The sequence below is a fragment of the Loxodonta africana genome, chromosome 3 (assembly GCF_030014295.1).
Source record: "Loxodonta africana isolate mLoxAfr1 chromosome 3, mLoxAfr1.hap2, whole genome shotgun sequence".
NCBI lineage: Eukaryota > Metazoa > Chordata > Mammalia > Proboscidea > Elephantidae > Loxodonta > Loxodonta africana.
Genome location: NC_087344.1, coordinates 48585953 through 48730131, shown reverse-complemented (window position 1 = coordinate 48730131; position 144179 = coordinate 48585953).

Sequence of the window (144179 nt, the reverse complement as noted above, 5' to 3'; positions counted from 1 at the left end):
AAATACTAAAGGGAGTTCTTTGGTTAGAAAATCAAAAATATCAGATATCAGCCCAAGACTAGAATACTGGACAGAGCAATCAGATGTCAACCCAGATAGGGAAATCACAAAAATAAATTAAGATTAAAAAAAAAAAAAGCAAACTCAAAACATGGAAACAGCGATGTCATTATGTAAAAGAAGACAACATTAAAATGATAAACAGGGACTAAAATGTAGTCACAGAGTTTTTATATGGAAAGGAAGACAAGGTGACATAAAGAAATAAAAGTTAGGTTTAAACTTGGAAAAACAGGGGTAAATATTAAGGTAACCACAAAGGAGACTAACAAACAATCCTACTCATCAAAATAAAATACAAGAAAAGAATAGAGACTCAGCAGAAACAAAATAAAGAAGAACAAATAAGAGGAAAAGACAATAGATAAAGATAAACTACTCAGCACAAAAAAATTAAGTGGGAAACAGAAACTGTCAACAACACACAGAAAAAGACATAAAAATGACAGCACTAAACTCATACCTATCCATAATTATTCTGAATGTAAATGGACTAAATGCACCAACAAAGAGACAGAGAGTGCCAGAATGGATTAAAAAACACGATCCGTCCATATGCTGCCTACAAGAGACGCACCTTAGACTTACAGACCCAAACAAACTAAAACTCAAAGGCTGGAAAAAAATATATCAAGTAAACAACAATAAAAAAAAAAACAAGAATGACAATATTAATTTCTGACAATATAGACATTAAAGTTAAATCCATCACAAAGGACAAGGAAGGACACTATATAATGATTAAAGGGACAATATACCAGGAGGATATAACCATATTAAACATTTATGCACCCAATGACAGGGCTGCAAGATACATACAACAAACTCTAACAGCATTGACAAGTGAGATAGACAGCTCCACAATTATAGCACGAGACTTCAACATACCGCTTTAGGTGAAGGACAGAGCATCCAGAAAAAAGCTCAATAAAGACATGGAAGATCTAAATGCCACAATCAACGAACTTGACCTCATAGACATATACAGAACACTCCACCCAACGACAGCCAAGTATAGTTTCTTTTCTAGTGCACACAGAACAATCTCTAGAATAGACCACATATTAGGTCATAAAGCAAGCCTTCGCAGAATCCAAAACATTGAAATATTACAAAGCATCGTTTCTGACCATAAGGCCATGAAAGTAGAAATCAATAACAGAAAAAGCAGGGAAAAGAAATCAAACACTTAGAAACTGAACAATACCCTGCTCAAAAGTGACTGGATTATAGAAGACATTAAGGATGGAATAAAGAAATTCATAGAATCCAATGAGAATGAAAACACTTCCTATCTGAACCTTTGGGACACAGTGCAAGCAGTGCTCAGAGGTCAATTTATATCAATAAATGCACACATCCAAAAAGAAGAAAGGGCCAAAACCAAAGAATTATCTCTGCGATTTGCACAAATAGAAAGAGAGCAACAAAAGAAACCCTCAGGCACAAGAAGAAAACAAATAATAAAAATTAGAGCAGAATTAAATGAAACAGAGAACAGAAAAACAATTGAAAGAGTTAACAAGACCAAAAGGTGGTTCTTTGAAAAAATTAACAAAATTGATAAACCATTGGCCAAACTGACAAAAGAAAAACAAGAAAGGAAGAAAATAATCCGAATAAGAAATGAGATGGGTGATATTACAACAGAACCAACTGAAATTAAAAGAACCATATTGGATTACTATGAAAAATTGTACTCTAAAAAATTGGAAAACCTAGAAGAAATGGATGAATTCCTAGAAACACATTACCTACTAAACTAACACAAACAGAGGTAGAACAACTAAATAAACCCATAACAAAAGAAGAGATTAAAAAGGTAATTTAAAAACTCCCAACAACAACAACAACAAAAAGCCCTGGCCCGGATGGCTTCACTGCAGAGTTCTACCAAACTTTCAGAGAAGAGTTAACACCACAACTACTAAAGGTATTTCAGAGCATAGAAAAGGATGAAATACTCCCAAACTCATTCTATGAAGGCAGCATATCTCTGATACCAAAACCAGGCAAAGACACCACAAAAAAAGAAAATTACAGACCTATATCCTTCATGAACCTAGATGCAAAAATCCTCAACAAAATTCTAGCCAACACAATTCAACAACGTATCAAAAAAAATAATTCATCATGACCAAGTGGGATTCATACCAGGTATGCAGGGATGGTTCAACATTAGAAAAACAATCAATGTAACCCATTGGATAAATAAAACAAAAGACAAGAACCACATTATCTTATTAACTAATGCAGAAAAGGCATTTGACAAAGTTCAACACCCATTCACGATAAAAACTCTCTGCAAAATAGGAATAGAAGGAAAATTCCTCAACTTCATAAAGGGCATTTATACAAAGCCAACAGCCAACATCATCCTAAATGGAGAAAGCCTGAAAGCATCCCCCCTGAGAATGGGAACAAGACAAGGGTGTCCTTTATCACCACTCTTACTCAGTCCCTATCCAGAGCCATTAGGCTAGATAAAGAAATAAAGGGCATCCAGATTGGTAAGGAAGAAGTAATAGTATCTCTATTTGCAGATGACATGATCTTATGCACAGAAAGTCCTAAAGAATCCTCAAGAAAACTACTGAAACTAACAGAAGAGTTCAGCAGAGTATCAGAATTCAAGGTAAACATACAAAAATCAGTTGGATTCCTCTACACCAACAAAAAGAACATCGAAAAGGAAATCACTAAATCAATACCATTTACAGCAGCCCCCAAGAAGATAAAAGACTTACGAATAAATCTTACCGGAAATGTAAAAGACGTATACATAGAAAAATACAAGACACTACTGCAAGAAACTAAGAGAGACCTACATAAGTGGAAAAAATTCTTGCTCATGGATAGGAAGACTTAACATTGTAAAAATGTCTGTTCTACCAAAAGGGATCTATAGATACAATGCAACTCCGATCCAAATTCCAATGACATCTTTTAACGAGATGGAGAAAAAAAATCACCAACTTCATATGTAAGGAAAAGAAGCCCCGGATAAGTAAAGCTTTACTGAAAAGAAGAACAAAGTGGGAAGCCTCACTGTACCTGATTTTAGAACCTATTATACTGCCATGGTAGTCAAAACAGCCTGGTACTGGTTGAACAACAGATACATAGACCAAAGGAACAGAATTGAGAATCCTGACACAAATCCATCCACATATGAGCAGCTGATATTTGACGAAGGCCCAAAGTCAGTTAAATGGGGAAAAGACTGTCCCTTTAACAAATGGTGCTGGCATAGCTGAAGATCTGCAAAAAAATGAAACAAGACCAGTACTTCACACCACGCATAAAAACTGACTCAAAATGGATCAAAGACCTAAATATAAAATCTAAAACGATAAAGACTATGGAAGAAAAATAGGGATAATACTAGGAGCCCTAATATATGGCATAAACAGTATAGAAAACATTACAAACAATGCAGAAGAGAAACTAGAAAACTGGGAGCTCCTAAAAATCAAACATCTATGCTCATCCAAAGACTTCACCAAAAGAGTAAAAAGATTACCTACAGACTGGGAAAAGTTTTTAGCTATGACATTTCCAATCAGTGTCTGATTTCTAAAATCTACATGATACTGCAAAAACTCAACTACAAAAAGACAAATAACCCAATTAAAAAATGTTCAAAGGGTATGAACAGGCACTTCACTAAAGAAGACATTCAGGTAGCTGACAGATAGATGAGGAAAAGCTTATGATCATTAGCCGTTAGAGAAATGCAAATCAAAGCTACAATGAGACTCGATCTCACTCCAACAAGGCTGGCATTAATCCAAAAAACACAAAATAATAAATGTTGGAGAGGTTGTGGAGAGATTCGAACACTTATACACTGCTGGTGGGAATGTCAAATGGTACAACCAATTTGGAAATCGATTTGGCACTTTCTTAAAAAACTAGAAATGGAACTACCATACGATCCAGCAATCCCACTCCTTGGAGTATATCCAAGAGAAATAAGAGCCTTTACATGAACAGATAGATATATGCACACTCATGTTCATTGCAGCACTGTTTACGAAGACGGAAACAACCAAAGTGCCTATGGTATATTCATACAATGGAATACTATGCATCAATAAAGAACAATGATGAACTCGTGACACATTTTATAACATAGAGGAATCTGGAAGGCATTATGCTGAGTGAAATTAGTCAGTTGCAAAAGGGCAAATATCGTATGAGACCACTATTATAAGAACTCAAGAAATAGTTTAAACAGAGAAGAAAATATTCTTTGATGGTTATGAGAGTGAGGAGGGAGGCACGGAGGGAAGGAGAGGGATTTTTACTAATTAGATAGTAGATAAGAGCTATTTTAGGTGATGGGAAAGACAACACACAACACAGGAGAGGTCAGCACAACTGGATTAACCAAAAGCAAAGAAGTTTCCTGAATAAACTGAACGCTTTGAAGGCCAGTGTAGCAGGGGCAGTGGTTTGGGGACCATGGTTTCAGGAGACATCTAAGTCAATTGGCATAATAAAATCTATTAAGAAAACATTCTGCATCCCACTTTGGAGAGCAGTGTCTGGGGTCTTAAACTCTAGCAAGCGGCCATCTAAGATGCATCAATTGGTCTCAACCCACCTGGAGTAAAAGAGAATGAAGAGCACCAAAGACACAAGGTAATTATGAGCCCAAGAGACAGAAAGGGTCACATAAACCAGAGACTACATTAGCCTGGGACCAGAAGAACTTCATGGCGCCTGGCTACAACTGATGACTGCCCTGACAGGAAACACAACAGAGAGCCCATGAGGGAACAGGAGAACAGTGGGATGCAGACCCCGAATTCTCATAAAAAGACCAGACTTAATGGTCTGACTGAGACTGGAAGGACCCCAGAGATCGTGGTCCCCAGACCTTTTGTTTGCCCAAGACAGGAACCATTTCCAAAGCCAACACTTCAGACAGGGATTGGACTGAACTATGAGATAGAAAATGATACTGGTGAAGAGTGAGCTTCTTGGATCAAGTAGACGCATGAGACTTTGTGGGCAGCTCCTGTCTGGAGGGGAGATAAGAGGGCAGAGGGGATCAGAAGCTGGCCAAATGGGCACGAAAAGAGAGTGTGGGGGGAAAGAGTGCGCTGTCTCATTGAGGGGGGAGGAGCTAGGAGTACATAGCAAGGTGTACATAAATTTTTGTATGAGAGACTGACTTGATTTGTAAACTTTCACTTAAAAATTCACTTAAAGCACAATAAAAATTAAAAAAGAAAAAAGAAAGCTTTGTCCAGAGTGGTGAGTCATGAGTAATAGAGCTTCCAAAGTCAGAGCCTAAGTTCCTACTTCCAGCTCTGCCACTTGCTAATCAGGTGAACTCCAACAGCTTACTTTACGTCCCCCAGTGCCTGGCACGTTGTAAGGGCTCAATAAATGTTAGCTGTTATTATTGTTAAAAACATATTACAGATGAGGAATCTGAGGTTCAGAGAGGCTATACAGCAGAGACAGACCCAAGGCCACGACTCTTTAGTGCCTTTCCTCATGGTGACTCCATGCACAACTGAACAAAACGCTGCCTGGTCCTATACCATCCCCATGATTGGCCGTGGTTTTCATTGTGATCCATAAAGGTTTCATTGACTGATTTTCAAAAGTAGATCACCAGGTATTTCTTTCTAGTCTCTCTTAGTCTGGATGCTTCACTGACACCTAGTCAGCATCATAGTAACATGCAGACCTCCAGTGACAGATGGGTGGTGGCCGTACATGAGGTACACTGGCCGGGAATTGAATCCAGGGCTCCATTACAAAAGGCAAGAATTGTACCACTGAACCACCACTACCTCATAAAAAAAGACAGAGCTCCTCTTTTTCAGTTGGAATTTCTAAACTGGTAGAAGAAAGACCTGAAGCAGTTGATGGCCTTTGTAGCCATCAGTTGAGGAAGCTTCGCCTGAGAATCAAACCAATTGAGTAAAGAGACAAGTAGGGCTGGGAGACAAGGAAAGAGATTTTGGACCGTATTACTCCAGCATTTGGATTCACCACGGACTTCTCAGTTAGGGGGACCAGTATTTTTCCTTCTCTTTATTAGTCCATCTGAGTTCGGCTTCTGTCACTTGCAAACTAAGAATGCTGATTACTATAAAAAACTTTGCACTTTTTCTTTAATAATTGTTTACATGATTTTTTTTTTTTAATGTCTGCCTTCCTCTGTAGTAGATTAAAGATGATCTCAAATGTTTGCTACTCCCTTTATTGAGAGGTAGAAAACCCCCTCTTGTTGAATCTGGCTGGCTTCAGTGACTTGGTTGGCCAATGGTAAGTGGCAGAAGATATTCTGAAATTTCTAACACTAGATCATAAGAAGCCTAGAAGCATCTGCCCAGATCTCTTGGGACACTAGTTCTGGAAGAAGCTAGTGGCTGTGTAAGAAGTTTGAAACCCCTGGGGTCCCCATGCTGTGAGGAAGCCCCCAGGCAGAGGCTGCATGGGGAGAGACAGAGATGATCAGACACCCCTAGCTGTTCCAACAGCCCCAGCCCATGTGCTAGATATAGATGTGAAGAGCATCTTGAACATTCTAATTCCAGAAGATAGAGTGTAGAGAAGAACTAAGGAATCCAGCCAGCAACCATAACCATTGACAGTTTCCATCCATCTCCAGCCATTCAAGGCACCCCAGTTGAGGCCCCAATCCCTGTGGAGCAGAACTGAGCTGCCCCTCTGTACCCTGCCCAAATTATAACCTACAAGACTGTCCCATAATAAGATGGTGGTTGATGTACACCACTAAGCTTTGGGATGGTTTATTATGCCCCAAGAGATAACTGGAACACCCTCACTAAACAGGAAGCTCCGTGAGGTTGGCAACATTGGTTAGTTTATCACTGTTTCTTCAACTCTAAACATAGCATCTGGCACATAGTAGCTGCTTCATAAATATTTGCCCAAAAGGAAAAAAAGAATTAAGGAAGGAGACAAAAGCCAACCCTATTGACATCGCCCCCTCCCTCCATCCCATCACCCTGGAATCAGGTGTTTTGCTCATTCGTCTCCTTTCGGCCTATAAAAATATACACTAAATACTTAAAAATGTATGATGGATTACAAAAGGAAGAGCCACACATATGCTTTCTTACCAACCCGAGTTTAGGAAATGTCATCCTAAAAATTAGCTTGTTGGGCTGGTTGTTCTGAATGTGAAATGACGACGAATTTATTTTGTGTGATTTGATTCTACAAATTTGAAGAAACATGATGAAGTGCTCATTGGAATTCCACTGTGGATGAATGAGTATTTATTTAGGTCTCAGATAATGATGGCATACTGATGGGTCAGCAGAAGAAAAAAAAATAAGTTTCGACATTTTTTGTCATTAGCAAAAATTGAAGGCATGTAAAATGTCTTCATGTTTTCAGAAGAAGAATAACAGCTCACCTTACTGTGCTTCAGTTTTTATGGATCAGATGAAGTATAGAACATGAAATAATAACAATAATAGGACCCCAAACACTCATTTTATGCAGACGAGTCCAGATGTCACTGAGATGGGCTATTGCACATTTTCATAGAAAAATACACCGGGTGAATCATATCACGGGGCAGAGCCTCCCCATAAAAAGCTCCGTGGATTTTATGATCTTGTCATTTATATGGTCCACAGATACAAACTAATGAGCAAATTTATCCCTGCGTGTTAAACAACCTTTGCTTTTCGTGGATCTCAAATTCTGCGATGTATGTTGCATTAAAACGCTCACAAGTTTCCAGTTCTTGCTTTAATATGGTCTCATTAAATAAATGAAGCCTAAATAATTCAGGTTTGTTTGTTTGTTTTTTCCCCCTGGTGTTTATAGTAAAACTCAGCCTGCAAGTCAAAAGTTGATGCTGGAGATGAGGGTGTGGAGAAATTGGCACCGACACGCATAGCTGGTGGGGATTCAAAAAAAATGGCGCAGCCACTTTGGAAAACAGTCTGGCAGTTCCTCAATAAGTTAAACATAGAATTACTATATGACCCAGCAATCCCATTCCTAGGTATATGCCCCCTGAAAAATTGAAAACAGGCATTCAAGTAAAAACTTATACTCACAGGGTCATAGCAGCATTATTCATAATACCCAATGGTAGAAACAACCCAAATGTCCATCAACGGACAAATGGATTATCGCAATGTGCTTTATCCACAGAATGGAATATTATTCAGTCATAAAAAGGAATGAAATATCGACACACGCTATAACATGGATGAACCTTGCAAACATTATGCTAAGTGAAATAAACCAGACACAAAAGACCACATATTATATTATTTCATTTATAGAACAGGTAAATTCACAGAGACCGAAAGCAGATTTGCAGTTGCCAGGGGCAAGGGGAAAGGGGGTAGTAAGGAGTGACTGTGTAATCGATGCAGGGTTTCCTTTTGGGATGATGAAAAGTTCTGGAACTAGATAGTGGTGATGATTGTACAACCTTGTGACTGTACTAAGTGCCACTGAATTGTCCACTTTAAATTGATTAAAATGGTAAATTTTATGCTACATGTATTTTACCATAATTACAAAAAAAAAAAAAGTTGATGCTGGAATACTCTCCCAGAATCAGACAATTGAGGGGTCTCTGGCACATAAGGATGGCACTGTGGGTCCTACTACTGGGGTTTGTACTATGGTAGATGGGGGCAGGACCCATTACATTGCCTTGGCACTAAGGGAAAAAAAAAAAAAAACCTAAGTTATACAACTGGTCAAGTTTGAATGTATGCAACTAAACAAACCCTTTGAAACACCAACAAAAAACAGTTGCCATCCGGTTGACTCCAACTCCTGATGGGCAGCCCCGTGTGTGTCAGAGTAGAACTGTCTTTATAAGGTTTTTAATGGCTAATTTCTTGAAGTAGATCATAAGGTTTTTCTCCTGAGGTGCCTCTGGGTGGACTTGAACCTCCAATCTTTTGGTTAGCAGCTGAGTACATTAACAATTTATATCGCCTGGGGACTCCAAGCAAGCTCTTAGAACCAAGGATTCCGCATGCCGGTAATGAATTTACCACCCTCTTCTTCAAGTGGATGGATTTTCAACAGACCCAGAATTACCTCGTGGGTGCTGAGAAGTGCAGGTGGATTTAGATGCTGAGCCATGATGCAGCGGAAGTAACAAAACAGACACACCACAGCATTAGTGGTTTGTTCAGTGGTAGAATTTTCGCCTCCCATGCAGGAGACCCAGGTTCAATTCCTGGCCAATGCACTTCATGTGCAGCTGCCATCTCTCTGTGGGTAAAAGCTTGTATGTTGTTACGGTATTAAACAGGTTTCACCAGAGCTCACAGACTCCACTAGACAGCTAGGAAGAAAAGCCTGGTGATCTGTTTCTGAAAATCAGCAAGTGAAAATCCTATGGATGACAACAGTCCAATCTTCAACCCGTCATGGGGATGGTGCAGGACTGGGCAGTATTTCGTCCCATTGTGCATGGGGTCACCATGAGTTGGGGCCAACTTGACAGCAACAACATACAACCACATAGCTGTGAAAGGCTCTATGATCCTCTGGCTCTCTCTGCTGGACTGATTAGATACTTCTAGCTGGATTGAATGATACAACAATCTATAACCACATTAAATCTATGAAGCCTGGGTCCTGAGATTCCCAAGAGTTTGGCATTCATGCAGCCCAATCCCATGGCCTATAACCACGTCATCTCCATCCACTGTTGTAAGGAGAGAGCTGCCTGCCTGTCAATCCCTCCATCTCCTTCAGAGTCAACACAAAATGCCACCTCCAATGGAACTTGGCCCTGAGCACTACTGTGTGACCCAGCAGCAGGCAAGTATCAATTTGCACAAAGCTAAAAGGTGCTTTCACTTTCACTGTCTCCCTCCCTGGGTCCCAGAACTCAACATGGAGCCGAAGAACTCTCTGAGCCTCTGCAGTCACACCTAGATGGGATCTTACCATCCACTGTCCCACTGGCATTCAAAGTGTTTCTCTTCTCTTATTTGCAGCCACCACGAGCCACCAAGGCCAGCTCCCCTTTGACCTAATAGAAGCTGCAAGGGAATAAATTACAATGAAGTTGCCCTGTGAGAAATGGATTCTGACAAAACCACATAGTCCAAAGGCTTGCCTGGGAAGAACACATGGATTTTCATTTAAATGTCATCGTCCAGGTAAAAAACTGCACTGAGGAAATGGCTTTGGCTCCAGGAAGGGGCAGCGAAGCCAAGGACATGTCAACGTCATGATGATGGAAGATTGGGCATAGTAACTGTAATCCTGACAGAAAGTGCTTTCCATTGGCAGGAGGCGAACTCCACTCTTGGAGCCCGCTAATTTCCTAGAAAGAAGCTTTGAGGCCATCCGCGTTTGTTGGTTCAGGTACAGTGAAGATTGGACAGGCATCCGTAACCTCGGTTTGGGGGCTCACTTTTTTGGCTCTTCTATTCACCCCTGGTGGTGCAGTGGTTAAGAGCTCAGCTATTGACCAACAGGTAGGCAGTTGGAGTCCAGCAGCCACTCCTTGGGAACCCTGTGGGGTGGTTCTACTCTGTTCTATAGGGTCACTATAAATCGGAATTGACTCAATGGCAACGAGTTCTCATTCATTCCGTGCCCCAATTCCTTCCTGGGTCCCAACCCCCAGACCTGTCACCTCTTCTCTTCCTTGTTGTTGTTGTTAGCTGCTACTGACTTGGCCGCCAACTCGGGAAGACCCCATGTACAATGGAATGAAACTGCATGAGTTTAAAACCAGGTTTTCCTCTCTCCACAAATCGTTTCACTTTAATGAAAGAGTCTTGGTGATAAGAGCCCAAGCAGGAGTTGATCTAGCTATCAACCAACTAAGTAATCAGCAAATACTGATTCAGTTCCTACTGGGTGCCCAACTCCAGGACAGGTACTTTGCAGTGTTTCAAGAACAAGATCCAGTCTCATCCTCAAGAAGTTTAGTCTATTTAGGAGTCATCCTAATTGCTCTTGTCAAGACTAGGGTTAGGTGTGGGAATGAGGTGGCCATGTTCAAGGCCTTGTTTGTTATCATTTTAAAGAAAAATGAAAACAGAAGATGCAATCCTTGGATCCACCACCCTCTGGAAAAGTAAGAAGTATAAACTAAATTCATAAAGGAAGGAATTTGGAGATCCTGCACTATTTTATTTAAGTCCTAAAATTCGTAGTTAATTCTTGCCTAGCAGCAAACATTTATCAAAGGAAATCTCATTCTCAATTTTAATCACCACTTATGCGATTTAATTACTTTTGGTCTGTTAATATTTTAAATGCATTCTGTTTTATTGCATCTTTACCTGTGCTCTAAAGTTCAGCAGGGAACCATTTTGAATCACAATTAAACTCTAGTCTTAGCATAGGGTAGCTCACAGGTTTATGGAAGGGACAAAGAAACAAGTTACCTAGGAACCACGTTTTTTTTCCAGATATATTTGTTTTGTTTGAAAGTCTCTGCATTCTTTTATTCAGTCAACAAACATGATGCAGTAGGGGGAGTTAGAAGTCAGACTTTGAAGTTTCAAGTACTGGTTCTCCCCTTTACTAAATACAGGCCTTGAGCAAGTTAGTGTCTCTGAGCCTCAGTTTCCTTGTCTGTAAAGGGGAGATAACAATATTACCTACTTCAAAGGGTTGTTGTGAGGATTAAATGAATGACTGTACATAAAAAACTTAGAATACTACCTGGCCCATAATGGGCACTCAGTGAACTTAAAACCCAAAACCCAAACCCATTGCCGTCAAGTTGATTCTGACTAATAGCAACCCTACAGGACAGACTAGAACTGCCCCATAGAGTTTCCAAGGAACGGATGGTGAATTCGAACTGCCGACCTTTTGGTTAGCAGCCATAGCTCTTAACCACTGTGTCGCCAGGGCTCCTCAGTGAACTTAAAAACCAAAAAACCAAACCCAGTGCCGCTGAGTCAATTCCAACTCACAGTGACCCTATAGCACAGAGTAGAATTGCCCTGTAGAGTTTCCAAGGAGCGCCTTGTGGATTCAAACTTCCGACCCTTTGGTTAACAGCCATAGCACTTAACCACTACGCCACCAGGGTTTCCCCAGTGAACTTAGCTGTGTGTTTATTATTACTTCTACTTCTATTACTATAATGAGGAGGAGGAGGAAGATGACTACTATTAAAATACTGCTAGCATGTTTGAAGTTCCAGATTATATAGCAATGAACATGATAAAGACATCTTCTACCCTCCTGGAGCTTACAATCTAATGGGAGACTGACAGTGAACAAGTGATACGAAGTGAAATGGGTTCTGTTAAAGACAGTACAGAATGCCATGGGAATGCGACATGCCTATACGCAAATGCAGATATGAAACATATCCTAAAGACTCATATAGATAATTCTTTTATTACTTACCATTACAGTTTATTATGCATCTGTTCCCTTTCATCAGTGCCAAGAGCTCCAAAATGAGTATGAAACCCACTTAACTTTTATTGCATTAGAAAATATTTCTTTAAGAAACCCATCTCGGACATTCAATTAGAGACTGTCATGGATTGAATTGTGTCCCCCCAAAATATCTGTCACCTTGGCTAAGTCATGATTTGCTTATATGATTGCTTACCATTTTATCTTCTGATGTGATTTCCCCATGTGTTGTAAATCCTATCACTACGATGCAATAAGATGGATTAATGGCAGTTATACTGATGCAGTCTACAAGGTTAGATACGGTCTTAAGCCAATCTCTTTTGAGATATAAAAAAGAAAAGTGAGTAGAGAGAGGGGGGACCTCATAACACCAAGAAAGCAATGCTGGGAGCAGAGTGCGTTCTTTGGACCCAAAGTTCCTGCACAGAGATGCTCCCAGACCAAGCGAAGACTAATGACAAGGACCTCCCTCCAGAGCCAACTGTTAAAGCCACCCACTTGTGGTATTTCTGTTATAGTAGTACTAGATGACTAAGACAGAGACGGAGGGTTGAATGCATGGCTTTACATCCATGCCATCCCAAAATTCAACTAAAATGATAGTAAATGCATTGCTTAAAAAACAAACAAATGCTTAAATACATAAGTCAAAGGAAAAGAAGGAGTGACAAAAACCAAATTCTAGAAGCTTTTTTTTTTTCTTTGAAGCAACAGGACTAGCAGTAACTGATTTAGCAGCTCTAAAAAAAATCAGGATCCTAAGCTAGGAGTGGAAAAAGCCAAAAGGCAACTTGGTTGACAGCATCGGATGCTCTAGAAGTTAGGAGCAAGGTGAGGTTGGAAACAGAGAGACTAACTGAAAGTCTGTAAAGCAGTTAGATCCAGAGACCCCCTCCCCAAGTCTGCACAACAAGATGACTGCTGCTTCCACACTCTGGCTGAACACTGGAGAGTGAGTCTCTGAAAAGGGTAATACAGAGAGATTCTGGACTGGGGGACACCGGCACAGTTGAGGGCAGTGAAACCTGATTGAAAATAAGTGGGCTGAATAAAAGTTGGCTGATATATGTCAAGATCCCCAGCCTCCTTCCCTAACTCATCTCTAATGATGATGATGGTGACAATAATATCATCTAACATCCATTTAGTGTTTGTTTTGTGCCAGGAACTGTTCTAGGTACTTTGTGAATGTTAACTCATTTAATCTTCACAAAAATGCTATTGTCAGATAGAGGTAGATTAAACTCATATCCTCCATTTTTCATATGAGGATACTGAGGCACAGAAAAGTTAAGTAATTTCTCAATCACACATTGCAGAATCAGGGTTTGGAACCAAGCTGTGATGGTTAAGGTTTTGTGGCAACTTGGCTGGGCCATGATTCTCAGTACTTTGGCAGTTATGATGTAGTTTGGCAGTTATGTGATAATGTAATCATCACCATGTTGAGATCTGCTATGAGCAGTCAATCAGTTGAAAGGGCATTTCCTTGGGGGTATGGCCTGCACCCAATATATATGGACTTTCTGACAAGGATTGCTAGCTTTTGCTCACTGTGGATCTTGCATTCAGCTCGTCATCATCTGACTTCAGTTTTGGGACTTGAGCCAGCAGCCTGCCATCTTACCTGCTTCCCTTGGATTTGTCAGCCTCTGTAGTCTGTGAGCCAGCAGTCTGCCACATGACCTGCCAACCTTAGGTTTTAGCGCCTGCAGCAGATGCCTTCAGCCTTCAGCCTGACACACGGACTTGGGACTTTCCAGCCTCTACAACCACATGAGCCATTTCCTTGATATTAATCTTTCTCCCTGTATATATACTTCACTGTTTTTGCTTCTGAAAACCCTGGTGGTGTAGTGGTTAAGGGCTATGGCTGCTAACCAAAAGGTAGCAGTTTGAATCCACCAGGCACTCCTTGGAAATTCTATGGGTCAGTTCTACTCTGTCCTATAGGGTTGCTACAAGTCAGAATCGACTAGACAGCAACAGGGTTTTTTTTTGTTTTTTTTTTTTTGGTTTTGCTTCTTTACAGAACCTAGCCTAAGACACAGGCTATGAGCAAACAGGCTTATTATAACTAATGTAGAAGACTGATAATTCTCCTGGGGAATAAACCACCCAAGAGACATGAGCTGAAGATACTGACATTGTGGATTCTCCGATGAAACAGCATAACCAGATCACACTACATAGTGGCCCATAGTTAACAAGCCATACTTACGTGCATGGAAGTTACAATGACCTACCTACTTAGTGCCTCCTTTAAAATATGAGTAGACAGCAAAAAAAAAAAATAGACAGCAAAGGTCACCATATACATGAGGAAAATCTTTGCTTAGAAAGAGAGAGAGACAGTAAAAGAGGGACAGAGGGAGGAACAAAGAAATAAAGGAGAGGCGGAGCCAAGATGGCGGAATAGTCAGACGTTTCTGTTGAGCCCTCCTTACAACAAAGACCCGAAAAAACAAGTGAAATGAGTATATTTGTCACAAACTGGGAGCCCTGCACATCAAAGGCAAGCTTAGACAATGAACTGAGGGGCGGGGGAGGAAGAGACAGTTCAGACGTGGAGAGGAGTTACCAGACCTGAATCATGGGGAGCCCTCAGGCACCATTCCTGGAGCAGCAGCGGCGATGGTGGTGGACTGGTACTAGCTTTTGGCCACAGTTTCCTCAGGGAGAAGCAGCAGCCACACAGCCTACTCACACCTCCGGGACCTGAGGAGAACAGTGCTCCTGGCAAAAGCTACGTACTTACATATTTTACTGTGCCCCCCCCACCCCCGTCCCCAAGTCGGCTTCAGCGGCTGAGTCCCTGGGTATGAGATAGACCCTGATGGGCACCTAGAGCCATCCTCCTGGCCTTGCGGAAGGAAAAAATTTGCAACTGGGGGGAAAAGATAATTTGCTAGCTCCATTAACTGGGGGAGCTCAGGACAGAAGCAGCTCCTGTCCAGGCATAAACTGTCCATGGACCTTGAGCACCTTTCCCTTCTGCATGGACTTGTGTGGGCCTATTTTGGGAGAATAGGCCCCTGTTGGCAAACTCCAACCATTTCAGCTGTGCAGTGGAGAGGTGGGTGTTTGATGTTTGACATTGCTTTGCCTATTAAACAAGGTCCTCACCTAACCACATCAGGGACCTAAGGACTGGTTGCTCCACTCAGGTCACCCAGCCACCAGTGACAGGGGTCCAAAGATAACTGGTACCTCCCAGTGCTTACAACCAAAAACTTTGGATGCCCATTGTCCCTCTGCTGAATCTGCCCACCAGCACGCTCTAGGAAACAGAGACACATTTTCCTCAGAGACATTTGGGGGTCGGTTCTCAGCCCCCGGCCTTGTTCAGGGTGTGACACCCTGCTGCAATCAGATACCGGTATATACGCCAATCACCCCTGCCCCTCTAAGACCGTAGGACAGTACCTGTACCACACACTTGGTAACAGCTACCTGGAAACCTGAGCTGAATTCATATAAGAAAACTGAATGGACTCCTAGACTGGTATACCTGTTAACAGCTCTAGCCAGCTGGGGACAGGACACCAGAGCTCCAAAGATGAAAATAATCAAGCTAGCTCACTCAAGCAACCCATAGGGCTATACCAAAACAAAACAAAGCAAGCAGCTATGACACAGTAAGCAAGCATAAACTAAATACAATAACTTATAGATGGCTCGGAGACAACAGTCAATATCAAGTCACATAAAGAAACAGACCGTGATCACCTCAGCAGGCTCATAAAACAAGAGTCCAGGTATCTCGTAGATGAAAGTACATTCCTGGAATTACCAGATGCAGAATACAAAAGTTTAATATACAGAACCCTTCAAGACATCAGGAAGGAAATGAGGCAATACACAGAACAAGCCAAGGAACACACAGATAAAGCAGTTGAAAAATTAAAAAGATTATTCAGGAACATAATGAAAAATTTAATAACCTGGAAAAATCCATAGACACACAGCAATCAGAAATTCAGAAGATTAACAATAAAATTACAGAATTAGATAACTCAATAGAAAGTCAGAGGAGCAGAATTGAGCAAGTAGAAGCTAGAATTTCTGAACACGAAGATAAATCACTTGGCACTAATATAGTTGAAGAAAAATCAGATAAAAGAATTTAAAAAAATGAAGAAACCTTAAGAATCATGTGGGACTCTACCAAGAGAAATAACCTACGAGTGATTGGAGTACCAGAACAGGGAGGGATAACAGAAAATACAGAGAAAAGTGTTGAAGATTTGTTGGCAGAAAACTTCCCTGATATTGTGAAAGATGAAAAGATATCTATCCAAGATGCTTATCGAACTCCACATAAAGTACATCTTAAAAGAAAGTCACCAAGACATGTTATAATCAAGCTTGCCAAAACCAAAGATGAAGAGAGAATTATAAGAGCAGTGAGGAATAAGCGAAAAGTCACCTACAAAGGAGAGCCAATAAGAATAAGCTCAGACTACTCGGCAGAAACCATGCAGGCAAGAAGGCAATGGGATAACATATTTAAAAAATTGAAGGAAAAAAACTGCCTGCCAAGAATCATATATCCATCAAAACTGTCTCTTAAATATGAACGTGAAATTAAGACATTTACAGATAAACACAAGCTGAGGGAATTCGTAAAAACCAAACCAAAACTACGAGAAATACTAAAGGGAGTTCTTTGGTTAGAAAATCAATAATATCAGGCATCAACCCAAGACTAGAACACTAGGCAGAGCAACCAGAAGTCAACTCAGACAGGGAAATCAAAAAAAACAAAGCAAGATTTTATATATATATATATATAAGCCCAAAACAGGGTAACAGCGATGTTATTATATAAAAGAAGACAACATTAAAGTAATAAGGAGGGACTAAGAAATGTAATCATACACCTTCCATATGGAGAGGAAGATAAGGCGATACAAAGAAATAAAAGTTAGTTTTAAATTTAGAAAAATAGGTGTAAATGATAAGGAAACCAAAAGGTGACAAACTATCCTACTCATCAAAATAAAATAGAAGGGAAAAATACAGACTCAGCAGAAACAAAATCAATAACAACAAATATGAGGAAAGGACAATATATAAAGAAAATCTACTCAGCACATAAAATCAAGTGGGAAAAAGAAACTATCAACACGCAAAAAAAGACATCAAAATGATAGCACTAAATTCATACCTATCCATAATTACCCTGAATGTAAATGGACTAAATGCACCAATAAAGAGACAGAGAGTGGCAGAATGGATTAAAAAACAAGATCTGTCTATATGCTGCCTACAAGAGACACACCTTAGACTTAGAGACACAAACGGACTAAAACTGAAAGGGTGGAAAAAAATATATCAAGCAAACAACAATCAAAAAAGAGCAGGAGTAGCAATATTAATTTCTGACAAAATAGACTTTAAAGTTAAATTCATCAGAAAGGATAAGGAAGGACACTATATAATGATTAAAGGGACAATACACCAAGAAGATATAACCATATAAACCACATATAACCATATAAAATATTTATGCACCCAATGACAGGGCTGCAAGATACATAAAACTACAACCGATGACTGCCCTGACAGGGAACACAACAGAGAACCCCTGAGGGAGCAGGAGAGCAATGGGATGCAGACCCCCAAATTCTCATAAGACCGGACTTAATGGTCTGACTGAGACTAGAAGGACCCCAGTGGTCATGGTCCCCAGACCTTCTTTTGCCCCAGGACAGGAACTATTCTGGAAGCCAACTCTTCAGACATGGATTGGACTGGACAATGGGTTGGAGGGGGATGCTGGTGAGGAGTGAGCTTCTTGGATCAAGTGGGCACTTGAGACTATGTTGGCATCTCCTGCCTGGAGGGGAGATGAGAGTGTAGGGGGGTTAGAAGCTGGAGAAATGGACACAAAACGAGAGAGTGGAGGAAGAGAGTGGGCTGTCTCATTAGGGGGAGACTAATTGGGAGTGTGTAGCAAGTTGTATATGGGTTTTGTAAACTTTCACTTAAAGCACAATAAAAATTATAAAAAAAAAAAGAAGGAAGAATGAAGGAAGGAAAGGAGGGAGGAAAAAATAAAGGAGCAGAGGGAGGGAGGAAAGGAGAAAGGAATGAGGAGGAAGGAAGGGGAAAAGGAAGGAAGGAAGGAATAAAGTGTAGGAAACAAAGACCTTGCAGAGAGATGAAAACTTAAAAAAAAAAAAATTCCCATTACAATCCACAGGGGGAATATTATCATGAAATTTCAGACATTAGAAGAAACAAAGAGATGATACTACAAGCCACCAAAGAGAAAAAGAGAAACCAAAGAAATCCCTCTTGTATTAGTTACCTGTTGTTGCATAACAAATTATTCCTAAACTTAGCAGCTTAAAACAACACACATTTATCATCTCACACAGTTTGGATGGTCATGAGTGGCTTAGTGGGGCGGTTCAGACTCAAAGTCTCTCTTGAAGTTGCAGTCATCTGAAGACTAGACCACTAGGATCCACCTCCAAGATCGCTCTCTCACATGACTTGTCAGGAAGCCTCAGTTCCTCACCATGTAGACCTCCACAGACATGCCTGGGTGTCCTCACTCTATGGCAGCTTGCTTCCCCCAAAGTGAGCGATCCAGCTATGAAAGTGACAAGGAGCCCTGGTGGCACAATGGTTAAGTGCTCGGCTAATAATCAGAAGGCTGGCCATTTGAACTCACCAGTGGCCCCACAGGACAAAAGACCCTATGGGCAGTTCTACTCTGTCGTATAGGGTTGCTATGAGTCAGAATCAGTTCCACAGCGCACAACAACAATGAAAGTGACATACCATCATTTTTGCTGTATTCTATTGGTCACACAGAGCAGCGCTCGTATGATATGAGAGACAATCACAAAAAGGCATAAATACCAGAAGACATGAATCATTGAGAGACAAAAGCCACACCCACAAACATTTTTGTTGTTGTTTTGTTGTTAGGTGCCATTGAGTCAATTCTGACTCACAGTGACCCTATGTACAACAGAATGAAACACCTCCCAGTCCTGCGCCATCCTCATAATCGTTGCTATGCTTGAGCCCATTGTTGCAGCCACTGTGTCAATCCATCTCATTGAAGGTCTTCCTCTTTTTCTCTGACGCTTTACTTTACCAAGAACGATGTCCCTGCCCAGGGACTAATCCCTCCTGATAGCATGTCCAAAGTAGGTGAGACGGAGTCTCGCCATCCTTGCTTCTAATGAGCATTCTGGCTGTACTTCTTCCAAAACAGATTTATTCATTCTTCTGGCAGTTCATGATATATTCAATATTCTTCATCAACACCACAGTTTAAAGTCACCAATTCTTCTTTGGTCTTCTTTATGAATATTGTCCAGCTTTCACATGCATATGAGGCGATTGAAAACATCATGGCTTGGGTCAGGTGCACCTTAGTCCTTAAAGTGACATCGTTGCTTTATAACACTTTGAAGAGATCTTTTGCAGCAGATTTGACCAACACAATGCATTGTTTGATTTCTTGACTGCTGTTCACATGGATGTTGATTGTGGATCTAAGTAAAATGAAGACCTTAAAAAATTCAACATGTTCTTCGTTTATCATGACATTGCTTATTGGTCCACTTGTGAGGATTTTTGTTTTCTTTATGTTGAGGTGTAATCTATACTTAAGGCTGTGGTCTTTGATCTTCATCAATAAGTGCTTCAAGCCTTCTTCACTTTCAGCAAGCAAGGTTGTATCATCTGCATAACGCAGGTTGTTAATGAGTCTTCCTCCAATCTTGATACCCAGTTCTTCTTCATATAGTGCAGCTTCTCGATTATTTACTCAGCATACAGATTGAATAAGTATGGTGAGAAGATACAACCCTGATGCACACCCTTCCTGACTTTAAACCATGCAGCATCCCCTTGTTCTGTTTGAATGCCTGCCTCATGATCTACGTACAGGTTTCTCATGAGCACAATTAAATGTTCTAGAATTCCCATTGTTTACAATATTATTCATAATTTATTATGATCCACACAGTCAAATACCTTTGGATAGTCAGTAAAACGCAGATAAACACCTTTCTGGTATTCTCTGCTTTCAGCCATGATCTATCTGACATCAGAAATGATACTCCTCTTTCTATGTCCTCTTCTGAATCCAGCCTGAATTTCTGGTGGTTGCCTGTCAATGTACTGCTGTAACCACCTTTGAATGATCTTCAGTAAAATTTTACTTGTGTGTGACATTAATGATACTGTTCAATAACTTTTGCATTCTGTTGGATCTCCTTTAAGAGTCCTAATTAAGGAAGCATTGACCTGAGCTCTGCTGTTTTTTAGGATTTAAATGAATGTGTGCCTCCTGGGTGCAAGCATTTTCCCCCTTTAAGAACTGGAGTGTCTACAGCAGTTATCCTATTTTTGTCCCATCATTGTAAGTGCAGGAGGGAGATATTTGTCTCTTCAGTTCAGAAGTTTTCAGACTGAGGGGAATGATACTCAAAAAACCGTACTTAAGGAATCACACAAGACTCTGATTTAAATGAGAAGATTCCAGATTTTGATCTGTTGCTATGATGGGGTGAGCCTTTGGAGATTTGGAGAGAGTATATTTTGCATGTGAATCATTAGGGACTAGAGGGTGTATTATGTTAGCCAGCACCCAAAATAGCACCCAATGATTCTTCCCTCTTGGTTTTCATATCCTTACATAATCCTTACATAGTCTACTTCTACACTGAATTGGAATAATCTATGTAACCAGTGGGACATTGTGGAAATGTTGGAAGTTTGACTTCTATGATTAGGTCATAAAAGACATGGTGGTCTCCAACTTGCTCTCTTTGGTCACTCACTCTGAGGGAAGTCAGCTGCCGTGTTGTGAAGACTCAGGCACCCCCATGAAAAGGTCCATGTGGTGAGGAACTGAGGCCTCCTGCTAAAAACTAACAAGAGCTTGCCAGCCATGTAAGTATCTTGGCCTGGGATCTCTAGAGGAGCAAAACCAGTGAAACATATGTAAAAATATATATTGAGAGATTTAATTCAAAGAAATGGTTCATGCAATCGTGGGGGCTGTTAAGTCCCAGTCTGGTGAGTCAAGCACCAGGCTGGAGACCTTTGCTGGCTCATGGGGTTGCAGGGGTTGACAAATCCAAAATCTGCAGGCTAGGTAGCAGACCAGAGAATCCTGCAGCCTTACATCCCAAGAAGTAGAGGTCAGGTGATGAGAAGAGTGCAAGGATCCAGACAGAGTGAGAGAATGAGCTTTGCCAGAACACCCATTTATATATACTGGAGGCAGGACACACCCCAAGGAAACTCCCCTTTGAACCGATTGGCTGATCACATCACATCATGGAACGTGAACACGTTACATTACACTATGGAAGAACATCCAGTTCATTGTCTGCCAAACCACTGAGAATCATAAACTAGCCAATGTGACACATAATATTAACCCTCTCAATGAACCAGTTACAGTCTAGCCTTCAGATGACTACAGTTAAGCCAGCCAACATTATGACTGCGTCTTCACGAGATATACTGAGCTAGAACCACCCAGGTATGTTACTCCAAAATTCCTGATCCATAGAAATTGTGAGAAAATAATGGTTTGTTATTGTCTTAAGTCGCCAAGTTTGAAATCTTTTTTAATACAATGGTTAACTAATAGAGTAAAGATTGAAATTTTCTGGTGATCAACAATTTGAGTTTTGCCCTAAGACACTGATAAGACCTCATCCTCTATGTAACTATCTCAGAGAAAGACTTGTGCTTAATGAGCATTTAATTCTGCCTATGCTTGGTACAGGGTCAGCGAAAAAGAGGAAGAACCTCAAGGAGACGGCTTGGCAGAGTGGCTGCAACAATGAACTCAAGCATAACAAGGATTGTGAGCATGGTGAAGGACTGGGCAGTGTTTCGTTCTGTCGTGCATAGGGTTGCTATGAGTCAGAACTGACTTGGTGGCACCTAACAGCAACAGCATGCTTTCTTTGCCATCTTCCAGAGTAAAGAAGGAGAGTTTCACCCATCATTGAAATGGTTTCAGCACTTGTGGGCTTGAAGGACAAGTCATAACACAATTACCAAGATTCCACTGAGCCACAAACATAAGTCCTCTTATCACTGAGGAATTATTTCTGAGGATAGAACTGGGGAAAGATGTAGCTTTTTTTTTTTTTTTCATCAGATGCAATCTTGTAAAAAAACTCATACAGAAAAAACAAAAAGCACACCTTTATGAAATGGTAGCAGCTGAATAGTCACCCACCTACCAAGGGTAATTTAGGCATAAATCCTCCATGGGAACACAAAGATAAGATAAATAGAGGCTCCTGAATGAGCTCCCAAATTCACTTACTTCCAGCTCAGCAAGAGCTACAAGGCAAACACTTTATTAAAAGGCTTAAAACAAAGAGGCAAACAAAAACAGGAAACGAATTAAAATCTCTTTCTTCAGGGCTTTATTATACTTTCATTTTTGCCTTCCACAGCTGACCATGTAACTTTTAACCCAGAGCAAGAATTTATTTTGTCCCTAGAAAGAAAGCTTCCTATCAAAGAGCTCTCCAATTGCTAGTTAGGAACACTCTGGTGTGGTTGAATGACTTACAGGTGTGATGAGGTAGTGAGCCTCTCAGTCCTAGAGATGACAGAAGCTTCAGGCAGGTCATCTCAGTGTTCCAGCAGCCTTGCCTACCTCAATTTGCCATAAAAATATGATCATTCCTTTGCATGCAAAGAGTAGCGGAGCACTGATTCACAGAAATCACAGTTGATTTGCTCACTGGAGTAGAAGCTCCATGATGGGACGGACCATGTTTTGTCTGTTCATTAGTTTCTTTTCAGTACCCAGCATGCCTAGCACAACAACTGGATAGTCAATAAACAGTAGCTCAATTCATTATTTAACTTGCTAACAAGATCAATATGGGGAAATATATAGCCTATTCCTGAAGGACAGACATGAAAATTTCAAACTTAGCATTTTCATTGCTTCCAGGGCCATGAACTATTGCTTACTTTGGAAAATGAATTTTAGCTGTGTAGGGGAAACAGCTAATCTAAGATCTTTCTGGGATGCTTAATCCTATTGTTTTTTCTTTTTTTTTTTTTAATCAACATAGTGACCTGAAAAAAGAAATGCATCATTTAAAAGTACTAGTTTAGTGTCTTTGAGGGTACGATGGAGACTCTCAAAATTACTTTCCTTGAATCACCCATATCTCTTTCATTGTGTTCTCCATAATCAGGAAACAGAGCTGCTAAATGAAACTCTATGATACCATTATAAATGCTGTTGTAGAGGAAGATGTGTTTGTCATGGGGAAATATTATAATACCGTGGGAGCAGTATGATTTCAATTCAGTTTGAGTATATATATGTGTGTGTGTGAAGCTGTGGTGGCACAGTGGTTAAGAGCTGAGCTGCTAACTAAAGGTTGGCAGTTTGAATCCACCAGGTGCTCCCTGGAAACCCTATGGGCCAGTTCTACTCTGTCCTATAAGGTCACTATAAGTTGGAATCGACTTGATGGCAATGGGTTTGGTATATATACACATATGTGTATATATATGCACATGTACATATATATACACACATATATACATATATACACGTATACATATACACACATCTATGCATGTGTACATATATATGACTAAGAATATGTACATATCAAAATGTTAGCAGCATTTAGCCCTACTTGATCTAATTGTCTGTCAATTTTCTTCTTTTCTGTGTTTTTTCAAATTTCCCAGATTGAATGTACATCAGTTGCATAGTTAAAGAAAAATTATTTGTCGATTCTGTTACAGATAAAAATGGAGCAGATTCCAGTGGTTATGAGAAAGAGTATAAGCATGCCCACATTTGACGCTATCTCCTTGCTTATCTCCAAGTGAGGTCAAATACCTGCTGCTGAATTTCAGTGGTTTGAGGATCAGCAATGGGAATGTGGAATTATCTCTTTCCAGGCATGGATTCCAATAATAGGTTCATGCTGGCCTGGTAGTCGATACCATCTTTTCACAGGGCCAGTTCTATTAACATACAAATGAATATGCTTCTCAAATCACAGGTAAGATGTAGGAACTGTTTCTCAGGTGATAAGTCAAAGAAAAAGGTAAAAGCACAGATCTGAAAGTATAGATTTCGGTGGCACAATGGAGTTGGAAGTTCAGAGGGCACATGGCTCTTTGTTGGAGGCCAAGCGAAAGGGTATAGGCTTGGTTCACACAGACAACTCTCGTTGTTTCTGGAAGCCTTCCACCATAAATGAGTATTAAATTGCCCCTGAGATACTAAGCTGAGAACTGAAGGTTGCAGGTTGTATAAAGTTACACAAGACATTTGGCACCAATTTCAAGCTACGCCACTAAAAAAAAAAAGTGGCAGTTAATCCTATGCAACTCGCTAGTCAGTAGCGGGGTGGAGCTGTGGTTGGTATACCAGAAGTGATACTCGATCAGTAGTCAACAAGGTTTGTTGCGTAACGTCTGTAAAGTCCTTAGGCTCTTTGAACCTCTATTGCCTTAGCTGAAAACTGGAGATAATAATGCTTTCAGTAAATATGGTGTCTTCAAGGTGAGATAATGCTTACGAAAGTGATTTGAGAAACTATAAAGTACGGGAAAAATGTAAAATATTATGTTGCTGTTGTTATTACTACTATTGTTGTTACCATCATTATTTTCTGAATGTTCAGAGGCATCTTCAGTAGAAGAGTTTGTAAGGTATAATACATTAGCCATTAAAGACATCGATTTTCCTCTGCTGAGTCTGTGGGTTGCTCCAAATGCAAATTACACAAGTATGTGCATCTTGTATAGCAAGACGCTTCTGTTGCATATGAGCACAAACCCATAATCATGAAAAGGAGGCTCTCAGCAGCTTAGAGATTCCAGCAAATTCCCGTAAGCTATAAATCAGATGATGTATGGTGACCAAGGAGGGATAGCCAAGGAAGAGCAGCCATGAATAAAACCAAAACCAAACCCATTGCCATTGAGTCGATTTTGACTCATAGTGACACCATGTGCGACAGAGTAGAGCAGCTCCATGGGATTTTCTTGGCGGCAATCTTTACGAAAGCGTATCGCCAGGTCTTTCTTCTATGGCACAGCTGGGTGTGTTGGAACTGCCAACGTTTAGGTTAGTAGTCACGCACAAACCATTTGCTCTGCCCAGGGATGAGAAGGCCCAGGTGATGGCAGCTAGGAGAGGTGGGAGGAACGGAGCTCAGGCACAAGCCTCATGCTCTGTGGAACTCCAGAAAGACTTGGAACTGGGAACATCATGTCCAACAGAGAGTGAGGGTAAGGTGCGCACTGAAAACAGGTAATTAATGGAAAGGCTCTGGGTGGAAGAGCTGACTCCCACCTCTGCCCTCAATGACTGAACTTATGTAGCTAGGCCTACCTGACCAGACCAAAACATAAAAACAAAAACTAAATTCAATCAAACAAAAAGTGGAGGGTTCCTTTTTAATTGAACAAGAATTCTGATATAACACATCAGACGTATGATGTAATCACATTCACAGGGGACAGTATGTGTATATACATGTGGAAGGAGCCATAGTGGCACAATGGTTATGTGCTTGGCTGCTAACAGAAAAGTCAGTGGTTCAAACCCATCCAGCAGCTCTTTAGGGGAAAGACCTGATGACCTGCTTCCATAAAGACTACAGATAAGAAAACCCTATGAGGCAGTTCTACCCCGTCCTATAGGGTTGTTATGAGTCAAGAACAACTCAACGGCACCTAACAACAATAACGTGCATGTGGAGGGGCACGGGGGATAAACAACAACAAAAAAACAAACCCGCTTGTGTCAAGTCATTTCTGACTCATAGCAACCCTGTTTCCAAGGCTGTACATCTTTACAGGAGCAGACGGCCACACCTTTCTCCAGAGGAGCAGCTGGCAGGTTCACACTGCTGACCTTTTGGTTAGCAGCCGAGTGCTTTAACCACTGTGCAGCAAGAGAGGACACAAGATCTAAATTCTCATCTCCCACAATAGGAAATGAAAAGTTAATATGAGAAACTAAAAAAAAATCACAAATTCTTAGTATAGCATGTTCAACTGAAACACGGAGGTAGGTACCTGAAAAAAAAAATAGCTCAGTGATGAATGTAGTTCTTTTTAGAGGAGCGGTATTATAGTGAGAAAGACTAGGTGGGAGACTGGTGATTTTCCTTTGAAGTCTCTGAAAGAATTATCTGACTTTTTAAAACTACATATAGGCATCCTAGGGTAAAACCAAAAGTTAGATTAAAAATTTCAGAATCATCAGTTGTCATGTCTTGAGCACTTAGACGTTTCAGAATTAGAAACTATTGTTCCAAACAATGTTTTCTGGCCCCAGTGGCAGTCCAACCTACCACAGTGGGGGCCAAGCAGAGAAGGGGCCTAGCAGAGAAGGGGCCCAGCAGAGAAGAGGCTGAACAGAGAAGGGCCGAGCAGAGAAGGGCCAAGCGAGAGCTGTCTTGGAACAGGTGCTAGGCTCATTAGGTGATGTTCCCTCTAACCACTCCATCCCCAGATCATTACTGTAAACTGTGGCTTTTGCTGACCTTAATTAGACATGTCCTTCCAGCTGCTTGGTGGTAGTCAGCCTGAGAACCCATAAACACTTGAACTCAGGGTGGCTTCCTTTAAAAGATTAATTATAGAGGCAACTTCTGCGATTCAGGACCCTGAGAAAATGCACTTTGTGAAGTGATGGGGTGCCAGGGTAGTGGAGGGGGCGGGGAAGGGAGGTCACCACCATACATGAGAGGGAGAGGCTCTCCAGCTCCATAGGGCCCATCAGTCTCACGTGACATTTGTTGTTAGTCACCTTTGAGTTGATTCTGACGCATGGTGACCCCATGAGTGCAGAGTAGAACTGTGCTCCACAGGGTTTTCAAGGCTGTGACCCTACAGAAGCAGATTGCCAGGGCTGTCTTACAAAGTGCTTCTGAGTGGTTTTGAACCACCAATCTTTCTGCTAGTAGTCAAGCACTTAACTATTTGTGCCACACAAGGAGGCTTCTCACAGGACAGTGTCCATGAAAATCAAGTGAGACAAACATTATTTAGAGAGCTCTTCCACTCTCTAGAAGTCCCTGGGTAATACAAACAGTACTAACTGAAACGTTGGCAGTTCAAGTCTTCCCAGGGGTGCCTCAGAAGAAAGCCCTGGCAATCCACATCCAAAAAATCAGCCATTGGAAATCCCATGGAGTACAGTTCTACTTCAACACACGTGGGGTCCCCATGAGTAGGAACTGACTCCGTCGCCACTGGTTCCACTCTCTAAAGAGCTAACGGCAAATGCTGGAGGCTGAAGAACTTCCAAGAGGAAATGCTCCCTTCATTCCCTAGTCTTGGCAGAGATGCGAGAAATGCAAAAATCTGGTATCTGTCTCCTCCTCCTCTGCGCAGCAGCCATCCACAGAGCAGGTAAGAGTGTGCATGTTGTACATCTTGAGAGATATTTTGGGCCCTTAAATAGAAAATGTGTGCCCAGTTGTGTGTAATAACATTGCCATATTTCCAAAAGTCATTGCTAAGAAGCTCTAACTCTCCATCCATTCACATTTACTGTTTGGAGTAAGCTGGAAGCTAGAGCTATCACATTTTTAGACTGCGTATTTTATTGGGATTTAAACACTCCTAACTGTGAAGGAATGGGGAGGTATTGAAAATGGAGGTTTTAAAAACTTCCAGCAGGCACAACCAGGCATTTGAGGAGAAGGCAGCATTTTCCTGAATTATGCTTTGTGACAGGAACGCGTTGGGGCCTTAGGTTTAGCCTGTAAACCTACCTCCATCTGGTTTTAAGATAAGCCAAAAAAAAAAAAAAAAGAGAGAGAGAGAGATGGCAAAGAAGAAGAAAAAAAAATTTTTTGATTCTAGGTAGCTAAATAAACTGAGATGTCTTTCCCATCTAAAGTTACCTCTTTATAGCAATAAGAGAACAAATAAGAAGGCAAAAAAAAAAAAAAACCCTCAAACCCCACAAGCACTAAGTGTTAACATTTTCACTCACAACCTCAAACTCAATAGCATCAGCAATTTTCCATAATTTCAGGAATGCCTGAGACATTGAAACATGTAGTAATAACAAACAACAATACACCATCATCCGTGCACAGGTGTAACCTCAAAACCCAAAGACATTTTTCCAGGGTTAAAAAAAAAAATGTCTTCAGTCACATATGGTGCCAAAACGCGCTTATTGTTCTTCCTATTTTCATTCCATTTGCCTTAGGCTAAAATCAATGGTAGTCCAGGCAGGCACTCAGCCCCACAGGGTCTCTATTACTAAAGCCAAATTGGCATCCAGGCTGTTTTCCCTCTACCCTCAATGCTCTGGGGCCCCTAAAAGGGTTTACATAGCAAATCTGTCCTACCATCATCATTCTTCACATAGCTGTGGCATCACCAAGGAAATCAAAGGAATTTTTTTACTGTAAGTTGTTCTTATTGTTGGTAAATAGCTGCCATCAAATTGGCCTCCTACCCGTGGAGACCCCATGTGTAACAGAACAAAATGCTGCCCAGTCCCGTGCCATCCCCATGATCAGTTGCAGATTGAATTGTTGGACCATAGGGTTTTCATTAACTGACATACATATATTTTTTAATTTTATTATGTTTTAGGTGAAAGTTTACAGTGCAGATTAGTTTTCCATTCAAAAATTCATACACGAATTGTTTTGTGACATTGGTTGTAATCCCCACAATGTGTTATCACTCTCCCCCTTTCTCTTCCCACCGTGGATTCTCCGTGTCCATTAGTCCAGTTGTCCTGTCTCTTCCTGCTCTCTTGTCTTCGCTTTCGGGCAGGTTTTGCCCGTTTGGTCTTGACCGAACTAAGAGGCACATTCCTCATGTGTGTTATTGTTTGTTTTATAGGCCTGTCTAATCTTTGGCTGAAAGGCAAACTTCGGGAATGGCTTCAGCTCTGAGTTAAAAGGATGTCCTGCGACCACACTCTTGGGGCTTCCTCCAGTCTCTGTCAGACCAGTAAGTCTGGTCTTTTTTTGTAAATTTGAATTTTGTTCTACATTTTTCTCCAGCTCTGTCTGGAACCCTCTATTGTGACCCCTGTGAGGATAGTCGGTGGTGGTAGCCAGGCACCACCTAGTTCTGAGCTCAGTCTGGTTGAGGCTCTGCTACTCGTGGTCCACTAGTCCTTTGGACTAATCTTTCCCTTACATCTTTGGTTTTCTTCATTCTTTCTTGCTGCAGATGGGGTGGGATCAGTGGGGTATCTTAGGTGGCTGCTTACAAGCTTTTAAGACTCCAGATGCTACTCACCAAAGTAGGATGTAGAACATTTTCTTTATGAACTATGTTATGCCAATTGACTTAGATGTCCCCTGAGACCATGGTCCCCAGCCCTCAGCCTCAGTAACTTGGTCCCTCAAGGTGTTTGGATGTGTCTAGGGAGCTTGTATGACTTTGCCTTATTCAAGTTGTGCTACCTTCCTCAATCTTGTTTGTCTTTCCCTTCACAAAAGTTAACACCTCAACATAAAGGAAACAAAAATCACAATTGGACCAATAAGCAACATTATGATAAATGGAGAAAAGATTGACATTGTCAAGGATTTCCTTTTACCTGAATCCACAATCAACGCCCATAGAAGCAGCAGTCAAGAAGTCAGATGACACATTGCATTGGGCAAATCTGCTGCAAGAGATGTCTTTAAAATGTTAAAAAGCACAGTTGTCACTTTAAGGACTTAGGTGCACCTAATCCAAGCCATGATGTTTTCAATTGCCTTATATGCATGGAAAACTGGGCAATGAATAAGAAAGACCAAAGAAGAATTGATGCCTTTGAATTATGGTGTTGGTGAAGAATATTGAATATACCATGGACTGCCGGAAGAAGGAACAAATTTGTCTTTGAAGAAGTGCAGCCAGTATGCTCATTAGAAGCAAGGATGGCAAGACTTCATCTCAAGTGCTTTGGACATGTTATTAGCAGGGACCAGTAGCTAGAGAAGGACATCATGCTTGGCAAAGTAGAGGGTCAGCAAAAAAGAGGAAGACCAATGAGATGAATTGATACCATGGCTCCAGCAATGGGCTCAGACATAGCAATGATCGTGAGGGTGGTACAGGACTGGGCAGTGTTTCATTCTGTTGTACATAGGATCACTGTGAGTTGAAATTGCCTCAAGAGCACCTAACGACACCATCTAGTTAGTGATTTCCCCTCTCCCTCATAACCATCAAAGATTGTTCTTTTCTGTGTATAAACATTTTCTTGGGTTTTTATAATAGTGGTCTCATACAATATTTGCCCTTTTGTGATTGACTCAGCATAATGCCCTCCAGGTTCATCCATGTTGAAAGATGTCTTACAGATTCATCATCGTTCTTTATCATTGTGTAGCATTCCATTGTATGTATGTACCATAATTTGAGTATCCATTCAGCTTTTGATGGGCACTTAGTTTGTTTCCATCTTTTTGCTATTGTGAATAGTGCTGCAAGGAACATGGCATATGTCTATTCATGTGATGGCTCTTATTCCTCTAGAATATATTCCTAGGAGTAGGATTTTTGGATCATGTGGTATTTCTATTTCCAGCTCTTTAAGGAGGTGCCATATCGTTTTCCATAGTGGTTGTACCATTTTACATTCCCGACAACAGTGCACAAGAGTTCCAATCTCCCCACAACCTCTCCAACATTTGTTATTTTCTGTTTTTTTTTTTTTTTTTCATTCGTGCCAGTAATGTTGGGGTGAGATGGTATCTCATTGCAGTTTTGATTTTCATTTTTCTAATGGCTAGTGATGGTAAGCATTTCTTCATGTGCCTGTTAGCTGCCTGAATGCGTTGTTTGGTCATTGGCTGATATTTTAAAGTAGGTCACCAGGCCTTTTTTCCTCATCTGTCTTAGTCCGGAAGCTCCTCTGAAACCTGTTTAGCATCATAGCAAGCCTGCGCTGACAGATGGGTGGTGGCTGTGCATGAGATGCGTTGGCCAGGGGTCCAACCCAGGTCTTAGCCCTTGCTTTTTCTTGTTCCGTCAGCAAGACATACTTTACCATCCTAAGGAGGTCCCTGGGTGCCGCAAACAGTTTGCCCTTGGCTACTAACCTAAAAGTTGGTGGTTCGAACCCACCCAGTGATGCTGTGGAAGAAAGGCCTGGTGATCTGCTTCTGTAAAGATTACAGCCAAGAAAACCCTATGGTTTTTCCATGAGTCAGCATCAACTCAAAGGCAATGTTTTTGTTGTTGTTGCTGTTGTTTTGTTTTGTTTTCAGGAAGCCCTATGAGTCTGACTCTCAGAGAGGATTTGAGCACACAGGTTGTCATCAGAAACCTCAGTGTCCATGTGCCCCAGAGGCGACAAAACACAGGCACACAGCCCAGGAGAGCTGGAGGCCAGGTCAATAAGCGTGATGTAAAGCCTCCTGTGACCACTAGTCGCAAGTTTGTCATTTTCTCTAAGCCACTACTTACAGTTTTCCAAAGATAATCACTTCAACGGAATCATGGAGAAGATCCAAATGCTTCTCCACAAAGCCAATTTCCAGGTTTTCTAATTCCTTTTCTGGGAATTTTATGGAGAAGTTTAGGAGAGAGATCTAGAAACAGCTTGGCAGGAGGATTAAGCGGCCAGGATGGCGCCCAGGTTGGAAAGCTTTTTGGCAGTACCCAGATTCTTGGCAGCATTCCTTCAGGGCCATAGGGACCATCTTCACTGGGCTTGGGCATCTGCCCAGAATCGCTGCGCCGAGCCTCGTTCACACGCCGCTCATTCTTGGCAGGCGAGAGGCCGGGGGGTATCAATCTCCGCGCATCGTCTCCCCTCTGCTGCCAGCCGAGGATTTGATAGGACGCATTTCTTCCCAGAGAATGAGGGCATCTCCCAGCCAATCTCCCATCACCTGGGCAGGTACAGGCTCAACTGCTTGTCGTTAAAAAATCATGATAGTAAAGGACACCGACTAAACCTCCAGGAGACGCCTGAAACCTCTAGGGAAGATTTAAACTGGGTGTGGGCACCACAGTTAGAATGGGCTTGAAGAGCTGCTATATAAATAACTAACGTGTTTAAAATGAAAATATAAAAATTGCAGTTATTTTTTAAAAGTCAAGGAGGAGAGGAAAGAAAAAAAAGAAGGGGCTCTCTCTTCTAAGATTTCTAAATATATTTTGTATTATCAGAAGGGAATGGAGATTGTTAAAAATTTTTCTTGAGCTTTAATATTTAAACATTTTCATCTGTTTTATCTAAATAAGATCTTTGCTATTAATGATTAGTATTTCACCAAATAAGTGCTTTCTATATGCCAGGGCTTGTGCTGGGTGTCTTAGCTATATTGTCTAATTTACTCCTCATAAAATATGCCTTAGGTATATTATTAAATACAGTAAGAGTGAGATATAGGTAATGGGGCTAGAAGTTAAGATGAAGAAAGATAACTTCCATCTGAGGAATTCAAGTATTCAACATCACACCAGTTTTACAGATGAGGAAACCGACGCTTAGGAAGATTAAATAGTTCATTCAAAATCACAGTTTGTAATTGATGGAGACAAGATTCAAACACAACTCTGTTTAATTATAAAGCGCCTACCTTTAAGCACTACTCTGTATCCCAAAAACCAAACCCCTTGCCATTGAGTCAATTCCAACTCATAGCAACCCTATGGGACAGGGTAGAACTGCCCCGTAGGGTTTCCAAGGAGCAGCTGATGGATTCGAACTGCTGACCTTTTGGTTAGCAAACGTAGCTCTTGACCACTGCGCCACCAGGGCTCCACTACACTGTATACTGCCTCTTTAATAGGAAACGGAGTTGGGCAGCCAGTGAGGGGTAGGCTCCTGCCTGTATGACCTCACTCAGGGTAGCCCCGCCATACAGAAGCTGACACCTTTGGTGTATGTGTTGGTCATGGAGTCTTGAGCCCATCACACCAGGCACAGTTTGTATAACTCTCAAATATTCTGGACCAGACACATGATGCATAAAACTAGATCCAGCCTTAATGTCCGAAGAGCCACAACTACTCTGGATCACGGTACTTTCCATTAATCGAAGAAACAGAGATTTGCTCATTTACTCCGCTAGTGATAATTGGGACATCTGGAGAAGAAAGAGCATGGAAGCACCCTTCTAAAATTTGAGAAGGGATTAAACTTGTCATGGCAGAGGAGGATATGAGGGGAAAGCTATTGAGAAATGCATTAAGGCTTGGTGCCGAACCTTGTTGCCTCCCGGTATCTGCTCCCCATTCTTCATCGCTAATAAAACCCAGCATTGCCCCAATGTCCACCCCTTCCCCTTACAGGTAAGTTCTCCTAGTAGCTCCAGGGGAGGCCAGGTTAACGTAAGGAAATCTCATTTTCTTCCCAGTAATTGGTTCTGATGTAGACACAGGACATAACTGTGGCTGATGAGATATTAGAGAAAATCTTCAGGGAATAGGGCTTCTGGGGAATTTTTCTAACTGCCAAAAGGGAACCGCAGAAAGATCTGCTTTTTTGTCTTCCCTGGATGTTGCCATGTCTGGATGTGACTTCTAGATCTGCTTAAGTCATTTGGCTACCAGCCTAAGGAGATCAAGGCAGAGAAAGAAAAGAACCTACATCCTCATGACATCACTGAGTGCCTTAGGGTGGGTTCTCTAGAAAAGCAAGACCAGTGAAGTATATACATATAGAGAGAGAGAGAGACAAAGAGAGAGAGGTGGGGGGTGGGGCTTATACCAAGGAAATGGCTCAATGGTTCCCGTGGTTATAGAGGCTGGAAAAGCCTCAAGTCCATGAGTCAGGCTGGAGGCTTCTCCTGGATCACATAGCTGCAGGGGCTGGTGAACCCAAGATTGGCAGGAAAGATGCAGCCTTTTAGCTCACAGGCTGCGGAGGCTGACAAATTCCAAGAATGACAGGTAAGCTGCTACCTCAAGTCCCAAGAACTGAGGCCAGATGCAGCATCCAGAGAGTGCAAAAGCCAGCAAGCTTTGCCAGAAAGCACCTAGATTTGATGCTGGCCAAAATCCACCTATATTGGATATAGGCCATACCGCCAAGGAAACTCCCTTTCAACTGATGGGTTGCTCACAGCACAGCACAGCAGATCTTATCATGGAAGTGATTACATTATATCAGATCTCACTATGGAGGTGATTACATCATTACATAACTGCCAAACTACTGAGAATCATGGTCCAGCCAAGTTGACACACAACCTTAGCCATCACATTGAGCCTCTGAATCAATGAGCCCCAAAGCTCACCCTGACTCAGGACTTCCTGTTAGACACTAGAACACATTTACATATTATTTAAGTCAGATGCAGGCAAATTTTTCATTACTTACAGCTAAAGGCATCTTAACATATAGAATATATGTATCAACACACACACTCACAAACACACACACACTTTCCTGTTTATTTAATGCTGGAGAAAGCATTTTACATTGATTCTCTCATTTAATCTTTCAAACAACCTTGCAAAACCCAAACTATTACCATTCCCATTTTATAGATGGGGAATCAAAGCTTAAAAAGATTAATAACTTCCTTGCCCAAAATTATATGCCCAGCATGTGTTAGAGTCCAAATGTATACCCATTCCTCTTGAAGAAAGAACTTCCTAACATTTAAAACAAAACAAAACAAAAAACCCAATCAGGTTGTTTCTGACTCATAGGGACCAATTTTGGAATGGTCTACCTTAAGAAGTAACAATGAAAATAGCTAACATTTGTTGAAATCTTTACTATCTGCCAGATGCTATGGTCAGCATTTTACTCATCTTACAGATTTGATCTTCACAATGATCCTATGATCCCATTTTGCAGATGGAGAAACCAAGCCACAGAGAGGTTAAGCAACTTGTTCAAGGACACCTAGCTGGGAGGTAGCAGTGACTGGATTTAAATCCAGGCAGTCTGGCTCCAAAGCCTGTGTATTTAACCCTTCCAGGCACTGGAAACCCTGGTGGCATAGTGGTTAAGTGCTATGGCCACTAACCAAAAGGTTGGCAGTTCGAATCCACCAGGTGCTCCTTAGAAACCCTACGGAGCAGTTCTACTCCGTCTTATAGAGTCTCTATGAGTCAGAATCGACTCAACAGCAACCGGGGACGGGAGGCATAGGATCAACTCTTGTGATGTCCCTGTCAACCCTGCAGTCCCCGGTTCTGGTCAGTACAAGGTTGATCACATGCCAAGGAGGGTCAGTGCAGCTAAGCCATCCAGGGCAGCAGGGATTGCTGGTTCAGGCCCCCAGGGAGCACGTCGCCACTTACTGGAACACACATCCTGAGTGTCAGTAATGTTGCTTTTGCCAGCTTGGAAGCCCAGAGGGGAAACCTTGGGTCTGAATCTGCCTGACCATCTCGTCTGGTGTGAATGACCCCGACCAAGCAGATTCCTAAGGGCTGAGGTGGACTTAGAAACATTCCTCTGAGCTTTGGCTGGGGTCACTCTTTAACAAAAGGAATTTCCCTATCACCTCCCAGCAGCTTCCCTTGCTTTTATCACTCCTTGGGCAAACCGGGGCATGTTAGTTCCTGCCTCAGAAGACAAAGAGAAGAAATCCTTCCCTAGCTTCAAAGGAAACTTAGCAACCCTAAAGGGGGCAGTGACTGAGTGGGTGGAGTATTTCTCTCCCTGGGCTCTGTAAGGCATTTAATAACTGGGGCCTCAACCCCAATTCCCTGGCCCACTATTAGCCTGACAAGCAATCTCCTCCTGGTTCAGTCCTTGTCCTCAATCAATCTCCCCAGCAGAGCTCATTGCAGTAATTACCAATGCCTTGGCTCATTAGTGGCTCTTCCCATTTGGGCAGGGGATTGGCAAACACTTGCAATTTGGAGCCTTCTGTTTACAAACAAACTAACCTTAGAAATGTTGAGCCAGGAGGCAGCAGCTGGGAAAAGCCCCACATTCCCACTCCTCCCTTTTCCCTTCCACTTCCCCATTGGTTTAGCTGCCTTCCAGTCTTCCTTTGAAAGCCCCCATTCACCTAGGTCTTATCACCCACCACCCTAGGAAAGCGCTCAGATTTATGGACCGCCTTTCTGCAGCATTCCCTCCTCTACCTGCGTGACTAAGGGGGATTTTGCTGCTAATCCACTGGATTTCAGCAAAATGTCCCACGTGCATTTTCTTTCAGATACTCTGCAATACATTAATAGTCACGTGCCAGGCCCTAGGTTAAGCCCTTTATAAGCTTTACACGCGCCATCTCATTTAGCTGCTCAACAGTCTAGGAGGCAGGCACTGTCATTATTCCTACTTTACGGGTGACAAATCTGAGGCCCAGTGAAGCTAAATGATTTGCCCAGGGTCACAGAAAAAGGGGGGGGCGGACCACAAGACTGAGGTCCACTCTGCTCAGTTAAGGCTGGGGCTCCAAATAACTCCACAGTACTGCCTGAAACAGCTAATGCGCTCAGCCGCTAAACTAAAGGTTGGAGGTTCAAGTCTACCCAGAAGTGCCTTGGAAAAAAGGCCTGGTGATCTTCTGAAAAAGTGGAGCACCTTTCTACTCTGAAACACATGGGGTCACCATGAGTCAGAACAGAATCTTTAGCAACCAGCTCCCTCAGGGGAAGATTCAGATAAACCAAAGAGCCACAGGGGGTGGCTCTGCCCCACCAGCGCCAGTCCGATCTCCCCACCAACACACTAGTCTCTGACTTTGCTCTCTGAGGGCTTAACTGATTACAATAAGAACCTCCCCCTACCCTGCAAAAACACCCAAAGAGAATCACTGCTGAAGAACCAGCAACAAGACTACCAATTCCCAACCTAGATTAGACCAAATTTATGTTAGGGGCTTTCTGATGTGAAAGCGTTAGTCAGAGCCAATTCCTCATGTCTGTGACTTTAACTCACTCGCTGTATTTTGTTAAAATTATAGGAGATGCATTCTTTTGAAATCTCTTGGGAAACGTCCATTTTGATTCATGATGGCAGAGTCAACCTCAAGTTGCATTTAAGGTATAAACCGTATTCTCTTTTAGAAGTAATTCCAATTTGGTCAAAAGCAGCACCCACCTCTAGACATTAGAGTGGGGTAAATGAAGAGAGAAAACTTGAATGCCCTGGGGTAAATGAAGAGAGAAAATTAAAATGCCCAAATGGCCTACTTAAAGGATACTGTGCTTAAATCTGTCAATTAATGAGAAATTAGAACAGCTTCCATCGAGAACTTTAAATGCCTCTGAAAGGGAATTTATGAAGAAAATCTTTGGTGCTCAAGATGCTTATAAAAGATATCACAGTCTTCAACCTCTAGGGCCCTTAGATTCTTGAAATCTTTGATCATCTAAATTTAGTTATTTTCATAAACATTTAAGACAGTGAGCTAATTTTTATTCCCTGGAGAGTCTCATGCAATCAGATTGCAAGTCCAGGAAGAATGTCAAATTTTAAGAAATAGAAGAAGCATCGCCAAGACCAAAAGCCAGATACCAGCTAAGTCCGCTGACTTTAAATTCCAATTAATTACTCATTGTCCCTTGAATAGGAAAATAAAATTTCACTATATGCTGCTTATGAGTAAACAAATAATTACCGAGCAGGTAATACGGGCAAGGCCCCCTTTCAGGGCCCTATGAGGAAAGCAGAGATGAACCAGATGTGATCTCTGCCTTAGAAGCTTAGTGAAAGAAAGAAGATACAATCCTATCTAATAAGGGAGGTGTGTGTGGTGGGAGGGGGGTGGGGGGGATCCTTAGGTGGTATAAATGGTCAATGTGCTTGGCTGCTAATCAAAGGTTGGACGTTGAAGTCTACCCAGACGTACCTCTAGTGATCCATTTCTGAAAAATTAGCCATTGACTACCCTATGGAGCACGTTTCTACTTTGACACCTATGGGGTCACCAGGAGTACGAATTGACTTGATGACAGCTAGTTTGGTTTTGATGGTTTTGGGGTGTGTGTGTGTGTGTGTGTGTGTGTGTGTTTACATGTGAGTGTGTGTGTGCCCAGGGCTAGAGTAGGAATTTTATAGACCCTAAACATGGACAAGTTATGTTTTTCTATTCCCACTCCCTATGATGTATGTGTGAGTCAAAATAAATTTAAAAATATGAAACTATAAAACGCTATTTTTCAAAATGGTACAAAACTTACATGAATTCTAAAATTATATTAACTTCTTTCTTGATTCTCTGACTTCTCTCTCGCTCTCTCTCCTGTGTGCGTACACATAAATGTAAGCATGTACGCATGAGGAAACAGGGCACTCCAAGGACAAGGACAATTTCTTGGAGAAGGTGACATGTAACCCAGGCTTTAAAGAATGGACAATACTATGGGTAAAGTAGAGGGTCAGAGAAAAAGAGGAAGACCCTCAACAAGACAGACTGACACAGTGGCTACAACAATGGACTCAAGCATAGCAACAATTGTGAGGATGGCTCAGGACCAGGCTGTTTCCTTCTGTTGTACATGGGGTCGCTATGAGTCGGAATTGACTCTACAGTGTCTAACAACAACAAAGTAATATGGGTAATGTTTTCATATTTCAGTTTTTCCTTTTTACTGCTGTCAATTGTCTATGCAATTAATAACAATTAATCTAGGAAAAATGAGTAGATGTGCTCCAGGAGTACCATGAAGACAAAGGACTGGAAACCAGAAAGCCCAAGGTAGATCATTCAGAAAAGAAGCATGCTGTTAATATCTTACTACTTGTTTTGAAAACAAATTCATGAATTTGCATCTTTATTCTCCAGCTTTTTGCAGTTTGGGCATACCAATTAGAAAAAACATAGATTTCTATAATTACTAATAAAACTTTGACTGTGGTGAAATTTTGTTCTAGAATCACGTCCGACAGTTTCTGCTCTAGAGTTGGCCTGTCTCAGTGCAAAGAGATCCTTTCATCTTTTTGAGCTTCGATTTTCCCATATTTGATTTGAGAATAATAATATTTCCTGCCTCATAGCATTGTTGAGATTGTATGCGATAATCTAAAATCCAATTTGTAAAATGCCTTACAGATTGCTTGGCATAGAGTAAATGTTCTACAAATATTAGAAGTTGTTCCAACATCTGGGTAGATTCTTTTAATGTCTTCATGGAGCTACTGATCTGTTTTCACCCACTGGATGATTATTTTGACCGGGTAGTTTAATAAAAATAGCCAAAGATACGAATGTATCTATCCTTTTACTTTATTTTATAGTCTTACATCATCCAGGTTTCATCTTCATGAAAGTGGGTATTTTAAGCCAGGGCTACAGATGAGGGAATTACTTCAGACCATATCCTTTGCTACAAAGTGGTAGCATCAGGCTAAATCCTAGATCTTCCAACTTTAGTCAACTTCTCTTTCTACTATTTGACATGATCTATTAAATATCTTAATGCCATGAAAACACAATGTGTTAATCAGGACTCTTTTTGTGACAGAGCAGAAGTAAGAAATGTATTATCTCATATGATGAAAAGTACAGACTAATAGTGAAAAAATTAAAATCCCAAGAGTTGTGAGAGAGCCATTGATCTGGTGTCATGAAGAAACTAACACAAATTTGCCAGAGGCCCCTAAGTCGAACCTGAGAAGAGAGCCAATTAGGAGGCAATAGAGCTGAGAAAGGGAGCCTAGTGATACCCGCTATGCCCTGAATCAAGCCATATCTGAAGCCCATTCTACTTTAGTTTTGAAAGTGATGTGACCCAGTAATTCCTCTTTTAGCCTAATTGGTTTATTCTCCTATCACTTTCAATTAAAGGAGTCTGAACTAAAACCACAAAGAAAAAAGTTTCAAATCATTAGCACTCCCTAACAATCAAAGAGGCCTTCTTGAAAAATGCTGGGAAGATTCAAGCAGAACACAAACACCCACTGTCTTTGGTTATATAGTGCTGCTATAACAGAAATGTCACAAGTGGATGGCTTTGACAAATGGAAATTTATTCCCTCACAGTTTAGAGGGGTAAATGTCCAAATTCAGGGCACCAGCTCCAGGGGAAGGCTTTATCTCTCGGTCAGCTCTGGGAGAAGGTCCTTGCCATCAGTCTTCCCCTGAGTCTAAGAGCTTCTCAGTACAGGGACCTGAGATCCAAAGGATGCATTCTGCTCCTGGCTTTTCTTTCCTGGTGGTAGAAATCCCTGTTTCTCTGCTCATTTCTCTCTTCTTTTATCTCTTGTAAAATAAAAGGTGATGCAGGCCACACCCCAGGGAAACTTCCCTTACATTGGATCAGAGCTGTGACCTGAGTAAGGGTGTTGCATCCCACCCTAATCCTCTTGAACATAACCTAATCTTGCCTCATTAACCACAGAAAGAGATTAGGATTTACAAAACATAAGAAAATTACATCAGATCACAAAATGGAGGACAACCACACAATGCTGGGAATCATGGCCTAGCCAAGTTCACACATATTTTGGGGGGGATACAATTCAAGCCATAACACCCATCAAATGTTCTAAAGAAGGTTTTTCCTTCTGCAATGAGTGGGAGACCAAACTATGCAAGCCCTAAGATTCATTTCAACTCTAAAGTATCTGATTAGCTGATAAAAATGAACAGCTTGGTGCAAAAGCTCTCTGGCCAAGAGAAGACTGGGTGACAGCATTTCCTATTTTGGCCTTCCTTCTTCATCACGTTGCCATTCTTGGGTTGTCAGCATTGATTGGTTAGCTGTTGTTTCCCCTATCATCTCCCCAACCCATGGCAATTTAACTTGCTGGTATTTATTTAAAGATATTCTTTTCAGAATTGCATAAATACTTCATCCACCACCTATGTCACAGGGTTGACATGACAATCAGCAAACATGGCACTAATACAAGCACCCAAAGAAAAGATGCTCTCACCAAGGAGAAATTGTTCTATCCTGGAGACAGTGAAAGAGGGGTTCACAGCTTTCTGACTACTAAAATAATAACTCCAAACAACGTACTTTCACTCAGGGTAAGCCTAATTACGAACTTGATAGCAGGAAGTTCAAACATGTTATACACAAGTTCATAGATGTCCCCCAAAGACCTGCTCCAGCAAGGATTGCTACATTAATATTTATTTTTGCAGGATTAGCATGCATTAACCAAATGAGTATCACAGCAGGAAATAACTGGTCTCAGAATTTTTTTAATAATAAAAAATAGCCTATTAATGGCGAAAAGTACATCAAGGAGGCCCTGGGTTTTAAAGGAGACATCCCATCTTGCATACAGAGCAGGCTGCCTGTATGCATGGTTAGCCCCATAAAAAAACAAACCCATTGCCATCGAGTCAATTCCGACTCATAGCAACCCTATAAGACAGGGTAGAACCACCCCATAGGGTTTCTAAAGAGGGCATGGTAGATTCAAACTTACAAGCTTTTGGTTAACAGCTATAGCACTTAACCATTATGCCATCAGGGTTTCCAGGTATGCATGGTTAGCTGTAATAAATTACAGATAGGGGCACAGTTCCCATAGTGGCTGGATGGAGGGGCCACCAGCTACCTCTCTCGCACATTGAAAGGTAAGACCACGATGCTGTGGTCAGAGGCTACATGAAGACAAAAAGGAGGTGTGGCTGTAGGTGATATGACTTTAAACTTTTGGCCAAAGGAAAAAAAAAGATTTTAATCAGAAAACACTAATTCAGTTGTGGTCAGGAGAAAGAAAATAAAGAGACAGGCTTACTTACTGTTGTAAAATGTAATTGGTATGGTTTCTGAATTTTATTTATTTAAAAAAAAAAGTTACATCTTGTAAGCTATTCTGTGTACAGTTTGCTTGCTCTATTTGTTCACTTTCTTTCAATTATCTACATACATAAAATATGACAAGGGCTGCCTCTTTTTTAATTTATTTTTCTAATCTGATGAGTTTCATCCATCAGGCGGAATCTTGAAATGTTTCCCTTGCACAAAAGCCAGAGTTTCAGAAAACACACAAACAGACAGAAACATGCATATTTTCTCTCTCTCACCCTGGGTTCTCCCACGTGACGGCCTGACTTCCTGCGGGCTTCTTGGAAAGTGGGGAGGTTTGTTACACCCGTCACAAGAAGCGCCGTAGGGATAGATGAGAGGTGCTGAATGCGCTCAAACAGGGTGCCCACTCCCCAGGACGCAGCCCCAGACTCTTTCTAGCTTTGCAAAGACAGCATAGCTCCACAGATGTGCGGCCAACCAAGATCCTGCCCCCTCTTGTGAATTCTTTCCTTGGAAAGTGGAGGATTCTGGGGAGGAATCTGGCACAGGGCCCACATGGCAGTTCTGCCTTTCACATCCCATCTCGTTTAATTAGGGCTGATGGAAGGAACATCTATGGACTTGGTAGGTGATGGAGAAAAGGAGTTGGCAAGATGGCTGGATTTTTTTTTTTTTTTATAACTGACAGCAGGTTAGCTACACAGGGTCATGGGACCAGAGTGTCATGGGATGGCAGAGCTCAACACTGCAGTGTCATTATTGTTAGGTGTAATTGAGCCAGCTCTGACTTACAGAAACCCTATGTACAACAGAACGAAACACTGCCCAGTCCTGTGCCATCCTCATTGCTATGTTTCAGCTCATTATTGCAGGTATTGTGTCAACCTATTTCATTGAGGGTCTTCCTTCTTGTTTTGCTGACTCTCTATCAAGCATGATGTCCTTCTCCGGTGACTGGTCCCTCCTGATAACATGTCCAAAGTATGTGAGACGAAGTCTTGCAGTCCTCACTTCTAAATAGAATTTTGGCTCTATATCTTCCAAGACAGATTGGTTGTTCTTCTGGCAGTCCATGGTATATTCAGTATTCTTCACCAACACCATAATTCAAAGGCATCAATTCTTCTTCAGCCTTCCTTATTCATTGTCCAGCCTTCGCATGCGTATGAGGTGATTGAAAACACCATGGCTTGGGTCAGGTGCACCTTAGTCCTCAAAGTGACATCTCTGCTTTTTAACACTTGAAAGAGGTCTTTTGCATGAGATTTGCCCAAAGCGATGCATCATTTGCTTTCTTGACTGCTACTTCCATGGACACTGATTGTGGATCCAAGTAAAACGAAATCCTTGACAACTTCTTCCTTTCCTCCATTTACCATGATGTTGCTTATTGATACAGTTGTGAGCTGTGCATCAGGGATATATCTTTTCACCAGACTCAGTCCATCTGTATTCTGAGCAAATAATCTAAGACTTTGGACTATATGAAGAAGAAAATGGCATCAGGATTGGAGAAAGACTCATTAGCAACCTTTGATATGCAGATGATACAACCCTGTTTGCTGAGAACGAAGAGGACTTGAAGCGTTTACTGATGAAGATCAAAAACTATAGCCTTCAGTATGGATTATACCTTAACATAAAGAAAATAAAAATCCTCACAACACTGAGGTACAAAGACCAAAAGTCTGCCAGATTTCTCTGCTACCTGGCCTCCAATTAAACATCCCCTTCTATGTTCTTCTGTCCAGGTACAAAGACCCATTCAACTTTGAACACAACTTCAAGAGATTCAATTCTATAGATAGGTACCAGGTGTGTTCCCACTATGTGCCTGGCTCTGTCTGAGCAGTAAGATATGAAGACAAGCAAAGTAGAGGCCTTCCCTTTTAGGAGCCTAGGGTGTGCAAAGGAAGTGAGCACCCAAATAAATGATTAGGAAAGAAACACATGGACATCATCGCCTGTTAGGCTTATGCAAAAATCACTTTGCTGTTGGAATGGCTAAATGTTAGGCAATTCAAACCTCTTTCAAATTGCATTTCTAGCCTTAAGCGGGCTTTGTACACTAAATTAGGGATCAAACGGGGGTGATTTCACAGAATTGAAGATGCAGATCTGGATTTCCCGAGGCTGTAATTAATGCATCGCTTCTACGCTGGAGTGACTTCTGGTCTAAACTCTCCAAAAGAAAAAGGGCAAGAAGGAGAGAGGGCATCCTTTCTTCTTTTCTTGCTTTCCATTCTGAAGCCAGAGGCTGAAGTGCTAATTGACCATAGCTACCCTCTGACTGATTATTGAAGAGACTTAGAACCAACCTTAGAGTCCCTGGGTGGGACAAACAGTTAACGTGCTCAGTTGTTAACCTGAAAGTTGGAGGTTTGAGTCCACAGAGGTGCCTCAGAGGACAGATGTAGCGATCTACTTCTGGAAAAGCAGCCGTTGAGAACCCTCTGGAGCACAATTCATCTCTGACATTCATGGGGTTGCCATGAGTCAGAATCAACTTGACAGCAGCTAGTATTGATACAGCCAACCTCAGGCACCTCCACCCACTGATTGTGTAACAAACAGAACACAAAGTCAGTTACTATACTCGGTCCCGTGAGAAACTGCATCAGCCTCCACCACCCAAAAGGGAACTCCAGTCCACCGAGGTTCACAGACAGACATGGTGCTGAGCACCTTCCACTGAACTCCTGCCGGCTACTCTTGGGCCTTTTATTCAACCCACATTCCCACTCCACCTTCTTGGGGCTTTCAGATGTGACATTCAGCACCATCTTGCAACCTCTGTCCCTGGTTTCTTCTCTGCTCTGCTCCCAGGATAAACTCACCACCTAGCCCAGCAACTCCCAATCAGTGTGGCTGGGAACACTGGTCCCCCCAGCATCATGAGCTACCTATGGGGCTTGAGCAGGTGTTCACAGCATTCACACACTTCTTTCCAAGGTCTCTTCTCCCCAGACTGAATAGACCTATGACTGTAGAGCCCTTGTCTCCTTTTCTTCCAGAGTGTCTTTAGCATCCATGCAAAGCCTGGCACATAGTATGGGCTGGACAAATATTCATTGATCAAATTTGTAGACCAAATGAATGGACAGAGAACATGGTCTTTCTTGAAGAGCCTTGTGCATTCTGCTAATGGCAATACTTGTGAGCCAAGTGAAAGCATTTCAGGTGTCTTTAAAATGTAGTCTCTCTCTTAACAAGGATGAACGGAGGAGGATAGAAGGCCCTGGAGCACTTTTTAACTGAATACAGATATGGATGAAAGCACAAGCATCCCTGCTAATTTCCCCTGAGTGAGAAAGGTCCTGTCACTATTAGCTTTGAATCTCCTGGCCTCTGGTTTTATCACAGCGTCGGCAATATATGAACCTTTACTTTTTTATTGCACAAAACATATACTGGGACAGAAAACAGTTAAGGGTAATGCTTTTCTCTACTATCGGCAAAGGTATATAGACTTCATGGACCTCTCATTACCTCTAAAATTGTTTTCAGATCCAACATGTCCTATATTGACCCCCTTCCTTCTTCTTTTTCTTTGCAGCCTGCACTGTGAAATAGTTTTGTGTCTGGACAATGAAATCGAACTTGCCTAAAGGGCAAGGAACAACATATAATTATAAACTGAAAACTTTTCAAGTTGGAAAGTGGTCGCCAGAGGCAGAGATGGTGGGAGACTCTTAAGATTTCGCGACCTACATCAGCACACTGTAGGACTCAGCAAGAGCAGTAGAGGTCCTGGGAGGGACATCAGACCAGGGGTCTTGGTTTCCTGGGATTTCTGTAACAGAAATACCACAAGAGGGTGGTTCCAGTACAGAAGGCTGAAGCCCAAATTCAGGGTGTGGCTCTAGGGAAAGGCCCATCCTTGTCTGTTTCAGCAGTAACTGCCTGCAATCCTTGGAGTTCCTGGGCTTGTAGATTCATCTGCCTCCATCTTCCATGTCAATATCATTGTCATCATCATCAGATGGCATCTATCACTCCCCCCCCCATTCTTTTTATATCTTTTTATAACTGAGAAGTGATGAGGTTTAGGATCTACCCTACATTGGTATGGCCTCAACTAATGATTACATGACATCAAAACCCATAAAAAACCCATTGCTGTTGAGTCGATTCTGACTTATAGTGAACCTATAGGGCAGAGTAGAACTGCCCCATGGAGTTTCCAAGGAGCAGCTGGTGGATCCGAACTCCCAACCCTTTGGTTAGCAGCCACAGCTCACCGTAGCTCTTAACCACTGCACCACCAGGGCTCCAAACATTACATTAGTAATGCATTATGGAAGGTAATCTGCTGCACCTAAAGGCCAACGGATTTAATCTCATGGTTGAATCATAAGAGCACATGGCCAGGATTTCAATACATATTTTGGAATGCACCCAATTCACTCCATAACACCAGTGGTTGGGACACCCAAGATTAATTGGCACCACTGCTTAAAAATTGTGTGAACTTGGAGAAATAACCTTACCTTTCTGATCCTTCTTCTTCTTTTTTTTTTTTTTGCATTTATAAAATAAGGGTAAGGTCTACACTGCCTATTTCAGTGGGCAATTGTAAAACTCATATGAGTCTTTGCTAAAATGCACTGGTCTATACACTTGAAAGAAAGCATGTCAGGAAAGACTCCTTAATTCTGCCGGTGAGTACTGAACTGCATGTGGATGTAAGGTGTCACTTCCTCTTTTTAAGCTTCAGTTTCTTCATCTTAAGGCAAAACGAGTTAATCATCTCTGGGGGGCCTTTCACCTTTATGATGACAAAATGCAAAGACATACTATTAGGATGACTGGAACAGGAATTGTTTACACCTGGGCTGCTTACCCTAGGCAATCCCTTATACTAGAAAGGTCTTAGCTGCTCATATGGTCAACACCAGTAACCAGCTCAGCTGCTAACTGAAAGGTTTAAGTCCACCCAGAGGCATCTCAGAAGAATGGCCTGGTGATCTGCTTCCAAAAAATCAGCCATTGAAAATTGTGGAGCACAGTTCTATTCTGATACACATTGGGTCACAGTACAATCAAAAGTCTGGCCCAATTCAATAGCTGTCGCCCCCTAATAGAACCTCAGCTTCACAACTTCTCCACTACACACAATCTACATGGTATTGGGGATAATCTGCTAAATGCATAAACCAGATCATGTTACTGGCTTATCTATAACCTCAGTGCTTAAAACTCCTCATGCCATGGTCTCCAAAGCTCAGTAGGACCTGGCCTCACCCACTTTGATGCCCGACCCACTATAATGGCCCCATCCACTGTGATGGCCCCAGCCACTGTGATGGCCTCACTCACTAAGGCTCCAGCCACACCTACCCCCCGTTGTTCCTCAAACCTGCCATGATGTTTCTCACCTGAGGACACGGTGATTTTACTTTCCTAGGGCTGTTGTAAGAAATCACCACAAACTTGGTGGCTTAAAACAACAGACATTTATCCTCTTATAGTTCTTGAAGCTCTATAATATCCAGAGTTTCATAAAAGAATATTTTCTCTTGCAATTCCAGAGTTCTGAAAGCCAGAAGTCCCAAATCAAGGTGTCGGCAGGGCCACACTCCCTTCACAGGCTCTAAGGGACAATCCCCTCCTTGCATCTTCCAGCTTCTCATGGCCCCAGGCATCCCTGAGCTTGTGGCTGCATCACTCCAATCTCTGCCTCTGTCTTCACATGGCCTTCTCCTCTGTGTCTATGTCTTCTCCTATTCTGTCTCTTAAAAGGACACTTGTCATTGATTTTAGGCCCCAACCAGATAATCCAGGATGATCTTGTGTCAAGATCCTTAATTACATCTGCAAAAACCTTTTTTCCAAATAAGGTCACATTCACAGGTACGAGGGATTAGGACGTGGACATATCTTTTTTAAGGCCACTGTTAAACCCACTACACCACCTGTTGCCAGACATCTTGGCAATGTCTAAAGATATTTTTGGTTGTCACAACTGGGTGAGTACTGCTGCTACTGGCATCTAGTGGGTAGAGGCCAAGGATACTGCTAAACATCTTAACAAATGCAAAGGGCAGCCCCACAATAAAGAATTTTCCAGTCCAAACTGTCAATAACACCAAGGTTCAGAAAGCCTGCCTTGGAGCTTGGCATCTGCAGTTCCCTCTTCTTGGAAGACTGTCCCACCATTTGTGCTCGTGTTGAGCCTATCTCATTACTGAGGCTTCAGCTCCAGTGTCATGTCCATTGAGGGCCATCCCTGATCACCCTGTCCACAGTGCCACCATGCCCAATTACTATTGCCATCCCATATGGAACTTCCTTCAGAGCATGTCTTAATGGAAATCACCTAATTTTTTCACTTACTTGCTCACTGTGTCTCCCTGTCTCCTCCCCATCATACACAAACTAGATGGCAGTAAGCTCCATGAAGGCAGGACTTTGCTCTTTCAGAACTGTACCTCCATGCTGAGAACAGAGTAGGTGCTTCTTAAACATTTGCTGATGGAAGAATGAAAGAATGAACAAGTATAACCAGTGACATCATCCATGCCAACCATCTTCAGTAACTTTCAGTGTGGCAGTGCTTGGGGTGCTGATGGTGACTCCAGGCATGAGAGATACCACCAGTAGACATGACGAGATCTCCTTTTTCAAGGATCTTTTACAATTAAAAAAATAATAATAATAATAGGTTTTCCTTCTTCCTGTACTGAGTTTGGAGCTCTGGAGGCACAGTGGTTTAAGAGTTGATCTGTTAACCAAAAGGTTGGCAGTTCGAATCCACTAGCCGCTCCTTGAAAACCCTTATGGGGCAGTTCTACTCTGCCCTATAGGGTCACTATGAGTTGGAATCATCTTGATGGCAATGGTTTTTTTTTTTTTTTCCTACTGAATTTAATTCAATACAAGGGTTTAACATGGGCCTACCCTGTGCCCAGGGTTGTGGTAAGTGCCAGGGTCTTACTAATGAAGCTAAAACACAATGCCTAACCCTAACAAGCATAATTGTAGTTAAGACTAAGACAGATAAAACCACATTTGATCAGGTGCCAGGATACATAAGGCTAGAAAAAGCAAGCTGCTTAACAGAGGAGGGTGGGGTGATTGAAGAAGTCATCATGGAAGAGGTGAACCTTGGCTTTGACCTGTGTCTGGAAGGGTGGGAGAGGATTTGCACTGGGGGGAACCCTTCAAGAAGCTGCCATATAAGTGAAGTCACCTAGAAATGAAGAAAGAAGCCTAGGCCATTTAGGAACCAGTGAAGAAGTGGCCCCAGGAATGGGTGGCAACATCATGGATAAGGTAGAGTCTCATAACATCCTGCCCTTGACCACTTGGATCAAGAGTATGTGTTTGATCCATAGATAATACAGACATATGGTAGGCTGTTAGGCAAGAGAGAGGCACCACAAAAATGGTAATTTAGGAAGATTAATATGAAAGAAATACAATGGGCAGGAAGGGGAAGAACATGGGTGGAGGCGGCAGCCCTGCCAGTAGGCTATTAGAGTAACCCGGGCATGAAATGGTTTACTCTACTGGAATAGCCTCTTTATTCCATAGGGATGCCAAAACCTCCCTCACCCCCTCCCCTTGCTTCTCTCATTTCCTCTTCTCCTCCACGTATTTGGGATTCTCACTTAAACGTTCATTTGAATATACACACATTCCAAGTGACTCTCTTCTCTACAACGATGCATTAATTTCCATTGATGAAAACAGGAGTCACAGATGTGCCCGAAGGGAATCATTGAGCTGACAATGCAGCTTAAATGCGTACATGTTAACAAGGCTGACAATTGGCGGAGACAACCATCTCACCCAACCCTCAACACCCTCATTTCTTGACTTGGTTAAAATCTGTGACCCTAAAACCCTAACGCTGTGTAAATACAGCTCTAAAAGTCATGCCTTTGTGTTTCACCTTATGCATCCAAAGAAGGGGTGGCATGGAGAAAAGGGTTTTCAACCTCTGCAGGGAAAAGGCAATGAAAACAAGATCATGTAATCACCCAAATACCACCAAAGAATGAACAAATAAGCCTTAGAACAAATAAAGCCAAAGTGTTCTTTAGAAGCTAAGATGGAGAGACTTCAGCTTACTTACTCTGGACGCATCATCAGGAAAGACTAATCACTTGAAAAGGACATCGCAGTAAAGTAGAGGGTCAACAAAAACGATGGGAAACCCTCAATGAGAGAGACTGACACAAAAACCACAATAATGGACTCAGATACACCAACGATGGCGCAGAACCAGGCAGTGTTTTGTTCTGTCGTACGTGAGGTCGCCATGAGTTGCAGCCTACCTCACTACCACTAACAACAACCATTGTCCAAATGGAGAAATTGTGGTTACATGAGTAGTGCCATAGAAATATTGATGAAAACTCTAGACAACAGCTAGTTTGGCACTTGGCATACACTCCCAAGAATCCCAAGTTTTCCATCTTTTGGGGGTTTTAAAACAATCTCTGCCTATTGCCCAGCCCTCAGCTGTGTGACTAAATATAGTCTTGCTTACAAAACAATCAAGGTGGGAACATTTAATTTCTAAAAGAGTGCTAATAAACAGAAGTTATTTGAGCCAGAGTAGAGAAAATCAAGCATGTCAAACAGCAGCAGCCACATTAACGAAATAAGCAAACCACAATACACTACATTTTTTGTGCAAAAGCAAGGACAGAAATTTTTAAATCTTAAGGCATAATATTGTAGAAAGTTACAAGCAAATGGGAAGAGTCTGTTCATGAAGAAGCTCTCAGAAGGACAGTCCATTCCTCTCACGCTTAAAATCTGTAGGCCGCGTGTATGATAAGAATGAAACTGGTAGGTACCATCAGCTGTTTTATAACCAAGAGACTATTGTTTTATCTGTAACATAATAAAAGCAGAATATTCTTCTACTGAAACATAATAAAATAGAGAGTATCAGTTCAACAGTGATATGAGCTGGATCAGGTGAGTAACCACCTCCCTGAACCTCAGTTTCCCCAGTTGTCAAATGGGAATAGAGCGGGTGTTCCCATCCCACAGGACTGTGCTGGGAATGAAATGGGACGAGGCACGTGGGAGCTCTTTATAATACGGTAGCGTACTCATCCAGGGCAGTACGTCTGAATAAAACAGACACAAAGATGGTCCCGGGTGGAAGAGGCCATCAGTTCTTTGGCCGTGTGGAGTTCCAAGAAGAATTTGTGTTTAATTCAATTACTCAAGTTTTACTCAAAAATATAGAGTTATCTTTGACTCTTTGCTTTCTTTCTTGCCCACATCCGTAATAATTACAAATTATTTCACCTACCTTCAAAACATATTCAGTATCTGACCAACCTCTCACCACCTCCACTGCCACCACCCTGGGCCAAGCCACCTCTCCTCTCACTTGAAAGAGTGTCAGGGTCTCTGCATTAATCTCCTGCTCTGGTACTTCCTGTCTATAGTCTATTGTCCTTCAGCAGCCTGAGCCAGATCCCACCCCGTCTTCACTCAAAAAGCTGCAGGGGCCACTCTTTTCAGAGATCTGACACACCCCCCTCCATTATTTCTCTAACCTTATCTTCTACTACATTCTGCACATTCATTTCCCATCTCACTGGCCTCCTTATTATTCCTCAAACACACCAGACATGCTCTTGCCACTGGGCCTTTGCACTGGCTGTTTCCTCTATCTGGAATGTTTTTTGCTCAGTTATCCCTGTGGCTAACTTCCTCACCTCCTTCAAGTCATCTTCTCAAAGACACATACTCTAACCACCTTTCTGAAAACTGGAACCCTCCCACCTTGATCCCCCTTAGCCTATTTATTTGTGTCTTCTTTCAACATTGCTTACTATTTTACTGTTTGGTTTCTATCTTTTCCCTCCCCACACATACACTCAAATGCTTATGCCATGAGGTGGGTACTTTTGTGGGTCATGTTCACTGGTGTATTTCACAATGGTAGAACTTCAATAAATATTCTTAAATATTAAAAAAGTATTTATTAGGCATAGTGATTAAAAGCTTGGATTCTTGATCCAGATTGCCTGTATTTGAATCCAGTTTCCCCCATTTCCTAGCTCTCTAGTCTTGGTTACTTTATCTAATTTCTCTGTGCCTTAGTTTCCTCCTACAAAATGGAATCCCCTCTTCTTCTGAAGTAATACTTAGGAAAAAAAAAACTCAGGAACGTCCTGTAAAATCAGTGCTCCTTACACCCCAGGTTGATATATGCTAAACTAGACTGTGGGGCTCATTTGCCCTAATGACCCACTAGCTTTACACTAAGAAAAAGCTCCTTAAGGGGAAGTTTACCATATTTTTACACAAATAATGCATACCTTCTGCATTTGTTTGCCAGCTGCACCCTCCCCTGCAAGGCACCTTCACCAGGGCAGCCACGCCAATCCTTTTCCACAGGTTGGTGTAAAAAAAAAATTAGCTTAGTGCATTACCAAAACACAGGGTGACGGGGGTGGGAGGGTGTGACCAGCAAACGAATGCAGAAGGCACATGTTATTTGTGCAAAAAATACAGTACAGAATTCTTCCTAGTTAGTTATTTTTACAAATGAATGCCATGAGTAGGCTAATAAAACCATGTTCAAATATGTCACACTACATCAAGTAAGATTCTTTTTGTTGTGAGTAACATGGATGAGTAAACTCAGATACCCATGGTAGGCACAACTTGATATGAGGGTTTCTGATTCTTTACCTCTTGGCTCTATTTCTTCTGGGTTGGCACCATCCTCAGCCAGGCTCACTCCTCATAGTGGCATGATAGGTGCCATAGCTCCAGACCTTGCAGGTTATAATCTAGTGGAAGAATGCAAGAATCTTTTTGCCAGCATGACCATTTGAGTCTCTTCTGCTCTCATTGCCTCCCATAACTCAATCATTACAGCTGGAGGAATGTGATATTCTGATCAGCTAAGGCCTAGGTTGTGTGCCCCCGAGTCAGTGTTGGGTCCTTCCCAGGGTACATAGGCTGAGAGTGGGAAAAGCAAACTCAGATGTAGTGACCGAAGAAGGGTGAACACAAACCAGAGGCCAGAAACGGCACATGTCTTTTGTCCTGAGAACGCTGCCAGTTCACTCAAAGGGGTTTGCACCCCCCCCATCTCCATTAGAATTTTACAATCCTGTAAAACCTTGTTGCATAGGAATACAGATTCGGTTATATTTGAGCAAGTTACCTCTGGTCCCAATGAAGAAGGATGGGCTTCTAGTATCTGCTGTTGTTGTTAGGTGCTGTCGAGTCAGCCCCCCAACTCATAGTGACCCCATGCACAATGGAACAAAACACTACCCAGTCCTGCACCATCCCCACGATCTGTTGAAGATCACACCATTGTGATTCATAGGGTTTTCACTGACTGATATTCAGAAGTAGATCTCCAGGCCTTTCTTCCTAGTCTGCCTTAGCCTGGAAACTCTGTTGAAATATGTTCAGCTTTACAATAACACATAAGCCTCCACTGACAGAAAAGTGTTGGCTGTGTTTGAGATACATGGACCAAGAATGAAACCCAGGTCTTCCACACGGAAGGAGAGAATTCTACCATGGCACCATGAATGCCTTTTATCTATCATCTACTGACGTTAAGATGAAACCTAAATCCTTATCATAAAACTATATAGATAAGAGCAAATAGTCTATTGTTACAATGTGTTACCTCTACTTCCTAGTTTTGTGGCTGTGAACAAGGTATGTAATCTATCTGTGCCTCAGTCTCCTCATCTCTGAAATGAGAACCATAACTTTATCCACCTAATAGGGCTGTCATGAAGATTGAACTGGGTTATACCTATAAAGTGCTTAGCATGGTGCTTGGCACATGGCAAAGATTCAGTTAGCTATTATTGTTCTTGTTATTATTAGCAAGGGACCAGTAACCAACTTAGTACAGTACTAAGTCTTGTGGCATGAGCCAGATGTATGTAATGTTATTTGGCCTGAGAGTCCCTTACCTCTTCCCAAGAGTAATGTTTTCCTTGAGTGTCAGCAATCGAGACATTTATAGGTACACTTTTCGGCTTGTCCCCCACTAGACTGGAGCCTCACTAGCTAAATAGTTAATCCATCCAGTCAGTTAATTCCCTCTAGCTCCTGTCTGTTGCTGGCTAATATAAAGCTAAGTTTATGGTGGTCTAAGATGAGCAAAGTGGAAGATGGAAATAAATCCATCCCTAAGGGCATCAGCATCAAGACATAAGAGGAGTTCTAATGTTTACTCTAAGTGTAGTAGCACTAAAGACAAAATTATGCACAGGTAGACACCAGAGCTGCTGCAAACCCTTGCTGGCCGCTTGGTGTCCAGTAATTAACTGTCTAAGCAGGGAATATATTGCCGAACAGGGCCAACTTATATCTCTCATCTTCCTCCAGCCCCTGCAAGCTGCTGAGTGCAGGAGGTCCAAGCTCCGGGTATCAGTAATGCAGACAGTAGCAGGTAAGCCCAGGGCTTCTGAGCTGAGCTTGTGACTTGGAATAAAAATCTGGGGACAGGGAGAAAGCACTCTCTACCTCTGCAGTGTAGAAGGGTCCGCCTGCTTCCCAGAAACTGTGCCTGCAGGAAAGAAGAATTTTTAAAAGGGGTTGAAGCCGAACACTTCTCATTGGTGTGTCATCCTCCCCCATGTGCATCTCTGGAAAATCCCATCACAAGATTCAGAATCCTGGCTTTTGCAAAGGGTTTTGACAATTATGGACTCTTTCAGTTAACCTGGCATTGGGTACTTCTCTGGTTATCTGGACAAATCTGAAACCAACTCTTTTCCTGATAATTTGGTAAGAGAAGTCAGGAAGCCAATCTGTCTCATTCTTTCAAAAACCTGAGCAGCTTTGAGTCAAATTACAGGACAGCTGTTTGGTCAGCAAATAACCTGATTCTACTAAAAAAAAAAAAAAAAAAAGCATCCTCTAATTGTTCCTAATTAGCATTGCAATTCACCATGATTCATTTGACCTTTCTGGCACTCAGTTTTTCCACCTGTAAAACGGGGAGATTTGATCGGCTGAACTCTGAGGTTTCCTCCTGTTCTAACATCCTCACGGAAGTTCTGTTTCCAAGCAAAGTTTAGGATCTGGAGTCAGTATGTAAGGCACCAAGGTTTGAGAACCTGTGAGCTAGACAAGAGGGAAGTCCGAATGCTGGCATTTGGGTTTTCAATCCATCCTGCCTTTATGAAAACTACCGAACCCCTGGCAGTGAAAGGGGGATGGGGGAATGTGAATTAATAATGTGTTCTTGCATTCCTATAGTGTTTATTCTATCCCAGTTTAAAATTTTCTGGCGTCTTAGCCCATGCTAATAGATTTGTTTCTTGATATATGGATTAAATGAAATATGTATAAGAAAAGTCTAGCACAAGACCTGCACATGGTTGTTGTTAGGCACCATCAAGTTGGTTCCAGCTCATAGTGACCTCATGTATAACAGAATGAAACATGGCCAGGTCCTATGCCATCCTCACAATAGTAAGTATGTTTGAGCCCATTGTTGCAGCCACTGTGTCAATCCATCTCACTGAGGGTCTTCCTCTCTTTTGCTGATCTTCTACTTCACCAAGCGTAATGTCCTTCTCCAGGGATTGGTCTCTCTTGACAACATGTCCAAGGTGAGCAAGACAAAGTCTCACCGTTTTTGCTTCTAGGGAGCTTTCTGGATGTGCTTCTTCCAAGACAGATGTGTTCGTTCTCCTGGTAGTCCGTGATATATACAATATTCTTTGCCACAGTAGGAAAGGGATACAGGTTGAATTTAAATCTAAATCTTGCATTTTCATTTTTCTTTGTAAAATGGTAGGGAATAACATGGCTGCCCACCAGATGTCCTCACAAGCTGGTCTTTCTGATCATGACCCACTGCTCAGTGGCCCCCTGCATGCCCTGGTCGCATCTCCCCTGGGATTAGTTTCTGTAGGGTAATGCTACTCAGCTATATGCATCCCCTCCCTAATGGAATCAGCTTTGCTCTTCCCCGAAGCATGCTGGGGATGAATTTGGGATGAACTCAGGGTAAGGTACAAGGCTGGGGGTGGCATGACTAGGCCCATGGCCAAGGCCGAGGAATGCCTTAGCAACGGGAAGGAAAACATCTGGGCCTAGATGTGAAGTCCCTGGGAACACTGACTGCCCAAGGACATGGGAGAAAAACAATAAGTTTTGGTCCCGGCTGGACTGGTATATAAGCTTGTGTCCCTTGCTAGGTAAGTAAGCACCCCAAATAAGCCATATGTCATGATCACTGGTACCAGAGTCTTCAGTCTCTTGGAGATGCAGCTGACATTGGATTCAAGTGCCTCTGGGCTGTTACCCAACAGGTTCCAAAGTCAGGAAGAGAGTGAGCCACCCAACTCCACCACTAAGCCAGCACAGGCAAATCCTCTTCATAAACTGGAAAACAGTACACTCCAATGAGAAATTATCATTGCCATACAGCTAGCCAATGGGCCAAGGCTGGACCCTCCTGTCTTAGTTGCTAATTAGCTAACATTTGAGTGCTTTCCATGGGCCAAGCAGTGTTGAGGTATTTCCCTGCAACAAGTACATCAGTGTTACCTTACATCTGTGAGGTGCACGTCAACATCATTGCCAGTCTTGTTTTTTAGGGCAGGAAATAGAAGACCTCAGAAGCTAAGTGACTTATCCAAGGCCATTCTGTTACTAAGTGGTAGAGCTGGGATTCAGACCTGGGTTGAGTCTGTCTGAAGGAAAAGATCTGTCTTTCTACTTCGTCTCTCTGCCTCCTGAGAGCCCCCTCCCCTCGAACATGCCAACAGAGGCAGTACCAGGTAGAGTAGCCTAAGGTGTAGGGCTTGTGTACAACGAATCTGGATTTGAGTCTTGGCGCTGCCAAATACTAACTGAGTAAACAAATTTACTCTCTCTTGTTCTTAGATTCTTTATCTATAAATGAGAATAATGACAGCACCAACCTCATGGAATTGCTGTGGGGATGAATTTACAAAATGCTCAGGATCAGGTACTACATCTAATACATAGTAAGCTCTTAATAAACGCTTTGTTTTTGTTAGCTGCCATCGAGTCAGCTCCAACTCATGGTGACCCTATTTATAAAAGAATGAAACACTGCCTGGTTCTGTGCCACCTTCATGATCATTGGTATGCTCAAGTCCATTGTTGAAGCCATCTTGTATTTTGAGTGCCTTCCAACCTAGGGGCTTATCTTCCAGCCCTATATTGGACAGTATTCTGTTGTGATCCACAGGGTTTATATAGGCTAATTTTCAGAAGTAGATGCCAGGCCTTTCCTCCTAGTCTGTCTCAGTCTGGAGGCTTCACTGAAACTCATCTACCATGGGTGACCCTGCTGGTATTTGAAATACCGGTAGCATAACTTCCAGCATCATAGCAACAACACTCAAGCCACCACAGTATGACAAGCTGACACTGTGTCTGAAAGATCTGTATCTTTCATCACTTCTAGGCATCAGAGTATTGAAAGTTTCTATTTAAATGACAACCTGTATGTGAAAAGAGCAATTTATTAAACCATTGTCACTAATGTTAAATCAGAAAGCGCAGGAGGAAGGGAGGAGAGAAGAAAAGGCCTTAGGGAACTAAATGAGACAGGAGCAGTAGGCCCCAGTGTGGCTTGGGGGACACGGGGGACAGCAAAAAATCATGGTGGGAGGGCAGTGGGGGGCATGATCTGGAAGCCTGGGATGTGGGGTTTAAGGGAGCTCCAGGCTGGAAAGGACAGAGCAGCGTTAAAAACCTAAATCAGCTTCTTCCCAATGCTAGAGGTTACCTAGGCTATACCCCGCCAAGCAGCTGAAACATTGTAAATTCAACCCACACAGTGCTGTCCGCACACCGGAGTGTGACCAGGCTCTCTGCTGACATGGCCCTGTGGGACTAGGCAGCGAATTGGTCCAGGGGCAGGCCTGCTGTCCACACAGCTCCGGCCATACCTGGAGGCCAGAATTTCTTAAGTGCCCCCCTCCAAGGAAAGACTGTTCCCAAAACCCTTCCTCTCCCGCACGCCAGACCTAGGAGGGAGGACGTGAGATGTGAGAGAACAGTGCCCTCCCCTGGACATTCGCTGCTGTCTCCACCAAGCCCACCACCGAGGTCTGCCTTCCCTTCCTCAAAGAAGGGACAGATTCTGGGCCAATGACCTCAAATTCCAAAGTCCACAGGTCACTGGCCAATAGTTCCATTGCTGTTTGAAGTTTACACCTTGCACAACACTTTTATGTGCTTTCACTGGGTTTTCACACCAGACCCTCATGGAACAGGGTGAGGAGACTGAAGTCTAGGAAGGCTTGACGATCTCCCCAAGGTCACACAGCCAATCAGGAACAGAGCTCGGACCCTCCAGCAGAGCGGTTGGGAGTGCGGACTCACAGCCACGCGTACCTGAACCCTCATCCCAATTCTTTCCCTTATTAGCTGTGCAACTTGGGGCAAGGGACTTAACCTCTCTGAGCTTCAATCTCCATATCTGTAAAACAGGGATAATTGATTTAAGTAGGGGAGGACCTTAGAGAAATGTCAAACACAGGGTAAGAATGTTACAAACGGCATCGACAGTCGCTCTCGTGTCTGACCTCCAAATCCTGGCTATAACTGAACACCTGCTTTTTTCAGGGAAAGTTCTCTGTATGTCAGTATCTGTGTAAAGACAGCATTTGAAAAGCTCAGCTGAGATGGGAGTGTGATTTTGGCTCTTCCCTCTCCATTATCTTTGGCTGCATGTCACAGTGTTGACAGGGGTTTTGCCACTGAACGTCTCTGCTCTCTGCCAGCCCTGGCTCCATAAAAGACTGCTGGATTGCTTTTATTCCACAACAACAGAAGAACAAGGAACTCCACTGCTGCAAATGTTATTTGGCCAGTCCTGAAATCACATGGGGCTCCTGGATGCTGAGGGAGGGGAAGGCGGGAAGGAAGAAGTCTCTCCCCTGAAGACCAACCTTGTTGTTGTTAGTTGCCACCCTGTTGATTCTGACTCACAGCAACCTTATGCACAACAGAAGAAAACCTTACCAGGTCTTGTGCCAGCCATCCTCACAGTCCTTGGTACGTTTGAGCCCATTGTTACAGCTATCGTATCAATCCTTCACATTGATGGTTCCCTCGTTCTCACTGACCCTCTACTTTACCAAGCGCAATGTCTTTCTCCAGTGATTGGTTCCTCCTGATGACACATACAAAATAAGTGAGGTAAAGTCTCACCATTGTCACTTCTAAAGAGCATTCTGGCTGTACCTCCTCCAAGACTGATTTGTTCATTCTTCTGGTAGTCCATGGTTTATTCAATATTCTTCACCAAAGCCATAATTCGAACGTGTCAATTCTTCTTCAGTCTTTCTTTTTCGTTGTCCAGCTTTCGCATGCTATACAGCCAGAATGTCCCTACATTGTACAAATAAAGAGTAAGATTTTGGGGAGGGGAAGTGCATAGAAAAAGTGAAGGAACTCACCTTTGTGGAGGACCTGCGAAGCCCAACACTGACTGCCCTGAGCACTTTGCATAAATTATCTCATTTCATGTTCGTGGATTAAGGCAGGTACATTTATTATTATCTTCCCTTTTTACAGATGAAAAAACTAAGGTTCAGAGAGGTCAAGTTATTTGATAGCAGCCACATAGCTAGTAAGATGTGAAGTTACAATATGAACCAGGAGCCTGTGCTACCTCCCAGAATAGAAATTTTCAGTCAGTTTTGCTGGGTGCCAGCCTTCTGTTTCCCCATTGAATGTTCTTCGGGGTTCAATGGTGTGTTAGTCAGCTATGGCTGCATCACATGGGACAGGGGTTCAGTGACAGAACTCTCACTTTCCATGTTGGAGATCCATGTTCGATTCCCAGCCAATGCACCCCGTGAGGAGTCATCACCCATCTGTCAGTGGAGGCTTATGAGTTGCTATGATTCTGAACAGGTTTCAGTGGAGCTTCCAGACTAAGACAGACTAGGAAGAAAGATCTGGCAATCTGCTTCCAAAACATCAGCCATTGAAATCCCTAAGCTACACAGTTCTACTCTAATACACATGGAGTCATTGTGCGTTGGAATCGACTTGCCAGCAATTGGTTTGGCTGCATTGCAAATTACCAAAAACTTAGTGGCTTAAAGCAACACCATTTATTATCGCACAGTTCTGTAGGTCAGATGTCCAGGTGAGCTTGGGTGGATTCTCTCCTTAGAGTCCCCAAGGAAAAAATCAGAGTGTCGGCCGGTCTGGGCTCTTAGCTAGAGGTTCTGGGGGAGGATCTGCTTCCAAGCTCAAGCTGTGGCAGAATTTAGTTCCCTCTGGCTGTAGGACTGAGGTCCCTGACTCCTTGCTGGCTCAGCTCAGGGGCTGCTGTCTGTTTCTAGGGCATTCCTTCTCATGGGCCCCTTCATCTTCAAAGTCAGCAATGGCATGGCAAGTCCTTCACACTCTTTCAGTCTCTCTGATGGGTTCTTCTGCTCCCAGCTGAAATAAACTCTGCTTTTAACAGGATCATGTAATTAGACCAAACCCACTCAGGTGATTCCCCTTTTGCCAAGTAACATGACATGATCACGACAATACATCTCATCATATAAACAGGTTCCACCCACACTGAGAGGGGAGGGGAATATACAAGGGTAAGAGTCATTGAGGTCATTCTTAGAATTCTTCTGACTGTTCAAGGTGAGTTCCCTGAAGGTGTGAAAGAGCCAAAATCAAACACACATAAAACCTTCAGATACTCTTCCAAATAAAATTACTTCTAAAAAGCAGTTAAAAAGAAGAAAAAAAAAAAAAGGTTGAGGAGGTAGGGATGAGGGTGGGCAGGGATAAGGCCAGAACAATGAGTTGAATCATTGTCATGTGAAAACAGCTCAGCCTTGACTCCTGGCTGCTGACTACCCCCTCCGCTCTGCTCACTGACACACTTAATAAAGAAACACAAGGAACAAATCAAATCAAGATGATGGTTTCATTTAACTTGAGTTCAGGGCTTCAAAATAGTTCAATCTGGTTTGAATCCCTGCTGAGAATTTGCATTTCCACCCCAGATATACTGAACCAGAATCTACATTTTAACAAGATCCCCAGGTGATTCTTATGTATAACTTGCTGGGAACTTGTTAGAAATGCAAATTCTCAGCGGGGATTAGAGCCAGGAACCCGTTCAAAGCCCTACTGGGCTACATGCCCGCCTCAGTCAATCAGGAGCCCCTTCACTGGTTGCATACTCTACTTTAAAAACAAAACATAACCAAAAAAAAAAAGGGGGGGGGGGAATCTGAAAGCTCAGAGACTTCCCAATGTGGATTTTACTTTTAATAATTCCATTGAAAACTCTTCAGAGCTTTGGACCATGAGAGCAGTATTTTCTCATGTATGTATCTTGGATTTATCCCTGGGCAGGCAGGACATGGAAGCCCCAGTGGCTGCCCTGCCCATTCTCCCTGGACTTGTCCTCCTCTGAGCTTTCATGGGCAGTGGGGCCACAAGGTAGCAGGTGGCTTTTCATGAGTGTCTACTGTACAACTCCTTTGTCCCATGTCTGTAAGAGTTGTGTAGGCTCACGAGCATCTGCAGGGCTCAAAGAGTCTTCTATCTCTTTTTATCCACCTCCTATCCCCCGTACCCAGCACAGGGCCAGTAAGTGGGCTTATTACTAAGGCCAATAGGTGGGCTTATTACTAAGAAACAAAACCCAGTGCTAAGAGTACTTAATAAATACTTGGTGCAGGAACTGGATCACAAAGTAGGCATGGCCACCTGGCTCCTTCAGTATAGAGAAGCCTTCTCTACACATGTACTGAGAACAACTTGAAAGACATTCAACCATCCAAGGAAGGGGAAATACCATCAGCAGCAGACCCAGGAGTAACTACAAAGGAATAAATGATGCCTCAAATATGGGTAAAAGTCTTCCTAAATGGCAAGCAGAAAGCAAAGTTTGAGTTCAAGGTTCCAAAGCATTGCACAAAAGGAAACTCTCTGGGAAACAGCTGGAGGAGGTGAAACAATGGATCACCTTTAAACACTTGGCAAAGCTTTTAGCCCTAGAAGCCAGGGGATGAAGTGAGTGACAGCAAGGCCGCTTCAGCACAGCATTTTGTGGGGCCTTTGCCCTTTGGGCTCTCCACTTGGGCCAACATGGGTAGTCAGTGCACAGCTATCAAGAACTGACTGTGTGCCAGGCACAGGGCTGGGGGCTGCGGTGCAGTGAAGAGTGTGGTGGTTGGAAAAGACGGAGAGATAAAACCAAAGCTAAGGGGACGGCAGAGACACATGAGAGTCCAGGCCCCCCGTGCCATCTCTACCACCTGGCTCAGGAGGTAAGAGGATCCATCCCACTCCCAGCAAAGTCTTCACTTCGAAGAGCCAGGAAATCATATCTTGGAATTGAGACTGATGACAAACAGTGGCTGAAGGGGAGGAGGAGGCGGGCAGCATCTCCTTGATCCAATACAATGGACTTGCACTCACATGAGACTGACTTGCACTCACCCATGTAGAGTCATGGCGCATCCAGTACATGACAGCAGTGGCCTCAGCACTACAGATACAGGGATGAACACAACAATAAGGAGCTTGCATTCCAGCAAAGGGGATCAGGAAAATAGTAAATAAGTAAGATTGTTTCAGATGTGATAAGTGGGCAAAGAAGAAGCCTGTTGGCCTGATAGAAGAAAATCCACATGATAAGGCCAGCACCAACCTTGGGCCAGAAGCCTGTAGTCAGACTTATTAGCAGCAGAGCCTCTAGGCCAGCAGAGTGCCAGGGACAGGAGTGTGGGCCAGAGTGTAGAATCTAGGTAGAGTCGGGCATAGATACGGAGTTCCAGAAGGAGGTCAGGAGCCCAGGACCCCTGACTATACCTGCTCTGTGAGGACAGAGACAGGGCTGATTAGGAGCCATACAGGGTCTGGCACATCCTTGCTGTGTGGGTGCAACCCCCACAGGGTACAGCATGGAGAGAGATAGCCCCTTTATTAGGAATGGATTGCCCAATAAGCAAGATACACATGCGCTTACTAGTGTTTACTTATTAATCTATAGTGCACAATTTCACTTGTTTTTCATCTTTGACATGGTGAAATCCATGTGAAGTTGTGTACTACAGATTAGCGAGTAAACACAATTAAACTCAGGCATGCCTTGCTTACTGATTAATCTGCCCGTGCCCTTTATGTGAATTGCCAAAGTAGCCCTTCGTTCAGGTGCTGCAACCCTGCCCGGCCCATGCTCAGTGGGTGAGGCTTGGGCTGGGCTGCAGCCCACATGTGCACTTTGGCTGGGCCCCATGCAGAGCAGAACCCAAATGCAAGCAAGAAGAGGCCCTGGGTGGAGACACTTTTTTCCTCCCCTCTCTCCATGTCCAGCACTATGCCTCTGTCTGGTAGCAGAGTGGTTAAGAGCTTGGCTGCTAACCAAAAGTTGGCAGTTTGAATCCACCAGCCGCTCCTTGGAAACTCTATGGGACAGTTCTACTCTGTCCTGTAGGGTCGCTATGCGTCAGAATTGACTCAATGGCGATGGGTTTGTTTCGGTTTTTTGATTTGGGGCACAGACTGAAAAAAAAAAAAGTTGCTCTCTAATTGATTCTGAGTCATGTCAATCTCATGTGTGTCAGAGTAGAAATGTGCTCCATGGGGTTTTCAATTGTTGATTTTTTTCTGAAGTAGACCTTTCTTCTGAGGCACCACTGGGTGGACGTGATCCACCAACCTTTTAGTTAGCAGCAGAACGACCACGTTAACTGTTCATACTACCCGGGGACCTCAGTAAATATCTCTTGTCTAAATGAATAAGGTGCAAACTCTTTACCTCACCCCAGAAGTGTTGGCTTACTTTGAGTGAAGGCAGGAACCAACCAAAACCAAACCTGTTGCTGTCAAGTCGATGCCTACTCATGGTGACCCTATAGGTCAAAGTAGAACTGGCCCATAGGGTTTCCAAGGAGACCCTGGTGGATTTGAACTGCTGACCTTTTGGTTAGCAGCCAAGCTCTTAACCACTGCATCACCAGGGCTTCAGGAACTAACCAGGGCCACTTCAACTCCTACACCTTTAGCACACACTCTAGAGCAGCACTGTCCAATACAAATATAATGCCAACTACATAAGTAATTTAAAAGTTCCTATTAAAAGACACACTTGTTGCCATCGAGTCAATTGTGACTCATAACAACTCTATAGGACAGAGTGGAGCTGCCCCAAAGGGTTTCCAAGGCTGTAAATCTTTACAAAAGCAGACTTTCATATCTTTCTCCCATAGAGTGGCTGTTGGGTTCAAACTACCAACCTTTCCATTAGCGGCCGAGCGCTTAACCACTGCATCACCAGGGTTCAAATTTTTTTCTGAAATTTTTTTCTATAGGGTCAATATGAGTTGGAATCAACTCAAAGGCGATGGATTTTAATTTTCTAATAGCCTCGTTACAAAGCAAAAAAGAAAAACGTGTACTTTGTTTTAATTTTAATAATGTATTTTATTTAACCTAACATGTCCAAAACACTATCATTTCAACATGCAGTCAACATAAAAAAAAAAAAAAAAAAATTGAGATTATTTTACATTCTTTTTTTTTGTACTGAGTCTTTGAAATCTGGGGTGTATTTTAGACTTACAGCACGTCTCAGTGAGGCTGGCCACATATCCAATATCCAGCAGGCTCAAGTGCTCATAGCTACCATATAGAGAAGGCAGATCTAGAGCCCGTGACAGTTTCAAGGGGGAAAAAAATGCATCAGTCTACATCATGAAAAGAAAACGCCTTACTAGAAATGAATAAACTTGAAATAAAAATTCTGCAAAATAGAAAATTATTTCAATGATCAGAGCACCTAGCTCATAGTTGTAGATGAGTTATAAGTGCTCAGAAGAGGGCCTGGTATGCAATAAAATTTATGATGTTAAATGGGCAAATACAACCCAAGACTAAATTCTCATGTCATTGTTGTTTGTAGGTGGCGTCAAGTCGATTCCGACTCATAGTGACCCTGCGTACAACAGAACGAAACACCGTCCTTATAATCGTTGTTACGCTTGGGCAAGTTGTTGCAGCCACTGTGTCAATCCATCTCGTTGAGGGAATTCTTACATAGTTATATGAAATTGCAGTTAAAGTGGGATGCAATATATTTTATATAATGTGGGATGTGGCCTCTGAAAGCAAGAGGCTTGCAAGGGGGGGCTTTGGTGGTTCAGCAGTAGAATTCTTGCCTTCGATGTGGGAGACCTGGGTTCAATTCCCAGCCAGTGCACCTCACGTGTAGCCACCAATGTCTCCCAGTAGAGGCTTGCCTGCAGAGCTTCCGTACTAAGAGAGACTAAGAAGAAGCCTGGTGATCTACTTCTGAAAATCAGCCATTGAAGACCCTATGGATCACAAGAGCCCGATCCACAGTTGATCGTGAGGATGGCACAGGACTGGGCAGAGTTTTGTTCCATTGTGCACGGGATCACCATGAGTTGGGCGCTAACTTCACAGCAGAGAACAACAACAAGGTTTGTTAAAGTCTCAAACATTCCTAGAACCCACCCTTGAGCTTTGCAAACCTGGAGTTTGCAGGTGAAGAGAAACGAGACATCCATCTGGAGTGGGCAGCCAAGGGCCAAGAAGCTTGGCAAAAACCATCCTGCTGACTAAATGTATTTTTCAAAAAATAGTGAATTTGCACAGCACCATTGATGCAATGAAAAAGATTTGCTTTTTTTCTGCTGCCTGTCAAGCCACTTATTAATCATAACATATTATTGCTCTGCTAGTTCAATATGTGGAGTGAAACACCAGGATCCAGCTGAGAACAGAACTGAAGAGAACGAAATTGGATGGCAAGAAAAGACCAAAATTAACATAGGCTAAAGTGAAGAAGAAGGAGAAAAAAATAAAAAAACCCTCCATCCTCTTAGAACAGATTTTCACGGCCACCAGAAAAATGAAAGGAAACTAAAATAAAATTTTAGTGCAGCTACCATTTGACGTTTAAATCTTTTTGATAAGAAATGGCATTTTGAGGAAAGGAGGCTGAAGGTGAAACATTTAATCTCGAAGGAATTACAGCTGCAGTCTTTGCCCACCGCCCTTTCCATGTAGCTGCAAATTAGAGTTATTACCATCAGGTTCGTGCTGGGCTATGCAGGTAGGAAATCAAATTTATGTTCCAAGAAGAAATGGAAGGAAAATATCAGAGCATGGAGAAAGAGGGTAAGGGTCAAATTCACTCTTGACATAGCAGAAAAGACATTATGGATCTTAGAAGAGATTAAATGACAGGGAAGGAGTGAGGTTATGAGTTTGGGGAAGCACTACTGAAATTTCAAGACAAGCTAAGGAACTGATAAGAAGATTTACACACAGACGCCTCAGACACACATCGAAGTCCTCAAGAAGTGTGCCTTTACCTGGCTGTGGTCAAAAGGAACTTCAGAAAGAGGGTGTTGTGGGTTGAATTGTATCCCCCTAGAACATATGTTGGAATTCTAATCCTTGTACCTGTGTTCATGTGACCCTCTTTGGGAATAGAGGTTTTGCTTTTGTTATATTAATGAAGTCATATCAGAGTAGGGTGGGTCCTAAACCTAATCACTTCTAAGTGGTGTCTCCTAAAGGGCGGCACAGACACAGAGAGACAGACACACATGGGGGAAGAAAACCACATGAGGAATTATCTACAAGTCAAGGAATGTCTAGAAATGTCCAGGGCCATTGACAAAGAGGAGTCCCTAGTGCCACAGATGGTTGAGCACTTGACTACTTGTCAAAGATTGGTGGTTCAAACCCATCCAGAGGCACCTTGGAAGACAGGCCTGGCAATCTGCTTCCAAAAGGGCATGACCTTGAAAACTCTATGTAGCCATTCTACTCTGTACACACGGCATCACCATGGGTCGGAACTGACTCAACAGCAACTCACAACACCAACAACAAGGACAGAACTTTCTCGAGAGCCAAGGCCCTGATTTGGACTTCTAACCTCCAGAACTGTGAGGAAATAAATGTCTGTTCTTTAAGGCCACCTGCGTGTGGTATGTTTTGTTAAGGCGGCACTAGGAAGCTGACAGAGGGCTGGTTTTCATAGCATCAAAAGGGTTGGAAATGGATCATTACCAATAGTAAGGCCACCAGCCCTCCCCTTTGCAATCCCCTTCGTCCTCTACTGTGAATTCTGTCATACACAGTATGGACCAGAATCACAGGCCCAACTCTGATGACCTCACTCTGCACATTTAAGTCATCACTCAGCAATCTTCAGTACTCAGGTCCCCCCAGCCTTCTGCGGCACCTGCATTACCTCAGCAGTGCAGCCCTTTTCCTCATGTCAAATAGGACTTTCACCCATAATTAAAGACCAAAGGCCACAAACTACTCACAGATGTAGGCTCAGCCATAGTGCGTTCATAGCACTCAGTAAGGTCCAAGTCCTGGCTGTGAAACACACACACACGTATTCACAAACACAATTTTTTAAGCATCTTAAAATCCTATGGCACAGGCGGCATTCACCCAGCCACACATGATGGAATTAGAAATATGTTGGGGTTGGCACATGCCAAGCTGTGTATTCTCCTTCCTGCCAAAGATGGAAGATGATTGACTGAATGGGAACAGGAAATTAGCTTGCCAGAATGCATCTAAAATGGGGTGTGCGTGCTTGGTGAAATGTTAACTTTGTGCTTCAAAGGAGGGACAGACAGGAAATCCCATGTGATTCCAACCTCATTCTAAAGATAGAAGGTCACTTCAGGGATACGAGAGAGGGCAGGGCACACACTGAGTCCAATTCTTCCCCCTGGGTGTTAGGTGGGTATTTTGGAAAGTGAAATGGCCATTCATTTAGGAATAGCGTGAGTCCATTTACCGGAGAACATCTGAAACGTGACCACTGCCTGCTTCCTGGGAAGAAGATACATCCTGGAAACAGCTGTTCCTGTTTCTAGCTGCCGTTGAGTTGGCCCCCAACCTATGGCAATCCCATATACAATGGGATCAGAGCTTTGAGATTCATCGGGTTTTCATTGGCTGATTTTTTTGGAAGTATACTGCCAGGCTTTTCTTCCTAGCAACAGCACAGCCTCTTAAAAATGGTTTGGGGGACAAATATCCACAGCTTGTCTGTTGCATGCCTGGCACATGAACTGGGGACGCCGGGCAAGCAGGACACAGCCCATCCTTCAAGGAGCTAGTGATCCAGTGGGGGAGGGGGAAGTAAACAGGGAGTCTCGCTGTTGTACAGTGTGGTGGCTGATTTTGTGTGTCAGCTTGGCTAGGTGCTCAGCTGTTTGGTCAAACACTAGTGGCTGTAGCTACATGTGATTAAATCAGTTGGTCTTAAGTAAAGCAAATTACTTTCCATAATGAGGGTGGGCCTCAACCAATCAGTCAAAGGCCTTAAGAGCAAAAAGGAAGTTTCCCCATGGTCTGTTTGGCCTCTAGGCTATACACAGATATTTTGCCAGAACTCCCTCGTTCTTCATTCTTCCTGTCACCTGATCTGCAAATTTTGGGACACAAACCTGCAGGAATCTCCAGCCTGTCACCGGACCTATGGATTTTGGACTTACCAGCACCCCACAATTGCTTGAAGTACATTAATCTCTATCTACCTACCTACATACCCACTCACCCACCCACCCACCCATCCATCCATCCCTCCATTTCTCTCTCTCCCCAGGTTCTGTTTCTCTAGAGAACCCTAAGACATATTGTAAGGGTTGTAACAGAAGCAGGTAGCACCTTGGAGGTGAGCTTTCCCCAGGCTTAGAGGGGTGGTCAGATAAAGCAGAGCTTTCAAGCCAACTTCTGGAGCCAGTTGAAGAGGTGGTAGGACTGTAGAATGAGTTCCAGGTGGGGAAAACAGCATTCCTAGAGTCACCTGACATCCATGGCAACTTTCTGGGGCTTCACATGATTCCATATGGCTAGAATACAGGGAAGCAGGATGAAGTGGCAAGAGATAAAGCCACAGGGGGCAGGCCTCGAAGGGCCATGGATGCCAGGCTTAGAAACTTGGGCTTCACCTTGAAGACCATGGGGTGCTACAGATGTGTTTTAACCAGGGGAGAGCCATAGTTGACCTGTGTTTTGGAAAAAAAAAAAAGTCTGACTTAAAATGTGAAGGGTAAATAAGAGATTGGTCCAATACAGAAGGACTCAGAAACTTAGCGTAGAGAGGGTCTTAGAAAGCTTGGCCAACCCTTTTGTTTTATAGATGAGAAAACTAAGGCACACAGAGAAATTGCTTGCTTAACAGCACATAGCTGGCATGACAAAGCAGGCTAGGTGGGGTTAATGGATTCAAGTGAGCAGGCTGTGTTTACAAAGTTGAAGAATCACTGTGCTCCCCTTTCCCACTTGGAAAACAGCCAATAGTCTCATTTTCTACCCCAGGGCCTTTGCACACATTGTTCCTGCTATATGGAATGGGCTTTATCTGCCCAGCATACCTAGTGCATGAGTTTGTGGGTCATGATACAGTTTAGAAAGGGCTTCTACTCTACTTACACACACTGCGTCAGGGGCTCTCCTCCTACCCATTGTAAGAAGACTCATCTCACAGTTCATGCTCCCAAATGGCTTGAGAAGTCAACCAAGGTGGCCTTGAGTGGAAGCCCATCTGAAAACTAACAGTGAGGCATAGAACAACACACCATAGGCATTCTTCCTTGAGATCTCCTGAGCCCCTTAAAAATGTTCATTGCAACCATCCCCCTCACCCATAAATATGGGTTTGCATAGGGCTGGAAAGGAATTACTTTAATTAGACCTTTCTGACGTTAAGGGAGATTTTGAGTCAAGAAAACAAAGTGCAGGTCCATAAGACCTTGGACTAACAGGAAATGGCTGAACAGCTGTGACACAAATTACTAGCTTGGGCTGTCCCCTAACTGCTGTCATTTCCACACCGGACCCAGGGGCAGAATTAAGACGGTGGGTGGTGTTGTCACTGGCCGGAGAAAGGCTCTTAGATTCAGGAAATGTCAGCCCTCTCACCTGGGCTCCTAATGAACCTGGGGAGAGAAAGCCCTGATGATGACAAGGCAACCCTGTAATCTGCACTCCCTAGAACAGACAGTGAGAATGCAGTGACAAGTGCAAGAAGAAAGGAGGGAGAGAAGGGCAAAGAGGAAGAGAGGATGAAAAGGAGCGAGAGAATTACTGTCAGGAAAACTGGTGGGAAATGATTTCTTCTGCATGCACAGATATCACCAATATTAGCGGGACCAACCAAGCACATAGCCAAAGGCAGAAGCTGCCAAGGGTCCCATATTAGAGCTTCCAGGGAAAGCTCATCATCTCAGACTATGGCCCCCATCTTCTGGATCCCACGGAATGCAGACATCCTTGGGTTAACATACTTGATCAAAATGAAATGCCTATCCCAGAATAGCAAGGGTCATCCATATTTCAAACCTTGTTGTTAGTCGCCATCAAGTCAGCTCTGAATCATGGCAACCTTACGTACAACAGAAAAAAACGGTGCCTGGTCCTGTGCCATCCTCACAATCATTGGTATGTTTTATTACCAAACATGATGTCCTTTTCCAGGGATTTGTCTTTCCTGATGGTGGGTCCAAGTTAAGCAAGGTGAAGTCTCGCCACCCTCACTTCTAAGGATCATTCTGGCTGTATTTCCTCTATGACTAATTTGTTCATTCTAGTGGCAGTCTATGGTATATTTAATATTCTTCACCAACACACCCAAAATCAAATGCATTGATTATTCTTTGGTCCTCCTTTTTCACTGTTCAGCTTTTGTATGTATGTGAAGCAATTGAAAAACCATGGCTTGGGGAAGGTGCACTTTAGTCATCAAAGTGACATCTTTGCTTTTGAACATTTTTTTTTTTAATTTATAATTTATTTTCAACACTTTAAAGAGGTCTTTTGCAGTAGATTTTCCATCAGTTTGTTTCACTCTTGGGATTGACTCCACTGAAAACGGAAAGTTTAGATATGGAGGGGACAGAAGAGGAAGGGGCCATTTTGGAGTCTGGTCTTTTGGGAAAGGACCCAAAGAGGGAAGCTCTGGGCATCTTTGCACTCTGAAAGGCAAGGAAGGGAATGGATAGCTGGAGGTAGGCTGAGAAAAGGGGTATGAATTGTTCCAGAGGGAATAAATTAGCAGCCACATATGGACGTAGGCTAGCCTTGTTGGAGAATATTTGTTCTCAATATATAATAAGCTTGAGCTGAGCCCTTACATCCTTCAGCCCACCACCACTGTTAAAACCAGTTTCTAGGGACACCTAGGAACACTGGTGGTGTAGTGGTTAAGTGCTATAGCTGCTAACCAAAAGGTTGGCACTTCAAATCACCAGGCACTCGTTGGAAACCCTCTGGGGCAGTTCTACTCCGTCCTGTGGGGTTGCTATAAGTGGCAATCAACTCGACAGCAATGGGTTGGGTTGGGTGGTAGGGACACCTGATGGTTGTGGAGACGATAGCCCTTTGCTCTGAAAACACTGGAAATGAACCCTGAAAACACAGTTGTGTTGGGCTTTGTCAGGAGGTTTGGAGAATCCTTAGGAACTTCTTGGGTTTCCAATGAGGAGAGAATTGAGGTATTCTCTGCCTGGGGCAACCCGTTCTGGCTCCATCCATGCCAGGAGGGAGAATTCAACGCGCAGCATTCTCCCTTAATTTTCCAGTCATTTGTTATTTCGCACTTCAAAACACTTTGTGACTGTGTCTTAATGCCTACGACAATTTCAAACATTTTATGCACACAGGCTGTTGCAAGGAGGCAGGGAGTGCGGAGGAAAGAGATAGTTTATTAGGTTAAATATGCCTTTCCCACCACCCAGGACCCTGATGTAAATTGCTCACAAGCAACTTTTTTCAGAAGATGCAACTAAGTCTCACATTCCAAAAAGGAAACGAAAAAACATTGCAATGGAATTGATTCCTAATCATGGTGACAAGACCATATTTGTGTCAGTGTAGAACTGTAATCCATAGTATTTTCAATGGTTGCTATTTTGGAAGTAGGTCATCAGGCCTTTCTTCCAAGGTACCATTGGGTGCATTTGAGCCTGCAGCCTTTTAGTTAGCTGCCAAATATGTTAAACATTTACACCACCCAGGGACATTGCAAAGGGACTCCTATATCAAAAGCAAATGTTAGCAAGTGTTTGTAGCACCTGAGAATCTTCCAAGCACCCAAGTGTCTTAACTAAACTGGTTTTTAGAGCAATCCTTTCAGGAACCAGGTCAGGGAACTCTGTATGTTTTTCTTAATTAGAAGTGGCAGAATTATTGGCGGTCATGGACCAGACTGGGAAAATCAGATACTCATCTCCTTGGCTATGTTCCATGTGGCCACTGTTGGATAAGGATTCCCAGATGGCCCAATTCTTCTTCCAAAACCAACGAATTCAGAGGATGATGTCCAGGTAGACTGTGGACAAGACCCAGAATCACATGGCTCCCAGGGCAAGCCTTTGGGTCAGGAGTCAGACAGCACCAAGGAACAGAGCAATTCCACAAACACACCAAGTCCCTATCAATCCCAGAACCTTTGCACATGCTGTTCCCTCTGTATGGAACGAGCTCTTTCTGCCCAACTTTGCTCCCACTCTAACTATTGGCCAAGTAGAAAAAAAAACCTTCCCTAATTCCCCATCCCCTAGGTCGGGCGGGTTCCTTTTGTTGTACACATTCAAGAGCTTCAGTTCCTTCCCTCAGAGTGCCTCTCTTGGCTTATACCTATGCACGTATCCATGTGACTGTTTGAGTCATGTTCTTCTCCCCCACCAGGCTAACGCCCCCAGATGCCACAGTCTGTGTCTCCCACACTTAGCACAGACCTGGCACATAAAGGGAGCCAAGAAACAAAACAGAATGAGATGTGTCACATGAGACACAGAGATGCAACGCTACAAAAGTTCAAGCAAGACCACCCTCCTACAGAGAAGGGCGACACTCGTTTATCTATTGGTACTCTATCTACAAAGGACCAAGAGGGTGTAACGAAAATATTCACAACTCCCAAAAAAAAAAAGTCAAATAAATAGCTCCAGGAATGAAGGCAAAAGGAAAACTGATTTAAATAAATAGCAGGAAAAAAAACACAAAAAACAACTAAACAAACCCAAAGCAAATGGCTTGTGCTTCCAAGAAAGATAAAAAGAAATCCATTACCTGATCTGAAAAAATGGCAAGGGGAACAAATTCCCAGGAACACCCTGGAATTAGAATAGTCACAAGGTTAATATTAAATGGTTCTTTTTTTTTTTTTTTAAATACAGCTATTATAAAGGCAGTATGTGGGAGGAAGGAAATTGCAGTTGGGACAACCGGGGTTCAAATTCCAGGCTGACCACAAAATAGTCAATGCCCTATGTATGTCATTCATGATGGTGAGTTTCCTAAGCTGGAACATGCGATCGGCTCCCTTCTCCCTCCCAGCTCTTTGGTTCTTTTCTACAGCGGGGACAAGCCAGGAAGATGCTCTCTCATCACCTCTATGGATTCAATTGTGTCCTCCAAAAAAGATACGTTGAAGTCTTAACCCCTGCACTGGTGATTGTGACCTTCTTTTTAGAAATAAAATTTTTCTTTGCAGATACTGCCAGTTAAATTAATGAAGTCATACCAGGGCAGGGTGAGTCCTAACCCTAATCCCTTCTGAGTGGCATATTGTTGTTGTGTGTGCCGATGACTTGATTCTGATTCATAGCAACCCTACAGACCAGGTCAAACCTCATAGGGTTTCCTAGGCTGTAATCTTTATGGGAGCAGATCGCCAGGTCGTTTCTCCCTTGGAGCCACCGGTGTCTTGGAACCACTGATCTTTCTGTTAGCAGCCGAGCACTTAACCATTGCCCACCAGGGCTCCTGAGTGGCATATTAGAGAAGGATAAACCCAGAAACAGAGTCCCACCCAGGGAGAAGACAGCACGCAAGGAACCATCTACAAACCAAGCAACACCAAAAAGCATCCAGGCCTGCCTGAAGCTGAAAGAGACAAAGAAGGATCTTCCCCTAGAGATGATAGAGAGTGGACATAGCACCACTAACACCCTGAATTCAGACTTCCCGCCTTTAGAACCGGGATACACTGGGTTTCTGTTCTTTAAAGCCACCTACTTTGTGGTCAGCATAGGAAACTCAGACACCATCTTTTCTAAATCAGATGGCATCAATGTACCTACTTGTGTGTCAAAATGCTCCTTAGGAAGGTTTTCAGAAGGGACACATTGTATTTGTTCAGAGAGATACCTGGCAAAGTGGAGAACCACTTAGCTAAGTTGAATTACTTCCCCTTAGGAGACAGCTGTTTGCACTGCTCCAGTGGGAACAGTCAGGAGTGGAGGACACACCTTCCCCACCTGCAGAGCTGTGAGCTCCTTGGGGGAAGGGGCAGAACCACAGGCCCTAGCTCTGTGAGAGGTCTCTGAGGCCCTCTCCTTTCTGTACCCCCTTCCCTCCTTTGCACCCTCTCCCGTCTGTGCCCCTCCCCCTTCTGTTCCCCTCCCTCTGCACCCCTCCATCCTTTGTGCCCCTCCCCGCCTTGTACCCCCTCTCCTCCTGCACTCCTCCTCCCTCTGAGCCCTCTCAGGTGAGCTACGTCCAGTCTGGGTGGTAGACGAGGGGAACTAACCTTCCCCTGGCACGATGATAAGGTAACGTCTACAGTTAGCCAGCCCTTGCTCTCTCCTGTCATCCTCACAACTCTACATGGGCACACCTGCAAACCTTACAGTAACAATGTTATTTTTGTCTGTTTGCCTGCAAAAATAGAGAGATTTTTCCCAATTTGGAGAGAGTGTTTCAGGTGATCTGGGTTAACATATAGGTTATGCGGGTGTAGGAGGCAAAACAATGGCCCGGGAAGGTGTCTACATACTAATCCCTGAAACCTGTGAATATGTTAGGTCAACTGGCAAAGGGGAATTAAGGTTGCAGATAGAATCCAGGTTGCTAATCGGGTGACCCTAAAACAGAAGGGCTATCCTGGACTACCTAGCACAATCACAAGGGTCCTCAACAGTGGCAAAGGGGGCAGAAGAGGAGGTCAGAGGGAGACATGACCACAGAAGATGCTGGAGTGACGTCATGTGAGAAGCACGCCACCTGCCTTTGCGGGCTTGAAGACACAGGAAGGGGTCACAAGCCAAGGACTGTGAGTGGCCTCTAGAAGCTGGAAAAGGCAAGGAAATGGATTCTTCCCTTGAGCCTATAGAAGGGAACTCAGCCCTGCCAGTGCCACTATTTTAGCCCTGTATGACCAGTGTCAGCCTTCCTATGTCCAGAACAGTGAGATAATACAGTCGTGTTTCTATAAGCCACTGAGTTGGTGGTAATTTGTTACAGTGGCACTAGAAAACTATTAAGGGGGGCATGCATAGAACTCACCTTCGAGGACGCTGAAGGCACCTGAACGGGAGACCATCACCCCCAAAACATAGACACCGAGTGGCACAGAGCAGGCGTGTGACCGACCAGGCAGGGCAGCTGGGTGTACCCTGTGGCCACTGGATGGAGGAAGACAGCAGTAATTTGCAACCAAAAGCCCATGGGCAGATGATTTGAGAGCAATAACAAAGGATCACCCTTCTTCTCCCCAGGGCTTTCCTCCTCTGTACACCAGGAGCTCCAGTTGAAGGAGAAGCGATTGTTGAGTTAACAATGACCCCTCTAATTTCTCTAAACAGCACCAGGAGACCTTCAGGGTGGACAAATTCATACCAGGGTGCTCAGTGTGTTTTCTCTAGGACCCTGAATTTTGTGCTGTTGAAAGTTTGCTTTGGGTCCATTATTGTTGTTAGTTGTCAAGTCGGACCCCAACTCATGGAGACCCTATTCACAACAGGATGAAGTGCTGCCTGCTCCTGCACCATCCCCATAATAGGTTGCAGAACGGATCATTTGCATCCATAGGGTTTTTGTTAGTGGATCTTCTGAAGTAAATCACCAGGCCTTTTTTCCTACTCCATCTTAGTCTGGAAGCTCCACTGCAACCTGTTCAGCATCATATCAACACGCAAGCCTCCAGTGATAGACAGGTGGTCACTACCCATGAGGTACATTGGCCAGGAATCGAACCTAGGTCTCCCACATGAAAGGCAAGAGTCCTATTACTGAACCACCCCAATGTCTCTTCTTTAGGCCTAGCTGGGTCTTACATCCTTGATTTGAAGGCCCTGACTGAAGGCACACAAAATAATATATTTGTAAAACATTAGGAAAAGATCACTCTCTAAAAAAAAAAAAAAAAACCTTGCTGTGAGTCAATTCCAACTCACAGTGACCCTATAGGACAGGGCAGAACTACCCTATAGGGTTTCCAAGGAGTGGTTATTGGATTCCAGTTGCCAACCTTCTGGTTAGTAGACAAGCTCTTAGCCACTGCGCCACCAGGGTAAGTATTAAGTTCCATCTTTTTCATTTTGAGTGATTTAGAAATATCCTAAGCTATCTTGCCTAGATTGGGAGGCTTGGGGATTGCTGGAAGTTGGATCTTTGACTTGAGATGGTTAATCACCACGAGCACTACAGCCTGGGCTAATTCACCTGGGTCTGAGCTGAGGTTTGCCTTTGCACATTCTAGGAGAAAAGGTTTCACTAAGCAAACGCGATGTGTAAACATCATTGCAAGGAACATGTTTGACCTGCTTAAGAGTACAAACTGACTTCAAGTAATTTAACAGTATTCATGTGCATACCAGCAATTAATCTGTTCTTATAATTGGGTTTTATTTATATATTTTAGGAGACTTACTAAAAATTTGATTGAAAATTATTTTTAAATTTTCTAATAAGCTATATATGTCCACTGTAGAAAAATTAAACAATACCAAAAAATTATTCTTAATTTTTCTTTTTAAGCCATATACATCCATTGTAGAAAAATTGGACAATGCCCAAAAGAAGAGACTAGAAATCATCCACGATGCCTCCACCTAGGAATAACCACTGTTCACATTCCCTCCACCCCTCTCCCTTCAGTTTCCATCCTTGTTTCCCTGCCCCATCAGCCTTCTTATCAACATTGTTAGCATTTAAGCCATAATAGACTTTGGAGTCCCACAAACCTAGATTCAAACCCTGCCTTTACCACTGGCTTCCTGTAGCACCTTGAGCAAGGTATTTTACCTCAGACTTTTCATTTGCCAGTGGGGATAGAAACAGTATTTACCTTGCTGGAGAACATCGTTCAAAGAGATGACTGATTCCATTCTCCAAACGCTGTGCCTTGCACACAGTAGACACTTACCACGTGGTGGTGTAGTGGTTACTAACTGTGCAGAAAAGAGTTCACAGAGCAGTTCTAAATGTTATTCTTTGAAAGATCTGCTTACATTGTTGGTCCTTGGTTGGTGTCTGAGAACTTAGATTTCAGGAAGATTCCAACAAATGGGGCTTCCATGAGTCAGGGATTGACTCGATAACAGCTAACGACAGCAACAACTCACCATTCGGTGGTAAGAGTGCTTTAACTGCACAAACAGTGTGGTGATTCTGAACACCTGCTTTCCTTCTGGGAGTCCGGAACTTGGGTATGTGCCAGGTAGGGGGAGCCTATGTAATCAGCCCCCAATAAAAACCCTAGCTTTGGGTTTCTAATGAGCTTTCCTGGTTAGCAACATTCCACATGTGTTATCACAACTCTTTTCTGGGAGAATTCATTGTGTCCTGTGTGACTCTTCTAGGCAACAACTCTTGGAAGCTCGTGCCTGGTCTCCCCCAGCTTTACCTGGTGTGGCTTTTCCCTTTGCTGATTTTGCTTTGTATCCTTTGACTATAATATATCATAGTCATCACGGTTTTATGCTGAGCTCTCGTAGAGGATTGTCAAACCTGAAGGTGGTCTTGGGGACCTTCCAACACATGAGCATACCTCTGGAGTCAGGCTGCTGGGCTTCAATCCTAATTCTACAAATTTTAGCTCTTGTGTGTCATTTGAGTTCCCAGCAGGTCTTAGATGACCACCTCAAACCTGGGATTGAAGGAGCCTTTAATGGAACCCTGGTGGTGTAGTGGTTTCCAGCTGCTAACCAAAAGGTCAGCAGTTTGAGTCCATCAGCCACTCCTCGGAAACCCTATGGGGCAGCTCTACTCTGTCCTATAGGGTCGCCATGGATTGGAATCAACTCAAAGGCAACGGGGTTAATAAGGGCTACTTAAAAAAATTTTGGTCGATCTTCCAGACTAAAATGGACTAAGAAAAAAGACTGGTGATGTACTTTCAAAAATCAGTCAGTGAAAACACTATGGATCACAATTGTCCTATCTGCAACTGATCATTGGAATGGGCCAAGACTGGGAAGTATCTTGTTTCATTGTGCATACGGTTGCCATGAGTCAGGGGCCAACTCAACAACAGCATAAAGCTGTGGGCAGGGTTTAAGGAAATCAACGGGGAATGGTGCAATATTCTAGGGCTAGTGGACAGCTAGTTGTTAGCAGGTCTAAGCTTGAAGAGCCTGGGTGGAGAGCAGGTACCAGGAGAGGATGGCTACTGTAAGGCAAGGGCTGCCGAACATTGTCTGTGGCCTAAGCATTCAGCAAACCCCTAGTAACCTGGTAGGGAAGAGGGCAGGGGAATAAATGCCCCTGACCACACTCTGCCCACCCTTCTCTCTTCTAGTGTTTCCCACTGGCCAAATTCAACCAGAAGCCAGAGGACTTCAATGCAGTCCCTAAGGCAGTGCTGTCCAGTAGAACTTTCTGCAATGATGGAAATGTTCTATGGCTAGACCCTTCAGTATGGAAGTCACTAGCCACCTGTGGCTATTGAGTCCTTGAAATGGAATTTTTAACTTTATTTGATTTTAATTGAGTTTCTCAAAGCTCTTTCCTCTAATTGAAATGTCTTTTTTCCCACCTTCACATTCCTGAATTCTGCCCATCTTTCACATGCAGCTCAAATACCACCTCTTTCAGGAAGCCCACCATGGATCCTCATGGTAGGCTGCTGTTTTCTCTCACAACATGTGTCCCATTGCCCTGGTATTAAACTCCAAAGAGCTTAGAAACAACTTTATTTTCTATTAACTTTTATCCCATTGCCCTGCACACTCCCTTCTTGACTTGTTCCTCCTTGTTCCTAAATACAACCTTGGACAGTTCCCATTTCTATTTCCAGTTCATTTTAGGGAATAATGAGTCCAGTTCAGTCTAATTTCAGAACCTTAAACTCTCTCCCCAACTTGGAAACCTGCAATGGTATAGAGGACTCCTTTCCTCCTCTTTTTCCCTTCCTTCTTCAATTACTCCTCCTCTCCCCCACCCCCTGCAGTGGAAGGCTGGGTTGGGAGCTGGCAGTAGCTGACCAGGGTAACCCAACCAGTGTGGTGTAACCCCATGTTGATGCATTTGGGTATTCCAAATGCCATTTCTCTCATGGTGGGCATTTCTGGATTTCTTGCAAACCCTCCACCCCGTGCCACCCATCACTGGGGATTGCTATCTCTGGTTGGCTGCTCATAGCTCACTCCCTCAGACCCTGGTTTCCAGCAGTCTGTACCACCTCTGTGTGAACCAGGGTGTTTAACAACAATTGTTCTTGAGAATAAGTAATGCATGATGGCTAAGAACACAGAACCTGAAGTCAAATTCTGGCTCGTTCCATGTCAACCTGTTCGTTTTTTAATTTTTGTCTCAGCATTTATCACTAGCTCATTATCTGGATATTCTCCCTCTACTCAAAGCTCCATGAGGCAGGAGCCTTACTGTCATGTTCACAGTTTATGCCCAGCTCCTGGCCTGGTGTCCGGCATACAACACTTACACGGTACATATTTGTGGAGTGAATGAGTTAATGAACAAATGAGTGATTCTTGCTATGTTACTTCATATTGCTGAAGTCAGTTTTCTCACCTATAAAGAAGGCATAAAATAATAGTTATCTGCCATTGGATGCTATGGTAATAATTGTGTGAGGTCAATTCCATAAGCACTCGGGAGAGATTCTTGATCTGGTAAGAGTCGGCAGCAGCGGGGGTGGTCATTACTGTTATTAGTTTGACTACAGATGAGATTTTTCATGTGACTATTTCTCCATGACTTTATCATTGTTTTATGGGCTTTCAAGTCAAGTCCCAAGTAATACTCATTCAGGAGAGAGAGAAAGAAAGATGAAGAAAGTAGAGGAGGAGGAAAAGGGGAATAGAGACAGAGAGAGAGAAGGGGAAGAAGGAGGAGGAGGAGAAGGATGGAGAAAGAGAAGGAGGAGAGAGACAGAAAGAGATGAGGAGGAGGAAAAGTAAAAGGAAAGAAAGGAGGGGCAGAGGAAAGGAGGGAGGGAGGGAAGAAGGGATGGAAGAAGGGCGGACAGAAGGACAGACTCTTGTTTTTTATTTGTTTATTTAATCCCTTCTCTACCTGGTAATCGCAAGGTGTTTCTAGAGTCAGAGGAGGCAAACACTCTGACTTTCCTTCAATTCACCTCCATTCATCAAACCACACAAGGGGCATTGATTGCCACCTCTCTTGGCAGAGAGTTGTCACAGGGAGTCTGCTCAATAGCTGTGGTTGAGGTCCCCACTGGACAGCACCCTCTGTCTTCCCTGAGCCTTAACCCTGGGCCACAAACTCTGCTCCCCAGACTAAGAGAAGAGGGCAAAGTCCCTACATGAAGACTAATGGGCAGATGTGAAGTTCTTCCCTAACTCACCTTTTGAATTCCACCTGTGTGGCAGTACTACACATCATGCAATCCTTCATAAACCCTGAACCCCTCCCCCACTGTACCCCCATTCCCTCCCCGTGGAGGGTAGAAGCAGAAGGTACACATAAGAAACAATAAATTGAAGTAAATCAGAGACAGGTCTTGGGTAATGAAGCAGCTGGGGAGCCCCAGGGAAGCTCAGTGGTGTCCAGGGTGCATGATATGTTTGCAAAAACTTAAAGGCATAGTCTCCTGGGAGCTGCAGGGGGAAGGCCAAAGGGTCCCAACCCTGAAGCAGTCATGAAGGAGCAAATCAGGTAAAAGGGAAGATAAAGGTAATATGCCTGGGCAGAGGGATACTGGAGGGCATTCTGAAGGGGAGCCAGAGGCAGGAATACAAGGAGAATAGAGCCAGCTGCTAAAGTCTCTGGTTGCCCACAGCAACCCATTTCCTTGTGGTCATTTACATAATGTTGCAATTGTCACTCTCAGTGTGCCTTCTATTGCAAATGGAGCCCCAGCATCAAAGGCACAGACTCTAACTGCATAGGTTAATTCAACCCTCATTAGCCACTGACAAAATAAAACCCTATTTAATCACGTACTTAACTTGAACATGGAGTAAAAAGCCCTGTTTGGTTTGTTTCAGTGGGCAGATGCCTTCAAGCTAACCACACTCCCATGCTCACAGTTTCAGGATGGGTGTGTCTCAATGGCCACTTGCTTTGTGACTACAAGATACCCAAGTACAAGGAGATGCTGTGTCAGAAGGTGATGTGTGTCCTGTAAGAGCTTCATATGTACAAGAGGCAGCATGTCAGAGGGTAAGAACTCAAGGCTTTTACTTTTTGGTGGGCCTTGGACAAGTCACTTGATACCTTTCAGCCTCAGTTTCCTCTTCTGTAAAATGGGGATTAAAAAAAAAAACGCTACCTTGTAAGGTTGTAGTAAAGCTTAAGTAAACCTCACCAGGAACCCTGGCACATTCAATAAATGTGAGTCACCATTATTTTATTATTGCTGTTAGTCCTGCCACCATCGTATGATACTATTCTCTAAAGACCACACTTTTATGTCCAAGAAGATATAAGGAAGATGAGCTCTGGACTTTTTGGTGAAACTGATCCCAATGTCTGTGCCTGACTTAATTGATGGCTTCAAACAGCTTAACTGAATTTTTCAGGATATTAACACACAAACTGCTGGCCAAGATAAGCACATCTGAGAACCAGAGTTAGCCAACTGACTGGATATGAGAGGCAGAGAGGCATTCCATGACAGGTTCAATTCACAAAATAAAGAATACGCCAGAAATTTATTGGAGAACGTTCTCTCTGTCAACACACATACACACACACATGCGTTGTTCTCTAATTGAAAGATGTTTCCTATTTCCATCACTGCCTGCACAATATCTCTTGGGTAGGTAGAACTTCTTCAATCTCTAGAGCAATCAAATTTCCCTTCTCCCTCAGTTTTAACATCCTACTATACAACTTCCATACTCAATGTCACTCTACGGTCCAAGAAGGCTGCTAGCGCTCCAGCCATCACAGTAACATTCCAGGCAGAACAAAGTAGGGGGAAAGGTGGGTCCTTCCACTCAATAGCTTTTTCACTCAGTGAAAAATTCCCTAGGTTAGAGGGAGCATGAGGCCTATGTTACTTCTCAACCAGACTATTGCAACAGCTTCCTGTGTATGCTCCCTCTCTCCTATGTCTCTCTCTAATCAAACCCCTATAGCACTCACTGCAGATTCAAGTCGACATACTTTCCTACTCTCACCTTTACATAAGTTATCCCCTAGAATAAACTCTCTCCCCTTGTATCTTTCAAATTCAAATTCTCACACCTTCAATGGCAACATTTTACCCTATCAAGAATGTCAGCTGGGACTTTGAAGGGGACAGCCTTTGAAGGCCTGACATGGCTGCCCTCATGCTTTCCGCTAGTTCACTGCCATTTGCTAAGCCATTCTTATGTAATTCTTGCTGAAGTGGCCTTATGTAAGTTTGTAGGCATCCCTGGCTTATAGCCAGTATTATTCACCACCACCATAAAACCCTTGACTCTCACTGCAGGGCACAGAGATCTGCTTGGCCTTGCTGCCACCCAGGATCTGCCTTATACGTAAGTCTCCCTAATAAACTCCTTTGCTGCCAGCCTAGAATTTCCCACCTCTTTCTTTGGCCTCTCGGCACCCTCTACTTTTGGGGGGAAGTTTTACATTACCAGTCCATGCTGGGAGAACTTTTAGTAAAGAGACAGATTCCTGGGCCTTACCTTAGACCACTGCATCAGAATCTCCATGAAATGAGCCTAGGAATTGGTGTTTCTAAAGGCCCCCCATGAGTTCTGGAGAAGCACTTTCTAAGGTAGAGGTAGGTCAAATTTGGTGCACACCAGAATCCCCACTAAAAATACAGATATAACATGTCCAAAGTATGTGAGACATAGCCTCACCATCCTTGCTTCTAAGGAGCATTCTGGCTGTACTTCTTCCAAAACGGATTTGTTCGTTCTTTTGGCAGTCCATGGTATATTCAATATTCTTCACCAACACCACAGTTGAAAGACATCAGTTCTTCTTTGATCTTCCTTATTCATTGCCCAGCTTTTGCATGCATATAAGGCGATTGAAAACAAGACAGCTTGGGTCAGGCGCACCTTAGTCCTCAAGGTGATATCTTTGCTTTTCAAAACTTTAAAGAAGTCTTTTGCAGCCAATTTGCCCAATGCAATGCGTCTTTTGATTTCTTGACTGCTGCTTCCATGGCTGTTGATTGTGGATCCAAGTAAAACAAAATCTTTGACAAATTTCATCTTTTCTCTGTTTATCATGGTGTTGCTTATTGATCCACTTGTGAGGATTTTTTTTTTTTTTCTTTATGTTGAGGTGCAATCCATACTGAAGGCTGTGGTCTTTGATCTTCATCAGTAAGCGCTTCAAGTCCTCTTCACTTTCAGCAAGCAAGGTTGTGTCATCTGCATAATGCAGGTTGTTACTGAGTTTTCCTCCAATCCTGATGCCCCGTTCTCCTTCATATAGTCCAGCTTCTCAGATTATATGCTCAGCATACAGATGGGATAGGTGCGGTGAAAGGCTACAGTGCTGGTCCACACCTTTCCTACTTTAAAATAGGCAGTATCCCCATAAGGATTACAACCAAGAAAACCCTATGAGGCAGTTCTACTCTGTCATATGATGTCACCACGAGTCAAAGTCAACTCAACAGCATCGAACAACAACACCCTTTGAGCATATACCTGTTGCCACCAAGTCATCTCCAACTCATGGCAACCTCATGTGTGTCTGAGTAGTACTGTACTCTGTATGATTTTCAGTGGTTGATTTTTCACAAGTAGATCATTAGGTCTTTCTTCTGAGGCACTTCTGGGTGGACTTTAACCTCTGTTGGCAGCTGAGTACGTTAGCCATTTGCACCACCCAGGTACTTCTTTGAGAATATCGCTTATGTGAATTCAACTATGCTCAGAGACAAAGAAAGGCAAGTGGGAAAGAAAAAAAAAACGATTTTAGTAAGCAGAGTAGGTGATTCCACTCTATGGTCATTATACTCAGTGAGTTTATGCCTAGACAAGAGTGAGAAGTGAGAATGAGATGGGACACATGACTCTCCTATTCCAGTGGTTCTTAGCCAGTGGAACTATGGCCCCCAAGAGGCATTTGGAAATATTTGGAAGAAAACTCCATCATCCTAATGAAGGAAATGGTGATGGTAAACAGTCAGGGCAGAAAGGTAGGGATGCTAAATGTCTGTCCTGCACAGTCCTGCCCAATACAGAATTATTCTGCCCTAAACATTTAGATGCCCCTGTTGGTAAACATAGTTTGTTCTCAATTCCAATAGACCTCTCATGGTGCGAGCATCTTAAAGGTCCATATTTCTTTTTGATTGAAAAATGCAGTCACTAAATGCAAGATGCTGTCTTCATCTGACACTTGGAGAAATAGTTATCTGCTCCAACACAGGAGGAAAGAGAGCTGGGCTGGACTTTGTAAAAATGGAATGCCCGACTCCCAAAATGACTATTTCCTAAGGGATTTTAGAAGTAAATTTTGACGATGTACAATTGTCACCTTGCTCACTAGATCTTTTAGAACCTTTCTTCCATGTGACATTATATTCCACAATAAGGAAATACAAATACAGTCTGTAAATACGCAGAAATAAATAAAGTTTGTGGGGGTGGTTTTTAAATTTAAAATGGCATGGACTAGTCATATTATTACTGAATGTTTTAAGTTTAACAATACATTCTGGAGATTTTTTTCCCACACATTGGTGGGCATTTAGTTAGTTTTGTCCAATTTTCTTGCAATTACTAACAATACTTTAGTGAAAATCCTTGTTCTTGAATTTTTTGACTCACCTGCATACATTTTCTCAGGTGAAGAATTGCTGGAATGAGTATTTATAATCTTAATAGAGCCTGCCAGACTGTTCTCCAAAGCAGCTGAGCTAATTTCCATTCCTACCATCAGCATATTAGGATATTCCAATTATCTCTGGACTTTTCTTAGGCAGTTATTGAAAGATCTCGGAAAGAAAGGTAAGGGTAATTACTTTATCTATTTATCTATTGTATAGGCAGAGAGGGAAGTAACCAGTTCAAATTAATTTAATTAATTATTTAATGTTTTAGTGAACTACAGCGGTTCAGTGGTAGGATTCTGGCCTTCCATGAGAGAGACCTGGATTGGATTTCCAGCCGATGCACCTCACGCACAGTCACCACCTGTCAGTGGAGGCTTGCTGTGATGCTGAACAGGGTTTCAGTGGCGCTTCCAGACTAAGACAGACTAGGAAGAAAGGCCTGGTGATCTGCTTCTGAAAATCAGCCATTGAAAACCCTATGAATCACGATAGTCAGATCTGCAACTGATCATGGGAATGGCACAGGACTGCACAGCATTTTGTTTTCATATGCTTGAGGTCACAATGAATCAGGAGCCTACTAGAAGGCAGTTAGAGACAATAGCAAATGTAGCAAGTATTGTGTTGAGGAGTATCCAAGATAAGATGGCACTCCTTGTATCCTTGCTCACAATCTCTTCCAAAAGCAAAACTTAGACTTTATAGATTAGAAATAGAATAAGACAACATAGGAATATGTGATCCAAGACTTCTGAGAATGGAGAGGTGACCATGGATTCAGATGGTTGTGAAGACTTCCTAAAGGAGGTGTACCCCAAACCTAGTCCCAACGAATAAGAGAAATTTGGTTACTTGAAGAGAATGGGGAACAGAATTCTTGATAGGTGGTGACTGGAATGAGGCACAGGGACAAGTGGAAAAGTGGATCACCAGGGCAACTGCATAGTGTAATGATGGGCACACTGGGGGAACAGATGCAGTACTGGCTTCTATCTTGCTAAGAGAAGGTGGGAAGGGGAGAAAAGACAGCACACAGACACAAAGAAGCCCAGGTAAGTTTGTGCATTGTCAAAAATGTGCATAGCCAATACTGAGTAAAACAATGAAACTAGTTCAGAGAGATACCTGAATAAGATTATTCCTTAAATTGCAACTTTATTGATTTTAATGGCACAGAAAAAATGAATCTAACAAAGGGCATTACACAAAACTTACTTGTAAATCAACGCAAAACCTGTATGAACATGTTGGACAAGTACTCAACCAGGAGATCAAAGTCGACGGGAGAAAATAAAGGACAAGAACCATGTTTTCAGTATAAGTAGATGTTAAACTTTCCTAATTTTTTTTTTTAATAAGGTATAGGTGTCCCCACATATGCATGTATCTATGTGTGTGTGTGTGTGTCCACGTGTGTATAAAAGTACACCACCTTATTTTTGAAAACTTACGTTAACATAAGTTTGGAAGGGAATTATATATATATACGTATATAATGATATGGAACATATAAAGATCAGTATTCTAGGCACTAGTGAGCTGAAATGGACTGGTATTGGCCATTTTGAATCAAACAATTATATGGTCTACTATGTCAGGAATGACAAATTGAAGAGGAATGGCACAGCATTCTTCTTCAAAAAGACATTTCAAAATCTATCCTGAAATGCAACGCTGTCAGTGATAGGGTAATATGCATATGCCTGCAAGGAAGACCAATTAATGTAACTGTTATTCAAATTTATGCATCAACCGCTAAGGCCAAAGACAAAGAAATTGAAGATTTTTACAAACTCCTGTGGTCTGAAATTGATGAAACATGCAATCAAGATGTATCAATAATTACTGGTGATTGGAATGCAAAAGCTGGAAACAGAAAAAAGATCAGTAGTTGGAAAATATGCCCTTGGTGATAGAAATGATCCTGGAGATCACATGAAAGAATTTTGCAAGACCAACCATTTCTCCATTGCAGATACCTTTTTTTTTTTTTAACAGTACAAACAGCAACTATACACATGGACCTCACCACACAGAATACACAAGAATCAGATCAAATACATCTAGGAAAGGGAGGATGGAAAATCTCAATATTATCAGTCAGAAGAAGGCTAGGGGCTGACCTGTGGAATAGGTCATCAGTTGCTCATATGTAAGTTCAAGTTGAAGCTGGAGAGAACTGGAGCAAATCCACAAGAGCCAAAGTATGACCTTGAGTATATCCCACCTGAATTTAGAGACCATCTCAAGGATAGATTTGACATGTTCAACACTAATGACCAAAGACCAGATGAGTTGTGGAATGACATCAAGAACGTCATACATGAAGAAAGCAAGAGGTCATTAAAAAGACAATGAAAAAAAAACAAAATGGGTGTCAGAGGAGACTCTGAAACTTGCCCTTGAACTTTGAGTAGCTAAAGCAAATGGAAGAAATGATGAAGTAAAAGAGCCAAACGGGAGATTTCAAAGGGGAGCTAGAGAAGACAAAGTAAAGTAATATAATGAAATGTGCAAAGATCTGGAGTTAGAAAACCAAAAGGGAAGAACACGGTCGACATTTCTCAAGCTGAAAGAAATTAAGAAAAAATTCAAGCCTCGAGTTGCAATAGTGAAGGATTCTATGGGCAAAATACTAATCTGGAACAAGGTAAAGGTGTCCACTGTCTCCACTCCCTTTCAACATTGCAATAAGTACAAAAGCTGGAAAGAAAAAAGTAAAACTTAGTTTTATTTGCCAGCTAAATGATCATCAGTGTAGAAAATTCTAAAGAATCAAAGAGTTGCTAGAACTAATAAGTAAGTTTAGTAAGGTCACAGGATATAAAGTCAATATATATTTTAAAAAATCATTCATATTTCTATATACTAGAAAAGAAAATTGAAAATTAGAAGTACAACTTATACTGCACTAAAATTGTGGATATTAGAGATAAATTTAAAAAATGAAGTGTAAGACCTGAATGCTGAGAATGGTAAAACACTTTTGAGAGAAATTAAGAGACTAAATAAATGGAGAGATATACCATATTCATTGATTAGAAGATTCAACATGATGATAATGATGATGTCAATTATCCCCAATCAAATTTTCACGAAGTTTTTTGGAGAAATGCACGAACTGATTAAAAAATATTATGGAAATGCAAAGGACTGAGAATAGCAAAAACAATTTTGAAAAAGAAAAACAGAGTTGAAGGCCTTACAATACTTGATTTCAAGACTTATTATAAAGCTGAAATAAGCAAGACCATATGGCACTCTCAGCAAAAGCTAAGTACTTGCATATATTTTACCACGCCCCCAAACCTGAAGCCATATTAGGTGGCTGTAGATTTCCCTGGGCCTCAGGTAGGTCTTGTTGCATGTGCTGAGCCATTCTCCCAGCTGTGGAGAAGGAATAAACTCACAATTAGGGAGAAGATAATCTGCCAGCTCCACTAACCTGAGGAGCTCAGGACAGAAGCAGCTCCTGTCCAGGTATAAACGGTCCATGGACTTTGAATACCTTACCCCCGGCATGAACCTGTGTTAGCCTATTTCAGGAAAATAGGACCTTGTTGGCAGGCTGCAACTGTCTCAGCTGTGTGGGGGAGAGGTGGGTGTTTGATGTTTGACACTGCTTTGCCTATTAAACAGGGTCCTCACCTACCCACGTCAGGGGCCTAAGGACTGGTGGCTCCACTCAGGTCATCTTGCCACCTGTGACAGGGGTCCAAGGATAACTGGTACCTTCCAGTCCTTACAACCAAAAACATTGGGTGACCAAGGTCCATCTGCAGAACCCACCCACCCGTGCACTCTAGGGAACATGGACACGCTTTCCTCACAGACACTCAGGGAATGGTTGTCAGTCCCCTGCCTTATTCAGAGTGTGACTCCCTGCTGCAAACAGATACCAGTACCTACACCAATCACCTGTGGCCCTCTAAGACTGTAGGACAGAGCCTGTACCACACACTTCATGACCAACTACTTGGGCACATAAGATGAATCCATATAAGAAAAGTAAATGGACTCCTAGTCTCATATACCTGGTAACAGCTCTAGCTATCTGGTGACAGGATGTTAGAATTTCAAAGGCAAAAATAATCAAGCTAGCTCACTCAGGAAACTTATCTGGACATATCAAAACAAAACAAAGCAAGAAGCTAGGATACTAAGCAAACATAAAAAAAAACTAATATAATAACTTATAGATGGCATGGAGACAACAGTCAATATCAACTCACATAAAGAAGCAGACCATGAAAGCATCAAAAAGCTCTCAAAACAAAGAATCAGGGGATCTTCTGGATGAAGGTCCCTTCCTGGAATTACCAGATGTAGAATACAAAGGATTAACATACAGAATTCTTCAAGACATCAAGAAGATCAAGCAATACACAGAACAAGCCAAGGAACACACAGATAAAGCAGTTGAAAAATTAAAAAGGTTATCCAAGAACATAATGAAAAATCTAATAAGCTGCAAAAATCCATACAGAGGCAACAATCAGAAATTCAGAAGATTAACAATAAAATTACAGTATTAGACAACTCAATAGAAAGTTAGAGGAGCAGAATCAAGCAAGAGGAAGGCAGAATTGGTGAGACTGAAGATAAAGCACTTGGCACCAATATATTTGAAGAAAATCAGATAAAAGTATTTAAAAAATGTTGAAACCCTAAGAATCATGTGGGACTCTATCAAGAGAAATAAGCTACGAGTGATAGGAGTACAGGAACAGGGAGGGAAAACAGAAAATACAGAGAGAATTGTTGAAGATTTATTGGCAGAAAACTTCCCTGATATCGAAAGATGAAAAGATATCTATCCAAGATGGTCATAGAACTCCGTATAAGTTAGATCTTAAAAGAAAGTCACCAAGACATATTATAACCAAATTTGCCAAAATCAAAAATAAAGAGAGAATTTTAAGAGCAGCTAGGGATAAAATGAAAAGTCACCTACAAAGGAGAGTCAATAAGAATAAGCTCGGACTACTCAGCAGAAACTATGCAGACAAGAAGGCACTGGGATGGCTTACATAAAGCATTGAAGGAAAAAAATTGCCAGGGAAGGATCATATATCCCACAAAACTGTCTCTCAAATATGAAGGCAAAATTAGGAAATTTCCAGATAAACAGAAGTTTAGGGAATTCGTAAAAACAAAACCAAAACTATAAGAAATACCAAAGGAAGTTCTTTGGTTAGAAAATCAATAACATCAGATACCAACCCAAGACTAGAACACTAGACAAAGCAATCAGATGTCAACCCAGATAGAGAAGTCACAAAAATAAATCAAGATAAAAAAACACTCAAAATAGAGAAACAGTGATGTCATTATGTAAAAGACAACATTAAAACAATAAAGGGGGACTAAGAAATGTACTCATAGATCTTTTCTATGGAGAGGAAGCAAGGTGGCATAAAGAAATAAAAGCCAGGTTTAAACTTAGAAAAATAGTGGTAAATATTAAGGGAACAACAAAGGAGACTAACAATCCTACCCATCAAAATAAAATACAAGAAAAAAATAGAGGAGGGGGCCAAGATGGCTGACTAGGCAGACACTACCTCGAATCCCTCTTGCAACAAAAACTCAGAAAAACAAGTGAATCAATCACATATATGACAATCTACGAACCCTGACCATCAAACACAGATCTAAAGAGTTGATCTGAGTGACAGGTGAGTGAAAAGCTGTACCCTGAACCAGCGACCGCTTCTGGAACCCATGACCCACCCCACAGCCTTGAGCTCCCGAGGTTCCCTGGTGCTTAGTGGCGGGGCTGATTGCGGCTTGCTGAGGCGGGGCAGGCATGGGACACAGCCCTAACCCCTAGCCCCCTGGGGTAACCTCCATAGAGACTTAGCCAGCTCAAGCAGGCTGCACACTGACAGGGCTAATGAGAGAACGAACAACCACAGGGAAGCAGTGACTGTTTTCGGAGCCAGGAGCCAGCATCCCAGTCAGAAAACCTTGGCTCCGGGCTTTGGACTGGGCACAGGGGAGCTGAGCACAGCATCCTGAGACAGCGCAAACACGGGGCACAGCCCTAGCCCCCTGAAGTGACCTCAAGGGAAGCCCAGCCAGTGCATGCAGGCAGTGCAGCAACACGGCTGACAGGAGAAGAAATCTCCGGGAGGCAGTGACTGGTTTTGCAGCCGGGAGTATGGCGTCCCAGCCGGGGAACCTTGGCGCTGGGCTTTGGACTTGGAGCAGAGGAACTAACCATGACTACTGAGACAGCGCAAGCACGGGATGTGGGCCTGACACTCAGGGGCAATCTCTACCCAGCCAGCACACACAGTCAACACGCCCCTCGGGAATCTCAGATAAAACAGTCATCCCAAGCAAGATAAGTAACTTTGTCTATATTCCTGGATGCTACTCTCTCCTATCTATCTGATCCCTCCCCTCCCCTTCCCAGGCAGCTTCATTAACATTGGAATTTCCTGGGCCAGAAAGTGAAGTGCTGTGCGGTTTTTTTTTTCTTTGTTTGTTTTGTCTTTTCCTAACCTGTTCTCCTGGCCTGAGAGAAGCAGATACAAAAAACCCAGGGACCAAGAATCCTTCCCTGACTTCCCAAAATTGGACTGAAAATACAGAACCAGCTCCAGCCAAGCATTTGTGATCCACAGTCTTGGGCTTTCATCCCTACAGGGAACAAGGTGGCTAGTATAATGCAAAGGCATTTCTGATAGGGATCTGACTGTAATTGTTTTAGCGGATTACTGGAAAGACAAATTTCCCAGGTCCCACAATGGGGAACTGAGGGCTGAAGCTCCACCCAAACCACCTAACCTCCTGCCATAGGGGTCTGAGGATAGTGACATCTACCACTCTGTAGAGGTACATGCATTGGGTGCCTAAGGTACAGCTGCAGAGCCCACCCACAAAAGTGCTTTAGGAATAGAGACACACCTACCTCACTGGCACTTGGGGGAAGTCTGTCAGCATCCTGCCCCCCCTGGAATGTGAAACCCTGCTGCTACTAGAATCTGGTGCACACAACTATCACCATTACTCCTCTAAGCAAATAGGTGACAGTCTACCCCACACACTTGGTGACCCAAAATCAGATTCTACTCAAGAATAGTGAATGGACTCTTAGGCTTATATTTCTGGTTACCGCCCAAACCAGCTGGTAAGAGGGCATAAGTGATTCAAAGCCTACAACAATCAAGACAGTGCAATCTAGTAGCCCATCTACATATATTGAAAGAAAACAAAACAAGATAAGACTCAGTAAGTAAATATAAAATAAATCATTACAATATCTTATACATGGCTTGGAGACAACAGTCGATATCAAACCACATAAAGAAGCAGACCATGATTGCTTCTACAACTCCCCAAATTAATGAATCAAAATCTTTCCCAAATGAAGATACAATCCTGGAATTGCCAGATGCAGAATGTAAAAAACTAATTTACAGAATGCTTCAAGATATCAGGGATGACCTCATAAATGAAATAAGGCAATCTACACAAAAAGCCAAGGAACACACTGATAAAGCAGTTGAAGAAATCAAAAAGATTATTCAAGAACATAGTGGAAAATTAATAAGCTACAAGAATCTATAGAGAGACAGCATTCAGAAATCCAAAAGATTAACAGTAAAATTACAGAATTAGACAACTCAATAGGAAGTCAGAGGGGCAAAATCAAGGAATTGGAATGCAGAGTGGGGAAGTTGGAGGATAAAGCAATTGCTGAAGAAAAATCAGATAAAATAATTAAAAAAATGAAGAAACCCTAAGAATCATGTGGGACTCTATCAAGAAGAATAACTTGCGTGTGATTGGAGTCCCAGAACAAGGAGGGATAACAGAAAACACAGAGAGAATAGTTGAAGATCTGTTGGCAGAACACTTCCCTGACAAAATAAAAGACAAAAGGGTATCTATCCAAGATGCTCATCGAACCCCATTTAAGATTGATCCAAAAAGAAAAACACCAAGACATATTATCATCAAACTTGCCAAAACCAAAGATAAAGAAATAATTTTAAAAGCAGCCAGGGATAAAAGAAAGGTCTCCTACAAAGGAGAATCAATAAGAATAAGTTCAGACTACTCAGCAGAAACCAAGAAGTCAAGAAGGCAATGGGATAACATATATAGAGCACTGAAGGAGAAAAACTGCCAGCCAAGGATCATTTATCCAGCAAAACTCTCTCTCAAATATGAAGGCAAAATTAAAACATTTACAGATAAACACAAGCTTAGAGAATTTGCAAAAACCAAACCAAAGATACAAGAAATACTAAAGGAAATTGGTCAGAAAATCAATATCAGATAACAACATGACACAGGGTCACAGAACAGAACATCCTGATATCAACTCAAATAAGGAAATCACAAAAAAAAATTTAGATTAATTTTAAAAAGAAAAAAATGCTCAAAACAGGGAATGATTGAAGTCATTATGTAAAGATTGCAATAATCAAAAAGAGGGACTAAATACAGGAGGCATAGAACTGCCACATGGAGAGGAAAACAAGGCGATATAGGACGATACAAGTTAGGTTTTTACTTAGAAAAATAGGGGCAAATATTAAGGTAACCACAAAGAGGTCTAACAACTCCATGCCTCAAAATAAAAACCAAAAAAACATACCAACTCAGCAAACATAAATTCGACTACTATGAAAATGAGGAACACACAATTTACGAAGAAAAACGTCTCAGCACAAAAAAGTAAGTGGAAAAATGAAATTGTCAACAACACACACATAAAGGCATCCAAATGAAAGCACTAAACACATTCTTATCTATAATTACACTGAATGTAAATGGACTAAATGCACCAATAAAGAGACAGAGAGTTTCAGACTGGATAAAGAAACACGATCCGTCTATATGCCACCTACAAGAGACACACCTTAGACTTAGAGACACAAACAAACTAAAACTCAAAGGATGGAAAAAAATACATCACGCAAACAACAATCAAAAAGAACAGCACTAGCAATATTAATTTCTGACAAAATAGACTTCAAAGTTAAATCCACCACAAAGGATAAAGAAGGACACTACATAATGACTAAAGGGACAATTGACCAGGAAGATATAACCATATTAAATATTTATGCACCCAAATTTTTTAATGACAGGGCTGCAAGATACACAAAACAAACTTCAACAGAACTGAAAAGTGAGATAGACACCTCCACAATTATAGTAGGAGACTTCAACACACCACTTTTGGAGAAGGATAGGACTTCCAGTAAGAAGCTCAATAGAACACAGAAGACCTAATTGCTACAATCAACCAACTTTACCTCATAGACCTATAGAACACTCCACCCAAGAGCTTCAAAGTATAATTGTTTTTCTAGTGCACATGGAACATTCTCTAAAATAGATCACATATTAGGTCATAAAACAAATCTTTGCAGAATCCAAAACATTGAAATATTACAAAGCATCTTCTCAGACCACAAGGCCATAAAAGTGGAAATCAATAATAGAAAAATCAGGGAAAAGAAATCAAATACTTGGAAACTGAACAATACCATGCTCAAAAAAGACTGGGTTATAGAAGACACTAAGGAGGGAACAAAGAAACTCATAGAATGCAACGAGAATGAAAACACTTCATATAAAACCTCTGGGACACAGCAAAAGCAGTGCTCAGAGGACAATTTATATAGATAAATGCACACGTACATAAAGAAGAAAGAGCCAAAATCAGAGAACTGTCCCTACAACTTGAACAAATAGAAAGCGAGCAACAAAAGAATTCATCAGGCACCAGAAGAAAACAAATAATAAAAATTAGAGCTGAACTAAATGAAATAGAGAACAGAAAAACAATGGAAAGGATTAAAAAAGTCAAAAGTTGGTTCTTTGAAAAAATTAGCAAAATTGATAAACCATTGGCCGGACTGACTAAAGAAATACAGGAAAGGAAACAACCCGAATAAGAGATGAGATGCACCATATCACAACAGACCCAACTGAAATTAAAAGAATCATATCTGATTATTATGAAAAATTGTACTGTAACAAATTTGCAAACCTAGAAGAAATGGATGAATTCCTACAAAAACACTACCTACCTAAACTAACACAATCAAAAGTAGAACAACTAAATAGACCCATAACAAAAAAAGAGATTGATAAGGTAATCAAAAAAACCCCAACAAAAAAAAGCCCTGGCCTGGACAGCTTCACTGCAGAGCTCTACCAAACTTTCAGAGAAGAGTTAACACCACTACTACTAAAGGTATTTGAAAGCATAGAAAATGATGGAATACTACCTCACTCATTCTCTGAAGCCACCATCTCCCTGATACCAAAACCAGGTAAAGACACCACAAGAAAAGAAAATTACAGACCTATATCCCTCATGAACATAGATGCAAAAATCCTCAACAAAATTCTAGCTAATAGAATTCAACAACATATCAAAACAATAATCCACCACGACCAAGTGGGATTTATAGCAGGTATGCAAGGTTGGCTTAATATTAGAAAAAGCATTAATGTAATCCACCATATAAATAAAACAAAAGAGAAAAACCACATGATCTTATCAATTGATGCAGAAAAGGCATTTGACAAAGTCCAACACCCATTCATGATCAAAGCTCTCAGCAAAATAGGAATTGAAGGAAAATTCCTCAACATAATAAAAGGCATCTATACAAAGCCAACAACCAACATCATTCTAAATGGACAGAGCCTGAAAGCATTTCCCTTGAGAACAGGAACCAGACAAGGATGCCCTTTATCACCACTCTTATTCAACATTGTGCTAGAGGTCCTAGCCAGAGCAATTAGGCTAGACAAAGAAATAAACGGCATCCAGATTGGCAAGGAAGAAGTAAAACTATCTCTATCTGCAGATGACATGATCTTATACACAGAAAACCCTAAGGAATCCTCCAGAAAACTACTGAAACTAATAGAAGAGTTCGGAAGAGTCTCAGGTTACAAGATAAACATACAAAAATCACTTGGATTCCTCTACATCAACAAAAAGAGCATCAAAGAAGAAATCACCGAATCAATACCATTCACAGTAGCCCCCCAAGAAGATAAAATACTTAGGAATAAATCTTACCAAGGATGTAAAAGACCTATACAAAGAAAACTACGAAGTACTAGTTCAAGAAACTAAAAAGGACCTACATAAGTGGAAAAACATACCTTGCTTGTGGATAGGAAGACTTAACATAGTAAAAATGTCTATTCTACCAAAAGCCATCTATACATACAATGCACTTCTGATCCAAATTCTAATGACATTTTTTAAAGTGGTGGAGAAACAAATCACCAACTTCATATGGAAGGGAAAGAAGCCCCAGATAAGTAAAGCATTACTGAAAAAGAAGAAGAAAGTGGGAGGCCTCACTCTACCTGATTTTAGAACTTATTATACAGCCACAGTAGGCAAAACAGCCTGGTGTTGGTACAACAATAGGCACATAGACCAATGGAACAGAATTGAGAACCCAGATATAAATCCATCCACATATGAGCAGCTGATATTTGACAAAGGCCCAGTGTCAGTTAATTGGGGAAAAGATAGTCTTTTTAACAAATGGTGCTGGCATAACTGGATATCCATCTGCAAAAAAAATGAAACAGGACCCATACCTCACACCATGCACAAAAACTAACTCCAAGTCGATCAAAGACCTAAACATAAAGACTAAAACGATAAAGATCATGGAAGAAAAAATAGGAACAACGTTAGTAGCCCTAATACAAGGCATAAACAGAATACAAAACATTACTAAAAAATGACAAAGAGAAGCCAGATAACTGGGAGCTCCTAAAAATCAAACACCTATACTCATCTGAAGACTCCACCAAAAGAGTAAAAAGAACACCTACAGGCCGGGAAAAAATTTTCACTATGACATCTCCGACCAGCGCCTGATCTCTAAAATCTATATGATTCTGTTAAAACTCAACCACAAAAAGACAAACAACCCAATCAAAAAGTGGGCAAAGGATATGAACACGCACTTCACTAAAGAAGATATTCAGGCGGCTAACAGACACATGAGAAAATGCTCTCGATCATTAGCCATTAGAGAAATGCAAATTAAAACTATGATGAGATTCCATCTCACTCCAACAAGGCTGGCATTAATCCAAAAAACACAAAATAATATATGTTGGAGGGGCTGCGGAGAGATTGAAACTCTTATACACTGCTGGTGGGAATGTAAAACAGTACAACCACTTCGGAAATCTATCTGGCGTTTTCTTAAAAAGTTAGAAATAGAACTACCATACAACCCAGAAATCCCACTCCTCAGAATATACCCTAGAGAAATAGGAGCCTTTACATGAACAGATATATGCACACCCATGTTTATTGCAGCACTGTTTACAATAACAAAAAGCTGGAAGCAACCAAGGTGTCCATCAATAGATGAATGGTTAAATAAATTATGGTACATTCACACAATGGAATAATACGCATCAATAAAGAACAGTGACGAATCTGTGAAACATTTCATAACATGGAGGACACCTGGAAGGCTTTATGCTGAGTGAAATTAGTCAGAGGCAAAAGGACAAATACTATATAGGACCACTATTATAAGTTCCTGAGAAATAGCGTAATCTGAGAAGAACACATTCTTTTGTGGTTAGGAGAGATGGGAGGGAGGGAGGGTGGGAGAGGGTTATTTACTGATTAGTTAGTAGATGAGAACTACTTTAGGTGAGGGGAAGGACAATACTCAATATAGGGAAGGTCAGCTCAACTGGACTGGACCAAAAGTAAAGAAGTTTCCGGGATAAAATGAATGCTTCGAAGGTCAGCGGAGCAAGGGCGGGGCTTGGGGACTATGGCTTAACGGGACTTCTAAGTCAATTGGCATAATAAACTCTATTATGAAAACATTCTGCATCCCACTTTGTAATGTGGCATCTGGGGTCTTAAGTGCTAACAAGCAGCCATCTAAGAGGCATCAATTGGTCTCAACCCATCTGGATCAAAGGAGAATGAAGAACACCAAGGTGACACGATGACTATGAGCCCGAGACAGAAAGGGCCACATGAACTAGAGACTTACATCATCCTGAGACCAGAAGAACTAGATGGTGCCCAGCCACAACCGATGACTGCCCTGACAGGGAACACAACAGAGAACTCCTGAGGGAGCAGGAGAACAGTGGGATACAGACCCCAAATTCTCATAAAAAGACCAGACTTAATGGTCTGACTGAGACTAGAGGAATCCCGGCAGTCATGGTCCCCAAACCTCCTGTTGACCCAGGACAGGAACCATTCCCGAAGACTACTCATCAGACATGGAAGGGACTGGACAATGGGCTGGAGAGAGATGCTGATGATGAGTGAGCTACTTGTATCAGGTGGACACTTGAGGCTGTATTGGCATCTCCTGTCTGGAGGGGAGATGGGAGGGTAGAGAGGGTTAGAAACTGGCAAAACGATCACAAAAGGAGAGACGGTGGAAGGGAGCAGGCTGACTCATTAGGGGGAGAATGAATGGGAGTGTGTAGTAAGGTGTATATAAGCTTATATATGACAGACTAACTTGATTTGTAAACTTTCACTTAAAGCACAATAAAAATTATTAAAAAAAGAAAAAAATAGACTCAGCAGAAACAAAATCAAATACAAAGAATAAGAGGAAAAGACAATACAAAAAGATAAACTACACAGCACAAAAAGTTAAGTGGGAAAAAGAAACTGTCAACAACACACAAAAAAAGACATCAAAATGACAGCACTAAACTCATACCTATTCATAATTATGCTGAATGTAAATGGACTAAATACACCAATAAAGAGATAGGAAGAGGCAGAATGGACAAAAAAACATGATCCTTCTATATGCTGTCTACAAGAGACACACCTCAGACTTAGAGACACAAACAAACTAAAACTCAAAGGATGGAAAAGAATATATCAAGCAAACAACAATCAAAAAAGAACAGGAGTGGCAAAATTAATTTCAGACAACATAGGCTTTAAAGTTAAATCTACCACAAATGATAAGGAAGGAGACTATATAATGACTAAAGGGACAATATACCAGGAAGATATAACCATATTAAGTATTTATGCACCCAATGACAGGGCTGCAAGATACATAAAAGATACTCTATCAGCATTGAAAAGTGATATAGACAGCTCCACAATTATAGTAGGAGACTTCAACACACCACTTTCAATGAAGGACGGGACATCCATAAAGAAGCGCAGTAAAGACATGGAAGATCTTAATGTCACAATCAACCAACTTGACCTCATAGACATATACAGAACACTCCACCGAACAGCAGCCAAGTATACTTTCTTTTCCAGTGCACATGGAACATTCTCTAGAGTAGACCACGAATTAGGTCACAAAGCAAGACTTTGCAGAATCCAAAACACAGAAATATTACAAAGCATCTCTCTTACCATAAGGCCATAAAAGTAGAAATCAATAAGATAAAAAGCAGGGAAAAGAAATCAAACATTTGGAAACTGAACAATACTCTGCTGAAAAAAAGACTGGGTTATAGAAGACATTAAGGATGGAATAATGAAATTCATAGAATCCAATGAGAATGAAAACATCTCCTATCAGAACTTTTGGGACACAACTAAAGCAGCACTCAGAGGCCAATTTATATCAATAAATGCACACATCCAAAAAGAAGAAAGGGCCAAAATCAAAGAATTATCTCTACAACTTGAACAAATAGAAAGAGAGCAACAAAAGAAACCCTCAGGGACCAGAAGAAAGCAAATAATAAAAATTAGAGCAGAAATGAATGAAATAGAGAACAAAAAAACAATTGAGTTAATAAGACCAAAAGGTGGTTCTTTGAAAAAATTACAAAGTTGATAAACCACTGGCCAAACCGACAAAAGAAAAACAGGAGAGGAAGCAAATAACCCAAATAAGAAATGAGATGGCTGATATTACAACAGACCCAACTGAAATTAAAAGAATCATGTCAGATTACTACAAAAAATGGTACTCTAAAAATTTGAAAGCCTAGAAGAAATGGATGAATTTCTAGAAACATACTACCTACCTAAACTAACACAAACAGAGGTAGAAAAACTAAATAAACCCATAACAAAGGAAGAGATTGAAAAGGTAATTTAAAAACTCCCGATTAAAAAAAACTCTGGCCCATATGGCTTCGCTGCAGAGTTCTACCAAACTTTCAGGGAAAAGATAACACCACAACTACTAAAGGTATTTCAGAGCATAGAAAATGATGAAATACTCCCAAACTCATTCTATAAACCCAGCATATCTCTGATACCAAAACCAGGCAAAGACACCACAAAAAAAGAAAATTACAGACCTATATCCCTCGTGAACTTAGAAGCAAAAACCCTCAACAAAATTCTAGCCAATAGAATTCAACAACATATCAAAACAATAATTCACCATGACCAAGTGGGATTTATACCAGGTATGCAAGGATGGTTCAACATTAGAAAAACAATTAATGGAATTCATCATATAAATAAAACAAAAGACAAGAACCACATGATTTTATCAATTGATGCAGAAAAGGCATTTGACAAAGTTCAACACCCATTCATGATAAAAACTCTCAGCAAAATAGGAATAGAAGGAAAATTCCTCAACATAATAAAGGGCATTTATACAAAGCCAACAGCCAACATCATCCTAAATGGAGAGAGTCTAAAAGCATTCCCCTTGAGAATGGGAACCAGACAAGGATGCCCTTTATCACCACTCTTATTCAATATTGTGCTGCAGTTCCTAGCCAGTGCAATTAGGCTAGTTAAAGAAATAAAAGGCATCCAGATTGGTAAGGAAGAAGTAAACGTACCTCTATTTGCAGATGACATGATCTTACACACAGAAAGCCCTAAAGAATCCTCAAGAAAACTGCTGAAACTAATAGGAGAGTTCAGCAGAGTATGGGAATTCAAGATAAACATACAAAATCAGTTGGATTCCTCTACACCAACAAAAAGAACATTGAAAACGAAACACTAAATCAGTACCATTCACAGTAGCCCCCAAGAAGATAAAATACTTAGGAATAAATCCTACCAGAGACGTAAAAGACCTATGCAAAGAAAACTATAAGACACTACTACAAGAAACCAAAAGAGACCTACGTAAGTGGAAAAACATACCTTGCTCATAGACAGGAAGACTTAACACTGTAAAAATATGCTACCAAAAGCCATATATAGGTACAACGCAATTCCAATCCAAATTCTAATGACATTTTTTAATGAGATGGAGAAACAAATCACCTACTTCATGTGGAAAAGAAAGAGGCCCCGGATAAGTAAAGCATTACTGAAAAAGAAGAACAAAGTGGGAGGCCTCACTCTACCTGATTTTAGAACCCATTATACTGCCACAGTAGTCAAGACAGCCTGGTACTGGTACAACAACAGACACATGGACCAACAGAACAGAATTGAGAATCCGGACATAAATCCATCCACATAGCAGCTGGTATTTGACAAAGGCCCAAAGTCAGCTAAAGGGGGAAAAGACGGTCTCCTTAACAAATGGTACTGGCATAACTGGATATCCATCTGCAAAAAAATGAAACAATACCCATACCTCACACCATGCATGCACAAAAATGAACTCAAAATGGAACAAAGACCTAAATATAAAATCTAAAATGATAAAGATCATGGAAGAAAAAATAGGGACAATGCTAGGAACTCTAATACATGACATAAACAGTATACAAAACATTACTCACAATGCAGAAGAGAAACTAGATAACTGGGAGCTCCTAAAAATCAAACACCTATGCTCATCCAAAGAATTTACCAAAAGAGTAAAAAGATTACCTACAGACTGGGAAAAAGTTTTTAGCTATGACATTTCTGATCAGTGTCTGAGCTCTAAAATCTACATGATACTGCAAAAACTCAACCACAAAAAGACAATACAAATAAAAAATGGGCGAAGGGTATGAACAGACACTTCACGAAAGGAGACATTCAGGTAGCTAACACATACATGAGGAAATGCTCACGATCATTAACCATTACAGCAAATCGAAACTACAATGAGATTCCATCTCGCTCCTACAAGGCTGGCATTAATCCAAAAACACAAAACAATAAATGTTGGAGAGGTTGTGGAGAGACTGGAACACTTATACATTGCTGGTGGGAATGTAAAATGGTACAACCACTTTGGAAATCAATTTGGCACTTCCTTAAAAAGCTAGAAATACAACTACCATACAATCCAGCAATCCCACTTCTTGAAATATATCCTGGAGAAATAAGAGCCTTTACACGAACAGATATATGCACACCCATGTTCATTGCAGCACTGTTTACAATAGCAAAAAGATGGAAGCAACCAAAGTGCCCATCAAGGGATGAATGGATAAATAAATTATGTTATATTCACACAATGGAATGCTACGCATCGATCAGGAACAATGATGAATACGTGAAACATCTCATAACATGGAGGAACCTGGAAGGCATTATGCTGAGTGAAGTTAGCCAGTTGCAAAAGGACAAATATTGTATGAGACCACTAATATAAGATCTCAAAAAATAGTTTAAACAGAGAAGAAAATATTCTTTGATGGTTATGAGAGTGGGGAAGGAGGGAGAGAGAGGAGCTTTCACTAATTAGATAGTAGATAAGAACTATTTTAGGTGAAGGGAAAGACAACACATAATAAAGGAGAGGTCAGCAAAACTGGACTAAACCAAAAGCAGTTTGCTGAATAAACTGGATGCTTTGAAGGCCAGCATAGCAGAAGTGGGGGTTTGGGAACCATGGTTTCAGGGGACATCTAAGTCAATTGGCATAATAAAATCTACTAAGAAGACATTCTGTGACCCACTTTGGAGAGTGGTGTCTTGGGTCTTAAATGCTAGCAAGCGGCCAAGATGCATCAATTGGTCTCGACCCACCTGGAGCAAAGGACAATGAAGAATATCAAAGACACAAGGTAATTATGAGCCCAAGAGACAGAAAGAGCCACATAAACCAGAGACTATATCAGCCTGAGACCAGAAGAACTAGATGGTGCCCAGCTACAACCGATGGCTGCCCTGACAGGGAACACAACAGAGAACCCCTGAGGGAGCAGGAGAGCAGTGAGATGCAGACCCCAAATTCTCGTTAAAACACCAGACTTAATGTTCTGACTGAGACTAGAAGGACCCCAGAGATCATGGTCCCCAGACCTTCTGTTATCCCAAGACAAGAATCTAAAACCAACCCTTCAGATAGGGATTGGACTGGACTATGAGACAGAAAATGATACTGGTGAAGAGTGAGCTTCTTGGTTCTAGTAGACACATGAGACTATGTTGGCAGCTTCTGTCTGAAGGGGAGATGAGAGGGCAGAGGGGGTCAGAAAATAGCCGAATGGACACAAAAACAGAGAGCAGAGGCAAGGAGTGTGCTGTCTCATTAGAGGGAGAGCAACTGGGAGTATATATCAAGGTATATATAAGTTTTTGTATGAGAGACTGACTTGATTTGTAAACTTTCACTTAAAGCACACACACACACAAAAAAAGTACAGGTGATGATGTGCCCTATGCTGGAAGTGCCCATCCACTGTGAATTGTGATAAAGCCGTACGATGGAATATTACTTGTGTTGTTGTTAGGTCCCTTTGATTTGGTTCTGACACATAGCCACTCTATAGGACAGAGTAGAATTGCCCCATAGGGTTTCCAAGTAGTGGCTGGTGGATTTGAACTGCCAGCCTTTTGGTTAGGAGCTGAGCTCTTAACCACAATGCCACCAGGGCTCCAGATATTACTTAGCACGAAAAAAGGAACTATTCAGACATGCAACAACGTGTATACACACATGTATATGCACATGTGCATTTTTTAAATGACTACTGTATCGATATCAGATGGTCACTTGAGAAAAAAGTAGGGCTTTGAAAAAAATAGTTCTGATAATATCACACAGGAGCAAAATGCATGCCCTTGAACTTGCTTCATGATAGTCATTCCCCTCACCCTGGGCTGCCACGGAGCAGACAGTGATTAATTTTTTTTCATTGTGTGTACAATATTGGAAGGATACGTATAACCCATGCATGTGTGCACTTGTGTGGGCCAGGGTCCTCAGGGGTGCATTTTTGCCCATTGGACATGGTCAAGTTTTGCATGCCAAATAACAGGGCAAATTTCTCTTAGACCCATATATCCAGTGTCTGACTGGCACCTTACTCGGGTGTCCAAACTGAACTCAGGATCTTCTGCTTGCAACCTGGCCTTCTTCTGATGTTCCCTCTCTCCAGGGGCACAAGCCAGGAACCAGGGCTCATAATTGGCATCTCCCCGTCTCCAACCCCACACCCAGCCTCTCCACTTCTCTCCAGCCCTCCCACACTGCCTCTATCCAATGTACAAATCCACCATGGTCTCTTTCTTGAGTGTTTGTATTTCCTCCTGGGTCTCCTTGCTTCCATTATTGCCTTCCATCAGTCCCCCACCTTGCAGCCAGATGGGTCTTTACAAATACAAATCTGTGTGTGATCCTGTAATTAATGTCTATGTCCTTTCCATCGGGTAGTAGAACAGACCATGTCTGTGTTGCTCAGTGTTGCATTCCCCCCAGGTCTTAGTACAATGGCTGACACACAATTGGGTGATTAACAAATATGTGTCAAATGAAAGAAAGTGGGGGAGGTCCAGTTTTCTGTAAACAAAAATGAAATAAAAATAGAAAGTACAATTGGCGATGCATAGCGCAGAAAATGAGGATTGAGTTAGCAGCTAAACATATTGATGGTATAAAATCCTTTTTGTTTTTTTCAGTAAAGACCCAGTTTATAGAAATTTCCATTTGGGGCTTTATGTTTTTAATTATCTGCAACTAGATTACATTTAAATTTATTTCATTAATTGTAGAGAACAAAAATTAATATTAAAATGTTGATGTTTCAAAGTTTTTTTTACTAATTCTTAAAAAGTAAGTTTTTAAATCTGTTAATAATATCAAATCTTGCTATTCAATGGCTAATATAAGATAAAAGCATTTCAAGTCATATCTGAAAGTCTAAAAATAAAAGAGAAAATTCATAAATCATAGTGTAATGGGAAAATTGTTACAGAGCTTTAGTTTTGTGATTTTAGGAAACTTTCTTAGAATCTGGCTACGTCATGTAGGAAACTGAGAGTGTAGATTAATTATTCCTAAAGTCCCCTTGCAGGTTTGTGTTTCATGCGTTAACAAATTCAACAAATATTAAGCAGGGCGGTGGGGGGTGGGGGAGAAAGTGGAGGGGGTGATTGAATTAATGAAGAAAAGGGAAAAGGAAGGACAATGTGAAAAAAACATTTGGCCCAAGGTCAGCCACCAGTGACACAGCGAGTGAGAACTAGTCTAATACAGAGCTGCTGTTTCCAAACATGTTACCTGGTGGAAACCCCAGGCTCTTACTTGGCATGACTTGTATTGGCCAATAAATGAGAGACCGAGGTGGGAGAACAGGAAAGGCGACTTTATTTCATTGTACAAGGAAAAGGAGTCAGTCGGAGCTGCTGCCACCAAAAGTACGCACCAAGGGCGGGCAGGCAAGTTGCTTTTAAAGGGGTTTCCAAGTAGGGAGTTCATACAAGTTACATCAGCAACATTCTTAATCACACTACGCAGGTGCCATGGGGTTTACATACAACCTCCAAGCAAAAGCAGGATTCGAATGCAAAGCTGGGGGCTGGGGGGAGCCTGGAAAAGGAAATGATTTTTCAATACAACACTGTACAAGAGAAAGCCAGGTAAAGAATACAGCACTGTGGGGGCTCCGTCTCAGACACACTGGGCTTGGGAGCAAGCATTTGAAGCTAATGACTAATATGCGCACATGCACGTATTTCCACAGAAGGGCAGAGGAAGCTCCCGTAACCTTTTCAGGTATAAGTCTCTCTGATGGTGCACGCTCCAGGACATAGTGACAGAGCAGCTTTGCTACCTTAAAGTACAAACACACAAACAAAAAACAGTTGTCATAGCGTCGATTCCGACTCATGGCAATCTCATATGTGCAGAGTATTCTATACACACAGAAGAATCTCTTGACGCAGGGGTCCTGGCTGGCCCTCATAGACAGGTGAGCGCAATGAGGGAAGAGCCTAGACCTTCTGCGTCTGGGGTGGTAGCAGAGAAACCTTAGGTCTGCCAGGAAAGCACAAGAAAGAGAAGCATTGGATGAGGGTGAGTGAACACTAGATGGAAGAGCTTTAGCAAAAACACTCGTCACCTGCTTCACCAGGCTGCTCCAACTTGACTCTAATATTCCATTACCAAGCCCTGGTAGTGCAGTGGTTAAGAGCTATGGGTGCTAACCAAAAGGTATGCAATTCAAATCCACCAGCTCTCCTTGGAAACCCTATAGGGCAGTTCTACTCTGTCCTATAGGGTTGCTATGAGTTGGAATTGACACGATGACAATGGGCTTTTTTGTTGTTGCGATGTTAGTTACCAGTAGCAATTAGCCTGGGCAGCAGGCTTCCTTAGGCACACGTCTGAAACACATCCTGAACTCTCCTCACAGGATATACCCAAGGGCTGATTTGGGTCTCAGGACGGTCATGTAAGAAAGCAGTTTCAGAAATCTACCCCAGACCCAGCACCTGTAATACGACAACAGAACGGGGTGAGCTATCTTTCCCCCACAGTCAGTCTCCATCACTGGCCTGAGTTCTCGCTCCCCTTGCCTGGGCTGCTCTTGCTGGAGCATCTGGGGCAATGCTGGTTTGATCTACCTTCTGGAAGATGGTGTGTAATAAGAGGCTGTGGGAGTTAACGCATCCTTGAAAGGTAGCGGTTGATCCCCCTACACCACAAGGATCAGCTTCAGTTTTATAAAGCTCATTCCTCACAAGACCACGGTTCAGTAGCTCAGAAGAGATGATGAGTTAACACTATTGATAATACCGCTTGATCACACCAAGGGATAAACATGCCATAGAGTGTTTAGTGGCCAGGCAGCCCTATCAGAGAAGTGCTAGGGGAAAGGAGTGTGTGTGTGTGTGCGCATGTGTGTGTGCCTGCATCTGTGCACACACGTGTGTCCACGTGCATGTATGTGTGTGTGTGTGCACGTGTGTGTGATCTCAAGTTGAACTTTAGCCTCACAATGATCCTTTAAGTCAAGGGTCAGCAAGCTTTGTCCGTAAAGGGCCAGATAGTAAATACTTTAGGATTTGCAGGCCCCAAGGTCACTGTTGCAACTTCCCAGTTCTGCCACTGTAGCACAAGAGCAGCTGTAGACAATAGGTAAATGAATGGGCATGGCTGTGTACCAATAAAACTTTATTCATGGACACTGAAATTTGAATTTCATATAATTTTCATATGCTATGGAATTTATTATTCTTTTGATTTTCTTCAACTATATAAAAATGTACTAACCGTACTTACCTCACAGGCCATACAATAACAGGTGAGGACTGGATGTGACCTACCAGCCATAATCTTGATTTAATTCATCCTAGGAATGTGTCTCATCATTTAGGAAAAGAGCTGTACAAAACTTAGAGAGCAAACTAATTGTTAAATCTTCTCCCTTGTGTCTCAAGGCAGTACCAAGTAATCAGATCACTCACATCATGGATTTAAACAAATACTAACCCAGTTGCTGTTGAGTCGATTCCAGCTCATGGTGACCCCATGTATGTCAGAGTAGAACTGTGCCCCTTACGGTTTTCACTGGCTTATTTTCAGAAGTTGATCACCAGGCCTTTCTTCCACAGCATCTCTGGGTGGGCTTCAACCTCTAGCTTTTCAGTAAGCAGCTGAGCATGTTAACAGTTTCTACTACCAAGGAACTCCATATCATGGATAAAGTACTGGATAAAATACTGCAATTCAGGCCACCTTCAACAGTTGGGTCCCAGTGGCAGGCTGGTCCCTACTAGCACCTGGGCATGGCTATTTTCATTAACATCTACATTTAATTGACAATTAATAGCCACCAGTCTTTTCTGCTTAATAGAGCAAACGAAGAATTTATTTGAAGAAGGATGAGTTTGTTTTTTTTTTTTTTAATTTCCTTAAAAAAAAACCCTAGGTGTGCTCATAAAGAAAAAAAGTGATGGAAAGAGATGTACCCAGTGGGTAATTTTTAATTAAGGTGGATGGACCCTCGCTAGCTAAAAGGTTTTCTTAGGTGAAAGGTCCCACACTGTTAACACATCAATATGTTTCTGTCCATTAGCTGTTCCCAGGGTGACAACTACAGTCCTAATGGCAATTTCAAGGAAGGCTTTTTCTGTATCTTCAACGCTGTTTAGTGATAAGGTCTTAGAAACCATGGAAACTTCTCTAAGGGGTCAAGCTTCAACTCTAGCTCCTAATGACAAATTGTTACCTGGGGTTGTCAAAACAAGTTTCACACGCTGTCTCTGCACTTGCTAAGCCAGGATTCAGGCAGGTATGCACTGTCCAAAGCTGTATGTACAACTAAGGCTTTTACAAACACCATACAGGAAAATGGTTGTGTAGAATAATATAAATTTCACCATTCACTACATGCTATGTATTGTGCAGGGGAGGTGGTGGTTCAATAGTAGGAGTCTCGCCTTCCATGCAGGAGAACTGAGTTCGATTCCCAGTCAATGTACCTCATGCACAGCTACCACCATCTGTCAGCAGAGGCTTGCATGTTGCTGTGATGCTGAACAGGTTTCATCAGAGCTTCCAGACTAAGATGGACTAGGAAGAAAGGCCTGGCAATCTACTTTGAAACATCTGCTAATGAAAACCCTATAGACCACAACAGTTTGATCTGCAGTCGATCACGGGGATGGTACAGGACTGGGCAGTATTTCGTTCCACTGTGCTTGGAGTAGCCATGAGTCAGGGGCCAATTCAAAGGCAGTTAAAAACAACAACATATTGTGCTTCACACCCAGTATCTCATTTAATTCTCATAATGACCAGTGAAGTAGGTATTATTATTTCTATTTTCCAGTTAGGAAAACTGATGTTCAGATACGATAAGTGACTTGTCTAAGGTCTTCCAACAAATATTTATTGAACACCTGTGGTTTGCCAGACACAGTACTGGGTGCTGTGAATGCAGCTCAGATCTAGTGGGAGAAACAATCAAATAATTACACATACACATTGTCTTAGTTCCCCACATGTCCGTCAGTTTGTCATACTGTGGGGACTTGTGTGTTGCTGTGATGCTGGAAGCTATGCCACTGGTATTCAGATACCAGCACAGTCACCCATGGAGGACATGTTTCAGCTGAGCTTCCAGACTAAGACAGACAAGGAAGAAGGACCCGGCAGTCTACTTCTGAAAAGCATTCGCCAGTGAAAACCTTATGAATAGCAGCGGAACATTGTCTGATATAGTGCTGGAAGATAAGCCCCCCAGGTTGAAAGGCACTCAAAAGATGACTGGGGAAGAGCTGCCTCCTCAAAGTAGAGTCGACCTTAATGACGGGGATGGAGTAAAGCTTTCGGGACCTTCATTTGCTGATGTGGCATGACTCAAAATGAGAAGAAACAGCTGCAAACATCCATTAATAATCGGGACCTGGAATGTAAGAAGTATGAATCCAGGGAAATTGGAAATCATTAAAAATGAAATGGAACACATAAACATCAATATCCTAGGCATTAGTGAGCTGAAATGGACTGGTATTGGCCATTTTGAATCAGACAACCATATAGTCTACTATGCTTGGGATGACAACTCAAAGAGGAATGGTGTTGCATTCATTGTCAAAAAGAACATTTCAAGATCTATCCTGAAGTACAACGCTGTCAGTGATAGGATAATATCCATAAGCCTACAAGGAAGACCAGTTAATATGACTATTATTCAAATTTATGCACCAACCACTAGGGTCAAAGATGAAAAAATAGAAGATTTTTATCAGCTGCTGCAGTCTGAAATTGATTAAATATGCAATCAAGACACATTGATAATTACTGGAGATTTTAACGTGAAAGTTTGAAACAAAGAAGAAGGATCAGTAGCTGGAAAATAGGGCCTTGGTGATAGAAACAATGCTGGAGATAGAATGATAGAATTTTGAAAGACCAACGACTTCTTCATTGCAAATACCTTCTTTCACCAACATAAACGGCTACTACACACATGGACCTCGCCAGATGGAACACACAGAAATCAAATTGACTACATTTGTGGAAAGAGATGATGGAAAAGCTCAATATCATCAATCAGAAAAAGGCCAGGAGCTGACTGTGGAACAGACCATCAATTGCTCATATGCAAGTTCAAGCTGAAACTGAAGAAAATCAGAGCAAGTCCACGAGAGCCAAAATATGACCTTGAGTATATCCCACCTGAATTTAGAGACCATCTGAAGAATAGATTTGACGCATTGAACACTAGTGACCTCAGACCAGGTGAGTTGTGGAATGACATCAAGGACATCATCCATGAAGAAAGCAAGAGGTCACTGAAAAGACAGGAAAGAAAGAAAAGACCAAGATGGATGTCAGAGGAGACTCTGAAACTTGCTCTTGAGCATTGAGCAGCTAAAGCAAAATGAAGAATTGATGAAGTACAAGAATTGAACAGAAGATTTCAAAGGGCCTCTGGAGAAGACGAAGTAAAGTATTATAATGAAATGTGCAAAGAGCTGGAGATGGAAAACCAAAAGAGAAGAAACACGCTCGGCGTTTCTCAACCTGAAAGAACTGAAGAAAAAATTCAAGCCTTGAGTTGCAATGGTGAAGGATTCCATGGGGAAAATATTAAACGATGCAGGAAGCATCAAAAGAAGATGGAAGGAATACACAGAGTCATTATACCAAAAAGAATTAGTCGGTATTCAACCATTTCAAGAGGTGGCATATGATCAGGAACCGATGGTACCGAAGGAAGAAGTCTAGGCTGCTGTGAAGACATTGGTGAAAACCAAGGCTCCAGAAATTGATGGACTATCAATTGAGATGTTTCAAAAAACAGACGCAGGAGGCGGAGCCAAGATGGCGGACTAGGCAGACGCTACCTCGGATCCCTTTTACAACAAAGACTCGGAAAAACAAGTGAATCGATCACATACATAACAATCTACGAACCCTGAACAACAAACACAGATTTAGAGACGGAGAACGAACTAATACGGGGAAGCAGCGATTGTTTCCAGAGCCTGGAGCCAGCGTACCAGTCAGGTGCGGCACAAGCACAGAGAGCTGCTCCACCCCCCTGAACTAACCCCGGGAGGGGGACCAGCCGGTACCACGGGCGGCGTGGGACGCAGCCGGTAGGAGAAGTCCCCAGGAGGCAGTGACTGGTCTTGGAGCAGAAAGAGCAGCATCCGAGCCGGGGAACCGTCCTGCAGGGATTTGGACTGGACGCAGGTACGGCATAAACACGGAGAGTTGCTCCACCCCCCTGAACTAACCCCGGGAAGGGGCCCAGCTGGGTCGCGCGGGCGGCGTGGGACGCAGCCGGTAGGAGAAGTCCCCGGGACGCAGCGACTGGTATTGGAGCGGGGAGAACAGCGTCCCAGCCAGGACACTCGGTCACGGCACAAGCACGGGGAGCTGCTCCACCCATCTGAACTAACCCCGGGAGGAGGCCCAACTGGTTCTCGGGGGCGGCACGGCCACGTGGCTGGAGAGACGAGAAGTCCCCAGGAGGCAGCCACTGATTTTGGAGTCGAGAGTGCACCGTCCCAGTAGGGGAGCCTTGACGCTGGGCGTGGGGCTGGAAGCGGAGGATCTGATCGTGACTCCAGTGGGCCAGACCCACCGGGGGCAATCTCCACACAGCCAGCACACATAGGCGAGGCGCCCTCGGGAATCTCAGATGTAATAGTCATTCCAAGCAAGACAAGCAACTCTGGCTATATTCTGAGGTGCTACTCTCCTATCTCTCTGTTCCCTCCCCCACCCTCCCCAGGCGGCTTCATTAACATCTGAATAGCCTGAGCCAGAGGGAGAACTCTGATAGGGATCTGACTGCATTTTCTTTTTTTTAGCGGATTTTCTGGAAAAAATAGTTTCCCAGTGATGGCTCGGAGACAACAATCCATATCAAACCACTTAAAGAAGCAGACCATGACAGCTTCTCCAACCCCCCAAACAAAAGAATCAAAATCTTCCCCAAATGAAGACACAATCTTGGAATTATCAGATACAGAATATAAAAAACTAATTTACAGAATGCTTAATGATATCAAAAATGAAATTAGGATAACTGCAGAAAAAGCCAAGGAACACACTGATAAAACTGTTGAAGAACTCAAAAACATTATTCAAGAACATAGTAGAAAAATTAATAAGTTGCAAGAATCCATAGAGAGACAACATGTAGAAATCCAAAAGATTAACAATAAAATAACAGAATTAGACAACGCAATAGGAAGTCAGAGGAGCAGACTCGAGCAATTAGAATGCAGACTGGGACATCTGGAGGACCAGGGAATCAACACCAACATAGCTGAAAAAAAATCAGATAAAAGAATTAAAAAAAATGAAGAAACCCTAAGAATTATGTGGGACTCTATCAAGAAGGATAACCTGCGGGTGATTGGAGTCCCAGAACAGGGAAGGGGGACAGAAAACACAGAGAAAATAGTTGAAGAATTCCTGACAGAAAACTTCCCTGACATCATGAAAGACGAAAGGATATCTATCCAAGATGCTCATCGAACCCCATTTAAGATTGATCCAAAAAGAAAAACACCAAGACATATTATCATCAAACTCACCAAAACCAAAGATAAACAGAAAATTTTAAAAGCAGCCAGGGAGAAAAGAAAGGTTTCCTTCAAGGGAGAATCAGTAAGAATATGTTCTGACTACTCAGCAGAAACCATGCAGACAAGAAGGGAATGGGACGACATATACAGAACACTGAAGGAGAAAAACTGCCAGCCAAGGATCATATATCCAGCAAAACTCTCTCTGAAATATGAAGGCGAAATTGAGATATTTACAGACAAACACAAGTTTAGAGAATTTGCAAAAACCAAACCAAAGCTACAAGAAATACTAAAGGATATTCTTTGGTCAGAGAACCAATAATATCAGATATCAGCACAACACAAGGTCACAAAACAGAACGTCCTGATATCAACTCAAATAGGGAAATCACAAAAACAAACAAATTAAGATTAATTAAAAAAAAAAATACACATAACAGGGAATCATGGAAGTCAATAGGTAAAAGATCACAATAATCAAAAAGAGGGACTAAATACAGAAGGCATTGAACTGCCATATGGAGAGTGATACAAGGCGATATAGAACAATACAAGTTAGGTTTTTACTTAGAAAAATAGGGGTAAATAATAAGGTAACCACAAAAAGGTATAACAACTCTATAACTCAAGATAAAAACCAAGAAAAACGTAACAACTCAACTAACATAAAGTCAAGCACTATGAAAATGAGGATCTCACAATTTACTAAGAAAAACGCCTCAAAAAAGTATGTGGAAAAATGAAATTGTCAACAACACACATAAAAAGGCATCAAAATGACAGCACTAAAAACTTATTTATCTATAATTACCCTGAATGTAAATGGACTAAATGCACCAATAAAGAGACAGAGAGTCACAGACTGGATAAAGAAACACGACCATCTATATGCTGCCTACAAGAGACACACCTTAGACTTAGAGACACAAACAAACTAAAACTCAAAGGATGGAAAAAAGTATACCAAGCAAACAATAAGCAAAAAAGAAGAGGAGTAGCAATATTAATTTCTGACAAAATAGACTTTAGACTTAAATCCACCACAAAGGATAAAGAAGGACACTATATAATGATAAAAGGGACAATTGATCAGGAAGACATAACCATATTAAATATTTATGCACCCAATGACAGGGCTGCAAGATACATAAATCAAATTTTAACAGAACTGAAAAGCGAGATAGATACCTTCACAATTATAGTAGGAGACTTCAACACACCACTTTCGGAGAAGGACAGGACATCCAGTAAGAAGCTCAACAGAGACACGGAAGATCTAATTACAACAATCAACCAACTTGACCTCATTGACTTATACAGAACTCTCCACCCAACTGCTGCAAAATATACTTTTTTTTCTAGCGCACATGGAACATTCTCTAGAATAGACCACATATTAGGTCATAAAACAAACCTTTGCAGAGTCCAAAATATCGAAATATTACAAAGCATCTTCTCAGACCACAAGGCAATAAAACTAGAGATCAATAACAGAAAAACTAGGGAAAAGAAATCAAATACTTGGAAAATGAACAATACCCTCCTGAAAAAAGACTGGGTTATAGAAGACATCAAGGAGGGAATAAGGAAATTCATAGAAAGCAACGAGAATGAAAATACTTCCTATCAAAACCTCTGGGACACAGCAAAAGCAGTGCTCAGAGGCCAATTTATATCGATAAATGCACACATACAAAAAGAAGAAAGAGCCAAAATCAGAGAACTGTCCCGACAACTTGAACAAATAGAAAGTGAGCAACAAAAGTACCCATCAGGCACCAGAAGAAAACAAATAATAAAAATTAGAGCTGAACTAAATGAATTAGAGAACAGAAAGACAATTGAAAGAATTAACAAAGCCAAAAGCTGGTTCTTTGAAAAAATTAACAAAATTGATAAACCATTGGCTAGACTGACTAAAGAAATACAGGAAAGGAAACAAATAACCCAAATAAGAAATGAGAAGGACCACATCACAACAGAACCAAATGAAATTAAAAGAATCATTTCAGATTATTATGAAAAATTGTACTCTAACAAATTTGAAAACCTGGAAGAAATGGATGAATTCCTGGAAAAACACTACCTACCTAAACTAACACATTCAGAAGCAGAACAACTAAATAGACCCATAACAAAAAAAGAGATTGAAACGGTAATCAAAAAACTCCCAACAAAAAAAGGCCCTGGCCCGGACGGCTTCACTGCAGAGTTCTACCAAACTTTCAGAGAAGAGTTAACACCACTACTACTAAAGGTATTCCAAAGCATAGAAAATGATGGAATACTACCCAACTCATTCTATGAAGCCACCATCTCCCTGATACCAAAACCAGGTAAAGACATTACAAAAAAAGAAAATTATAGACCTATATCCCTCATGAACATAGATGCAAAAATCCTCAACAAAATTCTAGCCAATAGAATCCAACAACACATCAAAAAAATAATTCACCATGAGCAAGTGGGATTTATACCAGGTATGCAAGGCTGGTTTAATATCAGAAAAACCATTAATGTAATCCATCACATAAATAAAACAAAAGACAAAAACCACATGATCTTATCAATTGATGCAGAAAAGGCATTTGACAAAGTCCAACACCCATTCATGATAAAAACTCTTACCAAAATAGGAATTGAAGGAAAATTCCTCAACATAATAAAGGGCATCTATGCAAAGCCGACAACCAATATCACTCTAAATGGAGAGAACCTGAAAGCATTTCCCTTGAGAACGGGAACCAGACAAGGATGCCCTTTATCACCGCTCTTATTCAACATCGTGCTAGAAGTCCTAGCCAGGGCAATTAGGCTAGACAAAGAAATAAAAGGTATCCGGATTGGCAAGGAAGAAGTAAAGTTATCACTATTTGCAGATGACATGATTATATACACAGAAAACTCTAAGGAATCCTCCAGAAAACTACTGAAACTAATAGAAGAGTTTGGCAGAGTCTCAGGTTATAAAATAAACATACAAAAATCACTTGGATTCCTCTACATCAACAAAAAGAACACCGAAGAGGAAATAACCAAATCAATACCATTCACAGTAGCCCCCAAGAAGATAAGATACTTAGGAATAAATCTTACCAAGGATGTAAAAGACCTATACAAAGAAAACTACAAAGCTCTACTACAAGAAATTCAAAAGGACATACTTAAGTGGAAAAACATACCCTGCTCATGGATAGGAAGACTTAACATAGTAAAAATGTCTATTCTACCAAAAGCCATCTATACATTTAATGCACTTCCGATCCATATTCCAATGTCATATTTTAAGGGGATAGAGAAACAAATCACCAATTTCATATGGAAGGGAAAGAAGCCCCGGATAAGCAAAGCACTACTGAAAAAGAAGAAGAAAGTGGGAGGCCTCACCTTACCTGACTTCAGAACCTACTATACAGCCACAGTAGTCAAAACAGCCTGGTATTGGTACAACAACAGACACATAGACCAATGGAACAGAATTGAGAACCCAGACTTAGATCCATCCACGTATGAGCAGCTGATATTTGACAAAGGACCAGTGTCAATTAACTGGGGAAAAGATAGCCTTTTTAACAAATGGTGCTGGCATAACTGGATATCCATTTGCAAAAAAATGAAACAGGACCCATACCTCACACCATGCACAAAAACTAACTCCAAGTGGATCAAAGACCTAAACATAAAGACTAAAACGATAAAGATCATGGAAGAAAAAATTGGGAGAACCCTAGGAGCCCTAATACAAGGTATAAACAGAATACAAAACATTACCAAAAATGATGAAGAGAAACCAGATAACTGGGAGCTCGTAAAAATCAAACACCTATGCTCATCTAAAGACTTCTCCAAAAGAGTAAAAAGACCACCTACAGACTGGGAAAGAATTTTCCACTATGACATCTCAGACCAGCGCCTGATCTCTAAAATCTACATGATTCTGTCAAAACTCAACCACAAAAAGACAAACAACCCAATCAAGAAGTGGGCAAAGGATATGAACACACATTTCACTAAAGAAGATATTCAGGCAGCCAACAGATACATGAGAAAATGCTCTCGATCATTAGCCATTAGAGAAATGCAAATTAAAACTACGATGAGATTCCATCTCACACCAGCAAGGCTGGCATTAATCCAAAAAACACAAAATAGTAAATGTTGGAGAGACTGCGGAGAGATTGGAACTCTCATACACTGCTGGTGGGAATGTAAAATGGTACAACCACTTTGGAAATCCATCTGGCGTTATCTTAAACAGTTAGAAATAGAACTACCATACAACCCAGAAATCCCACTCCTAGGAATATACCCTAGAGATACAAGAGCCTTCATACAAACAGATATATGCACACCCATGTTTATTGCAGCTCTGTTTACAATAGCAAAAAGTTGGAAGCAACCAAGGTGTCCATCTACGGATGAATGGGTAAATAAATTGTGGTATATTCACACAATGGAATACTACGCATCGATAAAGAACAGTGACGAATCTCTGAAACATTTCATAACATGGAGGAACCTGGAAGGCATTATGCTGAGCGAAATTAGTCAGAGGCAAAAGGACAAATATTGTATAAGACCACTATTATAAGATCTTGAGAAATAGTAAACCTGAGAAGAACACATACTTTTGTGGTTACGAGGAGGGGAGGGAGGGAGGGTGGGAGAGGGTTTTTTATTGATTAATCAGTAGATAAGAACTGCTTTAGGTGAAGGGAAAGACAACACTCAATACATGGAAGGTCAGCTCAATTGGACTGGACCAAAAGCAAAGAAGTTTCCGGGATAAAATGAATGCTTCAAAGGTCAGCGGAGCAAGTGCGGGGGTCTGGGGAACATGGTTTGCGGGGACTTCTAAGTCAATTGGCAAAATAATTCTATTATGAAATCATTCTGCATCCCACTTTGAAATGTGGCGTCTGGGGTCTTAAATGCTAACAAGCGGCCATCTAAGATGCAGCAATTGGTCTCAACCCACCTGGAGCAAAGGAAAAGGAAGAACACCAAGGCCACACGACAACTAAGAGCCCAAGAGACAGAAAGGGCCACAGGAACCAGAGACCTACATCATCCTGAGACCAGAAGAACTAGTTGGTGCCCGGCCACAATCGATGACTGCCCTGACAGGGAGCACAGCAGAGGACCCCTTGAGGGAGCAGGAGATCAGTGGGATACAGACCCCAAATTCTCATAAAAAGACCAAACTTAATGGTCTGACTGAGACTGGAGGAATCCCAGCGGCCATGCTCCCCAGACCTTCAGTTGACACAGGACAGGAACCATCCCCGAAGACAACTCATCAGAAATGAAAGGGACTGGTTAGCGGGTGGGAGAGAGACGCTGATGAAGAGTGAGCTAATGATATCAGGTGGACACTCGAGATTGTGTTGGCAACTCTTGTCTGGAGGGGGGATGGGAGGATAGAGAGAGAGGGAAGCCGGCAAAATTGTCAAGAAAGGAGAGACTGAAAGGGCTGACTCAAGAGGGGGAGAGCAAGTGGGAGTAGGGAGTGAGATGTATGTAAACTTATATGTGACAGACTGATTGGATTTGTAAACGTTCACTTGAAGCTTAATAAAAGTTATTAAAAAAAAAAAAAACAGATGCAGGGCTGAAGGTGCTCGCTCACCTATGCCAAGAAATATGGAAGACAGCTTCCTGGCCAACTGACTGAAAGAGATCCATATTTATGCCTATTCCCAAGAAAGGCGATCCAACCAAATGTGGAAATTATAGAACAATATCATTAATATCACATGTGAGCAAAATTTGCTGAAGGTCATTCAAAAACGGCTGCAGCAATATACTGACAGGGAACTGCCAGAAATTCAGGCCAGATTCAGAAGAGGACGTGGAACCAGGGATATCATTGCTGATGTCAGATGGATCCTGGCTGAAAGTAGAGAATACCAGAAGGATGTTTACCTGTGTTTTATTGACTATGCAAAGGCATTCGACTGTGTGGATCATAACAAACTATGGATAACACTGCGAAGAATGGGAATTCCAGAACACTTAATTGTGCTCATGAGGAACCTTTACATAGATAAAGAAGCAGTTGTTCGGACAGAACAAGGGGATGCTGATTGGTTTAAAGTCAGAAAAGGTGTGGGTCAGGATTGTATTCTTTCACCATACCTATTTAATCTGTATGCTGAACAAATAATACGAGAAGCTGGACTATATGAAGAAGAACGGGGCATCGGGATTGGAGGAAGACTCATTAACAACCAGCGTTATATGGATGACACAACCTTGCCTGCTGAAAGTGAAGAGGACTTGAAACACTTACTAATGAAGATCAAAGACCACAGCCTTCAGTATGGATTGCACCTCAACATAAAGAAAACAAAAATCCTCACAACTGGACCAATGAGCAACATCATGATAAACAGAGAAAAGATTGATGTTGTCAAGGATTTCTTTTTACTTGGATCCACAAACAGCCATGGAAGCAGCAGTCAAGAAATCAAAAGACGCATTGCATTGGGCAAATCTGCTGCAAAGAACCTCTTTAAAGTGTTGAAGAGTAGAGATGTCACCTTGAAGACTAAGGTGCACCTGACCCAAGCCATGGTATTTTCAATCGCATCATATGCATGCGAAAGCTGGACAATGAATAAGGAAGACCGAAGAAGAATTGGCGCCTTTGAATTGTGGTGTTGGCGAAGAATATTGAATATACCATGGACTGCCAAAAGAACAAACAAATCTGTCTTAGAAGAAGTGCGGCCAGAATGCTCCTTAGAGGCAAGGATGGCGAGACTGCGTCTTACAAACTTTGGACGTGTTGTCAGGAGGGATCAGTCCCTGGAGAAGGACATCATGCTTGGCAGAGTACAGGGTCATTGGAAAAGGGGAAGACCCTCAACGAGGTGGATTGACACAGTGGCTGCAACAATGAGCTCAAGCATAACAACGATTGTAAGGATGGCGTAGGACCGGGCAGTGTTTCGTTCTGTTGTGCATAGGGCCACTATGAATCAGAACCAACCCGACAGCACCTAACAACAACAACATTGTCTTAGTTACCTAGTGCTGGTATAACAGAAACACCACAAGTGGATGGCTTTAAAAAACAAAAATTTATTCTCTCACAGTCTGGGAGGCTAGTAGTCTAAATTCAGGATGCCAGCTCCAAGGGAAGGCTTTCTCTCCCCATCGGCTCTGGAGGAAGGGCCTTGTCATCAATTTTCCCCTGGACTAAGAGCTTCTCAGGGCAGGGACCTTGGGTCCAAAGAACACCCACTCCTGGCTATACTTTCTTGGTGGTATGAGGTTCCCATGTCTCTATGCTCACTTCTCTCTTTTCTATCTCCAAAGAGATTGCCTCAAGACACAATCCAATCTTATAGACTGAGTCCTGCCTTATTAACATAACTGCTGCTAACTCCATCTCATTAACATCATAGAAACAGGATTTACAACACACAGGAAAATCACATCAGATGACAAAATGGTGGACAAACACACAACACTGGGAATCATGGCCTAGCTAAATTGATACACATATTTTTGGGGGACACAATTCAATTCATGACACACATATAATTACAAATTGTGGTAACTTCTAGGAAGAGAAAGTACAAGGAACCACAAGAGTGTATAACATCCAGTAAGTACCAGACTTGTGCTCTGACCTCCCAGCCACTCAATCATCAAGCCATATTGAATGTTACAAGATGCAGAAAGTCATCTGTACTATCTTTCTGCATTTTGAGTTGTTGTTTTTTCAATTGTCAGTTGGCCTCAGAGCTGAAAGAGGGGAGAAACAACATAGTATTTATCTTCTAGGTCCTCAAATAGGAAGTCAAACCCCAGTTGAATGGTGGAGAGTTTTAAATTGCTGCTGCTGTAATGAGGAGGACGAGAGCCAGGAGATGAGGTCAATGGAAGATTTTCTGAGTAACACGTGAGTCTTCCAGGCAGCACTCATCCCAAAGGTGTATTCTTTGCCTACGCAAACTCAAAGAACTCTATAAAGCCCCACTAGCCACTCACAGTGAAGACAGCCATTTATAAGCATTTCTTACAGAAGGCATTTAGGAAAGGGGGTCTCCAGCCCCAGCATTTCAGCATTCCCAGTCTTTTCAATCACCTCATATACATACAAAAGTGGGACAAGGAAAAACGAAGACAGAAGAAAATTGATGCGTTTGAATAGTGGTATTGTCAAAGACTGTTGACTATATCATGGACTTCCAGAAGAACAAACAAATCAGTCTTAGAAGAAATGCAATCAGAATGCTCCTTAGAAGTGAGGATGGCGAGTCTTCAGCTCCCTTACTTTGTACACGTCATCAGGAGGAACCAGTTGTTGGAGAAGGGCATCATGTTTGGGAAACTAGAGAGTTAGCAAAAATGAGGGAAACCTTCAATGAGATGAATTGACATGATAGCCACAACAATGAGTTCAAAGATCATAAAGATGATGCAGGGTAGGGCAATGTTTGGTTCTGTTATACATAAGGTTGCCATGAGTCAGAGCCAACCAGGTGGCAACTAACAACAACAACATTGATAGTAGTGTATCAAGCCAGTAGTGGAACACCTGGGACAATGCAATTGCAGAACACAAAGTCCATTTGGTGGCAGCTTAGTGCTCCATACAACACAAAGGCTGAACTTTGAGAAACTGAGACTCTTCCCTATAATCATAAACTGGTATAACGGTGCAACTGATCAAAAGAAGTCCATCACAGGCAAGAGAACTGAATAGTAATGCAAGAGTCCAGAAATAAAACAAGGGCTAAGAACCAGGACTCTAAAATCAGGACACCTGGCTAGACTCTGGTCCCAGCGCATGCTGGCCATGTGGCCCAGGGCAAGTGAGCTGACTTCTCTGTACCTCCACGTTCTCACCTTGCATGTGTATCTTCATCCTCTGCAGATCATGGACTGATTCTACAGTCCCCACACTGTGCACACAGTGTCACAAGGCCCGTGGTACACGCACAGGGGTGTGTAGGATAGTTTAAATTAGGGGTCAGCAAGCTTTGTCTGTAAAGGTCCAGATAGTAAATACCTTAGGCTTTTGTGGGTGTCTTAGTCATCTAGCACTGCTATAATAGAAATGCCACAAGTGGATGACTTTAACAAAGAGAAATTTTATTTCTTCACGATAAAGCAGGCTAAAAGTCCAAATTCAGGGTGTCAGCTCCAGGGGAAGGCTTTCTTTCTCTGTCGGCCTTCTCATCAATCTTCCCCTTGACTAGAAGCTTCTCCACGCATGAACCCCGGATCCAAAGGACGTGCTCTGCTCCTTGCACTGTTTTTTTGGTGGTATGAGGTCCCCCAACTCTCTGCTTGCTTCCCTGTCCTTTTTATCTCTTGAGAGATAAACGTTGGTGCAGGCCACACCCCAGGGAAACTCCCTTTACATAGGATCAGCAATGTGACCTCTGTAAGGGTGTTACAACCCCACCCTAATCTTCTTTAACATAAAATTACAATCACAAAATGGAGGACAACCTTGTGCTACTGGAGATCATGGCCCAGCCAAATTGATACACACAGTTTTGGAGGGACATAATTCTTCAATCTGTGACAGTGGGTTACAATCTCTGTCACAAATACTCAACTCTGCAAGGATAGCACAAAGGCAGCCACAGACAATATGTAAACCACTGGTTTGAAGAAGAGTTGGTTTTTGTCCCCCAGGGGACATTTGGCAATGTCTGGAGACTTTATTTGATTATCACGTCTAGAAGGTGAGGTGCTACTTGCATGTAATGAGTTAAGGCCGGGGATGCTGCTAACATCCTAAATGCACAGGGAAGCCCCCCACAACAAAGACTTATTCAGCCCCAAATGTTAATCATAACGAGGTTGAGATGCCCTAGTATAGACCCATCTTTGGGTAGGTCACTTCTGAACAGCACTGCTACCCTGGAAAAGGCAAAACAATCATGTGTCAAAAAAAAAAATGCTTTCCATTTATGCTCTGAACTTGCTTGTGTCCAAGAGCTTCGGTTATTTTTTTCAAGGTCTAACCAAATCAGTTTTTTAAAAGGACAAAACTCCTTATACCATCTTCACGTTCAGTACTCCAACCTTATCTACACTGCTTCAAAATTTTCAACTACTGTGCATCTGGCGGAAACCCTGGTGGCGTAGTGGTTAAGTGCTACGGCTGCTAACCAAGAGGTCGGCAGTTCGAATCTGCCAGGCGCTCCTCGGAAACTCTATGGGGCAGTTCTACTCTGTCCTGTAGGGTCGCTATGAGTTGGAGTCGACTCGAGGGCAGTGGGTTTGGTTTTTGGGTGCATCTGGTGCTTTATTTTTTGTACCTTGATGTGTGCAGAGGTAGATTAATACACTTTCTAAGGAAATTCATTTTCTCCTTGCTCACAACAAAGGTGATACAGAGAGAAAATAAATCACCAGAACAGACAGTTACGAGAGTGAGCCCCGGCAGCGGTAAGGGCAGAAGGAGTCCTGGCTGTAGTTGCTTTAACTTATTTATATTTCAGCAGTGAGAGACCAAGTGGTAAATGAAAATTAAAATTAACATTTAAATGAACTCTGATTGCATTTGAGGATTTTTGTCTTTCACATGGTTAAATGTTAAACTAAAAGAGAAAGTATTTATGTTCCAATTCCCTGTTATACAACCACTTAGTACCAGCCATCAGCAATATCAGCCAAGTATTTCATTCCCGGCACCCCCTACCCCAACTCTTTTTTTCCTTTAGTGACCCAAAATACAAGGCAACTGTTCTCTAATGAGAAATAAAATAGCAGATTTATAATGACTTTCTTTCCCGACTTTTTCACAAAATCAAAGTTTATCACGAGGCAATGCAAATGAAAGTAAACGTGTTACTTTCCATGGGGTGGAAAAGTGCATTAGAGATGACAGAGTTCAACATCTTTATTTCAGTGATGAGAAAACAGAGGCCCAAAGAGAAGTGGTTTGTCCAAAGACACAGAGCAAGTTAGTGGCAGATGCTGGCCCGGAGCCCAAGTCACTGTATCTCAGTCCACTTCTGTAAGAGCTATGTGGTTGGGGTTCTTCCAGACACCTCATTAATGCATAGAAGCCCCAAGGCACATTTGAAACCAATTCTGTTCTTAGACCTGGGCTGGTGATGGGGCCCTGAGTGGTACAAATGGTTAGCGCGCTTGGCTACTAACCAAAAGTTTAAAGGTTCCAGTCTACCCAAAGGCACCTCAGAAGAAAGGTCCAGTGATCTAAAAAATTAGCCACTGGAAATCCTATGGAGCACAGTTCTACCACGACAGACACACATGGGGTAACACATGGGGTTACCATGACTTGGAAATGAGTGGCAACTGGTTTTAGGTAGCCTCTGGGTGGCGCGAACCATTAAGGGTTCAGCTGCTAACAGAAAAGTTGGAAGTTCAAGTCCACTCAGAGGCACCACAGGAGGAAGTCCTAGTGATCTACTTCTAAAAAATCAGCCACTGAAAACCCTGTGGAGCACAGTTCTACTCAGGCACACATGGGATTGCCATGAGTCAGAATTGACCTGATGATAAATGATTCACAGGGCCCCTGCCCTGGGTTGCACACTTTAGAGGCTCCTGCTCTAGCCCTGGAAACACTGGTGGCATAGTGGCTAAGAGCTATGATGGCTAATCAAAAGGTCAGCAGTCCGAATCCACCAGGCGCTCCTTGGAAACTCTGCGGAGCAGTTCTACTCTGTCCTATGGGGTGGCTATGAGTCAGAATCAACTCAACAGCAATGGGTTTTTTTTTTTTTTTTTTTTTTGGTGCTCTAGCCCTCCCTACTGGCAAGGAGTACAACGGGACAATGAGATGTGCTTATCTGAGCCTGCACCACCAGCTCTATAGACCTACAAGTACATGGGACCCCAGAATTCCTACCAAATAACCCCAAGCCTCCTTCCATGGCTTGAGCACACTATCCCTCAGGTCTATTCCCCCAGGAGATGGTCACATCACTGATGTGTGCACCCCACAGCCCAAGGGACAGCCAAGGAATAGTGCTGGAAGAGGACATGGACAGAACATGGACAAGTAGGTTGGCATGTCTACATGCATGAGCATGAGGCTCCTCATAAGGTGATACCATGAGGTAGAGCCAGGGTTGGGGCTGGAGGCCAGGAGCCAGCTTCCCTAAGTGGGTCAGGACAGACAGTGAAGAAGCCCAGAGTCATATATTCAAACCTGGCACTCCAGGTCAGAATGAAGGTGTATTTGCAAGGCAGGAAGAAGGAACATATTTCACTTAACAGTTCATTAACTTGATTGATAACATTCAAATGTTTAGACATATATAGGTGGCTCTTCATTTGTGCTATTATCCTGGGCCCCCTAAATGTTAAGGGTGGGCTAATCTGAGACACCACCACCTGTATGTCAGTTTGCTGTACTATGGTAGCTTGCATTTTGCTGTGATGTTGGAAGCTATGCCACTGGTATTTCAAACACCAGCAGAGTCACCCATGCAAGACAGGTTTCAGCAGAGCTTCCAGGCTAAGACAGACTCGGAAGAAAGGACTGGTGATCTACTTCTGAAAGTAGCCAATGAAAACCTCAGGGATCAAAACAGAACATTGCCCAACTAGCTTGTTTTGGACACTTCATCAGGAGGGATCAATCGCTGGAGGAGGACATCATGTTTGGTGAAATAGAGGGCCACTGAGGGGGAGGGTGAGAAGGATTGTCATGATACCTGCAGCAATGGAATTGAACATGCTGGGGATTATGAGGACAACACAGGACTGGGCAATGTTTTGTTGTGTTGTACATAATGTCGCTCTAAGTTGGAGTCAACTCAATGGCATCTATCTATCTATCTACCTACCTACCTAATCTGTCATCTCTATAGGTCTGCAGAAGTGTTTTGTTCTGTTTTCAGAATGTTTACCAAAATAAACTAAAAAACTAATGAATGAATGAATAAAATAATTTGAATGTCTTTAGACAGTACAGATCCCACAGGGCTCACTCCACTCATTCTTTCCTAATGCTACTGGTGCTTGCTTGAGCCACTCACTCTTTAACCAGCTGTAGTGACACACACAGGGGCAGTAATTACGAGCTTGGCTGTTAACCAAAAGGTCAGAGGTTCAAATTCACCAGCCGCTCCTTGGAAACCCTATGGGGCAGTTCTACTCTGTTCTATAGGATCTCTATGAGTCAGAATCGATTTGACAGCAACGTGCTTGGTTTTGTTTTTACTGACTTACTCAGTGTTAATCTTTCCTGGCCCACTGGGTTAATAATGCTGCCTTTGTGAACTTATGGTCTCGAGTTCTCAAATTTCAAAAGCAATACAAATATTGATAGCTTCTCCCTATCTCAAATGTGGTTCTTGCTGCATTTGTTTGCAGAGATATTCACAGGAGCCTTGGGTGAGAGTCCCACTGTCTTCTGTTGCCTTACCCCACCATCGCTTGCTATGCTTTAGCTCTTCTGTCATGACTTTAAGAAGAGTAACTATTGTAGATTCAGAGCCAGTTCTGATTAGGAAAGGCCTCTGCCAGGGCAACCAGCCCACTGGGAAAATGGACCCTAAAACCTAGACTTTTTCCTAGCAGAAATTCAGTTAGGCAAGCAGGTCTCTGCATTAGTAGACAAGGATAAAGTATTTATGGGTGTAAAAAAAAATTTTTTTTTACTAGGTACCAGAAACCCTGGTGGAGTAGTGGTTAAGAGCAACGTCTGCTAACCAAAAGGTAGGCGGTTCGAATCTATCAGGTGCTCCTTGGAAACTCTGTGGGACAGTTCTGCTCTGTCCTGTAGGGTTGCTATGAGTCAGAATTAACTGGACAGCAATGGGTTTTGGACTGGGTACCAGGAGCTCTGGTGGTGCAGTGGTGCCAAGGAGCCCAGGTGGTGCAGTAGTTAAGCGCTCAGCTGCTAACCGAAAGTTAGGCTATTCAAATCCACCAGCCATTCTGCAGAAGAAATATTTGGCAGTCTGCTTCCATAAAGATTCACAGCCTTGGAAACACTATGGGGCAGTTCTACTCTGTCCTACAGGGTCACTATAAGTTGGAATCGACTCAGTGGCAATGGGTTTGGTACTGGGTGGCAGGCACTTGATACACATCATCTCATTTCACCCTTACACATCCTAGGAAGATGATGCCATTGTTCCAATTTACAGGGGAAGGAAACAAGTCCAGAGAGGTTGAGCAACTTTCCCTGGGTCACACAGCTAACAGGTAGTAGAACCAGGACTCACACCTGGGTCTGTCTGACTTGGACATGACTGTTCTGTCTGGTTCCCTGGACCACCTACCACCAGTAGGAGGATACCAGACTTCCATAATTACTATTGCAAAATGTTTCAGATGCATTTCCCCCCATTTGGTCCTCTTAACAACCCTGAGAGATGAGTACCATTTTACAGAAGAGCAAATAGAGGCTCAGAGTATCCTGTCCGTGGTCTCCCACTTGGCAGTAGTGAAATTCCCAGCTGGCAGGGAGGGTGTTTCCACCTTCCCTTGTCCTCCCCAGAAGAAACAAGTGGAGGAGACAGAACTAGTGCCTGCTTTCTCTTGCCTCATGACTAAGGCCTCCTGGTCCTTCATTATGAAGTTCAAGGCAAATAGGGGAAACAAAACACAAAACTAAAAACACTAACTGACATTTAATTTACAACGACAGCTAACATTGACTGAGAATTCACCAGGCCCTATACAAAAAGAAAAGAAGGAGCCCTGGTGGCACAATGGTTAAGTGCTCAACTGCTAACAGAAAGGTTGGAGGTTCAAACTCACCCAGTGGCTCTGTGAGAGGAAGACCTGGCAATCTCTTTCCGTAAAGATTATAGCCAAGAAAACCCTATGGGGCAGTTCTACTGTTACATGGAGTAGCTGTGAGTCAGAATCGACTCAATAGCATCCAACAACATGCAAAAAAAACACAGCTTTAAGAGGTAATGTAACCCTGTAAAGACTACTGGAACAAAGATACCAGAGGGGTCATGACCTACTAGTTCTGAAAATAGACACCCTGCATCCCAGTTCTGGTTCATCCAAGATGGCCTCTACGCAGACAAGAGTGGCTTCTGCAGTTCAGCCTTGTGCCCTGAGCCCCATGTCAATAATTGGCTTATGCTGCTCTTTCTTTTATTATATAGTTGTGCTTTTGGGTCTTCAATTTGGCCCTGGGTGAAAAATAAGCCTTGGGTTCTCCCAATGGTGGGGAGACAACCAGCACAGGGAAACAGAAATGCCCAGAGTCTGCAGTCAGATACACCCAGATTTGAATCTGGGCTCAACCATGTACTCACCTGGGCAGGCTGCTTAAGCCTGCTATGTGTCTCCCATGTGCCTCTCTGTCCAACAGAATGACAATGCCTCGCTCAGAGGATCTGTAACATTCAGATAAGGTCTGGGGCTATGGCTGTTTTTTGGGTTTAGATGAATCTAACAAAGTTCAGTAACACTTTAAAGCTATTATCTAAAAGCCTTATAATAACCTGTGCAGCCTACAACCTTACAAGTCAGAGATATATGTGACCTTTTCAACAAGCATATATAAATAAGAAACTCCTAATTATTTATTATGCTTAATATCAAACATTATTTCTATTATTAAGAGTAGTTGCATAGGATCTCAAGAATTTTGTTTTTTTATAATGGGATAGGGAAGGAGGCATAGTTTAAATCCTCGTGGCTAGATACTAACCTCTTGCCCTATCTAACTTTGCACTGCTTGCCTGCCTTCAAATTATCTCTACAGATAAGAATGTTATCTCACAACTACTGAATTTCTGATGCCTTTTTGATTCAAGTGTTTTTCCTTTCTGTATGAATGAGGAACCCATGGTACTGAAGGAAGAAGTCCAAGGTGCACTGAAGGCACTGGTGAAAAACAAGGCTCCAGGAATTGATGGAATATCAATTGAGGTGTTTCAACAAATGGATACAGGGCTGGAAGTACTCACTCATCTAAGCCAAGAAATTTGGAAGAGAGCAACCTGGCCAACCAACTGGAAGAGATCCATATTTGTGCCTATTCCCAAGAAAGGTGATCCAACCAGATACAGAAATTATAGAACAATATCACTAATATCGCACGCAAGCAAAATTTTCTGAAGATCATTCAAAGACAGCTGCAGCCATACATCAACAGGGAACAGCCGGAAATTCAGGCCGGTTTCAGAAGAGGACGTGGAACCAGGGATATCATTGCTGATGTCAGATGGATCCTGGCTGAAAGCAGAGAATACCAGAAGAATGTTTTCCTGTGTTTTATTGACTATGCAAAGGCATTCGACTGTGTGGATTATAACAAATTATGGATAATATTGAGAAGAATGGGAATTCAAGAACACTTAATTGTGCTCATGAGCAACCTTTACATAGATCAAGAGGCAGTTGTTCAGACAGAACAAGGGGACACTGATTGGTTTAAAGTCAGGAAAGGTGTGCATCAGGGTTGTATTCTTTCACCATACCTATTCAATCTGTATGCTGAGCAAATAATCCAAGAAGCTGTACTATATGAAGAAGAATGGGGCATCAGGATTGGAGGAAGGTTCATTAACAACCCGTGTTATACAGATGACACAATCTTGCCTGCTGAAAATGACGAGGACTTGAAGCACTTACTGACGAAGATTGAAGACCACAGCCTTCGGTATAGATTACACCTCAACATAAAGAAAGCAAAAATCCTCATAACTGGAACAATAAGCCATATCATGAAAAATGGAGAAAAGATTGAAGTTGTCAAGGATTTCATTTTACTTGGATCCACAATCACTACCCATGGAGGCAGCAGTCAAGAAATCAAAACACACATTGCATATAGCAAATCTGCTGCAAAGGACCTCTTTAAAGTGTTGAAAAGCAAAGATGTCACCTTAAAGACTAAAGTACACCTGACCCGAGTCATGGTATTTTCGATTGCATAATATGCATGTGAAAGCTGGACAATGAATAAGGAAGACAGAAGCAGAATTGATGCCTTTGAATTGTGGTGTTGGCAAAGAAAACTGAATCTACCATGGACTGCCAAAAGAATGAACAAATCTGTCTTGGAAGTACAACTGGAATGCTCCTTAGAAGCAATGATGGCAAGACTGCATCTGACATACTTTGGACATGTTGTCGGGGGGATCAGTCTCTGGAGAAGGACATCATGCTTGGTAAAGTAGCAGGTAATCAAAAAAGAGGAAGACCCTCCACAAGATGAACTGATACAGTGGCTGTAACAAGGGGCTCAAGAATAACAACGATTGTAAGGATGGCTCAGGACTGGGCAGTGTTTCATTCTGTGGTACATAGGGTCACTATGAGCCGGAACTGACTCGTTGGTGCTTAACAACAACAACATAAATGAGTGTATTTGTAAAATTTCTTATAAGGCTGTTTCCATTTTTTTTAGAATTTTATTTATTTTACTGTTGCTCTTGAGCATATACACAGCAGAACATATACCAATCCAACAGTCCATGTAAAATTCAGTGACACTAGTGACGTTCTATGAGTTGTGCAGCCATTCTCACTCTCCTTTTCTGAGTTGTTCCTCCTCCATTAACATAAACTCACTGCCCCCTAAGGCCCCCATCTCATCTTTCGAGTTGCTGTTATCAATTTGATCCCATATAGTTCTTAAAAGAGCGTATTGCTCAAGGTGGACTTTTTTTTTTCTAGTTCAGTTATTGTTTGGTTTTAAGATTTCAGAGGATAATTTTGGTTTAAGGTTTAAAGATTATCTCAAGGGAATAGTTTCAGGGATTCATCTAACCTCCATTGCTCTAGAAAGTCTGGAGTCCAGGAGAATTTTAGATTCTGTTCTGCATTTTCCCCCTTTTAATCAGGATACCACTATAGAATCTTTGATCAAAATGTTCAGTAATGGTAGTTGGGTATCATCTAGTTCTTCTGGTCTCATGGCAGAGCAAGCAGTTGTTCATGGAGCCAATTAGCCACACATTCCACATCCTCCTCCTATCCCTGCCTCTATTTCTTCCTCTGTTGCTCCAGGCAAATAGAGACCAATTGTTTTGCCTTGGATGAGCACTTGCTAGTTTTTAAGATCCCAGGCACTATGCAACAAACTAGGAGGTAGAACAGAAGCACTGTCGGTGATAGAAAAGTCACATTGATTAAGGGTAGGGTTGCACAGCTGATTATTGTAACTGCTGTCAATAAATTGTACACCTGCAAAAAGTTGAATTGGCAAAAGGTATGTGATATATTTACAAAAACAACAAGAAAAAAGTAGCTGCTGAGGCTACTTATGTACAACCAAAAACCTCATGGGATAAGGCTATTTCTTAAATAAGGAGGTGCAATTCTCATTTCAGATTTCAAAATAAACAAACAAAAATCCTTTCAGCAATATTTTCCACCTTATATATCTCCTCTCTCCCTTAACCACACGCAAAGACTAAAACAGGAGACAGAAATGCAGTTTTCTCTTAGCCAATTGCCATGGCTGCCAATTGTTAGGGAATAAACAGGCAGGAGGAGCAAAACATGAAGAGATTTCCCTCCCTTCCTCCTAAACAGTCCTGTCCTTCATGAAATCCAAGGCACATTTTTCAGAAACAAAAATGAGTGACTAAAAAAGATAAGGTAGGCTAGGCTGAAAATATGAGCCTTTCAACGTCTCCCCTGACTACAATTAGGTCTAAAGCATCTCAGAAAGCTAGTTGAATCTTCCAGGTAACGCAGACATGGCCCCAAATAACAGATCACTATCATTTGGCTTGATTTGTACAGGAGAGATGGCTTGATATTTGTAATTACATGGTTTGGGAAGTAAACGGGTCTCGCTTTTATAGCTTGAGTAAAAGCTTTCAGAGTCCCACAGTACTGTGCATAGAATCCGGCTCCAAAGGCCTCTCATCACCCACTTCTATTAGAACATCAAGGTTGTTTCCAAAGGCGTCATTAGGGAACGAACACTTTTCATCTTCGAACTGTGCTACCCACATTGTGTAATTATTCCACTTGACGGGTTGAAGGACAAGCAGGCCCTCCCCACACTCAACTGATAAAGACGCAGAATGAAATGGAACTACAAATCCACTTACTAGGTCCCATCCTGCCCTGTTTACCTAAATTAGCTCCTGGGTCAATAATGAAAACCATTAGTGGACAATTAGCTGAAGGCCTTGGTTGAGAACTCAGCAACTTCTCACTTCCCCATTTCTGATCAGAGATGAAACCTTGAAGAATAAGGTCAGAGCGAGGCTTGTTCTCTGTGGTGGGGAAAAGACAGCTGCATTTATAACACGATTGGAAGGACACTGGAAGTCCTTGAAGCCCCCAGATTTCTCTCCCACTAGCCACCCTTCCATTCTCCTCGGCCATAAAATTCATTATCAGAGTCACCAGTAGATTAAACCAGTGGTTTCCTAATCTGGCTGCATGTTAGACTCCTCTGGTGGTATTTCTTCAAATACATGTCCCTGGCCTCACTACAGACTTACTTGTTTCAACTTTTTTTGGGGTGCAGTCTAAAAATCTATGTTTAAAGATGACCCAGGTGGTTCTGAGACAACTTACCTGGTACAGTTTACTGCATGGTGCTTGGAAACCACAGGGTTACAAACATAGGTGGGAATACTGTTTCTAGGAAGCAACGATAAAATTTAAACTCACCTGGAAATGAAGGAGTTGCTTCCTCCAAAAGCTCATCATATAGACTAATTTTATCGGATAAGATAGGGATACTTTTGTCTCTAGACAGGGTTTAATATGGAAGAAGTTTGGTAGACTAGGAGGCATTTGCTGCTTTTAGTCATCTGGCATCCATATTTTTGGAAATAGCATCTCCATCTTTCTTTTGAGAGCCCCACCACTCTCTAGCTAGTGGTTAAGGTGGGCCCTAGCCCACTCTTAGCTCCAGGAGTGGATGCGTAAATCAGACTTGGCCAATCAGAACATTCCTAGCCCTGAGATGCCCTACCCGGTTCAGGGATACACATGAAACGAGTTAGGCCAATCTCAGATAATTTTTTCTGGAACACTAGCAAATGAAAATTCATCTTTCTACTGGGATTGTTGGCTATGAGAATGATGCTGAGGGCTTCCGCATGGAGGAGGGAGGCTCTACCTGAGAAGGAAGTCACACAGAGAGATTGAAATGAGGCAAAATCAGAAGGTCCCTAAATGGTGCAAACATTCTGCTCTTGACTGCTAACTTAGAGGTTGGTGGTTCAAACTCACCCAGTGGTACCATGGAGAAAAAGGCACAATGATCTGCTTCTGTTATGATTAAAGAAAAAACAAAAACCCACTGCCGTTGAGGCTATCCCGACTCATAGCGACCCTATAGGAGGGTCGCTAGGAGTAGAACTGCCCCATGAAGTTTCCAAGGAGCGCCTGGCAGATTCAAACTGCCAACCTCTTGGTTAGCAGGCCTAGCGCTTAACTACTACGCCACCAGGGTTTCCCCTCTGTTAAGATTACAGCCAAGAAAACCCTACAGAGCAGTTTTTCTCTGTAACACCTGGCATCAGCTTGAGTCAGAATTGACTCAACAGCAAACAACAACAGAGGGAAAAAGACCTCTAACAAATAAAAAGCAATAAGATGTCATAGATTCAGTAGAAACACAGAGGAGGAAATGAGGGAAAGCCAAGTCCCAATGACATGGTTGGAGCCCTGCCCCAGCTGTGATAGCTCCAGGACATCCTAGGTTTTGAACCAATTAAAACTGCCTCCTTCTTCTTTACTCTTTAGGAACCTTGAGTCGGATTCCTGTCAACCAAGAGAATTCTGGCAAACAGCATGGGACAAGACCAGAAGCCAAAGAGCAACACGGGGGCACTGGGGAAGATGGGTGGACAACTGTAGGACATAATCAAGTATTAGCTAACAAATATTTATTGAGCACCCAACCTGTGCTAGGTACTACCTCAGGCACTGGGAATACAAAGATAAATAAGCCCCAGTCTCTACTCTGAAGGAGCTCACAGTTCAGTGCAGGAAACAAACATGTCAGATGATTGGGTCTGAGGTAGGAACTGATTGGAAATCTACAGTTCTATTCCTCCAATTGTAGAAAACATCATGAAATAACTTTTAAGCTTTATTCTCCCTTCTGGTATAGTGAAATAGCTCTTACCTCTTTCCCCAAAGGATGGGGGAAGTATCGAACTATTGACACACCCAGACAATAAAATTAGCAAAGGGAAAGACATGAAAGAATTCTTTTATTCATTCAACAAATGTGTCTTCAGTGCCTACCGTGGGCCAGCAGTATGCTAGGCTCTGGGTATCCAACAGAGAACAAGACAATTCCCTGTTCTTGTGGATCTTATATTCTTATTGGGGATGGGGGAGGCCAGGAAAAAAAGTGGACAAACAAATAATACAGGATAGTGGTTTGTGATATGAAGGAAATAAAACTGGGTAATATGATAGTAAGAATCGACTAGACAGCAACGGGAATGGGTTTAATGTGATAGTCGCTCAGTAACTGGGGCTTGGGGCAGAGAGGGGTACTTGAGGTAGGGTAGTCAAGGAGAGTCTTTTAGAGCAAGTGGCATTTAAGCTGAATCAAACTATTGTTTCTTCTGCCCAGAAGGGAAACTGACGCAAGGTTCTTATAGGAACACATAAGCACAAAGAGCTGGGAGGGACCTCGCTGAGCTTATAGGCACAGGTTCTGGGATGTTTTTGAGTGTTAATACATCTTTGTATAGATAGCAGAACTTGGCTGGAAACTTATTTTCTTGTAACATATCAACTAGTAAGGTGGTTGTAGGGGAGGGGACATAAAGCTCCCATCTACCAACTGCCAATATTTACTCAAAGAGCCTGACAGTAGTCAAGCTGCCATATTGGCTTGGATCAGTTAACAAGATGGGAAAGAGTCAGGCGTTTGTACTTTAGGAAAAAAACTAAAGAGTTTGAAGTAGGAGAGAAATCAGAGTGGATGCATCATCTCTGATCTCTTCTTTACCTCTTCCTCCTTGTTTAAAACAAACCAGTTCTGACTCAGGGTGGCCTCATGTGTGTCAGAGTAGAGCTGTGCTAATTCTACTCTGAACAATGAATTGAACTCTAAACAATGGCTTATTTTTCAAAAGTGAATCACCAGACCATTCTTCCAAAACAACTCTAGATGGACTTGAACCTCCAACCTTTTGGTTAGCACTAATACAGAGCATTAACTGTTTGCAACACCCAGGGACTCCTCTTCCTTGCTTATCCTTTGGAAAAAACTCAATAGCCTTCCTTCAAATCCCCTTGAATATTAAAACTCTTCTCAAAATCCAGGGGCTGTTCCAGGTTTCTTCTGTGCTTATATTGCTTCTGCTTTGTAATGGTCAAACAAGAACATCTGATTTTTTCCAAAGACATGGGGGAACTTTTGTGAGTGCTACTCCAAGTGGAATGGAGATGGAGGACAGTGTTGGGCACTGGTTAAACCTATGGACATGGAAGCCAGACCCAAGTTTGGGTTCCAGCTGTGTCACTTAGTTGCTGTATGATCTTGACCAAGCCACTTAAATCTCACTACAATTCCTTTCTTCTGTAAAACAAAACAGATAATATTTATGCCAAGATAAGAGCTGTGAAGAGTGAGTGAGATAATATACTCAATGTGCCTGTTACAAAGTTAGGTATGCAGTACACAGACAGAAAGCAGGGACTTTGCTGAGATTTTAAGCACAGATTCTTCACTGTTTTTTGTTTTTTTTTTTTTTAAGTCAATCTCTTTTTTTTTTTTTTATTAAGCTTCAAGTGAACATTTACCATTCCAATCAGTCTGTCACATGTAGGTTTACATACATCTTACTCCCTTCTCCCACTTGCTCTCCCCCTATTGAGTCAGCCCTTACAGTCTCTCGTTTCCTGCCAATTTTACCATCTTCCCTCTCTCTCTATCTTCCCATCCCCCCTCCAGTCAAGAGTTGCCAACACACTCTCCCGTGTTCACCTGATTTAATTAGCTCACTCTTCATCAGTATCTCTCTCCCCGCCACTGACCAGTCCTTTTCATGCCTGATGATTTGTCTTCGGGGTTGGTTCCTGTCCTGTGCCATCAGAAGTTCTGGGGAGCATTGTCTCTGGGATTCCTCTAGTCGCAATCATACCATTAGGTGTGGTCTTTTAATGAGAATTTGGGGTCTGTATCCCATTGGTCTCCTGCTCCCTCAGGAGTTGTCTGTTGTGTTCCCTGACAGGGCAGACATTGATTGTGGCCGGGCACCAACTAGTTCTTCTGGTCTCAGGATAATGTAGGTCTCTGGTTCATGTGGCCCTTTCTGTCTCTTGGGTTCTTAGTTGTCGTGTGACCTTGGTGTTTTTCCTTTGCCTTTGCTCCCAGTGGGTTGAGATCAATTAATGTATTTTAGATGGCCGCTTGTTGGCATTTAGGACCCCAGGCGCCACAATTCAAAGTGGGATGCAGAGTGTTTTCATAATAGAATTGTTTTGCACATTGACTTAGAAGTCCCCTCAAACCAAGTTCCCCAGACCCCAGCCCCTGCTTCGCTGACCTTTGAAGCTTTCATTTTATCTCGGAAACCTCTTTACTTTTAATCCAGTCCAATTAGGCTGACCTTCCTTGTTTTGAGTGTTGTCTTTCCCTTCACCCAAAGCAGTTCCCATCTACAGATTGATCAATAAAAAGCCCTCTCCCTCCCTCCCTCCCTCCCCCCTTTGTAACCACATAAGTATCTGTTCTCCGTTTTTTTCTATTTCTCAAGATCTTATAATAGTGGTCTTATACAATATTTGTCGTTTTGCAACTGACTCATTTTGCTCAGCATAATGCCTTCCAGATTCCTCCATGTTATGAAATGTTTCAGAGATTCGTCACTGTTCTTTATCGATGCGTAGTATTCCATTGTGTGAATATACCACAATTTATTTACCCATTCGTCCGTTGATGGACATCTTGGTTGCTTCCAGCTTTTTGCTATTGTAAACAGAGCTGCAATAAACATGGGTGTGCATATATCTGTTTGTGTGAAGGCTCTTGTATCTTTAGGGTATATTCCGAGGAGTGGGATTTCTGGGTTGTATGGTAGTTCTATTTCTAACTGTTTAAGATAACGCCAGATGGATTTCCAAAGTGGTTGTACCACTTTACAATCCCACCAGCAGTGTATGAGAGTTCCAATCTCTCCGCAGCCTCTCCAACATTTATTATTTTGTGTTTTTTGGATTAATGCCAGTCTAGTTGGTGTCAGATGGAATCTCATCGTAGTTTTAATTTGCATTTCTCTAATGGCTAATCATCGAGAGCATTTTCTCATGTATCTGTTGGTTGCCTGAATATCTTCCTTAGTGAAATGTGTGTTCATATCCTTTGCCCACTTCTTGTTTGGGTTGTTTGTCTTTTTGTGGTTGAGTTTTGACAGAGTCATGTAGATTTTAGAGATCAGGCGCTGGTCTGAGATGTCATAGCTGAATATTCTTTCCCAGTCTGTAGGTGGTCCTTTTACTCTTTTGGTGAAGTCTTTAGATGAGCATAGGTGTTTGATTTTTAGGAGCTCCCAGTTATCTGGTTTCTCTTCATCATTTTTGGTAATGTTTTGTATTCTGTTTATGCCCGGTATTAGGGCTTCTAGGGTAGATCCTATTTTTTCCTCCATGATTTTTATCGTTTTAGTCTTTATGTTTAGGTCTTTGATCCACTTGGAATTAGTTTTTGTGCATGGTGTGAGGTATGGGTCCTGTTTCATTCTTTTGCAAATGGATATCCAGGTATGCCAGCACCATTTGTTAAAAAGACTATTATTTCCCCAATTGACTGACACTGGTCCTTTGTCAAATATCAGCTGCTCTTACATGGATGGATTTATATCTGGATTCTCAATTCTGTTCCATTGGTCTATGTGCCTGTTGTTGTACCAGTACCAGGCTGTTTTGACTACTGTAGCTATATAATAGGTTCTGAAATCAGGTAGGGTGAGGCCTCCCACTTTCTTCTTCTTTTTCAGTAATGTTTTGCTTATCCGGGGGTTCTTTCCTTTCCATATGAAATTAGTGATTTGTTTCTCTATTCCCTTAAAGTATGACATTGCTATTTGGATTGGAAGTGCGTTATATGTATAAATGGCTTTTGGTAGAATAGACATTTTTACTATGTTAAGTCTTCCTATCCATGAGCAGGGTATGTTTTCCCACTTAAGTGTGTCCTTTTGAATTTCTTGTAGCAGAGTTTTATAGTTTTCTTTGTATAGGTCTTTTACTTCCTTGGTAAGATTTATTCCTAAGTATTTTATCTTCTTGGGGGCTACTGTGAATGGTATTGATTTGGTGATTTCCTCTTCGGTGTTCTTTTTGTTGATGTAGAGGAATCCAAGTGATTTTTGTACGTTTATTTTATATCCTGAGACTCTTCCAAACTCTTCTATTAGTTTAAGTAGTTTTCTGGAGGATTTCTTAGGGTTTTCCATGTATACGATCATGTCATCTGCAAATAGTGATAGCTTTACTTCCTCCTTACCAATCTGGATACCCATTATTTCTTTGTCTAGCCTAATTGCCCTGGCTAGGACTTCAAGTACGATGTTGAATAAGAGCGGTGATAAAGGGCATCCTTGTCTGGTTCCCGTTCTCAAGGGAAATGCTTTCAGGTTCTCTCCATTTAGAGTGATATTGGCCGTTGGCTTTGCATAGATGCCCTTTATTATGTTGAGGAATTTTCCTTCAATTCCTATTTTGGTTAGAGTTTTTATCATAAATGGGTGTTGAACTTTGTCAAATGCCTTTTCTACATCTATTGATAAGATCATGTGGTTTTTATCTTTTGTTTTATTTATGTGATGGATTACATTAATGGTTTTTCTGATATTAAACCAGCCTTGCATACCTGGTATAAATCCCACTTGATCAGGGTGTATTATTTTTTTGATGTGTTGTTAGATTCTATTGGCTAGAATTTTGCTGAGGATTTTTGCATCTATGTTCATGAGGGATATAGGTCTAAAATTTTCTTTTTTTGTAATGTCTTTACCTGGTTTTGGTATCAGGGAGATGGTAGCTTCATAGAATGAGTTGGGTAGTATTCCGTCTTTTTCTATACTTTGAAATACCTTCAATAGTAATGGTGTTAAGTCTTCTCTGAAGGTTTGGTAGAACTCTGCAGTGAAGCCATCTGGGCCAGGACTTTTTTTTGTTGGGAGTTTTTTGATTACCGTTTCAATCTCTTTTTTTGTTATGGGTCTATTTAGTTGTTCTACTTCTGAATGTGTTAGTTTAGGTAAGCAGTATTGTTCCAAGAATTTATCCATTTCTTCTAGGTTTTCAAATTTGTTAGAGTACAATTTTATGTGGTAATCTGATATGATTCTTTTGATTTCATTTGGTTCTGTTGTGATGTGGTCCTTCTCGTTTCTTATTCGGGTTATTTGTTTCCTTTCCTGTTTTTCTTTAGTCAGTCTAGCCAGTGGTTTATCAATTTTGTTAATTTTTTCAAAGAACCAGCTTTTGGCTTTGTTAATTCTTTCAATTGTTTTTCTGTTTTCTAATTCATTTAGTTCAGCTCTAATTTTTATTATTTGTTTTCTTCTGGTGCCTGATGGGTTCTTTTGTTGCTCACTTTCTATTTGTTCAAGTTGTAGGGACAGTTCTCTGATTTTGGCTCTTTCTTCTTTTTGTATGTGTGCATTTATCGATATAAATTGGCCTCTGAGCACTGCTTTTGCTGTGTCCCAGAGGTTTTGATAGGAAGTATTTTCATTCTCGTTGCTTTCTAAGAATTTCCTTATTCCCTCCTTGATGTCTTCTATAACCCAGTCTTTTTTCAGGAGGGTATTGTTCATTTTCCAAGTATTTGATTTCTTTTCCCTAGTTTTTCTGTTATTGATTTCTAGCTTCATTGCCTTGTGGTCTGAGAAGATGCTTTGTAATATTTCGATGTTTTGGATTCTGGAAAGATTTGTTTTATGACCTAATATGTGGTCTATTCTAGAGAATGTTCCATGTGCGCTAGAAAAAAAAGTATATTTTGCAGCAGTTGGGTGGAGAGTTCTGTATAAGTCAATGAGGTCAAGTTGGTTGATTGTTGTAATTAGATCTTCCGTGTCTCTGTTGAGCTTCTTACTGGATGTCCTGTCCTTCTCCGAAAGTGGTGTGTTGAAGTCTCCTACTATAATTGTGAAGGTATCTATCTCGCTTTTCAGTTCTGTTAAAATTTGATTTATGTATCTTGCAGCCCTGTCATTGGGTGCATAAATATTTAATATGGTTATGTCTTCCTGATCAATTGTCCCTTTTATCATTATATAGTGTCCTTCTTTATCCTTTGTGGTGGATTTAAGTCTAAAGTCTATTTTGTCAGAAATTAATATTGCTACTCCTCTTCTTTTTTGCTTATTGTTTGCTTGGTATACTTTTTTCCATCCTTTGAGTTTTAGTTTGTTTGTGTCTCTAAGTCTAAGGTGTGTCTCTTGTAGGCAGCATATAGATGGTCGTGTTTCTTTATCCAGTCTGTGACTCTCTGTCTCTTTATTGGTGCATTTAGTTCATTTACATTCAGGGTAATTATAGATAAATAAGTTTTTAGTGCTGTCATTTTGATGCCTTTTTATGTGTGTTGTTGACAATTTCATTTTTCCACATACTTTTTTGAGGCGTTTTTCTTAGTAAATTGTGAGATCCTCATTTTCATAGTGCTTGACTTTATGTTAGTTGAGTTGTTACGTTTTTCTTGGTTTTTATCTTGAGTTATAGAGTTGTTATACCTTTTTGTGGTTACCTTATTATTTACCCCTATTTTTCTAAGTAAAAACCTAACTTGTATCCTTCTATTTCGCCTCGTATCACTCTCCATCTGGCAGTTCAATGCCTCCTATATTTAGTCCCTCTTTTTGATTATTTTGATCGTTTATCTATTGATTTCCATGATTTCCTGTTGTGTGTATTATTTTGTTTATTTATTTATTTTTTAGAATTAGTCTTTGTTTGTTTTTGTGCTTTCCCTATTTGAGTTGCGTTGATATCAGGACGTTCTGTTTTGTGACCTTGTATTGTGCTGGTACCTGATATTATTGGTCATCCGGCCAAACAATCTCCTTTAGCATTTCTTGCAGTCTTGGTTTAGTTTTTGCAAATTCTCTAAACTTGTGTTTATCTGTAAATATCTTAATTTCTCCTTCATATTTCAGAGAGAGTTTTGCTGGATATATGATCCTTGGTTGGCAGTTCTTCTCCTTCAGTGCTCTGTATACGTTGTCCCATTCTCTTCTTGCCTGCATGGTTTCTGCTGAGTAGTCTGAACTTATTCTTATTGATTCTCCCTTGAAGGAAACCTTTCTTTTCTCCCTGGCTGCTTTTAAAATTTTCTGTTTGTCTTTGGTTTTGGCAAGTTTGATGATAATGCGTCTTGGTGTTTTTCTTTTTGGATCAATCTTAAATGGGGTTCGATGAGCATCTTGGATAGATATCCTTTCGTCTTTCATGATGTCAGGGAAGTTTTCTGTCAGGAGTTCTTCAACTATTTTCTCTGTGTTTTCTGTCCCCCCTCCCTGTTCTGGGACTCCAATCACTCACAAGTTATCCTTCTTGATAGAGTCCCACATGATTCTTAGGGTTTCTTCATTTTTTTTAATTCTTTTATCTGATTTTTTTTCAGCTATGTTAGTGTTGTTTCCCTGGTCCTCCAGAAGTCCCAGTCTACATTCTAATTGCTCGAGTCTGCTCCTCTGACTTTCTATTGCATTGTCAAATTCTGTAATTTTATTGTTAATCTTTTGGATTTCTACATGCTGTCTCTCTATGGATTCTTGCAACTTGTTAATTTTTCCACTATGTTCTTGAATAATCTTTTTGAGTTCTTCAACAGTTTTATCAGTGTGTTCCTTGGCTTTTTCTGCATTTATCCTAATTTCATTTGTGATATCTTTAAGCATTCTGTAAATTAGTTTTTTATATTCTGTATCTGATAATTCCAGGATTGTATCTTCATTTGGGAAAGATTTTGATTCTTTTGTTTGGGGGGTTGGAGAAGCTGTCATGGTCTGTTTCTTTATGTGGTTTGATATGGACTGCTGTCTCCGAGCCATCACTGGGAAACTAGATTTTCCAAGTAGTCGGCTAAAAAAAAATGCAGTCAGATCCCTATCTGAATTCTCCCTCTGGCTCCGGGTATTCGGATGTTAATGGGGTCGCCTGGGGAGGGTGGGGGAGGGATCTGAGAGCTAGGAGTGTAGCACCACAGAATATAGAGCTGAACACCACGTTCACGCTCCGCCCCCGTTCGCCAAAATCCGGGCTGGATGGGTCCCTGGCTAGGACACTGCTTTCCTTGCTCGGAAACCAGTCACTTCCTCCTGGGGGCTTCCTCCGGTGCGCGGCACCGCTCGTGGGCACTGGGTGGGCGTTTCCCGCACGAACGGGTGGGCCCGCCCCCAGGGTCTATTCAGGCGATTATAATTGGGTCCCGCGGTCATGCCCCGCCCGTGCGCGCGCCGAAATCCCAGCGGGATGACTTCCGGGTTGAGACGCTGCTTTCCCCGTTCCGGAACCAGTCACTTCCTCCCGGGGACTTCTCCTTCCGGAGTGCCACACCTCTCGCACGAACTGGGTTGGCGTCACCTGCATGGCCAGGTGGGCCCGCCCCCTGGGTCAATTCAGGGTAATAAAAATGGACCCCGTGCACACGCCCTGCCCGCGCACGTGCGCCCAGATCTCAGCGGAATGGCTTCCTGTCTGGGATGCTGCTTTCCCTGGTTTGAGACGAGACACTTCCGGGGATTTCTCCCTCTGGTGTGCTGCGCCACACGCGAGGACTGGGTGTGCGTCCTCCCACACGAACATGTGGGCCCCGCGCTGGGGTCACTTTAGGGAAATATAGTTGACCCCCCCCCCGCTCGCGCCCCGTCGGCTTCTCGCTTAACTCCGGGCGGGACGGCACCCCAGCTGGGACGCTGTTCTCCCCCCTCCCAGATCAGTCACTGCCTCCCGAGTGCTTCTCCCTCCGGCTGCGCCTCTACGCCGCCCGCGCCAACCTGCTAGACTTCCTCCCGGGATGGGTTCGGGGGGGAAGGGGTGGGCTCCCTTTCTGTGTCGTCTGCCCCCCTGGGCTCTGCCCCAGATCGGGCTCCGAAGGTCACCTGCCTGGTGCGCTGGCTCCTGGTTCTGAAAACAGTCGCTGTCTGCCCGTATTTGTTCATTTTCCGTCTCTAAGTCTGTGCTTGTTGTTCAGAGTTCGTAGATTGTTATGTATGTGATCGATTCCCTTGTTTTTCCGAGTCTTTGTTGCAAGAGGGATCCGCGGTAGCGTCCACCTAGTCCGCCATTTGGCCCCGGGTCCGCTTCACTGTTTTTATGACTGATTGCTAATAAAGTTTTGTACAGAAAAGAACACTTTCTTATAATATTTCAACTAACGAGGAAATTGTAAGGGAAGGAGCCATAAAGTTCTCACCTACAAATTATCAATGTTTACCCAAAGAGCCTGACAGTTCTATTGTCTTCCAACACTGGAAACAAGTAGATAGGTACAAGTTTAATGCAAATGGTACTACAACTCAGATCTCTCATGCAACTAAATGTTGCCGTTGTTGTTTTTCCTGCTGGTTAAGGAACCAAGGAAGACACTGGATGGTGCAAATCTATAAGACACTCGGTTGGAGGTTTGAGTCCACCCAGAGGCAACTTGAAAGAAAGACCTGGCAATCTGCTTCTGAAAATCAGCCAATGAAAACCCTATGGTCCACAGTTCTATTCTGACATATATGGGGTCATATGAGTCAGAATCTACTTATTGGTGATGAGTTCTCTAGGGATCAATAATGTGCTCTAACCATAAAATTAACAGATTATTCTCCTGCATAGGAAAGTGAAGCAACATCCCATCATTACTGGGCAGAACATGACAACCCCTTCAGAAGCAACGATGAGAGGATTAGAAGCTCCTTCCCCTTCCTACACTGAGATAAGATCCTAGCATATTTGCAACAGAGCTGTATAAGAGCAGGAACGCAGGGCTTCAAACCAGTTTTCCCTGGTTCAGTCATGGCCAAGAAGCATCACCAGAACAGACCCAAATTTTTAAAATTTGGGTGAGCTGGAATGATAACTGGAATAGGAAAAACTATAGGTCAAAGCCCTGCTAAAAACTTAATCTCCCTTTTAGGAAACAAGGGCAGCACATGTGTTGCATAGCAACCAAATCTCTTGTCCTCAGATTTTGAGCAGAGTCAGAAACAATGCTGCCATGCTCAAAGGTGGTAGCACCCTGCTTAAAGATGGCTGCCAACCACACAGCTTTGAATGTGTGTTGCTCTCCACTCCTGCCAATAATCCAATATCATGCATCAGACTCCTGAAAGGGGTCACTATGCCCCTTATGAGTCTACCATTCCAGGGCTTCGACTCATAATTTTTCCTGTTCTGGGTACTGTATCAAATCACCCAAATCATAAACCTTCCAGTCTGTTTCTGTTTTGCTTTGTCAGCCCTGACAGAACCAATTCGAACTGGTTAGAAGCCCTGCAGGAAGAGTGCCAAGCCCACCTCTTAAATGCAGTGATTCTCAAACAAGTTCAGAGGAGTGTGGATTAGCCCTCCAACTGGAACCTGCCAAAGTATTTTGAGATTAGATGTTCCCTTTTATGTGCTATTGGAAGCAGTTTTCCTTTGGGGGTTTTCTTTTTTTAATGCATTTCTGAT